Here is a 144,179-nt window from a genome sequence, read left to right as displayed (position 1 = left end):
ATAGCTGCCCATGTTAAAACTCACTGTCCCTCCTTTTCAGAATACCCTTTAGGTACTGGAAGGTGCTATGCTCTGAGGTCTCCTCAGAGCATTTTCTTCTCCAGGCTGAACAGCCTCAGCTCTGTCAGATACTCTGACAGATACTCTGTCAGAGTATCTCTACTCTGTCATAGTAGAGATACTCCAGCCTTCTGACAACCTTTGAGGCCTTCCTGTGAACCCTCTCTAACAGGTCCACATCTTTCTTGCACTGAGGAGTCCAAATTTGGACATGGTATTCCTGGCGAGGTTCTTGCAAGGGCAGAGCAGATATTCCAGCAAAGCTGCATGGAAAACATAGATGTAGAAATGGACCTTTCCCAACAGCTAGTAGGAGTTTGTTACCATTAACTTAGGCAGGTAAGTGTTACTGACCACTAGGGTGCATGTTACTGACCGGCAGTGGATGTCTCTGAGAAATGTGCCTTTATGTATTGTGTGCAAGGTGTGGCACAGGTGTGATTCCTTGCAGTTAGTGCCAGCTGACTGACGGCTCTGTGTGTGTTGGTGCCATCCATCTGGGTAATGAACTGGGTTTTAGAGAATTGCCCCGAGGCTTCTTAGTGTCAGTCCTTATTACTAACAAGTGACTGTGCTACAAGTGAATCAGCTGTTAGCCAAGCTTTGCCAGTTTGGACCACAATGGGTCCGACAGTGCTGCTGGGCTCACCGGCACCTCCCACAGCACTGCTGTCTGTCATGGAAAAGCCCACGCAGAAGCCATGGAAATGGTGGAAACCTGTTACAGAGCACAGCTGCCACATGTCCTCATTATCACAGAATCACAGAATAATGAGGTCGGAAGAGACATCTAAGATCATTGAGTCCAACCTATGCCCTAATGCCTCAACTGGACTATAGCACCCAGTGCCACGTCCAGTCCTTTTTTAAACATATCCAGAGATGGCGATTCTGCCACCTCCTTGAGAAGAGCATACTTTATTATTCTTTCGGTGAAAATTTTTTTTTCCTAATATCCAACCTATACCTTCCCTGGCGTAGCTTGAGACTGTGTCCTCTGGTTCTGTCAGCTGCTGCTCGGTGGAAGAGATTGACCCCCTCCTGTCTACAACCTCCCTTCAGGAAGCTGTAGAGAGCAATAAAGTCACCTCTAAGCCTCCTCTTCTCCAGCCTAAACAACCCCAGTTCCTTCAAATGTTCCTCATAGGGCTTGTGTTCCAAGGTGATGAGAGAGGGTTCCCTCCTGTCTCCTTCGGCAGTGGCCCTTTGCTTTTGGTTTAGGTTTTGTTGTTAGTTTTGGGGTGTTGTGGGGTTTTTTGTGATTTGTTTTTTGGGTTTTTTTGAGAGGGGGTGAGGGAGGGATGGTTTTTACACTTTAGGCATTGCTGGAGCCAAAAAAAAATAAAATTCACAGCTGTCCAGTATTGGAGAGCATCAAACATATTTCAGCATTGGCTTCTTGAGTAGGCTGAAGAATAATGTAAAAAGGGAAATAAGTGAAGAGAAAGTCAGGAGAAGGTTGTTCAAAGAATGACCACAAGGAAACCTCTTACCTTTTCTGAAGATACATTTCTAGAACCTGTTTCTCTGGTAGTTGAGTGTTTTTGTTTGTTTTCTCTCAGCAGGGCTAAAGGTCGATCAGTTGACGATCTCTGCAGAAGCTTTATCTGTTTTCATCTTCCTCTAAACCAAGACTATTGTAATAATATATCTGATAGTAGTTTCTTAGTATACAGGAATGGTTAGTCAGTTGTTATTACAGACCAAAGAAATGTAATTAAAGTCAAACTAAAATGAAAATCTGAAAGCTGACTGCTGCATTAACCTGCCATGCTAGCCCAGATCCTGAATGCAGTCTTAAAATTAAAAAGTATCATTTGTCTGCCTGTAATTATATTTGACTAATAGCAGAAATTTATTCTTGGTCTCATTCATTTTGGATTACCCCTATTTGTAAAATGAGCAATTGAAAGACCTTGATCAAGGAGTATTTTTAAATTGTTTGCTTTTTAAAGAGAGAAGAGAGATCAAACAGTAAGCTAGCTGTACCTCAGAGAAATTAATCTGTTAAGGGAGTGCAATGATTAGGGAGATTTTATCTGTGGAGAGGAGAAAAATCTGAAACTGCTCATTCAGATTCCAGTCTACTTCACCTGTGCCACTTAGTTAGGCAAAAGCTTGGCTTTAAATTTGTACACAGGAGAAAATCTGCATTAATATAAGCTGACTAGAAGTGAGGGAAATTTCTGTTTTCTTTATTGTTTATTATAAATTTTTGTTTGAGTTAGGTCTAATAAATTGTGTCTGTGCAAACAACAAACACATACATTCACATAACAAGAGCAGAATATTCTCAGTGTTCCATGGACATGTGCAGTTAGGTGGCACATTAGCACTTCCCATGGGGGAGCATCAAATGGTGAAATCTGCATTTTGACCTAACAGGGTTCTGAGTCACTCACCCAGAGACAGAGTTCCGTATTCCCCTCAAGTGCTCTTGCACATGTCTTTAATATCAGTCCTCTCCATGGCACAATCCTGTTGTATGTTATATTTTATGAGTAAGTCTTCCAGCCATGGGAATTTACAATTAAAATAATCTTCACGTCGAGGACATTTCTGGTACAAGCTCTGTCCCTCATTATCCTACTCCTCTTTAAGCCTCTTAGATGTGAAACTGAAATGGTTAGTTATACGTGGTAAAACAAGGAAAATCTATTTTTATTTTCAAATGATGAAACTTTCTGGTGCATTGGCTGGGACTAAACTTGAGGGTGGTAAATTTTCAGCGTGGTATGTAGGGAGTTAGCTACATGACTCATTAACATTAATTCCCATCTGTAAATAATTTTGAAATACTTTAACCAGCAGGGGAGCTATTTCATCTTTTATACTTAGCTGATTGTAAAAATGTATGCTGAAACCATCTGGCCTTAGTGCTTTGTTGGACTTCAAGCTTTTAATAGCCAGTCTGATTTCCTTCGCTGAATTGGGGATTTCTAATCCCTGGCTCAATTCTCCTTCCAAACTAGGCAATACTGTGTTGCTATTTGTTTGTCAATCAATCCCTATCTCACCAATTGAGATGAATAACAGAGTTGCTATAAAAACTTAGGAAGGCTTTGGGCCTAATTCTCATTCATGCTAAAGTTACTTTACACTACTCTGGTTGCTCATTTACTGGGTGTAAATGCAATTTACTGCCTGAGCAATATAAAGCGACTGTAACATAAATGAAAATCAGGTCCCCTATGTTCAGAGCAGCTAACAAATTCAAATTGCTGAGTACTATTTTCCCACAGGAGCTAGTGTACTAGAATTTCAATGCATATAAAGAATGCAACAAGCCAATTAAAAATGAAGATATTAAATGAGAAATTGAGTGGTTATTTCTAAGGTCTGTTTAGAGACGGCTGATGCAAACAATGAGACAGACTTAGGCTGGCTGTTTCAAATATGCCAACTTCATCTAAAGTTCAGCCCTGCGTGGTGCTTGGAGATTTGCCACAGTACATGGAACAGACTATTCTTATTACTTAGAGAAGGAGGACTACATTTCAGAGGTGCATGCAGGGCTCCCTGACTTACCTGATAGCATTTCCCTCCCAGGGACTGTCACTGAGATCACTGTTAACTACTGATGCACAACAGTGTGTTTTGGTAATGGTTGAATGAGGGGATAATGGCAGAAGTATCTTGAAACTGTACCTACAACAAATGCCAAAGCAGACACTGCTTTCCCCATTTCTGAAGTCATGTTTTTACTGCCTAAAATCTTTTAAAAATGGGCTTCCTTATAGTGCTCTGTAATGACAGTGAGCCAATGCTGATGGTCTATAGAGGAAGGAAGATATTTGATGGCATGTAGACTGTGGGGTGGGCTATTCCAGTTTAGGCAGAGGTCAGCCATCCCCATGTTATCCTTACACCTCTTACCCCTCTCTTACACCCGTGTATTCATATCAGCATGAACATCCACTTGGTTGTTAAGTTCACATTCCTGTCCCTCTCCTCCTTTTCCTTTGGTCTGCTGAAGACTCATCAATAACCCACATACTGGTAAGGAGTTCTTCTGTTGAGAAAATCACAGGCACAAGAAGACTGATTTGTGATTTGCTAATACATGAACCCGTATATGCCATAATTGTCCCCTTTGTTCTGTTCAGTACTTCAGACCTATCAATCTGTGCCTGTTCTTCTCCCACCAGCTGCTAAACAGCTGATTTCAACCCTACCTTCACCTTGATGCAGAGCACAGGGGATGTAGTGTATATATCATCTTATACAAAGGTTAATAGCCTTCTGTGGTTGCTCAATAACAGCCTGATTGTCTAACCTGGGGCTGTGTTAAGGTGTACACACCACAGTCCAGATCCTTCCTTTGCTTCAGCAGCATTCAGACACCGTGGTGTCTTTGCAGTACTCCTCAGGATGAGCAGCTCCTGAGGCTTGATTCTGTGAAGGAAAACCCATGTGGTTCCTGTCCTGAAGTAGCAGGTGTGTTCCTGTTGCACAAATAAACATCAACAAGCTTTGTCCATTTACGAGTGACTTTTGTACTTTTCTAAGGAAGACCGGTGCCTAAAATTATTTCACTGATTTTTAAATTAAATGTAAAATTCAGCCAGTTGCTCCTATAAGTAGACGACAGGCTTTGTGCTTATGGCTGCTAATAAACAGAAACCTCTTATTCTTTGACACTGAGCATTGTGATTTACACCACTGTAATTGATAGTGGAATATTTTCCCAGTTCTCAGTTCAGATAAATCAGTATAAGACGTAAAATATTCTTGAGATGTTGCTCCTTCTATCGTAACTTTCCATTTTGCTGTAAGAAAAAAAATCTATGCAAGTGTTTCAGAGCTAAGTTGATCATCATATATTACTTAGGCAGTTACGATTAGTTTTGCAAATGTTAAAATGCAATAACATTATTTAATGTTGTCGTGAATGTCGGAATTTGTAGTGCCATCTATTGTTGGAAGATGTAAACTTGTAAAAGTTGATTTGCATATTCTATGGTAAAGGAGCATTAAAAATTTAATGTTTTACTGAGTTTTATTGCAAAATGAAATAGTTTATGTAATTGTGTATTTGGAAGGTTTGTACTTTGCATTCTTTGAAATTTATCATTCTTCACAAGAACATCTCTGAGTTTTATTTTTGTTACAATCTTGCATTTGAAACCAGACTCTATTTCAGTTTTAGACACAGAGTAAAAGCTTGTAGTGATTTACTGTACAATAGGAAAGAAACCAAATTTTTGCTTGTTGAATACAGTTAATTTTAATTGGAAGATTCTTCAAAAGTGCACAGTAATTTGAGCCTGAGTGTTGTCATTCCTAAGCAGTGCTGGCATCTGTTCCACTGATTGAGAAACACAGGTCTGCTCTTAGCTCTTTCCTTCACATCTCTACGGTGTTTGAAAAGTAGTCCTGCCTTTACTTAGAGCAGAGTGATGTGAGCAGTGCAAGATGTCTGTGCTGGAGAGGGTGAGGGGCTCCAAATAGACCTCAGAACATCTAAATGCCATTTCTACATTTCACCATTGATGCAAAATGAAACCTCTGATGAGCAAAGCTGAAAGAGCAGATGTAGAGACAGAGATTTTCTCACTCTCAACATGCTTATGATCTGTTGCCTTGGGAGTTGCAGTGGTAATTTTTTTTCCTGAGGGAAAGGTGAGACCTATTCCCTACCACTGTCAGAAGCCCTGAAGAATTGCTACAGCATATCTAGAGCTCTGTGGTCTCTGGCTGCCACAACAGGGGATATTTGTCTTGGTGACATTTGAATGATGATTTCTCAGTGTTATTTTCCTGTATTGCAACTATTGCTGCATCAAAGCCCTCCATAGGAAAAATCATTGTCAAAATGGGGCCAGTTTTACTCCAGAAGTGATAATATGCCTTGGAAATGGCTCTAAGCCATGCACTTCATCACCTGGATTTTGGGGGCACTCTTGCTTTTTGGCTGCTGTTACTGCACAATAAATAGCAAAAATATTTTATCTGTGGGAAAAGGGGAGTGACTACATCAATAAGTACATTTGCAGTATGCTGACATGATCAGAAAGAATGCAGTCTAGCTAAACCCTTTTTAAATGAAATGAAAAGTCAGCTATGTTGTCCACAGCCATCCATTCCCACTTGGTCTTATCCCTTACTCACTCTAATGCAGTGGTGGTGCATTCCTGCCTGTCATTTCATCCTCCACTGCAATCCTCACATAGGCAGGCATTCCTTTGGCTGAACCCAAACCCCATCAATACACCCTGATTTTCAGACATGAGAACGTCATGGCCTATGCATCATTGTGCAGCTCAGCATAAAAGGACCATGTGGAAAAGCAGAGAAGCAAAGCCTAAATAAAGGTTTGTGGATAAAGGAATCACCCAAGAGGGAAGAGAGCACCGATTTTCAGACAAGGTTCCAGAACAGGAATGCTTACACTAAACTGTATTTGTTTAAAAATACCAGCAACTTTCAGAGCAAGGACCAAATGTTCCAGCAGAATGCCCAGAACACTTCCTGTTTTAGCAGAAGATTGGGCAGTTTGTGTTTTTTTTCTTTTTGAATATGTTGTCTTCATAAGAACAGACATGTAAACTTTGAAAAGTTGTTTCATTTCTTTACCACTGACAGGATTATTTTTAACAGTTAAAAATAATAATGCAAGAAGAAATAACTATATCACAGAATGATCAAAATAACTGTAACTGAAAAATATTGTACTTCTGTATGGCAAAATGGCTTTCTTATGAGAAATCAGCATTGCAATTTTGCTTGGGGAAGTCACTTCATAAGAAAAACATAACATTTAAATATAGAATGATTTACTTTTAAATTACAAACTGTATGTTTTAGCTTTAAATGAATGTGCAATAATCCTTCATTGCCTCGCAAATATATTTTTGTTTTTCCTTCAGTTTGTAACTCATAAAATATAACATTTTGGAAATAACACTCTTCTTTTCTCTTACAGCTCTATAATAAGAAGAATAGCAAGACACAATTCCACAGAGATATAGCTTGAGAAGTTAAGCAGTTTGAGACCTTTCAGATTGTTTTATTTTCCCCTGAAATTGATTTTGCAATCAGAAATGTCTTTGTTGTAATCTTGTTTATTTTTGAAAAATGTACATGGAATCCTATTTTCCTGAATATGGTGGAAAATAAGAAACAGGAGACACATCTTTCATCTGATAACATTTTACTCTGAATTCTCTTGTTTGGATTGCTCTCTGACTTAATTCTCTTGCTGTTTCCTGTGTTTTCCTTCTGGTGTACACACATGCACACATAGTAATTTCAACTCTGGTCACCTATTAACACTTAATCTGAACTTAGAACACAAGTCCTATGAGGAGCAACAGAGGGCTTTGGGTTTGTCTAGTTTGGAGTGAAGGAGGCTGAGAGGTGACCTCATTGCTCTCTGGAGCAGCTTCCTGCAGAGGGGAAGTGGAGAGGGATGTTCTGATCACATCTCCCTCTGACCCACTGACAGGACAGAAAGGAATAGTTTCAACCTGCACCACAGGAGGTTCAGACTGGATTAGGAAGCCTTTCCTCATAAGAGGGAGATCAAACACTGGAACAGGCTTCCTAGAGAAGTGGTCCATGCCCCAAGCAGTCAGTGTTTAAGAGGCATTTGGACAATGCCCTTAATAGCATGCTTTAAGTTTTGGTCAGTCCTGACCTGGTCAGTCAGCTGGACTGGATGATTATCCTATTCCAGGGTTCTATTGCCCTCTGCCATTAGTAAAAGAGTCAGAAATTGTACTGCATCCTTGTTGGGCTTAAATGAAATCATGGCCTTGCTAGCCACATAAGCTTTCTAAAATCTCTGGTCCTGTAGCACCTCAAGACCTAAGAATTATAAGCCATTCAGCTTCCTGCATAACAGCTGAATTGTGACAAAACATTAAATTTAAGCTTTTCAATTGAGATATTTGCCTTCCTTTATGTTTTTATGGTGCTTGGGGCAACCAACAAGATCAAGACTTGAGTGTGTACAATGCTGATTAATAACAAGTTATGTCGTGCCAAGTTTCAGAAAGAAAAGACTCTCACAGGCAAAAATGAGTTATTAAACATAAAATAAAAAGACATGAGAGTACTCTAACTAAAAATTCAGAACCTTTTTGAAAAACTTTAACTTCATTTTTAGCGTTATGTTGAAATTTTTTGCTTTGGTTTGTAGCAATAGATGAACCACTGTCATAAATATAGAGGAACTGATTTTTAAAAAGAAATCTTATAAATGGCCACAGGCAATTTCAGAAGTATAATTCCCATCTGTTTTGATGAAAAACATCTTAGCAGATTTTCAGTTGCCAAGTATTTTTAATGCTGTTCTGAAATTGGATAGAAGTTAGATTGAGTTGATTCTTCACTCAGAATAAAATTACAAATCTATAAGCACATTTTAGATCTGCTAGCTCAAATAATTAGGTGTCACAAGGCAAAACACAAGTCGGTGAGGAAGCTGAGTTTTATGGATCAGATGTGTTCATAACCTCTATGGGGGCAATCCACTTGACTGAACAATGCATGTGAATAAGATCCATTAGAAACACTTCCAGATACTGTAAATATATTTTGGAATTTTTAAAGGTACATAATATTGATGTAATATGTCTAACATGACATGAAATGTCTAATACCATTTGTAGAATTGCTTGCATTATACAGATACAGCTTATATTGGTTCCAAAGTTCAACCATACCACCTCTTACATACTGATTTCCAAATTTAAGAGCCCTGTTTATATTTGTCACTGACATCTTGAATTGTCAGAATGCCAGCTGAAGCCATGTATGTATTCATGCTTGATTGGAGGAGATAATGGCAGAGAGTCTGAACTCTAGAAAGAAAGAGGAAGGTACAGAAGACTGCCTTGGCTCTGCTTGGCAAGTATGATACCCCAGCAGGGACTCCTGGATAAGACATTAATGTCATTAGGGTTATGTATGCATATCTTGACAAATGTTACTTTGTGCATACATCTTACAGATTGAAAACATGTAGGAAGAACTGGAATTAGTTTTCAGATATTATTTGGGGTAATTTGAATTAATTTCCAACCCTCTCTGTAATTAAAAATGAGAAATGAAGAAAACTACTAAGCATAACTTTTGAGAAATTAAAAAATTATAAGCACATATATATGTCTTTTGCTGGAATGTCCAGTTTTACCCACAAAGTGGCAGGAGAAATCTTTCATGTGCTTAACTTGAGAACATGAAGTTACATGCCTGTATTTTTCTAGAATTGTGACTTTTTGAATACTCTCATTTGATACAGATCAAATTAGAGACACTACAAAGATGATACACTATGGTAGATAGTATGGTAGATTAGCCATAGCTAACAATCTCCTACCCTGCTGCTTTCTCCCTGCTCCTCCTCAGTGGGACAGGATTAGAAAATAAGAAGAAAACAACCCATGGGTTAAGATGAGGGCAAGGAGATTGCTCACCAATGACTGTTGTTGACAAAACAGACTTGACTGAGAGAAAATTAGTTAACAATTAAAATAGAGTAGGATGATAAGAAAATTAAACAAAAACTAAAGCACTTTTCCACCACCCTCATCCCCTCTTTTCTCAGGCTCCACATCATTCTTTCATTCCCAACTTGCTCCTGCCCCCAGACCGGTGCAGAAAGAATGGGGATTGCACCCAGGCCATAAGAGCTCCTCTTTCTCACACCTTCCTCCACTTAGATTTGTTCTGCTCTAGCATCTGCCCTTCCATGGACTGCAGTCCTTCAGGGTAAACATGATTTTCCATGGACTCTTTGGGGGCTTTAAAGGGAAGAGGATCTGAGGCTAGTAGTTCTGCAAGGGTTTGAAGATAAAAACTCTGATATAACTTTTTATGTGAGCAAAGCTACAGATGGTGGTGCCATTTTGTGGCCATCTCCGTGGGTCTAGTTTTCAAGAGGGATATAAATTAATGGGGGTGGGAGAATTTTAACACATTGACTCACTAGTATAGTTGGCATTTCTTATGGTGCTATGGTTTTATTTGCATACATGAAGTTTGTTCATTTGTTTTAAATAAATGAAGACAGAAATTATGGGCAATGAATGACTGTCTAAATCTAGTCTTGCGTAGACCTGTAACAAGGAAGTGTACTATGGAAACCCAGGAGGAAAGACATTTCCACCTCTGAGAAAAGAAAATATGTTGAAAATTGGAAAAGGACTTACATAAATGCCCACGAGTAAACAATTATTCACAGTGTCTAAAGATGGCCAATGGAAGCACATGTTCACTGGAAGAGGATGTTTCTGCAAGATCAACAATGGCCATTTGTTCAGTGTGGGATGGTTGTGATTATGCTGCTATGTTGTCTATTGACTTAGAAAAAGTCAGTTTGGAGAAGTATTTTTACCAGTAATATGGTGGGACATAAGTGCCTAAGGATCAGAATCAGACTGAGATTTCTTTAGCTACAAGGAGAGATTGTCTTTGTTGCTTGTCCATTCATTTCTTGTAATACGTGATAGTGCCTCATGAAATCCATGCAATGGCCCTTGTGTGATATCAGTGTTATCCTCCCTTTCTTCTTTCAGAGTATGCAGCCATAACGTTGCCCCCACTGGGCACTGTAGTTATATCCTACAAAAGAGAGGATGAGCTGATACTGTAAGCTGTCTGCCAGGTTGTGGAATTTAATTTGCAAGACCAAACTTCCACAATATTGTGTTTATGTTGCAGTGCCATTTTCTGTTTAATAGAAACATTCAGAATGCTCTAGTTCCATCTGTTATAAATAGTGAAAGCTGATAAACACTCTGCAAACACAAGATGCAGCTTTGTGGCAAATTATGTTTAGTACAGCCCCCAAACATAAAGCAAGATTTATAATTTTTGCATCTCGCTCTTTTTTTAATTTACTCTACAGTAATTACTCCAGAGCTTTAAGTAGATGCATAAATAACACTCAAAGTTTTACATTAAGTTATGGTGTGAGAAGATAGGGACAAGTATATGCACACACACATTTCACACCTTCAACTGTAATGCAGTTACAATCTTGTTATGGCTGCAGAGTCTTTGATAAAACTCCTCGCAAATACATTTTTTATCATATCAATAGATTTGAAAGGCAAGTCTACACACTATTATGCATTGTATGGGAAAAAATTTTCAGTTTTCAATTAAGAAAATGGAGATGAACCAGATGAGTAAGAATAGAATTGCAGAGGGTTCTGAGAGGAATAGCCAAAGATAAAACTACTGTTGTTCCCTGCTCCCAGAAGAAATTGTGTAGCAACAGAGTGAGTGAGTCACTGAATAAGACTGTTAGAATATGTGGGTGAGCTGTTGTAGCAAAAGAAAGTTCCTGGTAATGCTGGTTGGGTGTGATCACTTTATAATCTGCCAAGAATGAAAACCAAACCATTATATACAGTTAAAGAAAAACTAACTTATAATGTGAAACATGTCACACAGTCTACAAAGACACTTGAAAAGACAGAGTTTAAGTAAGTTCATGTCTTCCTTTGCTCAGGCTGGATTCCAGCAGGTGACTGATGCATCCACTCAAAAAGTGAAGAAAGATTTTTTTCTTTGTTTTATTTTTGAAGCCAAGATATTTCAAAGAAATTAACAAGAGAAACCTCACTGCAGCCACTACTAGTCATTAACACTAGTGAATATTTCATCTACTGCAGAAAACATTTGTTTTTCCAGTCAAATTGCCGAACTTTGACATAGCTGCCCTTTCCAGGACATATTCACACCACTTAAAATTTCTGGCTGTGTGACCAGATGATCCTATAGACTGGACCTTTTGACAGCTGAGGTAAAACAGCTGCTTTTGGAAAGAGCAGTAAAAAGTTCTGAGATTAGTTTTACACATCCATCTCCTCAATTATAATTGATCTTGGAGTAATTAAATGGAGACATATTCTTTAAGTCAAGAAGTGTATTTCAGAAAATATTTTTTTCCCAGGGTGTCATCTCTGTGCAAGACATTTCTTCCATATCCACAGCCTTAGCTGAGCAACATATACTGCACATATATTCACCAATAGTTTGATATTCTGTTTTCCCCATTGTTTGAAGTATTGACTTCTCCTAACAATACAGGGACATGGCTTTGATGTGACCCTCAAACTGGAGAGGAAAATAGCAAAGAAAATGTGTATATTCGTAACCTATTGGCCAATGTTGTTTAAACCATTAACAGGTTTATTTCTCTTTTTCCTGCAATAGAGTATGTTTGGTTTCTGCAATAAAAGTGCAGCATTTTAGGAGTCACGTGAAAAGAGGAGATTTCCTTAAACCTTAATATTGTCTGTCAGTGCCCTAAGAAAGCCAAGATCCTTGTGCCCAACCAGTCTGTCAGCATCCTGTTATGGGGACCCTTCACTGAGCAATCCTGCTGGATCTGAGGCTGGTTGACTGACTTATTCAGGGACACATACAGACACCATAATGGAGATTCCTCAGTGAGTCTTCTCCTCTATTCCAGTATTTCCCCTCTGCCGGTGATTGCCAGCACCCATGAAGGATTCACACCAACAGTTTACAGAATAATACACCTCATTAATATAAAACTCTGACAGGTTCAGGTTCAGGGATTGCCTGTGATGGTATTTGACTGCAGAAACATATTCAAAGCAATGCACAGACAAACTCTAATCCCCAATAAAAGTGTTCAGTACGCACAAAATGTGGTTCTTACCTGTCCCTGTGAGTAAGAGGACAGGTTCAGCCCATCAACTGATGCCAGCAGTTACTATGGAGTCTTCCCTAACTTTTCCCCACTCTCAATGTATTTTTATAGTACTTCTTTATGTTTAGGGGGAGCTTGAATAACTCTAGTCATACAGATGTTTGTTACTGATTGGTGCAAAATTCCCTTGCTTCACTCTTCAAGGTATAGTCAATAAAATTTAGACACTTCCTCAGTGAGAGGTGGTCGTACCTTGATGGCAGGTAACCTTGGGATGGAGGTGTGTGTTGTATTTAATTAGGCTGTAATGAACCAAGTTTATCTGAGGAGAATGAATTCTCCAGAGCTTCTGCCTTGGCAGCAAGACACCTTCTCCCCTCTCCTCTGACTGACAGCTGCTATGGGGTTTATCAGCTGCAAAGTGCCATCGAGTTCCCTTCCCTGCAAGGGTTTCCACTCTGCTCCAACCTCCATTCCAACCCCTCAGCAGGTGCTTATGGTTGCAAATTTGATGTGTGGGGAATCTTGGTGGAATAGGCTTTGAGCATACTGATCACATTCCATCCAAGGAGTAGCAGCTGCACTTTGCCATATAATTTCCATACCGTTACAACTTCTATTAGGATGTGAATATAACTTCTCTGTTGCCTCTAATTTTACCCCCAGTCATCTTTCCACGTAAGGCATATCAAATCATAACACATAATCAGAAAGTGTCCTTAATCTGGAATACAGTAAAGTGTCAAGGAAAAAGATTTCTTTTAAACAGATGAAACCTACAAAAAAGGCAGGCCACTTATCCCTCTGGCCATTATTTCTTTAAATTTTGGTTTTAAGTGTGCATTCTTCTTATTCTTTCTTTGTGACCTTTCTCATATGGACAGGCATTTTCTTATCTTCTTCTTCTTCCTGGAGTCAAGTTAATTTAATTTACTGATCATATCAAAGGCCTTATTCTTTTGTATGTGTATTTCACTGGATTAGTTTAACTGGGTGTAAAAGAATGTTAAGTAAAGATAATAGGATGATTCTTTTGATCACAACAGGTACAAATTGTTAACTATATTATATACCTTGCATTGCTTATCATGTCTGATAAGCAAGCTCAATAACATTTAGCTTTGGCACAGCATGTAGCTTCATCAAGAACATAGTCTTTGGACCAATTTTTAGTTGCAATGAAAAAACAAAAAAGAGGGCTGCTGATTCAAAATTGGTTTTGCACATGGTTCTGCTTCTTCTCAGTGATCGGCTCTACACCTGCCTTGGGGAAAGTCAGTGTTTTATGCAGGGGCTACTACTACATTGCTGGAAATTATGGCATGGTCTAGCATGAAGAACTAAAACTTGTCTGTTTTGCAGGACTGTAATTTATGCTAGTTTATCATATCACACTGTGGTGTTAAGTGTGCAGAAGAGACAGGGATGGCCAAGACAAGCACAATGGATGGTTGGATGAGGTGGAAATTCAGCTATTGTCTGCTGAATAGCATTTTGTTTGTGTGAACAAGCACCCTGATAAAAATCTGTTCCTGTCAAATACCATATAAGGTTTTGTGCAAAGAAAGGTCTGCACTTCCAGCCTAAATTACAGCATAGCTTCAGTTACACCACTGAGTTAGGCCAACAGACCTAATTAATTAGTCATAGAGTTAGAGTCATGTAAACTGGAAAGAACCTTTTTCTGGAACCAATCTGCTCTGATCCACCCTTCAGAGCAGGTCTGGCAGGTTGATCGGAACACTCAGTTGAGTTCTGAGTGTTTCTAAGGATGGTGGTTCCTTATGGTGGAGATACCTGTGGCTGCTTACCCTCAGTAGGAGTAATTGTTTTCTCCTCTTAATATTTTACCAGAAATTCCTTTGTAGCAGTTAGCTCTCACTCTTCCTCATGCTTTCACTCTGCACCTTCAAGGACAGTTCAGCTTCATCTTCCCTACAGCCCCCAATGGGCATTGTAGACAATGACTTCCCAAGCCTGTTCCAGGCTAAACAAACTCAGTTCTTCTAAGCTTGTCCTCATAAGTCATGTACTTAAGTTTTTAATCACTGCGAGTAGATAAATGGTTTATCTAAATTTGTGCGTTGAACATTGTATAGAGTTCAGTCCTTGGAATGCAAGTCCTAGATATATAGCAAATTTATCTTTGTGTTCAGGAGACAAAGGAGCCAAAACAAATTACAAGATTTATCTTAGATGCATGTAAATTGGCAGGATAACATAATATCTAAAGTGTCTGAATTAACTGCTGTGATCCTTACATAAATTAACAAAGGTGCATTTCTATGCTTATGTATGGCATTACTTCAGAGAGGAGTAAGGAATAACATTATTTTCTTCTGTCTAGTCTTTAAAAATACACACGAAATACTTTTAGTTTTTTCAGAATCTTTTTCAATTTGGTAAGGTTTGGAAATCCATACCTTAAAGCCAGAAGAAGTTAATGAGTTTTCATTTAATAAGTTTAGGCAACAGGAAAGTCGGGGGTTATTTGATTTGTTTGTACAGTGGGATGAGACAGATCAGAGAACTGTGGAAATCAGTAAGACAACATAAAAAAGTTCTGTAGCTGGAAAAAAATTCAAGCTAATATAATGTACATAATTTTAGCATGATTTACAATCAAAACAATTTACCTTGAGAATTAAGGAATTTAGTACAATGTGAAGCCTTTAAATTATGACTGAAGGTCTTTCTAAGAGACATTCTCCAGTCCAGCCAGAAATTATGGGTCAAGAATTACCAAGTGAAGTATTGTGACCTCTATTATGCAATAGCTCAGAGTAAATTGTCTGCATAGTTATTTCAAGTTTTAAGTCTGTGGACCTATAAAATGGAATCAATTATGTGCTCCAAGGTCAATCCCCAATGGCTTCCTAGACTGGAAGAAACCCTTTCCTTCTGTGTTAGGTACTGTCATCCTCTCCATTTTACAAATTTCTTATCACCTGCATTCATTATTGCAACATCTGTTCCAAAAGATGGATGTATTCTTTTGGTATATCAACTTGGGTTGTATCTCCTATTGCAATTAACTAGATTTATTTTAGGGCAGGTTCTGACCGCTAAGCATAATGAAAATGAAACCCATTAAATAATCTTGGTGGATTAGAATCCTTAATAACATTTCACTTTCAGATCCTTTGAACTTACATGTTATTTCTTGAATCTACTGCATATGAAAATCTACAAAACAAACAAAACTGATACATATAGTTTCAAAAAAGAACAGTGTTCCAAATCTAGGAAATAATTTGTCTCTCTATTACTGGAGACTTGTGGAAGCAGAGAAACATTTAAATCACCCACAGAAAGCTCAAAGGGCAATTATGAGCTAAAACTTCTGCACTTCATCTTTCAGTTCCTAGTCAGAAAAGCATTAGGTTTCAATTTCACATGGTATTCTCAAGAAAGCCCTCTCTCCTCCTGCTTTGCAGGACTGGGCTCTTTGTTCTTGGAGCTGTTCCTTCACTGCTGGAGTACCATACCATGTGCATTCTTCTACCTCCTTACACAACAGATAGCAGTAAATCTCCAATCTATTATCCTAACCCCCCCCACCTTTTTTTTTTAATAAAGCATAGAAATAAGTTTTCCTTCAGTAAGTGATCCTTCCTCAGCTTTCCAAAGGCAACAACTAAGTTGAGAAACATAAAATAAATTGCATGCATGTTCTGTAGAAACCCTCTAAACAAATAAAACTGAGAGACACTTTATAGCAGTAATAATTTCTTACTTGCAAGTGTTTCAGAAGACTCCCACAGCAGCAGGTGTTAAGGAAGTATCCATCTGTTCTTGTTTCTCTGCACAGAAGTACATTGAATAGATAAGAGTTTCTAAATGTTCAGGGTTGTCATTAAAATGGGTTAGCTGTGATCGTCACTTAAGGCATTCCTGATATTGAAATTAAAATGAAGACAATCTCTGGCTCTGTTGCAATTTGAAAATGCGATCAATGGTTCCCTGAAGAAACATCCTGTCAACTGAGTGCTTTTTAAATGATCTTCTGAAAACCACTTCAGTATTCCTGCGACTGAACTGGAAATGCTGTATCAGCAACATTACTGTTCTCTGAAAATATGGATCAAACCCCAGCTGTTGCAGATATGTTAATTGATGAATAAAGTTAAGAGATCTGAAGCCTTTATACTACACTTGAAGCTTATGTTTCTATTTAAATATTGAAGGCTTTTCAGCTTTCTCCTCCAAATGCAAAAAATTACTTGAGTCACTTCTAAGGAAGGCTTCAGAATCTCTAAACTTGAATGCTACAGTATAAAGACCAGAGGACTGAAGCTTCATCAACACAGCAGTGAAATCAGCATGAAAAAGGGGAGATGGCAAACAAGTTGTGAAAAACAACCCATCAGTTTTTCTGGAGTTCCTTTGGACAGAAAATATACTGGGCAATAGTATGAATGAATCTACTAAACAGCTATAAAACTTCTACACACTCCAAGGTGTTTTTATACCTTAAGTATTATATAAGCTACTACCCTGCCCTATATTCATATCAGAAAATGGATCTTGGCAAGCAGTGTGAAAGTGTTAAGAATGAAAACTCCCTCTCTGCTATTTCAGCATAGTACCCCACCCAACAGAAGGAAACAAAAGAAAGTTTTTGCATGTAATACATGTAACAATTACAATATCTTTATAATTAAAGCTAAAACAATACCAACTGAGGTACTAGGGTTTTGCATTAGTTTGAGATTTGCAGTCTAGTAGCTTCCACCTAAGAAAATGCTAGCAGATTGCTTGCCAAAGTTTGATCTGTTAATTACATTTTCACTTTCTATATTTCTCTGCTATATTTCTCTGATACTTTCTCCTCTCAAGAAGGCACATGCTTTAAGTCATTTTGCTATCTGTATGTGAATTACTTGATCTGGATACTTGGTCTGGATACTTGGTAGGCAAATATTCTCATCCCTCAGTGGAGCAGTTCTGGTAGTCTCAGCCACAACTATTTACAGCTGAATCTATCTCCAAAGCTTCTGAATCTGAGCTTTGCAATCATCAGTTTAAAAAAATCAGACCTTGACGTCTCCCAAAGAATCCCCTCAAACAAGTAACAGCTGGCCAGCCTTCAGCTGGCATGGGATCTTTCCAGATTTTTAGTCCAACCCTAAATGTAGTTATAAATATAAACTTCATATTGAATTTTTGTGATTTATGAATCTTTTTTTATTCCTTGGTTGTTATCTTTACTGCAATTGTTGGATCTACAAACCTGCGAGTAGAGGAAAAAGGGTGTTTATTTTAGAAAATAGCTTGTTTGCAATGTTATAGCTGAAAAATGGTAAAATTTTGAGAACAGCATTGTTATTCAGAAAAAAACCCAAAAACAAACAACAAATGGCAAACAAGAAACAACCCACCCTACCATGATATGGACACCAGTGCATGTGATATACTAATTTGTTTGATGGAAAAGTATAGATTGCGTGCTAGGATTGCTTTGGCACGCGGCATTTTGCTAAGCCACCTGCCAGGTTAAGCCACTCTAATCATGTAACCATGGCAATACTGCTCGCGTCAGCGTGAAGAACTGATTTGTGCAGCCAGTAAGGACTGGGCACCTTAATGCACTAACTGGAGCTGTTAGGAACTGTTTGGAAATAAATATGTAAAATAGGAATAAAAGGTTCTTTTAGATTGTTTAGTGTTTTGCTTCAGGCAATATTTGTTAACAGCAGGCCGTCGTGTTTATCAGGCTAAGAGAACATTGTTGTGAGCACTGAAATAGATAACAAACTGCTGGTAAATAACTGCTGGTTGATTCTTCTCTGCTGCTTTGCTTTTTGTGCTTTGATGGGAAACAACAGTTTCAGTTTTAGCAGGAAGTGCTAGGCTATCCTTGTTCTCTAAGGTAAACTGGCAATTTACAGCAGTAATCACAGAAAATCTGAAATTAAGAGTAACCCAAAAAATTCAAGAATTCAAGAAACATTCAAACCCCAAATTTGAATCCTTTAATTAGGTTCTATAAAGATGGTCAGAGAATTGGTTAAAGTGTTGCTACCGTGTATTATATGTCTTCTTCTTATCCCTCGGTTGTTTTCCAAATGCTTTTCCCACGCACGTTTCCTGTCCCTCTCACATTTGCCTTTCATATGCCCCTCAGTTATGTGTTTTCCTAACACCTTTAATTTGCAGCTACACTGCTCCACAAGTAATGGGTTTTGTTTTTTTTCCAGAGAGGTAATGATCTGATGATATACTGTCTTCAGCATCAATGCTGGCTTAATTAATTTCTACCCCCATGTCAACAAGGTGCAGGACTGCAATGTGAATCAGACCAGGAAAGGAATCCACTTCAAAGTAAAAACTTCAGCATCCCTTCTCTCCAATTTCCCTTTTATTCAGCCAGGTGCCTGGTTCACACAGCAGCCCCACAAGCATAAGCATATGTAAACATAATTAAAGGAATGCCTCAGTGAATTTTATAGAGGGTGGAACAGAGTACTGATTATTTCAGATTTTGTGTCCAGATGAGGGAAAAAGATAAACTCATAAAATCTGTATTCACTCTCCAAGCCAAAAGCCTCATTTGCAGGAGAAGAAAAAGGGAGTCCTTAGTGACCTCTCTACACATTTTTATGCTGTGTCTACTTTGGTTTGAGTACTAGTAGTATTACTTGATGTATTATTTTCATGATAAATTATTTTCATTCACAGCATCTTATTTTACTGGTCTGAATCCCAGTTGGCACAGGAAGCCCAAATTGTTGCTCTGTGCTGTGGCCCAGTTGTTGCCAATTTTTCTTCATTCTCTCAATTTTTTATGGCCCTCCTCCACAACTTTTTCTTCTAATCTCTCATTCCTCCATTTTTTTCCCTTTTGGTAATTTTTCATGGTGAGTGCCCGTTTTCAGTGGTTCACTAATCTGCCAAACAGCACTGTACTTTCTGGAGTATATTTGTGTCCCCCAGACTGGCAGCTGTTGGACTCTGTAAAGGACAGCTGCTTCATTAACACATATATTCACTTTTGTACTAAATCACGATTTTTTGTAGGCTGTGAAAAAAGTGAATTTATGATTTTGTACAAAAAGAAAGGAATGAAAACTTTTAAAACAACTGTGGCAAGCAGGAGCCCACTTGAGGATGTGGGGCTATGAATCTTTTTTAGTCCCTGAAGCTCTTCACTTCGCTCTTATGGCCCCATTTCTGTATGGACTCCATTTGAAATGTCTTAGCTAGTTAGGATAAATATGCAAGCCAGGGAAGTTCCAAGTGTATTCCTGCAAATAGTGAGAAATTGTTCAGGGCTCTAGCATTTGGTTTTTTTTCATCCTTCATCTTTGAGAACGGCAAAATTTAATCAAAAAGTTAGCTGAAACATAGTTGGAAAAAGAAAATGTTGCTTTTAATAACTTAAAATATGTAAGGCTGCTTTAAGGATAACTCTGTAATTTTGTAATTTTCTTAATAATAATAATACAGTTACTCAGAAAATAGGGCCCAGTTCTCTTTTGAAAGAAGATTAAAAACCTACCATGAAGATCAGATGATACACATTCTTTTGGTTTGTTGTGTTTTGCTAATAGGCAGGAAAGAAGGAGCACAAAGGACAGAACAACCGAAATCAACAGATACAGAAGAGATACATAAATAAATAAATACGAATTAGAAAAGAAAGGAACTGAATCACTCATAAGTGAAGATCAGCAAACAGCATGCCCAGATATTGCACTTTATTGTTAGAAGCATTGATTTTGCTGCTCCTTGGAAGTTCTTAAGAAATTTAGTTATCTTTCCAAACTGTACTGCTTTGGGCCTGCAGACTACAAGGGAAGAGCAGTGGTAGGCAGAAGCTGCCACATCTGAATAAGAAAGATGCCTAACACAGTGTATTTTCTCTGCCAGGAAATAACAAAGAAGCATTCTTGCCTGTTTAGTGGGTATTAAATCATGGATAGAAAGTCAACTGCTTATCTGGAGCCTGGCATAGATTTCCAATAACTCGATTTTCCTCAAGCACAAACATACGACAACTCTTGAGGAAAACCACAGAGTGAGTCTTTTACAATCCAAAAATAATTTTTTTAGATTTCCATGAGAAAACAGCACTTATTTATTCAGTCTTTTTCTCTCACCTTGCAATTAAGTCAAGTGCTGACACAGATTACTGGGCAATTTATGCCCCAAACAGTTCAACAGAGATGATGCCTTCTAGTGGATATACAAAATAAAACCTTTATGACTTTTAATAGCAAATCCAATATATAGAATTCCTACACAGCCACATACACATGGTGTATAGGCAATAAGTAGTGCATGTAATAGGTGGTCACTGTAGTTACTGTTTTGTTGCACAGCTGTGCTCTCCAATCTAATCTGTGTTTATAGTTAAGGACATATCCTGTTTGTGTACTGTGCCTGTGTGCCTCTGACAGCCTGATCTACAGCTTCCATTACCGTGGTGTTTGGGGTGTTGCTGTCCTACCCTAGAGAATTTGGCTTAGTTTTAACAGGGATGTCCACGTGGCTTGACAGGCAACCCTACAATGTCCCACTCTGCAGGCTCTTAACATCCTGCTGAAAGTTCCCTGACACTGTGTGAGGGGTCCTCTTGCATGGCACTTACTCTACAAGGCCTTTACCCTCCACAGTAAAAGTGCTGTCCCTAACTTGTCTGCTCACCTCTAGGCCACAAATTCTCAGCATGCAGCCAGCCCCTCATGAGCAGCTCTGCCCAGTAGTGCTTGTAAGCACTGACCTTAATTTTACCGAGACAAATTTTAAACTTGAAACCTTGGGGAAGCAGAAGCCTGTAGAGAGGACCACACATTCCTATCTGAGGGTGCTGTTCTGTCCTGTACATTGAGGGACTGTATGGCCAGCAGCTGACTTCAGCAGTGTCTCCACTGTCGCTGAGCTTTGCTCAGCTGCATCATGTGTACTGATTTCAGACACCGGGTGACAGCCAATGGGCCACTAATTTCTCCATCTAACACCATGTTCATGGCTCTGGGATAGGAGATCTCAGGAAGCAGCAAGCACGGGCTGTCCCACCAGAGAAGGAAGCCAGGAGCTGAGGGCAATAGCAAGGCAGGTAGGGCAATGATCCCACCCAGGAGGGCACAATCCCACAGCACCTGAGCAGGTGCCATACTGGGGAGCAGGGTGAGGCAGTATTCAAGGTTACCGGACAAGTCTGTAGTGGTGAAGCAGGTGCGAGGTCAAATCAGCAAATCAACCCAGTGGTTCAGGATCAGCAAGGCACATGGACAGGCACATGCGGACCTAAGACAAGTCTCAAGGATGGAAGCCTGAGCTTCAACGCAGCTCCCAAGCAAAGAGCAGGAGGTCCCCTTGAGGGTTTCCATACCTCCTCCTCACACAGCTCTGTCCCCAGCACCCTGATCCAAGGCTACAGCTTCACCATATCAGACCTGCAATGGAGGATGGGCAACCAAGCCTCAAGGAGAGGAGAAGAGGCTGCAGAGCCTCTTGGTGCACTCAAAACCCTGACAACACCATGCTTATTTCCAGATTTTCATCCAATCCAGAAGGTATCAGTCTCTTAAAAGTAATCTTGTTAGAGACAAGGCACAGCTGTTCAGGGCTGGGATGTTTACTGCAGCCCAGTAAAGTCTGCAAAGCCATATGCTGTTTGATCCTCTGCTCCCTGGCTATTTACCAAGTCAGTGTCCAGAGGGGCAAGAGGATGAGCTCTGCCAGAATGGCTGACAAACACCAGCCCTTCTGCTGGCCCATGAGGGGCCCTGAAAGCATCATAATTATATGGAATTACATTCTGCAGTACTTACTGAATCATCATACCCTAGTGATCATTGCAGTGGTTCATCTGCACTTTGAGGTCTGAACTGCTGAGATTTTGATAGGCAGCCATGCACAGAGCCAACAACAGCATCATTGTGTCACATACAAATGCCCCTATCCTGACAGCTACAGTGCCTCACCAAGTGTGATGCTGTCTTTTTGACTGACATAATGTGTGTGAACTATACGTTTAAGATGCCTGACATACACTTGGTGATTTGCATGAGAAAGTGGGGAGTGTGGTCAAACTGAAGGGTTCCAGAAGAGGATAGTCAGGTGGCAAAATCAATTAGAGCAGCCTGACAAAAATGTTAGCCTTGGCGTTTAGTGGAAATTATCTCTCCTTGCAACACCGTCTTAACTACAGTCTGTGGCTACAGGTGATGGTATTATGTCCAAGACTTCATAATCCTTTACCACTTCCATGAAGGATTTGTACTTGTCTTTCCTCCATCCTGCTCCTTTCCAAGCCTCTCTCCTTCCTCTCCCCCATGAAGAAAATCTTTACTTCTGTAATTTTCCCTTCTTCTCTTTAGTCTGTGAAATGTCCATCTCTTCTCTAGCTGCCATGTAAGAAAGTGTGAGTGCTGAGTACTATCCTTCAGATAAAACATACACAATATTTTAGCTGATATGCAACAATACATGTAGGAAAGCTAATCCTTCTGACTGCAGTCAAATCAGTTCAGGACCCAGTTCATCACAGGACATGGAGAGGTAACCACTTTTGTTGAAACTCCAGCACACTCCTAGAAATACAGTGATGAGAAGGAAAGGCCCTTTACATTCAGTTCCCAGTAATTTTCAGCTTCAGATCCAGGATAAGGATCATATGCTTTTGTGTTCAGTAAGCAGGCCTGTTGCCTTCAGAAAACATATGGAAGAAAGCATATTCTATGGAAGACAAAATAAAAATTAAAACCTTTCTGCTGCTGTGGGGACCTTCTGTTAGACCTAGTGTTCAGGGTCTTCATCCCAATGTTGTTGCTTTCAGCACATCAGGCTGGGTTGAATGATGCCATAACTCATAAGGAGTGTTACAGGTTTCTGCTCTTGCCTGTTTCTGTAAAGTGCAGTCAAAAGTTTCAGCTCCCCAGTTTTGTGAGCCTACTGCTAACCAAGAGGACTGAACCTGGAACTGGCAGGAGATAAAAGGAGTAAGGAAGAATCAATCCAGTGAATCAAGAAACCTGCAGGGCTGCTTCAAAAACTAGCTCTTGCTGTATTGTACCGTGTGCTAGTTCTGTCTGTTAGAGCTGTCTCACCAGAGATGCTCGAGTAGACCAATGCTTTCAGGTATTTAAAATTACAGAACATTGTGAAATAACCTCTTTGGCATAGATTAAGTTGTCCCAGGGCACGTGGGCAGCAGTCAAACAGAACTGCATTTTAGGAAGTTTGGACAGAAGTCCATGTGAATTTTGTGGACAGTGATGCACTGATTCACCTTGAGAAACAAGCGTTTTCCAGAGAAAGCTCTGAAGGTACAGAGCCCCTGACAGGAGTGCAGGGGTTTAGGTCAGTCCCTGTACAGTCCCAGCTACTCTGGTGCTCATTACCTCCAGCAATGTCATTTATTCTAAAGGTGATCGATACAGAGAATATGCTCTAAGAATGTTTTATCACAAACAGCTGGTACAGAGGGTCTTATCTGTGGGTTTCTGACTGCCTGGCAGGCACTGCATCACCTTCTGTTTTACAGTGGAACTAATTGCTCACCTCGGTGCAGCACAGCCAACAGCAGCTACAAACTACAAAGCTCAGGCAGTGCCCTCTGTGAGCAGACAAACACCCACTAATGGGGACTTCTCCTGTACAAAAGGAGGCACATGTGAATACATATACACACACACACACATCTCAGCTTGCATATAATGAATTTGTAGAGAAGAGGCCTGCAGACCTTTAAGAAGGACAGCACCTACATTTTCTTTATACTAGATGGCATTTAGTGCCATGAGGTGCAAGAGCTAGCCCTATGCCAGCACAAACTGCTGGTATAATTGCCTGACGATTTTAATGAAGATTTAAGTAAGCAAAACCTTCCATGTCTTAAACTAACATGAGGCAATGCATAAAGTCTGTAATTCTCATTATCTTCTCCTAGGTCATACTCCATCCCTTACTAATTGGTTCTATGGGCATCCCATTTTGAGTTACAATGTTTACAACCTTTTCTTGCTAATCTAATGTGCAGGCAGGTCAGACTCCAAATGCAAGGTGTTTTTATTCCCATTTCTTTTCCATAATAAATTCTGAACTGAAACCACATTTATCCACTAGTGCTTTTCCATGTCAGTGGCTGCTACTGCTGAACAGGTTTGACTTGGCCACTGATATTTCAGTGTGACTCTTCTGCTTTATGGTATTCCTCATCACTAATTCAAGAGTTTCTTGGGTACAGACATACAGTAGGTCTGATTCAAGGCTCTTGGGTTAGTTAGTTCTCCTTGACATTATTTCTTTTGCAGATCATGTTCACCTGGAGCTCTGACATGACACAGGACTGCACAGCCTCTGACAATCCACTTTCCCAATTAATAATGCTCCCTCTGCTAATTTTTTTGTTGATGTTTAATGACCACCACAGGGATTAACACTTTCCTATGGTTATATTTATTATTTTGAGATTTTGCTGGCAGGAATCATATGTTAGTCTTCCATTTTCAAGCTGCCTTTTTTGTTTTTTTTAGATTTTATTTTAGGTTTAAGTTAAGACTCATGACCAGGAACGCTTCAAGGATATGCATAGCATTACGCATTGTTCAGTTGAACTTGAATAATATAGGTTTGGTTTCTTTCATCTGTGTCAACCTTTAAATAATAATTAGCTTAAAGATATATGTGCCTTCTTAAAATCAGCAGCCACACAGGACACCATACCTTCTCATGACAAAATCTTTGTCCTAGAGTATATAATCTATAGACACAAAAGAAAATATCATGAATGAGCAGCAGTGTTGTGTGCAAAAATCCTGAGTGATTTGTACTCAGTATAGCAAAGAGAGGTTTTCAGATGGATCAAACAATGAAACCAAAAAAAAGCCAACAAAAAAACCTCTCAATGAAAGCAAAATTGTAAGCTTTGACTTGAAAATGCTGCATGAAAACTGAAACATCTTAAGGATGAAAGTAATCTATGAAGAAAAGTCCACCTTTAACAGACAAACAAAGCAGGTAGACAAGTTTCAAAACCTCAGTGGTGAAAAAAACCATTTGGCATTGACAGGTTACAGAAGTAGCTGGACGTGATGCACTAATACAAATTGTCAGTGTTTTCTGCAGAGCAGCTGACCTCACCTGCAGGCAGAAACCCTGAGCACCAAGGCCTTGATTAGCATTTTTAAAATTCCTGATCTGCTCATGTTCACCTTCTGGCCATTTCTCTGGATGATGGGAACACAGACTAAACAGGGGAACAGTGCTCTCACCATCCCCGTCACTGGCACCCGAGGGCACTGGGCACTTGTAATAGCAATAATGAAATAGTGCTATTCTGTTAAAGTATGATTCCCTTTAAAAAGACAGATAAAAAAAAGCCCCAAAATGTTCATATCGGTGCCCAGCATTTTAGGGTAAATAATAAAGAAAAAACCCCAAACAACAAACAACCAAATATAAAAGAAACACAGGTCTTTCAGAAAGAATCATTAATGTTGGGAAATACTTTTAACAATGAGCCCAACCATTAATGAGCGCTGCCAAGTCTACCACGAAACCACGCTCCTAAGGGCCACGCTACAGCTTTTCTGAACGCTGGCAGGGACAGTGATTCTACCACTTCCCTGGGCATCCTATTCCAATGCTTCACTCTCTGTGAAGAAGTTTTTCCTGATATCCCGTCTAAACCTCCTGTGGCACTTGAGGCCGTTTTGTGACCGTGTGCACTCGTCCTGCCATTTGTTACTCGATAGAGGAGGCCGACCCCCACCTGGCCGTGAGCTCCTTTCAGGAAGGTGTCAAGAGCAGCAAGGTCCCCCTGAGCCTCCTCTTCTCCAGGCTAAACATCCCCAGCCCCTCCTCATGTGACGTGCGTTCCAGACCCTTTTAAAAATCCCTCCTCACTCGCAACACGCATTTTGAGGGCACGGAGGAGAGCCTTTTCCAGAACAACGCTGCTGTCAATAATACTATTCATAGACGAAACGCGTTAAACAAACCCTTCCCCGACACTACACGGCGGCAGGGCCCGAGCCGCAGGAGTGGGGCCGGCGCTCCCCGGCTGCGCTGCCCGCACTCCTTCCCTTCCCCGCCATGGCGGCCGCAGCTTCCAGGCAGCCGCCGGTCGCGGGCTTTGTTCGTCTCTGCCTGCGCCGCCTCCGCCCCTTCCTTCCCTCCGCTCCCTCCCTTCCCCCTTCCCTCCCTCCCTCCCCCTGGCCGGCCCGAACGCCCGGAGAGGCCCGCGGGGTGAGGGAACGAGCGGGCCCCGCGTCCCTCCTTCCCCTCCGAGCGAGTGCCGGGGGTCTCCGCAGCGCCCGCCGGCCCCGAGTGCTGCGGGCGAGCGGCGGGGGAGGCGCCATGGCCGACCGGGCGCGGGCAGCGCTCTCCGAGTCGGGCTGGTAAGTGGGGCCGAGCTCGGCCGCACCGCCGCCTCCGCCTCCGGGGGTGACTCCGAGCGGCGGGGCGGGGTGGGCAGTGCCCCTTGTTGGAGGCGTGCGGGACGGGGGGTGTTCCCGCCCCAGCTCCGCTCGGAGCCCGTCCATGCCGGGCAGGGGGCTGTGCCGCCCCCGGTGCGCTCGGGGCCTGGCGCTGGCTCGCCCTGGAGAGGAGCTCCCGCCCGTCCCGCTGGCCCTGCGGGACGGGCCGGCGCCCCATCCCGGAGCCACCCCCGAGGTCCCTCGGGATCGGCGGCGGCCTCCCCGCCTGGCCCGGGACCGGCCTCGCCCGGAGGCCTGGCGCCCTCCCGTAGTGCTGGGGCTGTTAATTGCACTGTGCGCCCCTTCAGTAAGGGAGGCAAGATGAAAAAGTGGAGTTAAAGTAGGGTAAATGAACCAGACATGGGGCTTGAGCTCGGGTGCTTGTGTTTTCTACGGAGTCCCATTCGTTGGGCACGCAATATCCATTTTGGAACAACGTGTTTCAAGGAGTCGTGCTTTTCAAATACCTGCTGCAAATGCTTATTTGCTAGCCTAGAGGTGAGGCTGCATTGTAGGAGGTCTTTGTTTTGGTTTGGGGCTTTTCCGTTTGTTTGTTTGATTGTTTTGTTGAAGTGATTCACTTATTAGTCAATGCTGACTTTTTTCCATAACTACTTGGAAAGTCTTTCACCAAACTTAAAGTTTAGTGCTACTTGCTAAAGCACAAAGCTTTAGCAAGTAGCATTAAATAACACATGCGAAGTTATTTCCAGTGGCGTGTTGAGGATTTTTCTGTTTTACTGTTTACATTAGTGGCTGTCCTGGATTGTGGTTTCGTGTATGTCTAGGACAGAAAAGGTTAAATTTGGTATCGTATGATTTAAATAGAACAGGATAATTTACTTAGAAGGAACCTATGGCAATCATCTAGTCAAGTCACTGACGACTTTAGGTTTGACCAGATCTTGGTATGTTATTAAGGGTACTGGCCAAATGCCTCTTAAACATTTGACTGCCCTGGGACATTGATCTCAGTAAAGAAATGCTTTCTTATGTCCAGTTTGAACCCTCCCTGACCCAGCTGACACATCCCTGTTCATCCTATCACTGGGTCCAGGCACAAAAGATCAGGACCTCCCTCTCCACTTCTCCCACTCAGGAGGCTGTGTAGAAAGAGAGGGATGAGCTTGCCCCTCAGCCTCCTATTCTCCCATGAAGACAAGCCAAGGTCTTCAGCTGCTCCTCACATGCCATCAGTTTTGTTGCCCTCCGTGTTTAACGGCCTTCACATCTTCACATAGTTTTCCAATTGTGTTCACTGTAGGTAAGGCCACACCAGTGCTGAGTACAACGGGACAATCACCCCCTGGGTGGTGCTGTGTTTGTTGGGTCAGTTTTTGCTACTTTGTGGTAATAGTAACCAAACAGAGTAATTAGGTGTCCTTTGGTATGCTTCTTGGAGAAGTGTATCAAGATCCAGAAATACTGTTCAAAGTGGTTCTGGAGTGCACAATCCTGGGGCTCCTGGCTATTGCTGAAATGAAATAATCATAACTATTTCTGCTACTTTTTGTAACATTAGCTTATTTAATGGGAATTTTGGACTGTGACTTGAAACTTGCCCCTATCTTCTTCTGTACTTAGACCCCTACAAAAATAGGGGTCTTTTTCCATAAAAGTAGTTTTATTTTTTTAGTTTGTTATTCTTGCTTTCTATTGCCTATTCAAAAAATTTTCACAGTTTTCAGCTCTTGACTTGTTTTACTGCCTTTTCAGCTGAACAAGTGCCATTGGTAAATGGCTTTCAGGTTTTTGGCAATACAAATATGAGGTGCCTCTGAAACAATCTGTCCCTCTGCAGTGTTTGCTGCCCTCCTTGGGGGTATAGACTCTCGAATGTCTGTCAACACTTGTTATTCTTGCAGTTCTGTAGGGTGGGGGTTGAAACTTGCCCCTATCTTCTTCTGTACTTAGACCCCTACAAAAATAGGGGTCTTTTTCCATAAAAGTAGTTTTATTTTTTTAGTTTGTTATTCTTGCTTTCTATTGCCTATTCAAAAAATTTTCACAGTTTTCAGCTCTTGACTTGTTTTACTGCCTTTTCAGCTGAACAAGTGCCATTGGTAAATGGCTTTCAGGTTTTTGGCAGTGCAAATATGAGGTGCCTCTGAAATAATCTGTCCCTCTGCAGTGTTTGCTGCCTCCTTGGGGGTACAGACTCTCGAATGTCTGTCAACACTTGTTATTCTTGCAGTTCTGTAGGGTGGGGGCCAGGGGCTGAAAGTTGAAGGAGCAAGTAATGGGCTCATTATCAGGTGCACTGGAATTATGCTTTGACCTAGTTACATTGGAAAGGGTAGTATAAAGGAGAGAGGAATGAATACATATGCTTTTGAGGAATGTGGAATGGAAAAAAAAAATTCTTTGGAAATCTTACTTAGCTGTGTTCATGCACTTTAAAAAGGAGTAGTAACCTGAACATCCATGTTTCTAACTGCTTTGCTGTTGCTCTTACTTATGATTTTTTTCATATTATTAGATCTTAGAGTTATTTAACACATCTGTGAGTGAGCCTTCAGTGTTGTAGTGTTATGTGTCAGACTACAGTGGTGATAAAATACTTTTTTGTACCAAATTGGTGGTTACTGTTGCTGTCACCTGATGTCAGTATGATAAGTTTTCTAGTACAAACGCAAAACTGAATTTATGTGTTAAAATCTGTCCCCACTTAAACTGCAGAAGCACTGCATGGCACGTCAAGTAAAAAAAAATTGTTGTCCTTGGTTAGCTTAAAATCTGCTAGCTTGTAAAATACTGCCTGTACTGATTGTATTTTACAGTAAGTTTCTTAAACCTTGCAAGGTTAGAGAGTTACGGTGGACACTTATTTATGTCAGCTTCTGCCACTAGTGTTTACCTTTTATGACTGAATTAAAAATAAAGTTATTTTTTAAGTAAAATGGTAATAAAGTGTAGATAATACTGAACAGTAATTATATACCTATTCCCCTCCCCCAACCAGGTATTGTCAGAGTAATCTGTTATAAAATTGTCTCTGAATTTGTAATGTTTGCCTTCAGTATATCAATTACATTTTTGTCAGCTTCTGAAAGGTAAAGTAGCCCTGCCTAGTAAACATAACAGTGGTAGGTAATGCTGGGAGACTTTTTTTTTTCCTTTTTTTTTGTGATGGTGGTGTTTTATGAAAATGAGTAAAGGCCCCTGTAGTTTGAGTGCAGAATTGTAGTTTTCCTGAGGACAGATCCCTGCAGCTCTCATTGGAAGTCTGAATTTTTTGGTGCTAGTTCTTTTTGTTACGCACTGCACTGTTTCTTGGAATGAGATATTGGCTCCAGCTACGGGAGAGATAAGGTGTTTGTATTATGTGTCAGTGAAAAAGATATTCTGTCTTGGAACACAAGTTCTGTATTAACTTTTTATTTAATTATCAAACATGAGGAAGGCCAAGTGGCAGAATTACCTTTTTGTGTTGTTACAGTTACATTAATGAATTTCAGAACCAGTTTTTCAGTGTTCTTATAAAAATATGGGCCTTAATGGAGCATGAATTAGTGAATCCAGTTTTATTACTAGAAGTGAAGTCCAGAAGAATTGCTGAATACATCCCTTTATGTAAACAATGAGTTGTAAAGCACTTCTTACTGGCTTGCAACAGAATTTTTGTGGTGTATTTTTTGGTTTGTTTGTTTTTAAATTTCCTGGGTGACATTTCACAAGAGAATATGACAAGCCAAGACCTCTACAGTGTTCCTAGATCTTTGCAGAACTTGGGAATTTATTACATGGAAATGCCAACATATTGTCAAAAATGAAAAATATGCCATGGTCTACAGCAGATTTAGCCTGTGGTTCACAGATCTCAGGTCTGGTGATTGATCTCTGTAGGAAAGCAAGAGGTGCAAACTGGATAAGTAAAGATTTTTTTAGTACAGCTAAATGTACTTGTGAGTTCTTTGTCAACTAGTGGAGATTTTTTTTTTTATTGCACTGTGTGATGCCATAGAAATTAGTGACTCTATGGCAAAAAATACCGTCTTGTAAAACATAATATATTTTGAAGATTATGTAAACAAAGCTGTGACTATAAAAAGTTATTCCCAGAGATGAGGAGGAAATGGAATTGTACTGGTTGTTTGGAAACAAAAGAATACTGCTTAACAGTCCCTGAAAAAACCTTTATATTAATGTCATCGTGGTTGTATATTCTTTGTAAGTGAAAAATATCAAGTTGATGTAGAACAGACTTTTAAACTGAGTGTTTGGTATTTCAGCAAGTGAGTGATGTGCTACATACTGGCTAACTCTGGGTTTGAGATTGGTTTGTTCACATGTGGCCCCTTGTCGGACTAATCATCTGATATGATCCAAGCTCTAAAGCAAAAATAAGTGTATGCCTGGAAACACAAGGAAGTTCTTCAAGGGATTAATCTAACACCACTTTCTAAGAGCTCAGCAGGCGTTTGGCAAAGTAGTCAGTTCCAGAATTCTGCAAGAGAACTGCTTTTCCCTCATGTTTTTTGCTATTCCAATAAAATATTTTTGGAAATCACAGCTGAAATTGGTTCCTGCATATTGAGCAGGACACAAGGCAGGACCCAAAATTTTTCTTAGACACGAGCATAACACACATTTTGTGTTTCACCGGAGAGATGCATCTGTTTGGAGATTCTTGAGACTTCTTTTGTGATGTGCAAAATCTTGTGAAGTTTGGTTGGTACCATGAAATCTCAAAATGCCAGTACAAAACAAAATGCCACATTGTTGCATTTTTTATTTGTTCAGGTGTATCCCTTACTGGCTGATCTGATCAGTCTGCATTCCTCCTGGGTCACCAGTAATGGGTAGTTAGAACCTGAACTCTTCATGTCGTTTTCACTCTGGAGGAGTGGCAAAAGGTCCAGCATTTTGCATTCTGTTAAGGGAAGCAACCCCAAGAAGCTAATTCAGATACTATTTTTTTCCTTCTTTTTAAAGAAGATGCCAGGTGTGTTTGAAAAATGTCTGTTACTAGCTTTGTTAGTTACAACTACAAGAAACAAATTTAGGGTTATAATTGAAAGTTGAAAAAAAGGATGGGTGAAATAAGGAGATGGAAAGAGGTAGGGGACTAACGTTTGGAACACTGCAGTTTGCAGAAGAGGAAGCTGAAATGGGTGAACTTGGTAAGGTTTATATAATCTGCAGGCAGGACATAAAATGAAAGTAGATCTCTTACTCACCAAATCCTACACAGTTATTACTCACTGAATGCTGCAACGCTAGAATTGGAAAGCGCTTACTGAAATCAGTAGCAGATTGGTTTAAAAGTGGGTGAAATTTTTGACTAAGGACCTCAATCAAAGCTTATTTGCTGAAGACAAATGGTTATCCTGTGGGTTAGTATGGTTGGTTAAAAGATGAGAAATGAGGTAGATAAATTATTGCTTCATGTTGGAACAATGTTAGCAGTAGGTTTCTGCTCGGATTAAGGGGTTCATTATATTAAAAAATATTCTTAAGGAGCGACAGTACTGTGGCAATGTAGTAGTTTGTTGATCTTTGGGGATTGGTAAAGTCTGAGCTAATCGGGTACTTGCAGCAAACTCTTCCAAAGCCATTGTCCAGTTCTTTCACATGCAAGTGTAGTTCAGTTCTGGTGAATGCCAAATGATGCTCATACAGGGGAATGTAATGCAAACCTGTCTACACAGTGCTAAGCTCTAAATTTGCTCCTGTTACATATATACATACATGAAAAGGGCAGTGTCAGACAGCTGTTGGGAATTGTTCACAAAGAATTAAATAATTTTTAGGTCATTATGTTCATCATCAGTGGTGTGTCAAAATCATTAACAGTGTGCATTAATGTAATCATCCCAGCACAGCAAGGGTTTAATAGATACTGAAAAAGTGAATGAGAGGTGTGGAAGATACTCTGTGCTGGAAGATATTCTGTGCTGAGAAATGGAACAATAGGGGGAGAGATGATAGAGATCTTTAAAATCCATAGAATCATAAAGAAATTACGAGTAGAAAGCAAGAGTAGCTGTTTTTCGTAGGGCAAGAATTAGGCCACATGGTGAATTAACTTGCTACCTGATGAAAATTAGAGTAGCTTGTCAAGCAATGTGAAATTAAATTATGTAACTTACTTGCCACATGATATTGTGGAGCAGAAAAAGTGTGAGTGAGTGAGTTAAAGTTGTAATTAGGCAAAGCCACGTAGGGATGGTTGCACTGAATACTGAACTCTACAGCGAAGTTGGACTACCTGCTGTAAAATGGCTGATAGCCAGGAATTACTGTGGACACTTTATGTCTAGATATTTGCTGTGGTTTGCATTCTTGTCTTGGATCATCTGCCTCTGGCCACTCCTGACAAAAATGGAGACAGCCCTAGACTGCATAAGTTAAAACATAATTTATGTTCTTTTTTTTTGTTTTTAGGTAAGTGTCCTCACAACATAGTTCTAAAGAAAAGGATTTTCTCCTCTTGATTGGAGATGGGGGAAGAGGGAGTGAGGATTTGGAGAGGAATTAACTGAACTGTTGAAACAGAGTGAAAAGGCAGAACAAGTGTGGCAGTCCCCTATGTACTCCATCTCAGCTGTGATTTCCTTGCTGCAGCCCACCCTTCTGGTTTTCATCAGTTGCTGGGAGAGACTCTCCCTGCGTCTTTTTATGTGAGATCTCAAATCGATTTATGCACTGTCTTGGGGAACAGACTTCACCTACTGGTTTCTCTGCTAGGAAGCTAAAGTACTAATATAAGATGTCCTTGATTTATAGAATTGTTGCAACTTAGACTGAAGTTGTTTCTACTGTGAAAAAAAAAAGGAGGAAAGAAAAAAGCTTACTCTACTTCCAACACATCTAAAGTTAAAGACCTTTAAATTGCTGCACTTCTCTTTTTAACGCCCGCCTTTTCAGTGTCCTGACTCTTCTTGGTATAGTGTGTCTCACATTGATTCTTTCCAATCAATGTGTTCCCTGGAAACGTGTAGGTTTCCCATAGCTAGTCTCCTTTTCGGAGTTCTTGGGATTTTGAGTCTTGTTTCAGAATTTATTTACTTAGCATTGTAATTCGTAGGCTTGGCCTTCTTTATGGGATGCAAATTGTTAGGTTGACTCGGTGACATTCTAGTTTCCTTCTTTCTACCTCTGTTTGTGTTGGTGCTCTTTGAAGAACTCATATTAAACACTTCACATTATCTCCTGTCTGCTGAGTTTCATAAGACTTTCTATAAATTTTTCTAGTTTATATCATCACACAAGCAGGGTGATGGAGTGGAGCTTGTTACACAATTGAGATTTATTGTTCTGGCTTGATTTACCTCTTCCCTCAGAGAAATTTTGTTTCTCATTGTAGTGTTAATGGGATTTTGGTAGGATTCTATCCGACCACTCATCAGATTTGAGGGAAGGATAGAATTAGCAGCATGCTTGATTGTTATTTGCCTTTTCCAGCAAACCCAAATGAACTTCCCAATGGAAGGGTGAATTAATAAAAAGAGCAGTGTGTTTAAGAAGTCTAAAGTTTTCTGAAGGTCAGTGTCTTACCATTTGAGCAAAAGTAGGCTCTTTTAAACTTACATTTCCTGGTAATTTAAATTATTAGTCAGAAAGCCAGTGTCATCTAGAATGTGGAAATTTGAGGCATTTGGAGTAGATGTTGCATATAGATGAACCAGGTCTCAGGAAAAAGACCTTTGAAAAGTCTTTTCATTCTGAAATCATGTTATAAGACTCTTGAAACGGATTTTTTTTTTCTCTTCCATTTCTGTGTGCTCACACTTCCCAGACAGTGAGTAATTGAGCAGCAAGCTGGTGGGACAGTAGCTAGTGATCTTGGAGTAAGGTGCTCTTATCATTCATACTGATAAAAGAATGGTGTTCATTAGGATTTTCTATGTGTATATTTTTTTGTGTTACTGCTGGTTAAAATACAGCTTTATGTAAATAATACGTGTAGGAACACATAGGAATAAGAAGTTGCCCTGAAGTTTTAGTTAGAGGGAATTACACTTGGAAACACTGGGTATTAAATATCATATACATCAGTTTGTTTGTTTCTTTTTTTTTTCTGTGATTGTCATAGCAATAAGATTAAAATAAATTTAAGACTGATTGTCCAAGCTATGCATATTGTTCATACTTTCAAGAATAATACATTTTCTACTTCTTTAGAGCAAAAGGAGCATATTTAATTCCAGTAAGAGTCATTCTAATAGAGCTGACAGGAAGAAGGAAAGGCTCTCTAGGGGATGAATAGTATATGCATGTTTCTAATCACTTTTTATGTACTTAATGTAATGCATAGTCATGAGGTGTCAGATTTTAGGAGGACTGGACAGCTCTAGGACTGATGTACAACCTTTGAGCTTCTTTGCACATTTAAGGAAAAAGAAAGTGGTTTAAATAATCTTTGTACCACTGGTAAGTAATTGAAGCATGACGGGTGTTCTTGTAGTGGTGTCATTTGGAACCCTTCACTTTGGGAAATGTAGCCTAGGTTTTGGAAATGACAGTGATGGCATTAACTGACAGCAAGTGAAGACTTACTGGGGAGCAGACAGCTGTGCTTGCTTCTTTGTGAGGGAGTGTGGTCTGGGGGCAGTGGTCAAGACTGGCTTTTTCTTGTTTGTCTCCTAGTGCTCCAAGAACAGCTTGAGCTTCTAGTGCTGTGTCATATCTGAAAAAAAAGCTGTTGAGGAAAGCCAGAGGAGAAAAGCCATGTGTGTTAAGACAGCTTCAAGATACTTTCTGTGGCGTGGCAGCTGTGTCTTTGGCACAGCCCCAGCCTTAGTATATTTGTGTTCAACTTAGCGCTTTAGGGTGGCTGCCAGCATTTTCTTGGGGAAATGTGAGTGAGAAAGTGTTCACAGCTTGTATCTGAGAAGAAAAGAAAAAAAGAATTTTAAGAATTTTGTTACATGAGCAAAATAAACCCTTCACAGTGTTGTGACTTTTGTGTGCCAAATTACTGTGGCCTGTAATCATGGAGTAGCAAATCTTCTCAAGGAGGAGAAAGCTTGCAAGAGCTCTTGTCCAGCAGTTTCTGACTGCAGGGGCTATTTCTAGCATCTGCTGTTTTACAGCAGTGCTGCTTGCTGGAAGCTGATCTTATCAAAGTTTGGAGTTAGTGAGGTTATCTTGGGCATATCTCTGTGTGTTACCTGGAAAAGTTTGACATTTTTGCATCACAGCTATTACTGTTAGATAGCAGTATGCCTGTGCTATCACTAAATCTCTTCTATTAAGTAGTTGTTAGAGACTCATGTTCACTGGTTTTTTTCAGTCTGCTGAAGTTTCACTGTTATATTCTTCTAATGTTGTAAAATACAATGTGTGATCTTAGCGTTTAAATACTTACAGATGCAAATTGGAATACAGCATTAAATCACAGGCTAGAAGTGTGCATTATCCAGTACCCTTCTGAAAGGCATCAATAATATTTTATGTTTAATGAGGATATGAAATCACTTAGCTCTGATATTGATGGCAGCGTACTGAATAGGTAAAATACATCTTTCAACAGGTGGGGTCATCTTGTTTCATGGTATTGCTTCTTAGAACAATAGAAATGGAAATTACTATTTTGTGGTTGTGTTTGAGGGTGCCAGGATGAGGGAAGAGATGAGAATATTGACTCCATGTTTCAGAAGGCTGATTTATTATATTATGATAATATATTATATTAAAATGTTATACTAAAAGTATACTAAAAAGAATAGAAAGAAAGGATCCATCAGAAAGCTGGAAAGGAAAGGAATGATAATAAAATCTTGTGACTGCTCACAGCCTTGACACAGGTGGCTATCATTGGTCATCAACTAAAAACAATTTCACATGCTGGATAAACAATTCTCCAAATCACACTCCAAAGCAGCAAAACATGGAGAATCCTTTTGCCAGGAGAAAAGATCCTGGCAAAAGGATTTTTCATAAAATATATCTGTGACACCATTTATTATGGAAGCACATTTCCACTTCTTTTGGTCGATATACCTGTAATTTCTATTAGGTTCATTGCACAGTGGGAGTGCGGGAGACTTTAAAAGGCATCAGGGCAGTTAAGTTTACTCAGAGTTTCCAAGTACATAGTTTTGTTTTGTTTTGTTTTTTTCCTCACTTTTGTAAATAGTTTTTTTTTTTTTTTTTTTTTTTTTTTTCTCACTTTTGTAGCTGTGATACTGTGTCCAAGACAGTTTTAAATACAAAGCAGAGGTGAACTTTAAACTACTTTTTAGAATTGTAATGCTAATGAACATTACATTTTTCCTCTTAGCATACTTTCTGTTATACAGTTGAAAGTACTAGCAAGTGTGAAGTTTTTGATTTAACTGTTATTTGGAGAAGAGCGGAAGGGGGAAAAACATCAGTGAAGGAGCTGAAGAGAAGGTGGGTGATTTTCAAGGGTCTGGTTCTGACTGTGCAGAGTAGTGATTTCTGAATGAGGCACACTTTGTGTTGAAGTAATGAGCTGCTAAGGAATGCGGAGAGGATCCTTATGTAAAAATATGATCCATCAAGCTGCTTTCATTGAAAACAGAATGTATAATGAGCACAGTCATGATTCTTAGTTTTAAAACTTATTTAAAGTTGTGTTTTTAAATTCAGATGTAAGGTCATGTGTGTAATACACAGGTAGGTTTTGATAGAGAATTGCAGTTCAGCTACTGTAAGAAACAGCCTGGAATTCTGCCTTTTGGCAAATACTTGCCAAATATCTCTTCAACTTTTCACTTGAGTGCTATCTACAATTTTTGACAAGAAATAACATCAGATTTGTTTGTAACTATGAAAATCGGAGTAAGTGAAGGGAATGGATGCATCATTGCTTATACTTAATATTTTAAGATAAACAGGTTTGGATTTGTTTAATAGTTAAATCATTCTTCAATATGTAGCATAAAATTATTTCAATCAATTTCTGTGTCATTAAATAGTACTAACAGTTTGTGGTAATCTCTTTGTTAATGGCCAAAAAAATCTCTCACTCTGAGTTTGGTCTGAAAAATTTCAGGCATCCGTTTCAGAATTTAATTTTGAAGAATTTCTAAAATAGAGATAATTGCTATGGAATAAGCAAACAAAGAAACAAGAACTTGAAGGTTTTTATGCCTGAGGTTAAGTTTTGTAAATCCACTGAGTTTTCAGCCTTGATCAAATACCATTGCAGAAATTTGCAGTTGATGCTCATTTATGATTTTGGACACTTAGGGAAAAAGATTCTCTATTCATGGTTTTAAGATGGAAAAGATTTCATTCAAGAATGCTGCTGATGGTTTACCCGTGTGTAGTTTTCTCTGGGTTTGGGAATGGGGAAGAAAGGAATGCTACATTAGTCTCTGTTCTGTTTTCTTAATTTATGTTTTAGTTCCTAACTAAACCATGCCACCATATGATTATAACATGATGAAATGCAAAAAGCTTAATTTAGTCTAGAAGAATAATTGCCATTATGCTTTAGCTGTGGTCATATTTTCCTCATGCTGTTGTGCTAGAGATGAACTTAGTGCTTTCTAACTGCATAATTCTACTCCTAAATGTCTTGCAGTATTTTTTCTCTGTTCAGAATAATTACTGTGTGTCGATGTTGTTTGATTCTTATAATAATAACATAATTTTTATCTTTTAATAACAGTAATAACTGTCTGTCCCTCCCCTCCCCCCCAAACTTACTGACAGAACGGAAAGTAATTTTCTGTCAGATGAAACATTTCTGTGATTGACTTGGGACGGAAAGGAAGTGAGAGCTTGAATTAGAGGATCATTCAAAAAAAGCAGGAGAATAAAGAACACGTGTTGTTCTCTGGTTACACATCATCTGGCTGGGAGGTTAGATGAATCTCGAATGCTAAAGCCCTTAATTTAAATCCTTTCTCTTCTTGAGCCTGCAGTGCCAAAATACTAAATTGAAAGTATTAATTAAACAAAAGAATATGAAAATAAATCTTTGTAGTGAGCTACTTCAGCACCTGATTTTTATCTATTACTTCAAAGAACATTTAGGTAAACAGTATGAAAAGGAATATTATTTGGAGTCTTACCATGGCAGCTTTTTTTACACTTTATTTATAGCAGTAGTAGTGAAAGGCAATGCATACTTTCTCTTGTGCAAGGTGGTCTTTAAATTTTTACTAACTTTGAAAAAATGTTTTCTCCATTACAACTCTGTGGGCAGAACTGTAAACATTGTAATGAAATAATGCAGTTCATTTTAATGAAAGAATACAGTTAGGAGAAGTATGCGCCTGATAGTATGTTTAGACTGTAGTTGTGGATGCTTGACTTGGTTTTGCAGTAGTTTGGATGATCACCTTCACATTTTTTACAGATCTGTACTGGGATTCAGGATGAGAATACTATTGATAACATGCTGGTGTTTTAGTTGTTGCCAAGCAGTGTTTGTATTGTCAGGGACTTTTCAGCTTCTCACTCCACCCCACCCACTGGTGGTCACAAGGAGTTGGGATGGGACGCAGTCAGGACAGCTGACCTCAGTTGTCCCAAGGGATATTCCCTACCATATGGCACGATGGTCAATGTATGGTTGTAATTGTAGAGTTATAGAATGGCTTGGGTTGGAAGGGACCTTAGTGATTACCTGCTTCCTTCCAACCTCCTTACCATGGGCAGGGACACATTCCACTACACCCTAGATTGGATCGCTCAAAACCACATCCAGCTTGGCCTTGAACACTTGCAAGGATGAAGCATCCACAGCTTCCCTGCACAATCTCTTCCAGTGCCTCATCACAGTAAAATATTCTTTCTAATATTTCATCTTCATCTACCCTTGGTTTACAGTATTGATTTGTGTGTGTAGAGCTGTGCTGTGTATCAACAACACTTGCTTTAAATGTCTAAGTGTATATGTGTGTAAGCATCTATATGTTGTATAAGTAACGATACTGTGCTGTTGATCACCTCTGGGAGTTGGGTTGAGGTTTTCGTTGTGTGGCATTTTGTAGCGCTGGCTCTCGGTAACATTGTGGTTGTGAGACTGCTGTGGTGCTTGTGCTCGCACTGCCGCCATCTCCGAGCTTCGGGAGCCACCTACGGGAGCCAGGAATAATTGCACTGTGCCCCTTTCCTCCTCAGACAGTTTTGGCTGCAGGGGAGACACTCCTCCATCTTCCCCCTCTCCAGGCTAACTGCGGTAGCTCTGTGGAACTTTTAGTATCCTCGACATGTTCAAACCAGCATGTTCCTTTTGCCGTGTTTCCTGAATGTGTTTCAGGTCGTTCAGGTTGAAACAACTATTTAAGAATATGACACAGACATTTCCCCTGGGTTCAGGTAGCTGTGGGTGGTAGAAGGGTATAAGGGATGGTACAGTGGTCACCTCTAAATTTTGCAATTTCATCCCAAACATGGGCAGGGAGTGTTTGGTTTTTTGGTGAGTGTGATGTTTATCTACCTGCTGGATTAAAACACAACACTGATGAACTGCAACTTGGATATAACCTTTGGAATACCACATAGGTACAGTAGTATTTTTTTAGTTTCAGGAATACATTAATCTGTGTTGCTGTAGAGCTTTTCAAATTAATTGTAAACAAGTCTTTGTGTGTCTTCTTTTACATTGCAAGAGTGCATGCCTTCATGCTACTTACCTTTGAGTCACATTTAATAAATATACTATAAATCTAGTTTTAAAGGTCTGTAGAAATGGTTATTTTAACACAAAGTAGAATAAAAGTAAAGAGGACACCTTTGCAGGGCTCTGTATAAAATACTGCTCTGTATCCAGAATTTTCTGTGCTGAGTTAAAATTATGCAGTAATAGTAATAAGGATATATGTGTTTTAAGCATTGATGACCACAGCTGTAACAGAAACTACTTTCTGCCTGGCATTTCAGTTTTATTGTACTTCATTGTTTCAGTAGTGATCCTCATCTTTCATCCTTTTCTTCTAAGCAGATTGTAACTTCTTTTTTATTTGTGCCCGTTTTGATATGTAGGAGGGAGGGATGTACCTTGGGTGTCTTGAAAAGCTAAGGTTTTTTTAGTTAGAGCACTTGAATTGATTCTCTAAGAGCAGTACTCACTATAGTGGCTATTCTTGGCATCTTTGTGTTGGTCATAAAATTCTTTTAAAATGTTTCAAATAAAACTGAAGGTATTTTCTTAGCATCTCGCTTTTTGAGTCAGCGAACACTGGGCATGTTAAGCTTTTATTATTTCTGAAATTAATATGAAGTGTCTTGAAGCAGAAGTAGTGCAGGTCTTTGACACTGGTATGGAAGACATGCTTTAATAACAAAATAGCAATTAATAATGTTTCCAAGTTTCATTTTGTAGTTTTATGGTTCAGTGCTGCTTTTGTGTGGTAATAAAGTAAGATTTCACAGCTTGAATTGAGAAATATTAATAGCCTCCTTCATGAGTACAGTTGATAAGCTAAATAAGGTGATTAAAAATGATCAAATTTATACTTGGTCTACTAAAGATTGAGTCTTTTGTTATTTATATGTAAGAATATTCTGTTACATATTCCAGTCTCAATAAGCTAGCTTTTAAGTATTCTTGCTGGGAAAAAATGTAGAAAAGGTTCCTCTGAGAAAGTATTTTTGGAAATTAATTATTATAAAGATGCCAGGTTTTGCTTTTTTTGCTCAATATATAATTTAAAAAAAAAAAGTTTACTTGGCCAGATTCTGAAGAGGCAATCCTAGTCCCAGGCCTTGCTCAGAGCAGGGCTAACTTAAGCTAGGTCATGTTGCTCAAGGTGTTGTCTACTTTAGTTTTGAATATCTCCAAGGTGGTCTGCTCTAGTGCTTAGCCACTCTTTGGGAAAATTTTTCTCTCTATGTCCATTTGAGATTTCCCAGGTTTCAGCCTGTGTTTCTTGCACTTTCTTATTTCACTTAACAGCACTCAGAATTGGCATTGTCTCCTTAAACCATGTTCAGATGGTGCGCAGCAACTTCCTTCTTCGGTCTGCTCTTCTTTGGGATGAACAATGGTGCTCTCAGTGTCTCCTCCTATGAACATGGGCTGCAGCCTCCAAAACACCTCAGTGGCCTGTCTTCAGTTTGGCGATGTTCTCTCATAATGGGGAAACTGGACACAATACATTAGACTTGTCTTTGTGCTATGGGGAGAAATAATGACATTTTTTGATTTGCTGACTACAGTCATGCTGTTGCAGCCCAGCATGTCCTTAGGGTTTACTGCTGTATGGGGACACTGGTTTGTGTTCAAATTGTTCTACACCGTGAACCCACAGAGCTGCTTTCCGTTCAGCTACTTCATAGTCTCAGTGGTTGGAAGCAGGAGTATGGCTTGGCTCTTATTGTTAAGCTCTGTGATGTTCCTTTTGGACAAGGAATTGCTGTGGTGGTACATCTTGCATAGCTGAATTTTTACTACCATGTCATCCTCTACACTCTCCATGCCACCCCAAAAAAAAAAATCTGTTTCTTTTTTTAAATGAAAAATTGTGCATCTATTTTCAACTTTAATGTGGTCATATTAATAAAGTTTTGACATGCTTATGCCAGCACAAGCTATGTGATGTATAGGAAAAAAAAAATAATGTGCTTCTTTATTATAGAACATGTATTACATGGAAAGTCAGTACTCTATAACCATTACTAGAATGACTTTTTTTGGTCTGGCTGCTGCCTAAACTTCTGATTTCTCTAATTTCTGAACTGGAGTGTGTGGAGACCAGCACAAAAGAGCTCTTAATTTCAAGTGGAAGTAGTATTTTGAGTTGACTTTGCTACAGGTCCAAGAAGATTAAATCATTCTGTTATGCACATCTTTCCTTGTTTGGTCTCTTTGGGGGATGATCTTCAGCTGTCCTTACTGTGTTAACCAAAGTTTCTGTCCCAGAACTGTCTCTAATCAAGTGCAATAACTTATGTTTGTAGAGGAGTCTGAGAGTGTGACAAATGTGCATAAATGATGCCTCAGAATGTTTTCCCCACCTTTTAACTATTGGGGGTTTTTTTCAGTGATTTCCTTATGCTTTCTTTCTAGTAAACTTGTGATTAACTTCTTTTGCATGGATCTGTGCATTGCTTTCTTGAACCCATGTTAAATTTTAGCAGCCACAGAATAGTGAATAACACCTTCATATGCTATATGAAGCACCTTTTTCCCAAGTTTGCTCAATTTCTCACCTGCTAACTTAGGGATGGTGAGTAGGCAATACCTTTTTATCTCTTTAATGTCAGTTTCAACTGTATGGATATGTTAAATACCCTCTTTGGTCTTTTTCATGGTGAAGAAACCTGGTATTTCTAGTTAGTCTTCAAAAGAAAGGTGTTCTGTATTTTTGATCTGCTTTGTTACTGTTGAGTAGAGAAGGGCAGACAGGAGGGAGAGCTTAAGAAAAGCAGATGACGCAAAGGAGAAAGAAGATGAAGGGAGATACATATTTCATCTCTGTCATTATAGAGGAGAGTACCACATGACTGAGAAAATGTGATGTGTTGCAGTTACAGTATTATTCAACTTTCTAGCCCTCAAAGAAAGTTAATTACCAGCTTATTAAACTAAATACAGTGCATGATAAATTACATGAAAGTTCCAGAATTGCAAGTGTGTGGCCTTTGCATGGAACCTTTTAGTCTGTCATGTACTTGTGATTTTGAATAGAAGAGTTACAACAACTCTTGGGTAAGAGTGACAACAGTAATTTGCAGTTATGAGAGGTAGGACTTGGCTTGCACAGTTCTGTGAGAATTGGTGACTGGATGTGGGTATATTCCTATGCAGAATGAAAAAGTTTAGCATTACCATGCCATCTCTCTGTGAAGATGATGTACCTGTTTTACTGTTTGACAGATGGACGGTGTCACCAGTTCCTACTTCTCAGCTGAGAGGTGAATATTGCTTGAGATATCTTATCTCTGCTGGTTCTTGCTTGCCTGCCAGCTCCCATATTTCTACAGGATGAAGATGCATATTTCACTAGGTACTTTTTAGCTTAATAGTGCTTCCTGAATGTTGTGGCACAGACTTTATTTCATTATTTTTTAATCAGAATATTAGAACATAAACTTTGAAACTCTTGTATTAGAGGAAGTGAATAGTCCAGTTTGGAGTCATAGCATCATATGATTACTTGGCTCCATTGATGAAATGAAAAGCAAGTAGAAAATAATATTTTCAGAACTGTGGAAATCTGAAAGTGTGGCTGTCTTCAAGCTCCTAATACTAAACTAATTATTGCAAACTTTCCCCTTTGACTTCATCCATGATGGGGCTGCTGCACTGGTCTTGGTGCTCCCCAGCACCTGTGTATGGTCATGCCTTCATTTCCTTCATGTGGCCTGCCCTACCCCAGAACACATTTGGCTTCCTCTCACGTCCCTCTGCATTTGGCAAGCACCAGCCTGTGTTATGGCTGGTTTGGAACTAGGCGAGTGCTTCAATTGACCAGTTGATTGCTCCTGCTGGAGATGGATGACAGCCAAGTTCTGTTTCCTTTTTCCACAATGCAACTGCTAATTTGTATGTCTTGCTCCTACCAGGCAGCTGATTTCTGGGAAACTTAGGGGAAACTTAGGTGTCTTTGAGATCTCTGTTTCTTTGTCAATTTGGCTAAAATTGGCTTGCGTGATTAGAATTCATCTGCGTGACATGGCTGCTGGACAAACTGCATAATATATAATCATTGTTTTTCTAAGACTAATTGAACTGCATTTAAAAAACTTGTGGATTTGCTCACTAAAACAAAAATGAATAAACTAGATTTCATGTGAAACAGTTTATCTATTTAATCTTCAAAGTGTTTGCTTCTTCCAAATACTGAATACAAAAGGAGGGGAGAGAAATTTGGCAAAAGTGTCTGTCTCTGCCTTATGCTTGTTAGTTTAGCAGCTGGAGTGTTTCAGTCTAGGTAAAATGGATACCAGCTCAGGCCCTGGGGATTTGAGACATGTATTCTGCCTCCTGTGCTTTGTGAATCTGTAATACACACTGTTGTGAATAGTCATTCCGCTTTGATGCCATTCCCCAATTTATATATAATCGAACTTTCTTCAGAGTTGCCTCAGGATCTCAGGCAAATTACGCCTAAGGCTTAGTGAGTCAGTCTGTGGGTTTGTTTGATTGGGTTTTTTTTCCTTTGTGTATATTTTAGCATTTAGAGCAAGTTTGACAGAAGGAAGTGACAAATGGTCAGATACCTAGCCCTGAAATTGTGAGGAGATGCTATGTTTGTGCAGTGCTCTAAGATGAATTCTAATTTTTGTGCACGATGATATTTGGTGTTACAATTATCCACTGCAGTTATTCTTTGCGATGACAACTTGCAGCTGTGGTAAAATGTTTTTTAATCTCTTCATGCTTTCAGAAGCAGAAGCTAAGCTCTCCATTCAAGACAGGTTGAAAGTGACCATTTCTTGAAATATTGAGGTAGATTAAATTTCAGCAGGTGCAGGAAGGATTTTATCAGAATTTGTCCAAAATGGAAATGGCTGAGAGGGATGATGTTCTCTTATGATTTATTTTATAGAACATGTATGGTTATTGGCAGATAATTATCCTGCAGAACAGAAGAGAATAATTTTTGAAGGGGACTGTCTTCATAAATTCAGCTGAACTTACCTTGATTTATTTAAAATAAGGAAGATTATGGTCCTGAGCATTATTTTTAAAATTTTACTTCTTCCTAACTCTCATGATGAGGCACCATAACTTGTCCTAAGCCCAAGTAGCTGTATTCTATTCTCCCTGGAAATCAGAATGCAGCAGTTGTGAATTTAACTTCTCTATTTATTTTGATGCATTACTTTTGCCCTCTAGTACCTCCCTCAGCTGTCAGAGATCAAGAGCAGGTGTGTACTAAGGTTTTTAGCTCTTAATACTTCAGATGGAAGTAGACTGGAATTTAACTATCTGTAAAACTTGTAAGGAAAACAGAACCTGAAGTAGTTGAGCAGGGTTGGGTGTATATTAATGAAGTATGGCAGAATTGCTGGTAATTAGAAGTTTCAGTTAATCAGCAGTATGCTGAACAGATAACAAAAGCATGAGTCTCCTCTTAGAATGTTTTCACATTTGCTAAAATATTAGATCCAGTCAAATAACCCTAAAGCAAAAAGGAAAAGCATTTTAAAAAAGCAGCTAGTTATCTGACCAAATGGCTGTCATACTACTTACCTGTTCATGACAATAGAGACATGCCTCATGTTGCTCCATTTTTTCTGCTTATCCTTTCTGAACTCTGCTGAAAATACATCAGAGTGCAGAAAAATTGTCTTAGTTGAAGTAATGTTAAAAAAAAAGCAGAGACAAGTTTACTTATTGTGTTATTTTCTTCTACTTTTGTTCTCCATCCTTATTTCTCCTCTGTCATTATTTTTTATCAGTGTCTTTTGCATGCCTGTGTACCAAAGTTTGCAGTTTTCAGTTGTATGAGGAATTTAAAGATATGTTTTTGGTCATGGGAAAGTTTGAGTGTATAAATGCTGCTCATGGCTGGAGGTAAACATCTCAAGCCTTAGTGCCTGTAGAACACCACTCTGTATCCTAAGACTTGCTCATAAATTACTCCATTTCATCTTACTGATAAAATAGGTGGAAGTATGAATATACTTGTAGTTAGTTATATAAGTTTTGATGATATGTTGCCATTTGCCTATAGAAGATGGAGCTGGAGTTAATTCAGACCCATTAAAATTTTCAGAATTAGAAGCAGAATGTATGAATTCAATTTGTGTCAAGAATACTTGGATGTGTGCTATTGTGCAATTTTGTGAGGTGGGACTCTTCACAGTAAATTTTGTGATTGCAGTTGTTAGCACAGAGATCAGGAATTACCCAGTCTACCCATTAACAAAACTTCAGAGGAGGTACAGGTGTATGTGCAGATAGGCAAAATGTATAGCAAAGTGAACAACCAGGTGGTGCCTGGTTGAGGAGGAAGTCTGTGACTAAGGAGGGAGGTCTCTGATCAAATTTGTATGGGCAAAGCAACTTTGAGATCAGCACTGTGACTCATGGCTATTTGACCAGTCTGCATGAAAGCCAAATTTGTTGTTGTCAAACCATTAACTTCTCTTAACTTCTCACTGGTAAGCAGAGTAATGGTATTGCCAAAGTGTAGGCAGTGACTTGATCTTTCAAAGAGTTATGAGTAATATCAAAGAAAAGGGAGCAAATTATGTTTGTGCAGAGGGATGTGGTCTCATGAGAAGTATTTTTTTAAATTTTATTTTTGTGCAGATAATGTCTAGATCCTTAAGTCAGTACAGACAAAATAAATAGTTGACCATAAAGGGTAAGTATAAGCTGAGTGTACAGCAAGACAGAAGCCCTTACTGAGTTGTTTAGTAATGTATTCATGGTTTGTCAGTGGACTATAGAGAGGGAGGAGTGGGGTGCCTTCTGTTGAATCTCTTTATGAATTATATTAAAACTGTTCTCCTGTGTTCAGTGGGAATTAAAGAGCTCTGATGTATGACAAACATTTCTGAGGCTTTAAGGTCATGAACAAATTTTGTAGCATGCATAGTCGACTTCATGCCATTAAGAAAATAATTGAATAGTATGGGTCAGAATGGTCATTTAAAAGACATCTAGTCCATCCCCTCTGCCATGGGCAGGGACATCTTCAACTAGATCAGGTTGCTCAGAGCCTCATTCATGACCTTGAGTGTTTCAGGGATGGGGGATCTACCAGCCTCTCTGAGCAACCTGTTCTAGTGTTTCCTCACTCTCACTGTAAAAAAATAGCTTCCTTATATCTAGTTGTAATCCCAAGTTCTTTTAGTTTAAAACCATTATCTCTTGTCCTATAGGGCCTGCTTAAAAGCTTGTCCCTATCCTTTTTATAAGTGCTTTCACGTATTGAAAGGCTGCAATAGGGTTACCCCTCTCTTCTCCATTCTGAACAACCCCAGCTCTCTCAGCCTTTCCTCAGGTGAGATTCCATCCCTCTGATAATTTTTGTGTCCTTCCTTGGAATTGCTCCAGCAGGTCCACATCCTTCCAGTGCTTGGGACCCCATAGCTGGATGCTGCACTTCAGGTGGGGTCTCAGCAGAGCAGAGGGACACAATCACCTCCTTCAGCCTGCTGGTCCTGCTTCATTTGATGCAGCCTGGGATACCATTGGCTTTCTGGGCTGTGAATATATGTTCCCATCTCATGTCCGGCTTTTCATCCAGCAGCGCCCCCAGGTCCTTTTCAGCAGGGCTCCTCTTAGTCTCTTCATTCCCACCTGTACTGATCCTGGGGGTTGCTCCAACCCAGGTGCAGGACTATATACTAGGCTTTGTTGAACCTCATGAGGTTCCCACAGGCTATTTTCTTGAGCTTGTCCCTCTGGATGGTGAGTTGACTACAGTGCTCAGTTTGGTGTTGCCAGAAGAGAAAAATGATAAACCAGATGCCAAGGTGCTTTGCCTGAGTACAGACAGTGAAGTGCTCTTTGTCTGCCTCCCTGTACGTGTTACTGAGTATCTCTGTAGCAGTTCACTGACGCTGTCCTCGTTTTCAGAGAGTGTCTGAGAAAAGACTGTTTTCCATCAGATAGGGAAGGTTAAGAAGTGAAAGGGTGGGAATTCTGACTAGGAATTAAAGCAGAGCAATGGAGAAAGCTGGAGTGAGGATTTTCAGAAGTATGGTTTGCACATTCAGCACACGTCTCTAAATTCTTATCAGAATGATAACTACTCAGGCCAAAAAAACTGTAGGTGTTTCAAGCAGGGCATTCAAAGTTAAAGCTTGTCTTTTTGATACTTTTAACTAAAATCTAACTGTGCTTAATTCCATTTGTGAAAGGTGATGTCATCTCATCTTATGGAAGCCCTTGATGACATGTTAAATTATTTCAGATTGTTCACTTGGATCCTGTGATCACAATATCCTTACAAAAAAAAAAAGTAGCAAAAAAAGAGCAAAAGACAAAAAAGTTCTAAGGGTGGCACAATATTTTATTTAGTGTGGACTACAAATAGTAGCTATTGAAGATAAGAGTTACAGCATATTATGGTACTGCCTGTGCCCAAAGTGATGTGAATAAATACACATAAAAATACTGTTTATGAAACCTGTCTGACATTTAATGTTTGTATTTTCTCTCTCTATTGTCTATGTCTTTAATGTAATTTTTGTGTAGTAATACATAGGCTTTGAAAACAACATGTAGTTTTTCAGTCTAACCTCTTTGATAAAATTACTGAGACCTTTATTTTCCTATTCCTGAATTTTCTATCTACATGTGAAACTATAGTTATAAAATCAGCTTCAGAAACTGCTAGAGGTAGTGCAAAATGGAAGAATTTTTGTGGTGCACATAGGATGAAACAGTAGGAATTGTAAGATTTTGCATTATTGCTGCTTGTTTGCTGTCTGCATACCATTTGTTGCAAGTTTGAGTCACAAAATGGCAGTTTATGGGGGTGTCTGTTAAATGAAGAAATTTAAAGCAAGTTTTTAAAAAGCAGACACCTAAATTTGCAGACTTTCAGAGTCTTACAGTTACATGCATTATTTGCTTGTCAGGGGTTTCTTTTAATGTTGAGGCGGTCATTTACTTTTTGGTGTAAAAGTATTCTACACCTGACTGTGCAAGCAGTTTATGGCTATAGCTGTGCTGTTGGCTGTTGTGGTGCTGCATGTGCTCGGAGATGATGACTCCCAGAGGGACATCATTCAGTCATCCTGATGTACACTTTCTCTCTTCTGCATATTTCTGGAATTTGTGGCAACAATTGGTGCTCTAGTTGTAAAAGTAATTCAGTGTTGGAAGCAGCCGTTTCCCTGAAATCATCCAGATCAATTTGTGTCATATTCCTGAGTCAAGAAGGTCAGACATTGGTGAAGGATGGTATAATGATGGTTAACTTCTTGGGCAATTCCTCTACAAGACTGACTGTAGTAGCTGTTTCTGTCTTCCTTTTAGAGGAAAGAGGAGGAAGCACATGTTTAGTTCCTCTTAAGAACTTTTCCTTTGACATTCAGGAAACCAGGAAATTCTTTAGGATTTGAGAAGAGTTTGAATGTTTCTATACGTATTTTTAATTGCTGTTTATAAGGACAAATTTTGTTTTCCCTAATGTTATGATTCCACCTATTTTGCAGGAGCTTTATCTTTTCTGACAATACTGAAAGCTCTTCTTGCAGTTGCATTCAAACACTAGGTAAATATTAGTCTGTGCATTTCAAAATGTAGCACTTGTGCTCTTGTCTTGATGCCTGTTGTCAGGAATGTGTAGTCTTGGAGTTATGGTCCAAGTAGACACAAGTTTAATTCTCTGTCCAAATTTAATTGCCTAAAATTTAGATGCCTGTGTTGAGCTGGTTACTCTTATATCTCCATTAAATTTACAGAAATAATTGCCTCCAGAAGGCCATTCATCTCTTTCTAAGCTAGGTGTCCAAGATAAGAAAGATAAATTGCTGTGGTGATTGCAAATGGGGCAGTGACTCATTCCGATTCAAATACCCAGCCTACCCTCTGCAGTGAGGGTCACTGAATCTCATCAGAACTGTTCAGATGGCACTGGTTAGTTGCAGATTGCTTTTGCCTGTTTTTAACGGTGTAGGTTTTATTTTTCTCTAGATGTATTTTTTTTATATTTATGTATGCATGCTGGAGGTGTCCAAAGAGAAGGAATGAGTCTGGTGAAGGATCTTGGGTAAGTCTTAAGAGTGGCTGAGAAAGCTGGGGTTGTTCAGCCTGGAGAGGAGGCTCAGGGGAGACCTCATCGCTCTCTACAACTTTCTGAAAGGTGGGGTCAATCTCTTCTCCCAAGTAATGAGCTGTAGGACCAAAGGAAAAACCTCAGTTTCTTCCCTGGGGAGGTTTAGGATATTAGGAAAAAAAATTTCTTCACAGAAAGGGTGATTAAGACTTGGAGTAGGCTGCCCAGGAAAGAGGTTGAGTGTCCATCCCTGAAGGTTTTTAAAAGATACGTAGATGTGGTACTCAGGGACATGTTTTAGTAGTGGACTTAGCAGTGTTTCATTAATAGTCATACTCGATGATCTTAAAAGTCTTTTCCAACTGAAATGATTCTGTAAATTTTTATTTCTTTTTGGAATGTAAGGCCTCTCTTTGTGCATTTGAAGCTCTGGATTTTTGGATGAGTTCCTGTTATTTGCCTCACCTTTGGTTTTGGAGGCTCAGTTCAGAGGGGCAGTGGTAGTTTATAAAATGTTCCTTTTCATCTGAGCCATTTTTATGGTAGTATTTGTTTTCTAGGTTGGTTAGCCATAGTTAAGATGGATACAGTCCAATGATTTAATTTTTTTTTTTACTGTAGTGGACAACGACAATATTAATTGGTTTTACATTTTAATTATGTTTTTAATTATAACATCAAATGCAAGATATCACTGTACATAAAATAAATGTGCTTTTCTGTGTGGCATTTTCTTGGAGGATGTGAAGGAAGGTAACAGACTAAGGACTGTGGTTTTGTGCATGTGATCTTTGCAGTATTTTTGAATGCAAGGTGTAATAACTATGTTGCTTCAAATGTTTAGTTGTTGATTAAAAAGACTCCAAATTTGCTCATAAAAATATCCATCTTTTGTCTCTGAATGCTTCCCACCTCAAATTCAATTTTTCCTGCAGTACTTTTGTGAGGCAGAGATGTTGTTATCGTTCTTTTATGGGTGGCAGCTGTGGCAGAGGCTTTGCTTTTCCATTGTCAGTAGAGTGGGCAGCGTGCCCATGTGAGCCAAGTGCCAGGTCCTGCCGGTGCGAGCGCTCTGCTGTGCTGCCTGACAGGCAGGTGCCTAATGCTGGGTGAGGCTGAGGGCTGCCAGGTGTCACACAGCACCCTGGCCTGCTGGAAGCTGGTGCTGTCTCACGTGCTACTACTAGGTACCTCCACAGACAGCTCTTTAACTTGAACATGTGAAGATTTCAAGGTCCTTGTTCCTGGAGTACCTTAATTTTTGGCATGTTTCTGTAATTTCTGAATACTCCAGTTCCCTGAGGAAGCTAAATCTTCAGTCTGAACTGCAATTATTTGTATGACTTGTTGATTACGATGAGCTGGTAAATAAATTTCTTTTTGAAGTAGAAAACTTTTAAAACTGCAGCTATGTATACAGAGAAAATATTTTTTACAAACATAGCCTCTTTTCATTTGTAAAAAGCATATTAGCGTTCTTTTGTGTTTAGACTTGAAGCATGACAGCTTGCTTATTGGGTTTGTCTGGCAAGGTTTTAGTAGCAGGGGGCTACCGGGGTGGCTTCTGTAAGAAGCTGCCAGAAGCTTCCCCCATGTGCATAGAGCCAATGTCAGCCGGCTCCAGGACGCACCCACTGCTGGCCGAGGCCGAGCCCATCGGTGACAGTGGCAGCACCAGCATTCATCAGAGTTAAAGTAGGGGGGAAAATTACTGTGCCAGAGCAAATGCTCTCTGACTGAGCATTCTCACTCCAGAGAGAGGAGTGAGAATGTGTGACAGAAACAGCTCTCTAAGGTAGATACACATCAACACGCATGCAGTTATTCTCGATCAGCAGCTAAACTTTTAAATTTAAGATCTATTGGGTGGAGGAGTGAGAGGGTGTCAAGAAAGGGAATTTTTAGCATCCAGTAGGCAATGGGAGGAAGAGGTGGAAACAGGGACACTATTTCCTTGAACATTGTGACTGAGATTTTTAAGGTGTATTATTTGATTTATGAAAAAGGTTTTTCTTGGTGTCTGGGAATTTTGCTTATTTATTGTTTGAATTCCTTTCTGATGTACTAGCTTAGTTTTGTCTAGGAAGTTTTTCTCAATACGCTGAGCCTCTCAGATGTGACTGCTTCTATGCTTAGCGTGTCTTGGCTTTATGGATTGATAAATCTTCATGAATGCTGTGTCTGTGGGTAAAATTGGGATACTCTGTTTTGCCATAGCATGATGTTATTTTCTACTTAGCAGAAGGAGATGAATATTAGTATATAGCTGCATATCCCTAGCAATGCAAAGCTGTTGGAAGTATGGTGAAAATGAATTTGCATTTAGTTTATACCCTTGCTGTTTTAGTGGGATGAGAATCGAAACAGACCTGTACTCTAGCACAGCTTGGACTAATAAGTGAGCATTTTTCTTCATGGGCTGCAACAGGGTAAGTTAGAACCAGCGTATTTCATAAATCTTGATTAAAAAGCTTGACAAATGTATTTAAGAAGGTTGTGAAGTCTCTGTACTTCCAGTTAAAAGCAGGCACCTCCTAGAAGTTTACAGGGTCTAGGACTGGGGAAGTGGTGCTGAATTGCCTAACAAGCTTAGTGTTTGTACAAGCTAAAGTATTTTTATTGCAGAAATATATTGCTTCGTTCAATGCAGGAAAGGAATAGATTTACCTTTTGTAGCTACAGGTGGTTGTAGCTGCTTCAACTACCTGCAAGCTGCTCTTTTGATGGCAAAAGCATACCATGTCTCTATAGAAAGGGTTGTGACTGCCACTGAGAGGCTCCAGATAATCTTTGCCCTGAATTTCACAACTACAGATAGACAGTTTCCTTTTTTTTTTCCCTGGGAAAGATATATTCATTCTTCTCTATTGTACTGGTACAATCACCTGAATTAGTCATAGCAAAAATTCTGCTGTAAGATGCTGCCAGCAGCTACTTGGCTGCCATCCCACAACAAGAACAGACTGCATCCAAGTTTTGATGCCAAATCATGTGTAGGTTAACCTTTGTAACCCATCTCAAATCAACACGTGCTGTCTCTGGGGAATAAATCTGGTCTATTTATAGGAATACTCTGTCTGTATTCGATAGCTTGCATGCAAACTATGCAATTAAATCCTCTAGCAGTTGTTGCTGAGAGGCTTCCCCACTGTGAGGCAATGTCTGTGAGAAACTACCCTTGTAGAAAGTAAATCCTTTTTTCACCTTAAGATTCCGCATGACTGAGTCACTGAATATGGAAGTATCCGTAAGGTGTCTGTCGCTGAAATAGTGTCATGTGCAGGAACAAGTTATGGTTCCTGTCTGTGCACTTTGATCTGGCACGTGACATGAGTGGCAACACCTAAGTGAAAATGTCGGGACCTGTGATCTGGGACGTCATGGAGAGGACTCTGAACACTGTAAGCTGACATCAGTGAAACTTGAGATGCCATACTTGAAGGTCAGCACTTAACACAGAGTAAAGCTCTGGCTATTAGCACAGAGGGGAAGTTTAAAGACCGGTGTTCTCCAAAATCTTGAACAGTAGGACAAATCTTTTGAGGCAAAGCTTGGTGAATATTTTGTGTTGTGACTTTGGTTTTTTCCTTTCTGTAAACTTATATTAATTTGGGGCGAGAAATATGCTTTTCTTTCCAAAAGATAATTCTTTATGTCCCCTTATATTAAAGAAGCATCAGAGGGAACAGGTTATGACAGGGGGCTTAGTCTATGAAGTACTCTTCCTTTCTCATTTTCTGTCTTTGATCTATTCATCTGCATTATCTCCATCCAGGATAAAGTTAGAATTATGTGCCTGTAGTTGGGTAACAAGATTACCTCCAAAATGCCCGCTTTTTACTTTATGTAAAATTGAATGATTCACACTTCACACTTCTGTAAATGTGGCAGCAGAAGAACATTGTGAGAAAAGATTAGCAGGCTTCAGCTATTGTTACTGCTCCTTTAGAAATTTCCCTGTAAAAATGAGAATCTTGAAACACTCAGACTAACATGGTGTTCTGTAAACAGTTTAATAATTTTCAGTGTTTTTATAGATGAGCATAATAGGATAACAAGCAACTGCAAACAGAAATTTAAGAAATAAGGCAAGACAAGTCTTGACAAGGAAAAAAACAATGCTGTCTTGTTCATTTAATGAAGCTTTGGGTTTTTTTTTTTAGGTACTTAAGAGAAAATGTGGTTTATATATAGCAGACACAGTTGCTTATGAGATGGGGGATTACTTACAGTATGAGACAACGTCTAACCTGAAGGGTTGCAAACACTTTAGCAGCAAGTCTTTAGAATTTAAAATTAACTTTGAAAAGGGTCTAGAATAGAAGAGAAACAAATGTATTTTGGTAAGCTTAATGCAGATTTTTTTGTGGGTGTAGGTAGGAGTAGTCACCTGCATATCATAAGGGTTCATGAGAAGCAGTTCTGCAGGAAAATATTTTGAGGGTTCTTTTTTTATGTTTTGTTATATATGTAGAGAGTATGATGCAGTATCATGCTGTTGAATGGGGTATAAAAAGCAGCTGTCCTGCTTGTTAGTTATGGTGTTTGTAAGATCTATTAAAAGGCTCTTTCAGCATGGTCAGTGCTGTAAGGCATTAACTGGAGTTGGTGTCCAGTTTGGGTACAGCACTGCATGAAAGATGCGTGGGTGGGGAGAAGGGGAGAAAAGTCTAAGTAGAGAACGAGAAAAAAACATAACCTTCTAGGGAAAGGCTAAAGGATATGGGTAGTTTAGTTGAAAAAGAGAACCCTAAGAAATTCAAGAGTTCAAATATTTGAAAACTATAATCTCTTCTCACAGATGTCTGTAATACTTGAAGGGTAGAAATGCTTGAGGTGTGGCCCAGGAACGTACACCTGATTTCCACACCTAATTCTGCATCATCTACAAAGTACCTTTGGATACATTTATTTTGCTTGTATGATTAATGTGTGTCCATTTCTGAAAATAAAAATAGCATTGAGTAGATCAACTGCTATACGACTTAAAGGCTAGAACATAAATTCTGTATCTAAGAGTGTAATAATACTGCAGTGAGTTTGAGAATGGTGTACTTTCAGGGACATGTATATCAGTTGTGGATCTTCTTCTCAGAATATTTTGAACTACCCACTTGAAAGCTGTCAGGTCATATCTTGGTTATAAAGCCCTGGTATCTTACATGCCTTCTTGCATATTATTATATAAGATCAGCTTCTTAATTTTTTTTCTGCAATATTACAGTTTAAGAACTGTGTAAACCCATGGGGAAGAGAAGATAGAAAAGGGAAATAAAAAACAGCAATTAACTAATGGATGTGTTTATGTTGGAACTGCTTTTCTTTTGTCTGAATTTTGATTTCGTTAATGTAATTTACTTTTTCCTGCCATTCTTTCATTTTTCAAAATTTTAAATGTTTCATTTTGTTTTGGCAGAGAATGAGTTGTTGTCTTATGGTAGACTTGGCTTTCCTATGCAGTGGAATGCCAGAAGCATCACAGCCTCACTTTGTACCTTGTAATAATAATTTAGGATAAACACTGTAATTGCTGTATTTACCTTCATTTTATAAGCTGGAAAGCCACAGTTATAAATTACATGAATTTAGAAGGCAGTACCATTAGCTTGAGTGCAGGAGGAAAAGAGAAACAGTACTAAATTCATTTAAAAATGAAATAACCAAGGTGGTTCTGGAACTATGTATTGACAAATCTGTGCCTGTGAAGATGCAAGCCACAATCTGACAGTAAGGTAATTACTTAATTGTATGATTTTATGCCAAATCAAGAGGATTTTTGGTAATTTTTATGTCATCAGGCTACTGCTGGTAATACTTAATTACTTGATAGCCTTACTTTCGTCTTTCTCTGCATCCTAATTCTAATTTTGCCTTATCTTGTGCCTTGAGTAAGAGAATGGTTTCTGTGGATGACAGACTTGTATTGGGTCAAGTTTTTCAGTGCCGACAGCTAATTAGAGACATCAGAGATGGTGATGTTAGGGGTGCTGTGTGTCATCCAACAGCAGACTTCTATCATTTGATTATTTAAGTGGTAGTGGGAACTTAGCTTGGTATGACTGATGGTGTTGGTAGACTGCAATGAACTGCTGTTTTCCTGCCAGGGACTGAGCAAAGTCACCTTAAAAGATCCAGCCAATTGAAATCTCCAAAGATCAATTGCAAAATTGCATTCAGATTCTTAAAAGTTGTTTTTATAAGACTTAGAACTTGAAATTGGGACTCTTGGGAAAGAAGAGAACAAATCAATATTGGTAACAGAAAGACTCCCCTGCATTTATCTATGTAATAGTTTCTTACACATCTGGTTTAGTGTTGGAGGGATTACTGATTGTCCGTGGCTTCCCAATTCATTCATTAGTTGATCAAAATACATGCTAAGTTTGCTGTACAGTAAATCACCACTTCATTGTTTCTGTTGTGTATGCTGAGAGCTGGTCTTAGTTAATTCTTGTCTGGCTTTCTAGAAGAAGCTGAGGACTCTAATCTGGTGTATAATCAGCTTGGTTACACAAAGGCCACATGGGTATCGGCTGTTTGCTGTATGTCTTAAAAAGGTTAGTGAGCTGGCACATTACACTAGAAAAGAATTGTAATATTTGAAACCATATGCATTGAACCTATGCTGAAGCAGCAGTGCAAACAACAACACTAAATACTCTCAGAAGGATGGAAAGCCTGCCACACACAGTGTTAGATGTATTCTGAACTGGGATTTGATATATTTGTCTCTCTTTACCAGTATTAGCAACAGACTTTATATTTCTCTTGTAATTAAATGTAGAATGTATATGTTAATTAGGCTATTTGTTAAAGGATCACCAATTCTGTTTTTTATAGATGCTAAACAGCTTTTGATCTAAGGTATGAAAAAACATACCAAAAAAAACCCCTGACCTGAAGGGCCAACAACATAACCTTTGAAATTGTGGCAGAATTCCAGTAGATTTTAAACCAGTGGAAATAAAAATAAATGTAAGTATGTAAAGCCGGCATGGAAGTAAGAATAAAGTGTGTTAACCAAGGGCAGCATAATTTAAGGATTTTTAAAACTAAGCCTATGTTTCTGCATCTTAAAAATGTAATATGTTAAATGTAATATGTTCAAGGGTTGTAAATTGCATTGAGTTCTTGAAATATTCTAAGATACTTCTGAAAGTTCTCCTAATTAAATCTTCTGCTCCAAGAAGGACTCTAGATCAGCTGTAGCTTTACTTAGCTATGTCTTGGAAGATGTCTGTGGATGGAGGTTCTGCAACTAGTCACGAGAATCTGTGCTGCACATTGTGACCTGTGGTGGAAGTCTGTTAAAAATTAAGCAACTTGAAATTTTATAATAGAAAGTTACATGCAGCAACACTGTTACTTAGTAATTATTTGATTTGCTTTGTTTTATAATGTTGTGTCTTGTATTATTTTCAAAACAGATCCTACTATTCTTTGTGATTTGGACTGAGCCATGATTTACTGTCCAGAATGACCACAAATTTTTCATTAATGATAACTAAATTAGAGCTCAGAACTGTACACATTGTGTGAGGGTTTTTTTTTTCCTTCTCATTATGCAGTGCTTTGTGTTTATTGATGTTGAAATTCACCTGACAGCTTATCCTGTGGTCACAGAGAGCAGTAAGCTATAGATTTTTGCATCATCTAGAACTGTATAATCATCACCAATTACCACCTTGCTATCCAGTCCTTTGCTTTAAAATTTGTGGTATTCTGTGTGAACCCGAGGAATATATCCAGTGTTAACTAATCCTCTAGAAGAGAGACCCTTCCTTTCCCATGTTTTAGTATGTGAGAAAGGAGTCTTCTCCCTTCTTCTGCCTTAATTCATTCTTTAAGAACTTTTGATGAAGGGTCTTGCCAAAGCTATTTCAGCAAGTCTTTCTATCCTCTCCTCCTTGCATCCTTCTGCTCTCCACTCATTCTCTTCATCTTTTAGAGAAGTCTAATAGCTGTGGGTGGGACATGTATCTGCCAGAAAGATTGTCTTCCCCCTGAAGCCCAAAAGGTTCTCATGAGGCTGCAAATTCTAGTCTTTGTTATAGCTTATATGAGTTTGCTCATGTGTGTCTTTATAAATTATAGGATTTAATGTGATCAACATGTCTGCTGTTCTATTGTTTTCCATTCTTCTGGTAGAGGTGTTCATTTAAAACATGTCAGCAGTTCTGGATTTTGGCTGCCGTAAAACATTGGGTAAACACTTGCTGATCCCAGTGGGGATTGCTGTCACTGATGTGTATATTCTAAGGCCTTTTTACTGAAATATTTTACTTGATACTGTAATATCAATTTGAGAAACTTGCTTAGATATGTATTTGAATGAGAACTTTAGTTTGGAGAACTTCCAAATCTTTGTAGAGGTTTAGTTTAGAAAGAATAATTAAAAAAAAACCAACAACCTGAAACAACCAAGAACCCAAAGAAAACCAACTTACATAGTATAACTGCTTTTTATCAATCCTTTTGGCACTCATTCATTTGTCATCCTTGTCACTTGTCAGGATTTTTCTGTCTGCTTTGAAAAGTCTTTATTATTAACTTTTATCAAATGAATCCTCCAGAATGTTTTGTTCAGTCTTTCTTTTGACTTCTTTTTGTTTGGTTGATATAATTAACCTCCCTTTTGCCTTTGAAAAACATCCTTTAATATTTTGGTTTTAAATATAAAATCCAGTACCTCTTTACTGTTTGGTCTATCAGTAATAATGGCCTTTAAAAAAAGTTCTTTGGAAAGTCACAAAACCCTGATACCATGTTTATTTCATCATGAAAAAATAATTCCTTACTGTTTAAATATAATTTTTTATTAATATCAAAGTTTCTGATTTGTCCTGGGCTTTTGATGGTTTTTTGAACTTGCATAACCAACTCATTCACCCAAAGATTCTGTATATAACTATATGGTGAAGTGAGAGCTATATACCTTTTTGATCTTCACCAGAAGAGAGTGCAGCAGAATAGGGATCTCCGTTTGACTCAGGCGCTCCTCGTCTTACATACGTGGTGGTGAAATAAGTAACTCCTGTGCCTGCATTGCGACGTGATTGATGATTATGGCTGCATTATGGAACTTGGTTGGTTACTTCCAGCAGAGAAAGTTATGCTCTGTGTCTGCTGTGTTAATGCAGGGCTCAAGAAGTGGAAATAAAGTAATGAGTGAGATGGGCAAAAGTTCCTTCTAGACTGATGCTAAGCTGGTGATTTCATCTTTTATCTGGGGGAAGTTCTATTTGCTTTCTTCCTTTCAATCTCCTTCATTCCCACTTCCTAACTAGTGCTTTGGATTTTGCCGTCTTTAATATGAAAAATTTATAGTTTTTCAGATACGTTTTGAATGTAAATTACCTGTCAAAGTATTTATTAGTGGCTTTTGCAGTTGTTTTAAGGTGGAAAATTTAGTGACTCTTTACTTATGTAGTAGTTACCTTTGCATATACTCACAGTGCTGCTAGTGCAATTTAAAACTGTATCTCAGATAAGACCTAAAATTGCAGCAGTAGAGTTTTTAAAAACCTATCACATGTAGATTTGAGATCTCAATTTGTAGCTTTTTTCCTGACCTCCGGTGATTTCTCACAGTGTTTAGAGATGCCAATGAAGAGATAAACATTACATCACTCAGTGGAGTCCATCTAATTTGAGCTTTTTGAAAGCATAAGGGAGTAAACTTATTGTCTGTGCAGCACTTCCAGAGAGTGCCCTGCTTAGTAGTTCCTTGTCAGTCCAAGACAGGCTTTTCCACATGCATTTCTCGCTTGCCCAGTTGTCTGCTTGTAGAAGAACTGTAGATGTCCTGAAACCGGCTTCTTGTAGACCTGTGAGACAGTCTCCAGTTTTAGGATTTCTGACTCTGGGTCAGGGCTTTGCAAGCGATTATTTTGAATTCTTCTCTTGTGAACCGGAATTATAAAGGAAGATTGATTCTTGTTTTCAGTGTTGTGTACATAGCTTAGGTAAAGCACTTGGTGAATGAAGTATATTGCATTTGCGAAAGAGCAAGTGGAGAGTGTGAGGTTTTAGATGGTGATGTTATTAGAGGTGTGTAATGCGGTTGTAAAGGTAAACAAGCTTTGTTTTGTTCAAGAACCAAACTTTCCCTTTTTTTTTTTAATTGTGAAATACTTGTTAAAGATGTGCTGCCAGTCTCATACTCTAAGTATTCCCAGCAGTAGGAATTTTATAGAAGAAAATAGACTTAAAAAGAGCACACATCACACTATGGGAGGTGTGACTGTAAAGATTTCACTAATGCAGCTGTTAAAGTGTCTTAAAATTCATGTTCTGTGTGCAAGAACTTGATGCAGAGTATGCTTAAAACTTGCTTTTTGATAATTCATGTTTGGAACAGAGTAATTTCAGAGAGGCTGTGGGGGGAACTCCAAAATAATACAAGTTCTAGTAATTAAAAAGAGAAGGATGGTGTGTGGGGTGGATTTAGAGAGGTGTGAGAGTGACTGACTGTCAGGCTAACCCAATAATAGAATTACAGTTCTCCTTGCATGTCAAGCATATTAAAGATTAATGCTAAAAATATCACTGTTTATTCCAGCTTTTGTATGACAATAGTCCTTGTCCTTTGGAAATGGATAAGAGTCTAGTTTGATAAAGGTGATTAAAAAAATAATAGAAATATGACTTGGAAGCCCTTGAGGGGTTGTTGGGGTGCTCTCTGCCTCTGACACCAAACAGAAACGTCCTTACCACCAAATCCTGTCGCAGGACTTGTTGACCCAGGGATAAGACAGCTCTTCTCTCCAGTGTTACTGTAGGAGAGACAGAAAAAGCTCCTTGTTAGGGAGAGCAGTTCCATAGTTCCCTCTGGGCTCTTTGCCTCTCTAGTGTTGGTAGGAGGCAAGGAAGTGGCTCCACGTCTGAAGATGGGGTAGGCTGGCTGAGGAGCAGGAGGTTCTTGAAGGAGAAGCACAGGGGGTGCTTGCATTGGGCCTCACTGTCAGTGTTGGACTACTGTTGCTTATGCAGTGAAATAATATTTGTAGTGCTTGATATTGCATATGTTTAGAACTGTAGTGCTTCTAAGTTATTGGTCTTTATCCCATTCATACTGAAAGTGTCAGGTAAAAGTAAGCCAGGAATAAGCTAATGCATTGGTGGTGTTTAAGTACTGCACTTTGGGTTTTGTTTTCATTTTGGTTTTTCACCTTTTCCTTGGCACTGAGCATTTGCTGTGCTTTCTTTAGGTCAGGATTTTACTGTCAAAATAGATTTTAGTGCTAATTAACTTGGATTTGCTTTCTCACATTAAAAAAAAGGTGGGGGCATTAATGACAGTCATTCTGCTTTTATTATATAAAGTAAAAAAACACCAACCTTTTTTATTTGTTCTAAAAATACATTGACTTTCTTAGTTCATGTTTTTTATTGAAAGTCAAATGTCATAGACATCTGAGAGAGGTTTAGGCCTTAAGTTTTGTCAGCTAAACATCTGAGAACATGAGCTTGTGAATGTATATTTTATGAGTTCCTTTCTGGGGTTTCAGCTTGGCTTGGGTTGGAGACTGCACTTAAGGAAGTGGTGTATTCCCAGGAGTGAAAAATTAGGTAGCTGAGATGCAAGTTTAACTGCCTGGGGAACCAAGATGATGTAGTGCTGTGCACCAGTTTTAGAAATGTCAGTAATATTTTAAAGATAGGCTTAAATACTTTGGTGCCTCTTCATCTACATCCTTACCGAGTTGGAACCAAAATTATGTATTTCTCAGTGTGCTTTTTGGATGATTCAAATTTGCTTTTGTTAGCAAAAGTGCACTTAAAACTTAGTGGATTTTTAGTAGTGATACAATACAGTCCATTCTGTTATTTTAAAATTTTGCGTTTGCATCTTTAAGGAGTGAAATAGAGAAACAGTTTAGATTAAGTTCCTGTAAGGCAATTATCAAAGTAGTTTGACTGTACTGGGAAGAATGGCTATGGATGGTTCACTGTCAAAACCTGAGGCTACATGAAAACATCTTCTGGCTCATGCTTGATTTGATACTATCATGCAAAATCTGGGCGAAGTACCCAGCTCAAACTTGATAAAGCTTCTTAAAACTGCAAAGCTGTGAGTGCCCAGGTCAGAGTTCAGAGTGTTGTTAACAAATTGAAAAAGTGATAGGAAAACAAAAATACAGTTTATAGCAATAATCATTGGTGTATGTGCAAAACACAGAGGAAGATATACCAAATATATGAGACAAGAACAAGATGTAGAACATAAATCTTTAAATGCAATTGCAAAACGAAATGGCATTTCTTGGTGTGAGAATATTGTTCCCAAAGAATGCCACTTGTATCTAGGTTTGTCATTCCTTGCGGATGTTTGCCTTGTGGATAAAGGAATAATTTACTCTAATTTTCCCCATTTAAAAGCTCAAAAGTTGAAGGGAAGAACAGTGTCAGTTGCTTCCCAGTAATAGTTACATAGGTTAAAGGATAAACTTCATTGGAGATCTGATTTTTGTATTTGGATAATAATGTCTTAAAATGTGGTTTGTTTTTCTTTTTTAAACAGCTGTAGTGGATAGCCTCTTAGTGAAATTTCTAACATTTTATGTAATTTCTTTACACAACTGAGATTCAGCAAAATATTTTGAAGCTCTATTAAGAGAACGCCCAAGTTTTTGAAATAGCTGGTGCACAGTTTTTGTGTTATGGAGCAACACTGACATCCAGTGGTGGTGTTGTATTACTGCGGTCTTTTAAGATGCTCTGCTTAATTGCTTTGAGTGTTCTCTTTTCTTGTGAGGTGTTATCAAGTAAGAAAAATTTGAAAGCTTTTGCAATTTTTTTTCCCTTTGAAAATTATACCGTTTTATGGCACGATTGTATAACTTTGCTTCTGTAGTAAAAATGTGTAAGGAACATTCTGATTTTTGCATAAACACAATGAAAAAAGCTATATAAAATTTGCTGTAAAACTCAAACATTGATTTGTGTGGCTGGCACTGAATTAGAAGTGGTAGTGCGGTTCGTGTTTGATAGTATCACTGTGATTCTGGAAGAGCTGGGAATCTGAAAAGGATAAATTTTATAGAATATATTTATTTATATTAATTTTCCTTATTTGCTTCTTACCTTAAAGAAAGCTTCTACTTAATAAGATGTTAATTCTAGATATGGTAGAAGATAATTACAGAGGATTTATAGAAAAATGATGTGATAGAAAAAGGATGGAAGATTAAAGATTTGTATTTGTGCATGAACTGTTAATTACAAAGAGAGAAAACATGCTTTTCAGGAAAGCTGCTCATGACAAATAAATATTATTAGGAGAGTTGTTTACCTGGTGGATTTAATTAGAGAATAAAGCTCTCATTTAAAATCTTTCTGTGTGTGTATGAGTGTGTATACACGTGCGTGTTTGTCTGCAGATGAAGTGTTTGATCCAGCAGTATAGAGCAGACAACAAATACATCTTGCTTTGATATTGCCAATTTCTTCAGTGTTTCAGACATAGGTAATAGAGTAGCAGTACAGAAATCTGTCTATTCAGGCCACATCAGGTGTAATTTGTTCTTTATGAAGTAAAGCAGAACAGAAAGTGAGATAAGTTGAGGCATAGCCAAGGTTGGTACTATGGTTATATCCCATAGCAGTGGGAGATACTGAAAAGGAGAATGCACACCCATAATGTACAAAAGTGGGTTATTAAATTGATGTTATACTTGATATGAAGGAGCAGTGGGAAAACAGCTCTGCCTGTCACTGATGTGTATTTTTGTGTATTACAAAGGAAGAATTACTGAAATCTGTTTTCATAGAAGGTTGTTGAGAACATTTTGACAGAAAAATTGCAGATTTGGATTTATATGTGAATGGTTCATGTAGAAAATGCTGATTCATTACTAATGGTTTTGTTTTAATGTCTCATTTGAAGGTGGGAATGCAGGTACTTTCTAGGAGATGGTTTTTCTGACAAAAGCTGTTGCTAAGAGGATTGTACTGCTTCATGTCTCAGATGAATGGAGCTGGAGTGGGGGGAGGAATAGGTGAGATATCCCTCAGGTTTCAGCAAGCATAATGCATTAGAAACATTTATTTTCCTTTCTCTTCTGATCTCCTTTCTCTTGAGAATGCTTCACAAATAACCATCTCAGCCATTTGTGGAAGCTTTATGCCCATTTTGGTTGTAAACTGTGATTTTTTTTTTCCTCTAATTTGTATTAATGTTCCAAGGCCACAGAATCCCTGTGTGACTCCTGCAGTATTACTTGCTAAAATTCCCTTGAAATCAATGTAGTTGTTTTCATAACTTCAATGTGTAATTTTTAAGATTGTTTTGAAGCGTGTAAGAAAGAAGTGTAGCGAGTCTTTTATTTCTTGGAAACTAAAGGTACTTTTAATGTGTCTTAGTCTGGTTACCAGTCCTCATAGTGAGAGGTTTTGTTGTGGGGGATTTTTTTTGTCATTGTAAGATGTTAGTGGTCAGCCAATAGCTTACTTTGGACTTCTTGGAGAGCTTAGTGGAGCTTGGCTGCTGCTCCCTATGCTTCTTACCCATTTATTTTACCTTTTATTTATTTACTGCTTCACATTAAGCAGAAGTGCTTAATTCTGAAATGTTTGTTTACAGAAGGAAAAAAGGGAAGTTTGTTGATTGTGGCAGCAGCATTTCTGTCCCAGGTTATTCTCAGTGTATCCTTGATTTTTAAAGGAATGTTGGGGAGACGGCTTGGAATAGAGGTGTGGAGAGTAAGAATTGACAGACACTGCTTGTACAGCACCAGCACAGCCAGGTTGATCTTGGGAATTGGGGGACTTATGGGCACTTCCAGCAGTGTGATCTGATTCATGCCTGGTTTGGGATTGCTTCTAACCACTTGGCAATAGGAAATGTGTTGGATTAATGTAATAGGATCACACTGTAGGTCACCTTTTGTTATCTAAGGTCATGGTATTTTGCAAAACGGGCAGAACAGGTAATGCAGATGATGTGAGGCACTTGAGTGAATATAATAGAGACACAGAGCTACAGGGCTGTTCTGTTTGACTCCAGAGCAGGTTTTTACTGGTTTTGATTTTGTTCAGGGTCAGGTTTTTTTTTTTTCTTGATCTAATACAGAGAACAAAGAATTGAGTGGCCCTACACTGTAAAGGTCCTACCTTCAGCATATCACATGCCTTCATTAAGAACAGATAGAAAAAGGGAATCTGATTCCTGCAGAGTCTGGAAAAAGCTCAGACTTAATAATCTTTATGTTATTGGGGGAAGGATTATGCCATCTGAAGAGGTAGCTTTATCTATTTTAACTCCCTTTTCATACTTGAGCGAGGTAGATGTATTTTTTTCTGTACAAATAAATTTATTTTAAAAGAAATTTAATGAAAATACTTATTTTTATTTTCTTAAATAATTTGTGGGCCTATGGCAGGAAATACTCAAAGCTAAAACTTGGATAGTTCTTATAGGAGACTGTATAAACAGGAGAAAAGAAAATAGCTTATTTAAAATATGTTTCTTTAAATTTGTTAAGAAAATATAAACATGTTTGGAGTAACATAAACTTATTGATATATGAAATAGTCTGTATAAGAATGTTATTATGGCAAAATGGAAAAGACTGATTTGGTATACACTGATTTCAAGCTTCTGTTACAGCAGGAGAGATCTGTGCTTTGGCTGAATGTGGTGTACGATGTCTCCTGGTTGCAATTTGCTTCCTGGCCAATTTCTGACTATTTTTTACTAAATCTGTAGTTTTGCATCCTGTTGCACAGAAGCAGCACCTCACACGTTACTGGAAAGCTCTTTTTTTCTCTCTTGAAGTTCTCTAGCAAAATTGTGCTGACAGAATTGTTGATTAGATCTTTTTTTCCTTGAAAGTAATTTTGATCCTGATCTTTTGCATTTACCTAATTTATACTTTCATATAATAAGCATCTATAATAAGCAAACCAACCAAACCCAAACTATAAAGTATCCCCCTGTACACTGATATTCACAGATTTTGTTTTTTTGAAAACTCTTAAAATAACCAAGTCAGTCAGGTTTTTGCTAAAAAGCTTTGTTTGCTTAAATCAGCCTAACAGATGTCCTCAGTGGTATTTTATAGTTGGTGTCTCTGTGAGGTTGGCAGTGATTTTGGTCAGATAGGCAATGGTTTTGCTAAGTGCTGTTGCTTAAATTAGCGCAAGTCAAAAATTAGTGGTCTTCTCCCATGAGGTTCTCTTTATCCTTCTGTTCAAAAGCTTTCCTAAATAATGAGACAAACTAAACTGAAAATTCATATGTAAATTTATACATAAAAAGTTATAAACTGAAAATTTTTACTAAACCAGAGTGCTATTTTGACAGCTGTGATTCAGTCTTCTTCACTTTGAGGTGCAAAAGTAAAACATGACTCAGCAGTGAATTTTTGTAATAGCAGAATTAATCTTGTCCTATATAGAAAAAGTTTAATTGTAGGTCAGATTCTTGTTTATTCCTTCTTTAAATATGTTGTTTTCTTGCTGGAAAATGGTAGCACTTATGTTGAAGTACTCTGCTTAAATAACTCTGTAAGAGAATTGCAGTCCCTCTAGCTTTAGTGGAATGAAGAATGACTTCATTTGCATTTGGAGCAGTAAAAGAGAAATCCTTCCATGACTTCAACAACAGTCTAAAACTCAGCTTATGGATTTTGTACTCCCTCAACCCCTGCTGTTCAACTTATGTTCAGTTTTATGCTGAAGATGGCAGAAGGCAAAATTGTAGAGTTTGATACTGCTCTTTCTAGGAAGTCTGTTGGTGTAATTAAGCCACAGTTGAAGCCTCGAGAGCAGGATAGTCTCTTGGATGTATCTGTTCCCCTGGCACGGTTCTGCTTTACCTTCTGACTCCAGCTAATGAGAGCTGCTAATGCACAGGAGTTGCATAAATCTTCCCATATCATAGTACTGAAGCTTGGAATTACTCAGCTGGGAAATCCTGTATTCCCATGCAAGGCAACACATCTTGCTACCTTATTCTTCCAAGCACTTGTCTTTTATTAAAAAAACAGGATTGTTTCTTCTTATGCTTCTAACACATGCTTTTTCTTTGCCATCTGAATTGTTTCACTATTGGCTTTTCTTCTTTTTTTGGTGATGGTGGGCTAGAGACTCAGGATTTGCTAGATTCCAGTGTCTGACATGAACAGATAAATCCCATCAAGTGTCTGGGTTAGAGCACAGCCGGGACCAGTAATTAGTCTTGGAACACTGGCAGGACTGGAAAGGGCAATGTTAAAGTCACCAGGGCTGGAATCAAAAAGGTCTGTCAAGTGTACTTCCTTTCAGATATTTTGCCTTGTTTGTATGTTACACTGTACATGTTATTTTCTTCAAAATGAAGTATTTTTTGAAGTACCCAGGAATATTTATTTTTAGTATTTTTTAGTGTATATTACTCTTTCTTTCTTAAATCATTATTTTATTATTTGGGAAAAGGTGTTTTCTTGGTGAGTAGTTATTTCAGTATTGAGGAGAAACTGTGTTTCAGACTAGGTGTCTATCAATTATGTAATGATTGCTGTGATGTATTTGAATAAAATGAAGAGCTGTGCAGGAGAAGGCAGGTTGCCAGCTACATAAAATTGAAAACTGGAACTGCAAATGGGTTAGAGTAGGCAAATGTCACAATTTCTGATCACTCAAGTTAAAATTACCCTTTTTAAAAGTGATTCTGAAGGTTAGAATAGGCCCGCCCTTTAAAATGGATTCAGGTAATCAATTCAAAAGTTAGTGTTCAAAGCTTATCGTATATTTACAGGATTTTTGCAGAAAGGTTCTGATCCTGCATTACCACCATCAGTGTAAGGGAACTACTTACCTTAAGTAATTTTTCATGTATTTTTGCATCTATGCTTCACCAGTACAAAAGATAGGAGCTAAAGACAATCTCATAGACAGAGGAAATGTTTGTCTCATTGATACATCATGTGATATTCTATTTTTTTTCTTTAACAGGTGTCTTTCAGATGAAGGAATTGAAGCTTGCTTAAGTTCATCTGAAAAAGTTAATACAAATGATATTATCCTAGTTGCCCTTAATGTAAGTTATGGTAGTGAAAATGTTTTTTCTGAGACATCATGCTAAAAATGATAGATGTAATGGCTTAAGTATAGGTTTGTGTGTCTAATTAAGTGTGCTATTGTCAGTGTGATTTATGTAAAGGAGAGACTTACCTCTCTCCCTGCCTGTATGAATTGTGAGTTTTATTTGGAAAGAACATTTATTCCAAACTGCAAAGTGTGTAGGAGAAAAAATGAAGAGATTTAGCAGTAGGAAAATATTTCTTTTGTTTATGAAATGTAAAACTCGAGTCAAACTACAAGCCGTAATACAACCAGAAGTGCTATGTAATAATGCAAGTATGAAATTTTATTGTAAGTTTGCTGGGATGAGTAAAACACCCTTGCTTTGACTTCTGGACATGATACTCATTAAAGCACATTCAGACTACATATCCATTGTTGTCTAAATATTTATATAACTAAAACCTGGGGTTTTTTCTTTGCTATAGATATCTGGATTAGTACTCATAGTTTTGGCAAAAAAATTATACAAGATAGACCATCATCTTCAAAGCACTATATCATAATATTTTTGAGGATATGAGAAAAGTGTGCATGTGAATCCTTGTTTTTCAGAATTCTAGTATATAATTGTTGGTAAACATTAATAAGTCTGCTGCCTTTCTTAGTTCATGTATTTGCTATTTTGTTTTAACATGTTTTATTAAATCCATACTTAGATGGTTTAAATGATTTAATATAAACTGTAGTTTATTTGGTTTAATATAAACTTTGTAGTAACTATATGTATTTTCAAGAGGGAAAACAATGTAGTAGAGTACTTAAGAGAAAAGTATTCTTCTTTGATGAAATTAGAAATAATAAAATAATGAATTATGTGAAAGTTTTTGGGGATTATTTTGTCCACCCTCAAGATTTAACCACTAGATGGTTTAGATGATACTCTGAAAAAGAGGATCCCCTCTGCTCCTTTCACTTATTCTTCAAAGCATGTGTTCAGTCACTCATGTATGCAGGCACCAGTTCATGTAAGGAATATGAAAAGAATTACAGCAAAATTATAATGCAAAGATGCAAAGAATGTAATACAAAACATACAGAAGGCAAGCATTTGATTCCTGGACCAGAGCAGCATGCCCATATATTTGAGAATGCATTGCTGCTTTATACAAAACCTGAACAGAGTATTTGAGTTGCTGGGTATTACCCTGCATGTAGTTATGTGCTGGAATGAGTACTGACATGATCATTTGTGACTGTGTTGGTATTTCAGGTTTATTTGATAGATAATAAAAATAAATCAGAAATGTTGCACAAGTACTCCAAAGCCAGTATTAATGGCTTATCACTTTTAATCATTAAGTCATTTTTTTGTGCCAAGAAGATTAACTTGTCTGTTGAGTAAGTAGAGGGTAGCAGTGTGTCTTTAATGGCAGTGAATTTATGTTCCACTTCTTAGAAATTCTTCCTTGACTGCTAGAGGCACCTTTCAGGCAGAAGAAATCCAGAAGTCAGCTGACCGTTTTTTACCTTTTTTGAATGTGTGCATGTGAATTGCCTAAATAAGCATGAAGTAGGCATAAATGTATCTTCAGTCCTTCAAATGTTTTTATTTTGTCTAAGAACTTAAAAAGTATTTGTAAAAGTTGTCTACCCTTCCTGCTACTCTGATGTGAAGCTGGAGATTTCAGCAAGGGCAAGTTCTACCTGAGCAACCCAGTAGCTTTCTGTGATGGCCTGACTGGATCAGCTGACAAGGGAAGGGCTACAGATGTCATTTATCTGGTCTTCTGTAAAGCCTTTGACACAGTTCCCTGAGAATATTCTTCTTTCCAAGCTGGAGAAAGATAGATTTAATGAATGGACTGTTAGAGGCATAAGAAAGTAGTTGGACAGTCCCATCCAGAGGGTGGTGGTCAATGGCTCAGAGTCCCAATGGACATCAGCGACAAGTGGTGTCCCTCAGGGATCTGTACTGGGACCAGTGTCACTAAATATCTTCATTAATGACAAATGAAGGGTCCAAGTACACCCTCAGCAAATTTTCAGATGACAACAAGCTGAGTGGTGCAGTTGACACACCTGAAGGATAGGATGCCATCCAGAGGGACCAGGACAAGACTGAGAAGTGGATGCATGGGAATGTCATGAGATTTAACAGGACCAAGTGCAAGGTACTGCACCTTGGTTAGGGCAAGCACCAGTATGAACACAGCCTGGGGATAAACAGATGGAGACCAGCTCTGCTGAGGACTTGGAGGTCCTGGTGGATGAGAGGTTGGACATGACGCAGCCATGTGCACTCACAGCCCAGAACAGAAAGCCAAATGTGTCCTGGGATGCATCTGAAGCAGTGTGGGCACAGGGAGAGGGAGGGGATTCTGTCCCTTTGCTCTGGTGAGACTCCACCTGCAATGCTGTACCAAGCTCTGGGGTCCCCAGTTCAGGAAGGACATGGACCTTTTATAGCAAGTCCAATCTTGGTGTCCGAGGAGGGACACCAAGATGATCAGAGAGATGGACCAGTTCTCCAGCAAGTAAAGGCTTGGTATGGTTCAGCCTGGAAAAGAAAATGTTTAGAGGTGACGTGATTGTGGCTTTCCGGTGCCTGAAGGAAGCTTATAAGAGAGATGGAGAGAGAGACTTTTTACAGGGACATGTAGTGAAAGAACAGGGGGGAATGGCTTCAATCTGAGAGTAGGTTTAGGATGGATATTAGGAGGAAGTTCGTTACTGTGTGGGTGGTGAAGCATTAGAATAGATTGCTCAGAGAAGTCATGGATGCCCCATCCCTGGAAGTGTTTAAGGGTGTGTTGGATGGGCTCTGAGCAATATTGTCTTAGTGGAAGGTGTACCCTGCCCATAGGAGGGGAGTTGGAATTAGATGTTCTTTAAGGTCCCTTTCAACCCAAACCATCCTAGGATGATTCTATGGTATGGATATGGAACACACAGGAACCATTTATAGAAGCCTGTGTGCTATTCAGAGAGACACGACTGACAGATGAGTTTCCCCAGGTGTGAAAAACTCAGATTTCCTCAGACTGAAAAACTGAATGTGCTTCCTTGTCATTACCTGGCTATCTTGTGCAACAGAGAGAGGACTGGGCATTTGTTCCCTCTACATACTCAATAAATATGCTAAAAATGCATTCTTATGATTGTTTTCTAATTTGTAATTTACCAGTGTTTCTCACTGAAAACCAGAATAAATCAATTGTTTACAATATTTCAGATACTAAAATACAGTCCCGCTCAGTTTTAGATCAGGGTGCCAGAACAGTAGGCCATTGACACATATTAATGGCAAAATATTGTTCAAGTTCTTGTAGTAATTACATTTAGCACATTTTCTTTTAAGGAGTTGTTTATGATCATAATAAGTAAGGATTTGTGCATGTAAAAAGACAGGAACTAAAAATACTTTTCTCTAAGTGCCAGATGGAGAGCAAAGATGGATGTTTTACCTCTATGAAACCTCAGAGTTATGTTTAACCATTAAACATTGCTTAGCCATTTGGTTTTGTTTAAGAGCATTTTAATCAACATTGAAAATGTAATTAAAACAAGAATATGATTTAAAAAGCAAAAGGATGTCTTTTGTAAACTCTTGAGTTGTTGAATTTTTTGTCACACAAAGGAGTGGATTTCTGTTGAATAAATAGTTGTCATTATGGAAAAAATGCTATTCTTATTCCTATGTTATGGTTTGTTTTTTTTTAAGTACATACTTTTAGTTAATATTGTCTTGTCTTCTGTAATCATTTCAGACAGATTTAAGAACGATTGGCAAGAAATTCCTCCCCAGTGACATCAATGGTGGAAAGGTGGAAAAGGTAGATAATATTTTTACTTCACTTTTCTCTATTCTGTGATTTCTGTGTTATGACAGCCTTCTGTGACACATTAGCCTGGTTTTGTCATTACTTCACATACAAAACCCACCAATGTTTGAATCTATTATAGTGTAAAAATCTATTATATGAACATAAGTTCCATAAAAGAGGACTTTCTGGGTTTTATTTCACAACTTTGAAATTATAAAATAAAAATCTGAACAATCCTGGCAACTTGATTTGTTGCTGGAAATCATTTAACTTGTTTGGTCTTGACATTGTATCAGAATTTCATTTTTCCCCCTCATTATCCTGAGAGGGCAACAAAGCAGGTCAGAAATAAATCGAAGTAGCAGTTTGAGTGTGATGCACAGTGATACATGTTAATGCTGGGTTACTTGCCTACTGACATCCATGGCTATAGCTATATTTCCTATGGCTGTGTATCCCACAAGTCGTGGATAAAACATGTTAGATGGGCTAACACTTTGTGCTAGAGAGGTGTATTATACTTGAAACTTTGGTGTGCTAGATTTTAATGCATGTTGTGTGTTTAGGTAAAAAATGAAATTTGTCTCCTTCTGTATACCCTTCCTGTTTTGTTCCTTACATGGGATTCAGAGAGTGGGTAAATTAAGGAATTTTATTTTAAACCCAGTAGTGATTCTCACTTCAATTCTTTACCCCTTACTTCAAATATTGACAGTCTATTACTGATGTGAAAGTTCTGGGAAAACATATTCCTTTACTGTTAAAATTCAGGTAGTGGTAGGTTAAGGTGGGTTTGTTTTAAGAAAGCCAGATGAGGGAGGCTGCTAAGAGCTGTTTGGATTTGTTTATTTTATTGTCTAAACGGAGTAGTCACTGCTGCAAGCACAGACTTCTATAAGAAAAAAGCACAAACATTATTGCCATTTTTGCAAACCACACTTGAGAAAAAGTCCATTGCAGGATCATGGATATTGGCTAGGCAGCAGTCAGTGCATGCAGCATATTACTTAGTAAACTAACTTTATGAGAAGAGTTTTATTAACTTTAACTGTATTGATAGATCTTTAGAAAATTATTCTAAAAAAATCCCAAACCAGACACTTGCAAACCATATCCTGGAGGGTGATAATCCTTCAGGTTTTGGGAAGAATTACACAGAAAAAACTCTGCTTGAGTAGGACTCCTATTTATAATTTTTACCTCAAGCTATTAGATAGTATGCTGAATCCTTGCTTTCTTAACTGTAATTTACTTATTTTAGAGTAAAATAAGGCAAATCTGACTCCTTAATCAGTGCTGCTGTTTAGCTTTCAATGTCTGAAAATACATTATGTTACAGAGCTATGTGTTTACAAAAAAAATATTTTCTTTAGGTTGAGGAACAACTTTTTAGTATAATCTCTCCATAGAATGTGGTAATTTGTTGTTCAGAAATGTTTCAGTGAAAAATAGAAATCATGTACTACTATTCTTCAAGACTAATATCAGTATTATTTATTTATAATTTGAGAACCTATGATGTATTTCTCTCTTGCATAGAAAATAACTTTATTCATTTAAAAAATAACTTTTTTGCCTATTGTATAATAGGCAAATAGTTGCATAAAAGCTGGGAGTATCCTAGTGTGAAACATGGGTACTTGACCATTATAGATGGTTATCTTCAACTTCAGTCATTAATACCCAGAACTATTTCACTCATTCATTGAATATCTGTGTTTTCTATGGGTTAGAAAAAAATCAATATTACCAGCATTAACCACAAGATGGCCACATTTGCATAGGATTTGGGAAAACTGAATCCTTCCATGACTATATACTACAGAAATACATTAAGTATTTTTGAAGGAATTGAAGTGCAAAGAAGACAATAAAGTTACAATATATAATTTAATAGCTGTTACATTTAAGGTGTTATTGGTTTTCTTTTGAGAACTTGTGTCATTACAATGGAAACATTAACTGCAGAAGAAGCATTCAGAAAGGATTAAAGTCTGATCTCAGAGTTCCTTTCTGAGTACTGGCAAATTGATGGTAAGCAGTTGAAAACACAAGGTGCCAGTAATTTAATTCCTGTTAAAGGTTACTCATATGCTTCCCCATTTCTGTTTCATTGTTTTTTTGATTGTGGATTTTTGTTTCCTACAGCCTTTTAAATTTTAGTTTTCTCCAAATGATGATTGGATTTGTGGTTCCATTTAAAACTGATATGCATTTAAAAAAGCTTTTTTCAGTGAGAGTGATTGCTTCATCAGATCTTCTACTGCCACCATAGTAAAGCTACTGATCTCTTATTTATTAGTTTCTCTTTTTTTAGATATATATACTTACCTACTGGTTATCTGCTCTTATTTTGTGTTTTTGTGGCTACCTATTCTGTTTCTTCAAGGTTAGAAGCTGATGAACTGTGCACTTTTTCATCTTTTTGCTGTCATTTAGGAGCTAGAGATCAGTTGAGCAGCCACAGACAATTTTTTTTTCAGATAAATGAAAATGACTTAGCTATAGCTGAAATGTGATAAATGGTTGAGATTATTTGTTTTGGCTTGGGTTTTTCAGGTGGATTTATTTTGCTTTATTTTGGTGGGGTTTTTTGTGATGGGGGTTTTGGGGTTTTTTGGTGGGGTTTTTGTTGTTTTTTGTTTGTTTTTTGGTATTTTTGTTTGGTTTTTTTCAGTTATAATTTTTATTTTTTCTAACACAGAATTGTGGTGTGTTTAGTAGGGTATCCACTTTTACATAATCAATAGACAAGTGATGTCCCTTCAGTTTGTTATGTTTTGATTGGACCATTGTTCAAATAAGCTATGTTTCTAGTTGGTGTTTACAGAGTAGTGGTACTTGAAATTTCCTCTTGAATCCAAAGAGAGAGTCTTCTAAGCTGTTTTTTTTGTTCTTTAGAAGACTTTGTCAGTGACACCCTGCAGCGAAATCTTATCTGGACTCCATACTTTGTTCGAAGTGACAGTGTCTGTGTTTTTGCTTGTTTGCCTCCTCAGCTGTTTCCATTCACTTTTATTTTATAATGGGTATCTCAGAGATGTGTGAAGCATCACAACTGTTTCTCTGCAAAAGCCATTTTTTTCATGTTTTAGAACACAGAGTACATGAGTGATAGAAATTCAACATGACTGCCTGATCAAATTACACTTTTCTCTGCCTGGGGGCATCTGTTGGTATGTCTAGATATTGCAGTGTGCTTGCTTAACAGTGCTAACAATTTTGTCTTTTCTGTTTGACTTATCTAGCTGGAAGGGCCATGTGTCCTGCAAATACAGAAAATTCGCAATGTTGCTGCACCAAAGGATAATGAAGAATCTCAGGCTGCTCCCAGAATGTTACGTTTACAGATGACTGATGGACACACAAGCTGCACAGCTATAGAATACAGTAGCATGTCAAAAATAAGGTGAACAGCTTTCTTTTCCATGTTCTCCTTTGATATGTAAATGTCTTGAAATAATGGAAGTGTCCTTAATAATTTATGAAAAAAATTGCTCGACAAAAGAGGCTTCCTTTTGGATTTGTATGTAAAGGAGAAATTTAAATTCAGCATGCAAAGGTACATATTAATGTATTTTATAGTTCTTTTTATGCTGAACTATGTAATGGAAGAAAGTGGATTTTTGCATCTACTGAGCTGTAGTTTCACAACACACAGCAAACTGGGGGTGTGTGCATACTTGGGTCAAATTCCCAATTTTTAGTAGTAGCAGATCTTTTGCCTTATCTTTGTAGCAGGAGTGCCACAGGCTTGACACTTCTAAGCCAGTGCAACTAATGCTGCTTAACCATGGGTAGGTCTTTAACTTGGATATTTCTTCAGTTAAAAGTGAAGGGTAAGAGAGCTGATTAATACTGAATATGGGGATGCTTTATGTGTTTGGTTATGGGGGTGCTAAAAACAATCTCTGGTGTTTAGTCTGCAGAGTAATGGTGTGCTCTGCACTCTTCTACTTCAGGTAAATCTGATTTAAAAAAAACCCTCCTTCTGTCTTTCTCTGCTAGCTGCAACAGTTAGGTGTAGATATATGCTTAATTGTTGAATGTCATCTTCTACTGTTAAACGGTTCCTTTGGAGCTGGAGCCAGCTTGCAGTTTAGAGTGATGCTGTCAGAACATTTAATGATATTTTAATTTTAGCTTGAGCCAGCAGAACTTGGAATATCATATTCCAATGCAAATATAAAGAGAGCAGTACAAGAAGGCAAACAGAGCCTTGTGTAAGTAGATTGTAGAGCACAAAATGTTTGAAGATGAATACCCAGTACAAGACATAATTTGAAAGCTTTTTGATAAAATCTCAAAAGTGTTCGAGAACTCATCATGTGAATGCTTATTTTTAGGTAGCATTTAAAGATTTAATTTGTCTTGCATATAATTTTTTCAGGTCTGATATTAGACTATTAAACTGCAATGATGTCACGTTTCAGTACATAGTGTTACTTAAATAAAAATCACAATTTTCTTTTATATTATAGGTTTTTCATTACTATGGTTTCCATTTACCCCTTTCCCCTTGCCTAATTTTAATTTTTTTTCCTGTATTTCTTATATGTCTATTTTTGGATCTAATTTTTTTTGCCTTTATCAGAACAATCCAGAAATCCATTAACATTGCTAAGGTTGAATGGCACTGGTACTGTAATTGGCTGACTCCATTATGAATTGTCCTCACCATGTGGTATGGGCCTATGATTGCAACAGTAGCTCTATTTTAACGAGCATATTTTAAACAGTAGCATATTTTGAAGAGATTATTGTCTCTCAGTTGAAAGGTTTTAACTATGTCCTGTTTCTCACAAGAAGAAGCAGTTTCAAGATTGCACTGTTTGTTATACCTTTCAATTGCATGTTGGAAGTACATGATTCTTTTATGCTTCTGCTGTTGCTTTTCCATGGGTAGATTCACGTGAGAAGAAGATAAGGTGTCTCCGTGTGGGAGCTGATGACAGAAAGTATTCATATGTTTTTAAATTGTAGAGTAGTGAGAGAAGAAGCACTACGAGATGCATGGTTTTTATGTTTATTCTAGCATACTCCTAACTCCTAGCAATGTGTAGAAAGGTTCCTTTCTGACCACTCTGTGTCTACTAAGTTAAATGTCTAAAAAATTTATTACGTGATTAACTATTTGGAAATCCACTCTTAACTGTAAATATGAGGAACCTGCCTCAAATCAGTTGTCTAAGAATATCATCTGCTAATCAAAACAAATCATAACCTTAGTTTGGTATTACAAAATTGAATATGAACCAAACAGACAATTTGCCAGTGTTCTGTTAGAATTCTCTGTTAGAATCTAATTTGCAGTATGGCATTTTTGTATAATGGGTGGGAAGTATTTCAATAAAGCTTTTGAAAAGTACTCTGCTTTTTGATGCTAATTTTTTTTATTATGGCATGTATAAATGTTGAAATTACAATAAGAGTAGTTTTTTAATATGTTTCTTTGTGACAGAATATTAATAAATCTATTTGAATTTTTTTACTTTGTTTCTACCTCTAGCCTGAACACTCCACCTGGAACAAAAATTAAGCTTTCAGGAATTGTTGAAGTCAGAAATGGATTCTTGCTGTTGAATGACAGTAACACAGCAGTTCTTGGAGGTGAAGTGGAGCATCTTATAGAGAAGTGGGAATTACAAAGGGTGAGGTAACACCACTGGAAATTCTTGTCTTACAAGTTGCATATTACATTTAAACACGGCAAGCTTATTCTGTTGACTGTGAACTTTTGTGCAGTAAGCTTTTAGAACTGTACTGTCCAAATAGTTTTAGGGCTGTAGCCAAATGTATGCAAGTAGGTCTTATAGTATAATGTTGCAAATTAAAAAATTACACATGATCTTTGCATGGGAACTGATTCCTTTCTGCAGGGATTGAAAACATTAATCAAATATATTAAATTTATGTTGGTAAATAGTCATGGGTGGTTGCTTTCTTGAACAGTGTGTTTGGTACCAAAATACTGTGGAGTTCTGCCTTTTACAGTTACTGTCTGCAGACTGTATCTTTTTTGAGGCAAAAATAATAGAATAAATGTGCAGAAAGCATTGAAGTTGGTAACCTTTGGAATGAGACCTGTACTCCAAATTTCATCAGTACTTTAGGTAAATTGGGGTTACAAAGTCAAATTGGAAGTGTAAAATTCTTCCAACAAGGCATAAATATGTATAAGCTCTTTTACTTTGGTTTCTGTCCCAGTAAAACAAAAGTGGCTGCAGGAATATTTTTTCATACATTTTCTCACAAACAGATGGAAGTTCCTAGGGCAGGAGTTGTGACCCTACTACTATTAGTCCTAAATACTTGCCAGATTAACTATTGCTGCTACAACCATGCATATCTCTGTATTTTTGCATCTGCATCTCTGAAACAGAGTAGCTGCTTGTGAACATGATGGTTAGTTCTGCATGAAGTACTCATTTTATTATTGTTCCTGCTAAGTTGGGCTCAGTAATTTTTAGCCTTCTTTGGTGTTTGGTTGAACTTAATAGATTTTGGCAAACTGAGCCAAAATTAATTTGAATTTTAGAGATACTCATTCTACTATGTTCTGTTTGTCATCCTTGAGCCTTTATAGCTGAAAATAAGGGTTCTTTTAAAACACAAAAGCATTCCTGGTTTTAAATGAAGCTTTCAAAATAAAGATGGTTCTGGCAGAACCATCCCATTTTATGATTTTTATTCTTAGTATTAAGTCTTGTGAGTTCTCTCTTCAGTTAAAGAAGGTAGATGGGGAAGAAGAGAGAACGTAGAGCTAACACTTTCTTAAGAATTCACAAGACAAGAATAGAACTGGTTTGCGCTCTTGGTGATATTTTGGACAGTCTGTTTTCATATTTCTTCTACCTGGACTTCAACAGATAAATTTTGCTTTATACTTAATAATTGGTTTTTGAAATCAGTATCATGAAATAACTTGGAACAGACTCTGTTTGCATAAATGAAAAAAGCAAAGCATTTAATAACCAAAGGCATGCTGCTGACTACAACTTTTAGCACTTCTTAGCCAGCTCTCTTGGCTGTATGCAATACATGTAACAGAGTGGTAGCTGTCACAGATTTGCTCTGGTAAGATACAGAAAGTTAGCTATTGCCTGCTGCTATCACCTCAGTGCTCTGATTCTCAAACTTTTGGAGTTTGCCTAGAGTATTTTCTTTTTCTTGTTGACCAGCTCACAGCACATGAATGTGGCTGTGTCAGAAAAGCTGTGGGTGACAAGGAATCAGTATGGACAGGTGAACCATGACCACTGGAAATTGTAGTTCCAGTTCTATATCCAGACTGACAGGTAGACAGATAGGGCTCAAACAAATCTGTAGAGGCCAGATGCTACATGGTAGCAGTTTCCCTATGAACTCAGTGCTTCTATCCTGTTTAGAAGGGTTTGTAGAAGAGTACAGCTGACAAATAAGCATAACTGCTAAAATATCTGAGAGGTGATAAGGGCATTGCCACTCCTTATCTAATCTTGACATGGAAGCTTAAATAAAATTCTGAATTGTGTTTGTATAAAAAGATATAAAACTTTTATTTGTGTAACTATTTCAAATTACTTGTTTTGAAGCTAATTTTTTAGTTTTCATGGCAGTTTTATATTTCCTCTCCACTAGGAATTCTAAGATGTGTTAATTTGCCTTCCTCTGTAGATGATGAAATAAGAAGGTTTTATACTTAGCATAAAATTAGTGTTATTAAACCAAATAGCATGAAACTTTAGAATAAAAGTCATGTATTCTGTCTTAAGGTATTGCCCATGCACCTACTTGTCAGCTTCTACTTGTTCAATTGTATTACTGTTTTGCTTCATTCAGAGCAGTGTTTGAAATTGTTTTCATCAGAAATCAAGTTTTAGTAATAAAAGACTCATAATACAAGGTAGCATATGTGGAGTGAATGCAGTATTATCACACTGCATGAGGAACAAATGTGCTCTTCCTCGTACATTCAATTTTATCATAAGGTAAATTCTTGCCTGGAAATGTCATGTCATTTTAAGTGTCCCTATTTAAGTGACAGTAAATAAATAAGGAAGGAGTGTCAATGAGACTGTTACTGTGAGATTTGCTTTTCTAGACTATTTGGAAGAATCATAGACATATTTAAGAAAAAATACAATTCCAAATAATTATTGCTTTATGGTGTTCTTCATGTTCTGATGCTGACTTATGTTCCAAACATGAAGGATCAGTGTGTGTATGATATTGCTGGTACCCTTCTTATGAGGGAAGAGTATTTTGTATTGCTATTAAACAAAACACCAGACAATATGTAAGTGAAGTCTGAAGCAAATCTGCTGAGATGATTGGTGAGACTGTTTGGTGGGCTCTTAAATTTTTAACACTTAGAATTACAGATCATCTAAAAGTAAATCTGTTTAGTATACGTCAAGATATTTCTGTTGCGGTGAAGGTGAGGCTAAATATTGAGATTACCTTCTGGGAAAAGGAAATAGTTTTAGGTATATTTCAAAATACATGTATAAAGAAAGGCAAGGGTACAATAGTATGTAATATCTAGCAATCTCATATTGTAAACTCTAGTTTCTTAAGAGATTATCTAGGAAATATGTTTTTAGTGCCATGTACAATAGTATGTAATATCTAGCAATCTCATATTGTAAACTCTAGTTTCTTAAGAGATTATCTAGTTCTATGTTTTTAGTGCCATAATGCAAATAGAGCAAAAAGGGTAAAAGAAGTACACTATATGTATTTATAACAAAGTTTATTGTAAATGATAGTTACTGCTGGGTTATGAGGAAATTTAATTATATGTTAAAAAAAATTGAGTGTTGCCAGTTTATTTTTTATTCAGTGCTATGTGAAACTTGGTTTCTAAAGCAGCTGCTCTCACTTCTCAGCAGAGAGTGCTCCTTGAGAAGAAGGTTTCAGAGCACTAGAATTCTTTCATTATGGATAACAGTTTTATGCAATAAATTGTTGTGATTCAAAATTCATGTAGGTAAATAGGCAGTCAGTTTATAAGGGCTTTTTTGCCATTTGCCCAATTGCACATTTGAGCAGTAGATTGGAACAGCCTTTTTTCTTCTATGTGATTTTTTGATTCTGATTTGGGAAAAAAGGAAAAAAAGTGTAAATTCAGCTTGCTCTTCCTGATTATAGGACATGAAGAATTAATCTGAGTTTGAGTTCTTGTCTAGCCTATAATTATTTCTTTTAAATATAATTTGATTAAGTATGGGAGTTCATTCCAAATTTGCCTGCATTTCCCTAACTGCAAACAAATAGAAACACCAGAATAAATGCAGGGTTTATTGCACCTGGAGTGCCTGCTCTGGGGAAGTGAAGTGGCTTGGCTGTGAAATCTTTGTTGTACTGTGCCGCTTCAGTTAATAGGTACAGGGAGTGTGAGCTTGCTGCAGTGATCAGCCCTTGGTTAGCTCATATTTCTAAGGCAGCATTTTAAGTGAACTGGTTGAAACTAAAGGACAAAAATGTTATGATTTCTGCACTTCTAAGTGCTTTTTTTGAATAATGTATTGAATACTTTATCAGTGTTTTTTGCTCTAAGATATGAGAAAAAGGATTATTATTTTTCTTCAACCTTGAAAGGCATTAATAACTATAAATGATTTAGAAAACAGTCTTTGGCTCCTGAATAAAAACAGTTAACTTGAAAGGAGTGGATCAAAAGTTTTAATTTGGGTATGTATTAGCTAAATTAATCTATTACTTAGTTTAAGAAATTCTCTGATAACATAGTGGCCTAAAGCTTATTCGTGTTTATACTCCATTTCTCACATGATGGATTTAAATCAATTCTACATCAGGGTAATAAATATATAGGTAAATGTCATATATAGCCTTAAGTAATTAAGGCTGTCTCTGACAACAGAGAATGTATGTAGTCATGCATGAATGTCCATTGGGCGAAAAGGACAGTGAGAAATGAAGCTGATAACAGAGATACATTATAGGAAATGCAATTTTGGTGCATTTTATCAGCATTAAGGACCTGTTCTTTTTTTTCTTAGTAGGACAGCATTTTGTTTCCAGCAGTGGCAAAAAGGAGATTGTTTCTAGTGAGAGATCACAGTCTGAGCACTTACACAGCCATGACATACAGAATTGCTGTATTATATCAGGGGATACCATTCTGATTAATCCTTTCTGTGTTTGCTTGCTTATGCATGGGATCATGAATTTCACATAATGGTTGAAGATCATCTGGCTGAATCAATGCCACCTGCAGCCAATTGTCCAGGACAGTGTCCTGTCAGCTTCGGAGTATTTCTAAGGATGGGGACTCCCCAGCCTCCCTGTCTCAGTCACCCTCACAGTGAAAAAGATATTTTGTGATGGAGGGAATCTCCTGTATTTCAGTTTCTGCCCACTGTCTCTGTCATCTTACTGAGCACCACTGAAAAGAGCCTGTCTCTGTCATGCAGATTGATACGGTGCCCCTGCACCTTCCCTTCTCTAGGCTGAATTGGTCCAATCCCTTTTTAAAGGTGCTGTGTGCCTTCACAATCTTTACTGGCTGCAATTTCATTGGATGTTGTATGAAAAAAAACATCTGCTGCCTGTTTTCGTTCTGCTTTGTTCTATTAGTGTAGATTTTGATATATAACTGAATTTTCTACAGGTGCTCTGTGTGCCTTAGTAATTATGAAAATTCCATAATTTTCTTTGTTCCTCTGCCTCTCCTCCAACACTCTTCTTAACTTAGGTGACCGAAGACTTAAAAATACTAATTTCATTTCTGCTGAAAATACCCATCTTGCAAGTTTCATGTTCTTTCGGAAATAGAGACATTTGTCATATAATCTGTTTTCTGTTTGCAATTTATTAATTATCAATTTTCTTTTACAGAGTTTGGCAAAACACAATAGGAGTAACATTGGAACAGAAGGTGGCCCTCCTCCTTTTGTACCTTTTGGGCAGGTATAGTGTACTTTTCTTTGTCACTTCATAAAAGTACCTGTATTATATCTATGTACCTTGTTCCAGTTAGGTAAAGGCTGTCAAAACACCTTAAATCTTGATAACTTGGATCTAAAAAATGTGCCTGTTAAAAAAAAACCCCCAAAACCGTGTTAATCCCGTCTCTTTGTTGTGCCAGTTTCCAGTAACATTTTTCCTCTCAATTTCAAACTTAACTTTATTTAGTGTATGGAGCCTTTGATTTTGCTGGTGAGATCGTGTAGGCACGTATGCAGCCCCTTCTTAAATGCCGAAGAATTTGGCAAGGATTAGCAAATTTCCAAGAATCATTGTGATTGCATCATGGTGTCTTGCTACATGATCATACTCTTTATCTGAGGGTCTGCTGCGCTAATGGAATAAAACTTGGGTGGGTCTTTTTGCAAATGAGAGCAGGCAGAAGAGTAATTAAACATTTCTTTTGCATTTTCAGAAATGTGCGTCTCATGTGCAAGTGGATAGCAGAGATCTTGATCGCAGAAAGACTCTGCAAATGACAAATACTGTAAAACCTGTTGCAGACAATGATGAATTTGAAAAGCAGAGAACAGCTGCTATTGCAGAAGTAGCAAAGAGCAAAGAGGTTAGAATGCATGTGTTGCAGCATTTTACTTACTGTGATTGATCTTTTCTGGTCAAGTATTTATCTCTTAAGTGACAAATGCTTTCTGATATTTGCCTGCGTATAATTCTACTCCCATATCTTTAAAAAGATGAATTAGGCTTAGAGTCCTTTTAAATTGATGGCTATGTTCTTATTTTAATAGAGCTAATAAATGTATCATAATGTTTTATTGTAGATATGATTTTGCTACCACTACTAAAAAATGAGGGGTGTACAATTTTGCTAATAAGATTTAAGTAGTACAGGTTATCAATTTTCATCTGTTCTTTTTAATTCTCAAAACCTCCATGATTCACTGAACTCAGTCTGAAAAAATAGCTAGGAAATTTAGTTCTAATGTGTCAGGTTTTTATGTTCTCTTTTGGTCTTCTTTTTAGTTTATTTCTCAAAGTGCTTAGTAAGTTGTAACAGCTACAATTATATACCCTTTTTACAACCTCATTTGGGCACAGGGAAAAAAAAATTCCTGACTAATAAATTAATCTTTTTCTGTGTGTGTGTAAATTAGTGCTTTATTTGTTGACCCAGAGCATAATCAAGAAAAAAAAAAAACCCACCGCAACAAAAGTTTTTACTTTTTATACTAGTTAAATATTTTCATTATTTCTGGTTGCTTATCTAAAATAATTTCATTATTTTGTGCTTATCTAAAGACCAAGACATTTGGAGGAGGTGGTGGTAGTAGCAGAAGCAATCTCAGTGTGAGCGCTGGAGGGAATCGAAACAGGGAACTGTTCCAGAAAGAGAAGATAGCAAAACCAGAGGGGAAGAATGAAGGTGTCTACCGAGAACTGGTAAGATGGAAGACTTTAATGGAGTCTTGAATGTGTAAGATTAAAAACAAAACCCCAAATATGACAAGAAAAAGATCAAAATACCTTGAGGAATGATGACTTTCCTTTCAATTAATTTTGAGGTCTGCTTAGAATACTTATGGTGCTTTTGTACCTTACTGAGATAGCTATGAATTTCACTGTGATTCTCAGCTAAACATTTATTCAATAAATTTAAGTATCTCAGAGGTTAAATTCCATTAGGCTTGGGATTTTAGGAGTTTTTTGGAGGGTCTTGATATGGCTATTTTTGAGCCTGTTACATTCATGAATGTTACATTTGTGGGGTTCCAGTTAAGAATGTTTTTGATGGCAGCTGTTGAAGTAAATGGGCAACTGGTATGATTTTGGTACAGTGCAATGTTATTTTCTGTACTTAATGCTTTGTGATTCCCGTCTTGACTTTTTGAAATCATGTTCTATACAGTTTGGAATAACAGAGCCTGCATTTCTGCCCAAGTAAATTGTTTGCATTTCTTTGCTTTCTTCTGTAAAACCTCTAACCAATTATGTTTTATCTATATTTCAAGAAGTAACTGCGTTTTGTGTTGTCTGCAAAAGTTGTGAAGGGTTTTAAAATGGAACAGATAGCTAGTTTTGATACCCATATTATTTTGAGATATGTCTTTTAGTTTTCATATAGACTAGGAGAATTTGTGAAGGACTGTAGTAGTAGAACTGGAAACTAATGAATTAAAAATCATACTTCTAAAAAAAAAATCCCTTTTTTACCTGATCCTTTTGAACTTACATGCAAAGATTTTATATAAAACTAAAATATTAAAATAAACAAGAAATATTGTTTCAATTAAAAATAAAAGAAAAATTAATGTAAAAGCTGGTGTGTTTATAGAGTGTTGTATTTATTACTTTTGTGTGTGCCTTTTATTTCAGGTTGATGAAAAGGCTCTAAAACACATAACAGAGATGGGTTTTAGCAAAGAAGCAGCACGACAGGCACTTATGGATAACAGTAACAACCTAGAGGCAGCATTAAATTTTCTTCTGAACAACAGTAAACAGAAACCCATTCAGGGACCACCACCTAGAGGTAAAGCTTGCTAAGAGATGCTTTAAAACTGTTTACAAGCCAAAGAATTTGTGTGTGGTGGATTACTAATGTAGTTATAGAAGGGCATATTTGCATGTTTCTTTCTTCCAAGTTAGAATGCATTGCAAACCTGAAAGCAAATCCCTAAGAAAAGTTTCTGTGTTATTATATTCTTGTAAAAATTTTTAAATTGGAAGATAGATGTTTAATTAGCCTTAAATGGGAAATGTGTATTCTAGAACCATAGAAGAACATGGGTTGGAAGGGGCATTGAAGATCATCTTGTTCCACCTCCCCCACACCCACCTCCCACACAGAGAGGCCACCCACTAGACCAAGTTGCTCAGGGCCTCATCTATCCTGGCCTTGAACACTTCCAAGGACAGAGCATCCACTGCTTCTCTGGGCAACCTGTTCCAGTGCCTCATCACCCTCATAGTAAAGAAGTTTTTCATCACATCCAGTCTCCCCAGTTTGTAGTTTAAAATCTCCCCAGTTTGTAGTTTAAAATCTCCCCAGTCTGTAGTTTAAAATTGTTCGCCCTTGTCCTATCACCGCCTTTCTGTTACAGAATTTTTTAAAGATAGAAAATACAAACATTTTGTAAATCAAATGAAAGCATGTGTGCGCTTTTAATTTTTTATTGCCCATTCACAAAAAGCGTTTAATGCTTACAGGTAAAGGGAAGGGCCGAGGCCGAATAAGACCTGAAGATGAAGAAGAGCTAGGAAATGCCAGACCATCTGCACCAAGCACACTGTTTGATTTCTTGGAGTCCAAAATGGGTACTCTAACAGTAGAGGGTGAGTACTGAAATTAATGTATCTGGAACAAATGTTGGATACTGTAGGTAGAATTATTTTTCTTAACTATGTCATCGAAAAGTTAATTCCTAGAACTTCTTCCACTTTAGTCAGTCGCTAAAAGAAAAGAGTGCTTGGAGAAATTATTCCTCTCAGGAAAAGTCAAATAAGTTGCTCAGTGTTGGTTAGATGTCTAAAAGTCAGTAATTTGAAATAAAATTACATAAACCACAATTTGTTAATTCACTGTATTTATCAAAAATTAAAATATTCAAAGAAAACAACTTTTAAATACACCAGCATTCTGCATTAGCTGATAAAATTTTGTAAACTAGTCAGGTAATGAATATAACTGCATTTTCAGAAAGCAGATAGAGGGAACGATATTTGAGATACTTCTTGACAACTCATTTTACTTACCAAAGATGCACTGGGTTTTTTATGATGAGCAGAAATTAAAACAGTGGTAGTGTTTTTGGCTTATACTGCAAACATTGATTTTTCTTTGGATACATTTTGTGCTTTATTGAGATATTACAGAAGACTTTTATGTTTGTCTGAAAGACATTTAAAGGAAAAGAAATAATCCCTATGGGTTATATAAATTTCTTATTGTCAGTGTTTTTGTAGTAAGTAGGTAATAGTAATTTATGAAGACTCATGAAATGAGTGAATTGCTTTTTTAAAATGATACTACTGATTGCTTAGGGGTACTTATATGATCCTTTGGATTTAGTGCATGTATGTAGACAATAAAGCATAGTGTTATGTGAGTAAAAACCAGATATATTTATTACATTTACTTCAGTTTACATTCTTCAGTATTGTGTTTTAAAGATAAATACACATTGCTTTTATGAGTTGTTTTCCTCTTAAATGAAAACAAAAAGATTCCATAAATGTCATAAGAAGAAAAAACATAATTCTATTAAAACTTTTTAAAGGTTTTATACCCCTTGAGTTACTGAAGGTTCTGGCATATTCCCTAACACGACACAAAGGGGTTTTTTGCTTTTATGTTTTTTATCACTATGTTGTTTTTTCTCATTTTATCTGAGTAATCAATATATAATCCAATGTACTATTCCTGAACCATACTTTCCTGAAAAAAAAACCCAAACCCAACTTGTTAGCATTTTTGAGGAGTTCTGATTATTTTGTGAAATTCTTTTCAATCTTTCTGCCTTTTTTTTTCTGCAAAAAATAGATGTTGTACTTTGTAAGGCTTTGAAGTGGTTGCTTAGTTTCATGTTCTTAGCTTTTATTTTCCTTACCGAGTGTGTATAGCCCATAGGATTGCATCTCTGTTTCTATGCCAGGTTTTAGTTTTGCTTGAAGAGTCTTTTAAATGAATATTTCAAGAAATATGTAGGCACATGTATTTTTTACTTTCAAAAGTGATTTTTTCCTTGCCAAATTTGAAAAAAACTCTGCAGTCTGATAAATTCAAACACATCCTTAAAATAATACATTGAAAGTTATTTTTCTGTCATTTTATTGCCTCTGCCTTTGAAAATAATTTCAGTTAAATTCTTAATTATTGGTTGTCTTAAGTTCCTTTCAAACTGAGATGACAGGAGTTTTAGAAGTATTTGCTGAGTGATCTATCTGCAGTGACCATACTTAGCACTGTGCACTCTTCAGTCATGAAGTCTGCATCCAAATGTCTGCAGGAAACTGGATATACATATAACTAGTACCTCCTAAATTTAATTTGATCCTGTTGTCTGTAAGCAGTAGAGAAGCATAGTTTCACTTAGAATTAGAAAAGTATTGGTCAGAATTGAAAAGCACATGGGACAAACTGATCAAAACAACTCAAATATGTAATGTTACAAAGCCAAGAATGTCTCTTCATTGATTTTCCTGCACAGTAGTACACTAAGGAGCACACAGGCTGGCAGGTTTTTCTCCATTTATATTCACCAAACACTGTGCTATACTGCATGTAAAAGAAGATAGATTGTTCTGCAGTATTTCTGGCACCTTACTGTCCTGTATGGTCTCTAGAATCTAGTATTGTTTTTTAGGTATTGAGAAAGAAAGGGGTTTGTATAGGTACTGTGGTTTTGAATAAATGAGTAAGTCCTGACTGTAACATGTTTGCGTATGAACAGGAGCAGATAATTACCTGGAATGGCCACATTTATCATTATTGCAAGCATTAAAGTCCTATACACTTCAGACAGAGTATAATTCCTTCTAAATGACTGGAAGTTGATGTAAAATGCAGAAAACAAAAGGCGGTTTTGCTGAACTGAGCTAAATATTTTTTAATCCTGTACTACACCAAATTTTCTTCAAAATCTTATGTGATCTGGGGAGAGAAAGTGTCTGAAAAAAGGAATTATTTCTCTTTTCAAGTACACAAAAGATTGATTTGGTTTGTGCATCCCTCCTTGTTTTTCTTATCTACTTTTATTTAATTATCTAATTAAAACCTGAAACCCTAGCAGTGTGGTGAATTTCTGAATTCACTTATGGCTGGGTGGTGCTATTGCTGAACAGGAGCTGCAGAACTGTTGTTGAATTTTTTGGTAATTTTTTGTACTTGCATTTAGACCAAGTAGAAAAACATTTATGAGTTGAAATTCCTTTGTATATTTAGGAGGTACTTATATTCCTTTTAAAAGTTAAGACAGCACATTAAGTTTCTTGTTGTTTGATTTTTTTTTTTAAAGTACTTATTAGTTACAAGAAAACATGGTAGTGTTTTGCCCCATGAGTGATATCTTGTGATTTTTTGGCTTTGTCTCCTCTTTTCCATTAAAGAAATATTGGTTTAAGTAATTACAGCTATCAAAAGTAGTAAATACCTGACTCCATGATCGGCTAGCTCTTTAATTGTAAAACACAGCATACTTTAAACATGGTTTATTTAAATGAAATGCAAAGAATTAAAACAAATATATCCTTGACTTTAAACTGCATGTTGGTTTATTTATTTATTTATTACTGTGAATAGTTGGTGGTACCTACAAAAGTGCTTCTGTGTTGAAATTAAGTAGTTTGAATTTTGGCAAGAGAAACCTCCTGACTGCAAGAGATAACACAAATAGCAGACAAAATTGCTTTCAGTTAGCTGCATATGCTTGCACTTGGTTAATTTCTGCTACTGAACACAAAAGATTTTTTCCATTAATCTCCTTATTGCTTTCTTTTGTTATGAGGAACAACTCATCTGTCTTTGTCAGCTTAAATAAGTAAACACAGGGATTATCAGAGAGAATAAGATGATACCAAGTGCTCTGGCTATAGTATTAATAAATAATGAACATTATTCTTTATCTAGTCCCAAATAAATTAAAGGTTTAAAATAAATTGGTAATGCAATACAATGTAATTAAAATATTTGTTTCATTTTGTGGTCACACAATTTATTTGAATATCTGGGAGTGGGAGTACTTGGAGGGGAAAAAAAGATTCTGACTTTTTGGAGTTAAAAGATATTTGTAACATTTGAAATCTGCCATGCAGTAACCATGTTTTCAACAAGTATGGAATGCTATTGACACGAGTTCCAAATTGAATAATAGTTACATTTCTTATTCAGCCTTTCTTCTAAAAATTGAACTTCAGTCAGAGCTAATTGTGACTAACAAGAAAATCACTTCTATGTGTTGTATTCATATGTTAGCATTGGTGAGATATGTTACAAGGCTTGTACTTTTATTTTGCCTTTAAATGTAAAAGGGACAAATATAGTACATTTCATACATTTTAAAGAATAATAAATTACCAGTTTTTGTTTGAGTCCTTTAATCCAGTTAAAGTTTGTAGTGAATACAATGCAGAATGTTTTGAATTTTTTTGTTCACTTCTTTATTATAACTCTTCTCAGCTTGTAATTGGTTTGTTTCAACAGAAACATGCACTCAGGTCCCTGTTCAACACTGTTGCAGCATTTTAGAAAAAAATAATATTGATATTTATTTAACTTGACAAAGCTCTTGGATAATGGGAATTTTGCTTCACGACATGAAGTATGTGCAAATGTATCACTAATTATCTTCTAATTGTTAAGTCTTTTGGCCAGTACAAGGTAGAACATGCCCTGGAGGTAGCTGTCTCAAAGATATACTTCATACAGTTACATAAAAGTATTAGTCAGTCTGAGAGGAGAAACCCAAAACATTGCCACCAGTGTGGGAAGGGCCATGGTTGTTGAATTTAGCCACATTATTAAACATGGTAAAATCCACAGGAGAGGACCACAGGAAGTTGTACTCTTTAAATGCCACTGTGTATTGAGCAGTACTTTGTAAATTGTGTTGGCTGGGATTTCCAAGTGCAGCAGGTCCTGCTGGTTCCTTGTAATCAGGGAAATGTGATTGGTCCTGTAGGGTCCTCTTGCGTCATAACATACAGAAGCCAAAATGAGTGAGTGAGTGAGTGAGTGTTCCAGACTGACAAACGCTACTTGTCATCTCAAAACTTCTGAGCAGATGACAAGAACCTTATCATTAATTTTTAAATGTATTTTTTCCAGACCATGTTCCCAAACCTTTGGTTGCAACAATGACAACTGGGTAAACCTATCCCACTGTTTGAGAGTAGCTTACTACATCTTGTTAAATGCCAAATTAATATTTTTTATAGTCCTGTAGGAGGCATTACTTTTCTGGGAACAGTTGCTAATGATTTGTTGGAGTTGGGGCAGGAAGTAGAAGCAGTTGTGGTAGACAACTTGTGAATGGGATCCCTTGATGCTTTTATTGATCCCTGTTTCTCATAAAGAAACTCTAGAATCCCTTTTTTTGGTGATCAGACCAGACAGCACAAATACACGAAGAGCCAGTATTATTCTCATCTCCTGGCTTGTTTTTGTTGACTACTGTTGACAAAGTACCATTTACTGTTACTTGGCAATTTCCATTTGCGAGTGACTTGTGCTTGAATGTCAATCAATCAGTTAATGTGTCCTGCTTATTTAAAGCTGTTGTGTATGATGCAGTCCCCAGGGAAGCTTTTAGCACAAGAATTGCACCTCTGTAGAAAACATAAGTTTATGGGATTTTGCATACCTTAGGCTTAGACTAAAAAAACTCAGATGTTTCATGTCAGCCTTTATATGTCACAGTAAAGAGATCTAGAAAAAATAACTGTTTATGCTGTTTTGAAATTCTCTAGTCACTTTACCAGCTGTCTAATATGTAGTATTATTTTAACTTTCCACTGCTATCTAAAAAAACCAAAAAACTGTAATGAAAAGATGCAACACATTTTCAAATCAGCTTGTTGCTTTTATGTTATGATCACATTATTGTGTAGACAATAGCTAAAATTACTCCTTATATGTTATGAAATTGAATAGAAATTTCAGTAAACTTTTTTGAATTATAGAAGAATGTGACTATGTTTAGGTTTTTCCTTAAGGCTTTAACTAAACTGTAACTGCTTTGAATGTATTTGTATTGTATAGATACTGTGTATGTACTAAGTACTGTCACTACCCATCTCAGCTCAGGAGATGTTTATTCATTTAGAAAAAGGGCAAAGGACAGCCCTTAAGAGGAAACATTTTGAGTTTAAGGCAAACCTAAGAAAGTATTACCATTCACAATCTAGTCCTGAACCCATTCTTGTTATTTTTGTGTTGGAAAACTATTAATTAATTAATTAATCTAATGCTGCAGAATATTAAATAAGATAATCTATGGTGAATTAAGTTAGAATTTTATACACATTTTTCATTTTGTACATGGTGTGTACAAGGGAGTAAACATTCCAGGGTCATCAAACTGTTCAGAGCTCAGGAGATGTTTATTCATTTAGAAAAAGGGCAAAGGACAGCCCTTAGGAGGAAACATTTTGAGTTTAAGTCAAACCTAGGAAAGTATTACCATTCACAACCTAGTCATGAACCCATTCCTGTTATTTCTGTGTTGGAAAATTATTAATTAGTTAATTAATTAATTTAATGTCGCAGAATATTAAATAAGATAATGTATAGTGAGTTAAGTTAGAATTTTATACACATTTTTCTGTAATGGTGTGTACAAGGGATTAAACATTCAGGGGTCATCAAACTGTTCAACCATTTCATGTGTAATTGACATTAGGAATGACCTAAGAGCTTAGGTTGGGCATATGAAGAGTGGAAGCCTGAGCATTTTACTACAAGAAGAGACGAGATATAAATTAAGAATGTTGTGAACAAAGACTGTTAATTAATTAATTTGGAAGTTAAATCTTTCTAGATGATAGGAAGTCTGTATGATTGGTATTATACAGCAGTGGAAAAGTGTAATGAAGCTATTTAGTGAAAAGTTACAGATATAAAGTGAAGAAAAACAGTATTCTCATATCTCATTTGTAAAGAACAAATAAAGAGGTACTTCTAACTTTAAAAGCGTTATTCCAACAAAACAAAATTAATTATACAAGATTTAAAGTAACCTTTACATTTTAAAAAAGAAAATGCATATTTATACTCTTTCTGAGTAGTGTATATTTACATATTAATGCATTAAAATGTGATGGGTTTCAAACTAATATATTATAGAGTAAGATGCATTTTTACGAAGATCATGTTCAGTCTAAGTCTTATGTATGCTTATGCCATGTAAAAAAAACAGAAGTACCAGGTCATTTTAGTAAAGCGAGTGTGACTTCTATAAGTTATATGTAAAAATTGAGCTAGATTCTTATTGGGAAATTTAGTAAATTAAATTGATAGAAATTCTCTGAACTACTACTACTCATGTGATGCTTGAAAGGGTTTTTATAAAAAAAAATAAACCAGGTAATATTTGCATTTTAATTTTAACTTGCTGTCTTGCATGTAGTTATGCAAGTTGATACATTTTCTGTCAGGTTTCTCTGAACTACTACTACTAATCATGTGATGCTTGAAAGGGTTTTTATAAAAAAAATAAACCAGGTAAAATTTACATTTTAGTTTTAACTTGCCATCTTGCATGTAGTTATGCGAGTTGATACATCTTCTGTCAAGCATCAGCATTCATTGTTTCTAGTGGTAACATTCCTTTCCATGGGAATGTGTGAGAGCCTGACTGCACAGTCCCACCACACCCATGCACACACCAGATTCATGGACACAAGCAAGAAAATGACACCTTTGCAGCCACCCACATGGCACAAAATTTCTCATGTAAACATGAATCCCTTTAATGGGTTTATATTTTCCTTTTCCATCAGGTTAAAGTCTGCTAGCAGATCCGATACCCAGCCACCAACACACACACCCATGTGAGTTTGTCCTGGCCAGGAGACCCCTGACCTGTGGTACCCACTTCACCTCTGCTCCAGCTTGTTGGCTGGTACAGCCTGGAGCTGGTAGGAGGGTTACATGAATGTACTTTATATAGCTTTGGCCTCTGTGTGAGCCCAGACCTGGGGTATCCCTGGTAGATAGCCTTTAAGACCCATGGTCTCTCCAGTGTTCATGGTCTCTCTCACTGTTCCTTGTCCCAGTTACCAGCTTATCCTACCTCAAATTTGCCAGTTTAAAAACACGTAGGACTGTGTTGACCAGGAACCTACTAATTTTGCTCTTCACCTAAACAACACATTAAAAATTTCATGTTTGCCTAAAAAGCTCCAAATTCCATACGAAGTTCCACAGATATTCACAGCTCCCTTCCTCTCCAGCAGGCCATAGCATGTTTGCTCTCTATTTATATTAATGATAATCTTGTCTTTATTCTCATCAGTTAAGAGTTCTGGTTAAAGCTCTTAAAGGTGGCGCTTGAGAAGGTCCTGTTACGGCTTACTGATCAGTGTCCAGAGTCCTGGGCTTTGCTACTATTTTTGTTATCTACATTTTGTCACAGCTCCCTTCCTCTCCAGCAGGCCATAGCATGTTTACTCTCTACTTATATTCATGATAATCTTGTATTTATTCTCATCAGTTAAGAGTTCTGGTTAGAGCTCTTAAAGGTGGCACTTGAGAAAGTCCTGTTACGGCTTATTGATCAGAGTGTCCAGAGTCTTGGGCTTTGCTACTGTTTTTGTTATCTACATTTTACCAGCTCTGCTCATTTTATCACTTCTGATTCTTGCCCTTTCTCTTTTATCCCGAATAACTGTTAACAAGGTATTTTTACAGAAAGTTTCAATTCAGATTAGAAGTATTCCCTTTTCCTCCTCATTTTCCTCTCTCCTCCTTTCTCCACCTTGGAATTCTGTTTTTCTGTCTTAAAGGGCTCGTACTCAAGTGGTTTGTTGATGTCCAATGGGAGGAACAAGTAATCTCCTGGAAATTTATGCCGGGCTTTTCTCTTGCTCATAGGGGCTTGGTTCTTAGTACAGCCCAGAGTAGTGTATATTTTCAGATAACTAGGAATTGCAGTTCAGATGTGTCTGGTAAATTCTCTGTGTGTACCATTCCGTTTCCATGTCACAAAGGTGCATACATTCTGAAGAATACTGTTCCTTCATCAAAGTCTGAAACAGTATTTATAAAATGTATTTGTGTGAAATATGTTAATTGAAATAATTTTTTTCTTTGTAGAACCAAAATTGCAATTTCAGCCAACACATCAAGTACAGCACAAAGTTATGAATGCAGAACAGAATGGCATCAAAGAGAATCATTCAAGACACGTTTCTCGCAATGACATGAGACAACCAAGGAATGAGAAACCCCCTCGTTTTCAAAAGGATTTTCAGAATTCAAGGCAGGCTTTGGAAAGTGGTGGGTTACCAAGAAACAGAGGTCCTGAGAGGCACAGCTCCTTAGAACACTGGACAGATGAAAAAAATAAAAGTGACAGACATTATCCTAGAAATGATAGGTCAAAGGATTTGGGTTATCCCATAACCACTCACCAGAGTGATATTACTTTCAAAAAAAGGGATAACAACATGCAAAACAGAGTAGGAAAAGGAGTGTCTTTCTCAGAATTCAAGGAAAATTCTGCTGCTCAAGATGTGACAGACAACAATAACCAGAAACGTGGTAAAAGGGAAAACCAAACACACAATTCCGAAAATTTTTGTGATAGGAAGGCACGAACAATAAATAGTGAATCCTTTATGGTAAAACGTGAGCAACATTTTGGTGTCAATAATGATTACCAAAATCCCAGTAGGACTGATAATTTTAGTGCTGTTCCAAATGGAGATACTGAGCATCATCAGAAAGGAAGACGAGTAGGACCTATCAAATCGTCAGGATCCACTGCGATCCCATCTTTTGATGATAAAATGTTGTATTACAACACCGGTCCCAAAAGGAGAACTGGGCCCATCAAACCAGAGAAAATACTGGAACCATCAAGTCACATGGAGTATGGAAAAAGTTGGAGACCAGGGGATCAATGTTTTGCTCTTTATTGGGAAGACAACAAGGTATGCCTTTGCCAAATGAGAACTATCTCAAATTGTACCTCTGGTGTACGCATGTGTGGGAGATGTTTATCACACTACCACAGAAACATGGTCTTTGTTCATAGGTGTGCAGTGTGCTTCTTGCCTAGCTCCGTGCTTTGGTTTTTATTTTATGACCTATGTCACTAACGTTCACTGCACAAAACTTCTAAAGTCCCTAAATCAAGTCCTTGTTTCTCTTATGTACATGGAGGTTAGGATGTCTTAAGCTCCTTACTGAAGCATTTTACTTAAGTGCCAAAAATGTGAAGGGATGAATGTAGATCTAGGTGCCCATATTCTTTGCTGAGAAACAGAACCTGTGTGCTGTCTAGAATATCTATAATGGTAGAGGTGTCATATCTTCTGCTGGAACAAGTCAGCACACAACCTTTAGCAGCACAAAGAAAGAATAAAGTCTGCAAGAATGGGGCTGTAAAAAACCTGCCAGTTTTCTTTCAATCATTATAGAACAGAAACAGCAAAAGTCTTAATTTTGATTAGCACTTATATGCTATTAGCTAAAGAATTTGTGGACAAATTAATATGCTTCATGATAGTTTTGTATTACTGCTTTTTTATAAGTTTAAGTATTTTTAGCTCTTTCCCCCATTAATAAGATTTCTCCTGCAGCAGGACATTTTGCTTTCTTCTCCTTTGCTAAGAAAGTTTTAGACTGTTCTCTTTGATTTGTTATCACCTGTTATCATTTGTTATTTGTTCAAGAGTTCTCTACCACTCTTCATGGATAGTTTCCTTGGGTTTTGGCCCTTTCTGATAATCTGAGAACTACCCTAAGTTTTATTTTTCTTTAAGTATGTTTTATTCACACCTTTTCTGCTTTTAAATAATTTTTGTTATGTTTATTATATTTATTAAAAGCATTTTCCTTTTTTGTTTTTTGGTCTGTATTAGCTCGACAGCATAACTTGATTTTTTTCTGTTTTTTGCTGGTATAACTAAAACCATGGTTTATCATGCAGGATTTTTGGCAGTGGCAACATATAGTTAGTTGACTCCCTTAAATAGGGATATGTAGCTTGAGTGGATGGATTGGTGTGAAGTATAATGGCATATTACTGAATGGTTTCCTATTTTCAGAGCACTTGCCTTACTCTGAAATGAGATCTTGACATTTTTGAAATTACAAACCTTGCAAGACAAATACATATGACATAATCCCAGACTGTTACGTATTCAGCAGATTAGAAGGTGTGTTTTGGGCAGTAATTGGTTTCTTCATAGTTTAAGTAAATGCTGGCACTCACTTGTAAGACAATTCTGCAATGTGATGATAAAATATAGTACTGAGCTTAACCATGTTAGGAGGCAATGATTTTTTTTGTGTTCAGTCAGATAAAAGTGATTGAATACCTTAGAAAGCTATATTTGCATAAATGTAAAAACCCCTAGTTTTGTGTTTAGAAAACAGGCTATGAAGAGGCAGTTTTATCATATTTTCATAATATTTTATCATGTTCTATTGTGTGATAAGATAGGTATACAAGTACATACATACAAGCCATATCATTATATGGCTGATAAGCACTTACAGATGTATATTTTAAGTAAACATCTTACTGTAGCATTTCTCTGTATACAGCAGCATTTGTGCTAGTGATGAGTTTGTTTTGCTCTCCGGGAGATGAAAACATCTTTTAAATGCTCAGTCTACTTAAATAGGCTGCCTATCTTCTCTATGAGTATTCTAAATACATTCTGCCATGTCCTTGGAGTCTGCCATGTGGAATTTTAAGATACCTGGTTTCATATCTGGTACAAATTTAAAACAAAATGTAATATTGACTAAGACTAAGTTTATATACACATACACACACACATACACACAAACATATGTGAAAAGGAAGCTGTTAAGTATTTGTGGTATTTCTGGTTGTATTTTGTGACCTTTGAAAATTTCTCTTTTTAAGTTCTACCGGGCAGAAATTGAAGCTCTCCATTCTTCTGGGACAACTGCAGTTGTTAAATTCAGTGATTATGGAAATTATGAAGAGGTGCTTCTCAGCAACATCAGGCCTGTTCATGCAGACACATGGGTATGTGATAACAAATTGTATTAAAAAATATAAACTACATAGTCTGTACAAAATATGTAACTCTTAACTAATTAATGCCTACTCATACAAAGAATGTGTAGAAAAATAGTTGCAAAGTACACGCACAAAATCTCTGATTTGACTTGTCTATATGAAACCTGATAGACATGTATTATGATGTGGTATTCTTTCTGTATAATAAATTTCAATTGTATTATTTGAAAATGAATAATTGATCTGTCAACCAAACAGTTTTATGCATGTTTTCTCTCTTAAAGTTTGTTACTTACTCTATTCAACACAATTTTTTGTTTTATTTCATGTACATTGTATGTTGTTCTGTAAGGGTTAGGAAACAGTCATTTAAAACATATGTTCTGAAGCTTTTCACTACATGTGTATGTATGACTAAAAATACACATCTGTATCCCTTTATTTTGTATCATGATTTTATTCTTGTTTCAATGATTTCTTCTTTGCCAAATATTGTAGTGGTCATGTATGCATCAAAATCTGTTTTATGAAGTTTAGAATGTATTAGCCTTATGGAAGTTGGAAATTTTAAAGGCTTTATTAGTGAATATCATGGAAGCAGAGATACATTTCAATTAAAAAAAATATCAAGAATGCACAATTCTTTGCTGTTTACTCTTACTATAAAAGGCTGCACAAAAAATATACATCTGCATATTGATTCCTTAATGATGAGTTGACTGGGCTTATTTTAAGCTCTTACTTTTGGGTCATAGAACCATGTTACTACTGCTGCAGAGGCTGGACAGTCAACTCCTGTTTCCCAGTGGTCTTTTAACATGTATTATTGACTGTAGTTCTCAGATGCCTCTGAGATGGCCTTTTTGTACTTAAAAACATACCTGAAAATCCTCCCAGCTGATGCATTGCTGTTTGTATGTATTTACCCTTTATCCTGCCTTCTTTTTGTCCTTCTAGCTGACCTGTAAGATGCTAGTTATTTACTGTATGATTGTGTTATTTTAACCCTTTTTCTGGGTTAATAATCAGACTTTTCTTCATTTGATTGCAGTTTTGAGGAGTGGCTTTTATTTCACTTTAAGTCACTGAATGTTAGCTCTCACAGTCTAAGAACTTGGCCTAGTGTTAAGACTAAGTTGAACCTGGTAGTGAGGTGCCATTTCCTACCTGATCCTAGTAGTGAAGTGGTCATTTTCCCTCTTCTGCCTATGTCTGATCATGTGCTCTTCCTCATCCCTCTCCTCCCATGTTGGACTGTCAGTCATGTAGCCACAAGATGAAATGGAATGAAATGGACCACATTTTTGTTCCCCCAGATTGTCTTACTTTATTTCAGAGTTAGGTTGTTAAAGCTGACACAAGGGTGATTCTGACAGTAAGTACCACAGTCCTGGCATCATGCTGTGTCCTGATTGAGTCACTGAGTCTTTCTCTGTTATTACTGGAGACAAAAGAAGAATTTCCAAGGACTTTCAGTCTATTCAAAAGTGAAAAATACCTTTCTCAAGGTTCTTTTTTCTCTCAAGGTAACCTAGTTGAATTACATAAATTGAAACAATGAAATTTCAGATCATTACAGTTACAAAAGATAAATGCCAATCAACATCTTCACAGTAAACATCATTTTAATGAGTTGTTTTCTGAGAAATTACTCTTTTGTTGCTGAAAGTTCCTTGCAGCTATAGGATATTTGCAGAAGATAGTTGATTAGGACCTACCTCTTGTTTATTTTTGGGCGCTAAGCATAATCCTCATTATGCATTTGCTGTTCTTAATCACCCATTGACACTCAGATTTGTCTATTAAGCTGAACACTGTTGGCCATTTTTCTTTGTCTCAGTGTTCTTGTTGTAAAGAAGTCTAGATAGCATGCATGAATGCAAAATAAAGTTATAATGCTGCTTAGTTCTTTGACTTAAGATTCAAGTAACTTGGGTGCATTTCCTATTTACAAGAGAACAAAATAGATTTTAAACTGACTTCAATGATTACTTTTCTTTCACTGATCAATGCTATTGGCCCAAGGAGCATGTATTACTGGAAATATTATGCTGATTTTTTATTTCAGTTGTTCCAGATAATTTCCAGATAGCTAAGTAAAGTCCCTTTTGCAGGTGCTTTTGTCCATCAGTGCTGGTCACTTTTTAAACATCCTAAGTGCAGTGGAGCAGGCAATTCCCAGAAGTCAGAAGTCAAGCAGGCGAGGCAGAAGGCTGGCTTGGCTGAACAGCAATCTTCACTTGGAAATATAGCAAAAAAAGGAAGGTGTATGGCCAGTGGAAGCAGGGTCAGGTGGCATGGGAGGAATACAGAGATGCTGCTTGCCACTGTAGGGAGAAAATTTATGCAGCTGAAAATCAATTGAAGCTGCCAGAAATGTGGGGGGGCGATAAAAAAGAAGGTTTTTTCAAATATATTAATGGCAATAGGCAGTGTAAAAATAGCATCATTTAATTACAGGATGAGGATGGTCACCTTACAAACAGGGACAGGGACAAGGCCAGACGTGTTTAAGGCATTCTTGGCCTCCAACCTGTGTGATGGACCAAGGGTGTCTCAGTGCCCTGAGCTGGAGAACCATGACTGCTAGAATCATCAACTCACAGTTGAGTCTGGAATTGTGTGGGATCTGCTTGTCCAGCTAGATCCCTACAAATCTATGGAGCCTGATAGGTTTAATCCAAGAATCCTCAAAGAACTGGCTGATGTAATCACAAAACCTCTCTCAATGATTTTTGAGTGGTCTTGGGAATCTGGAGAGGTCCCAGCTGACTGGAAGTGGCTGGGGCTATCCCAGTTTTGAAGAAAGTCAAGGAGGACCCTGAAAACTACAGACCTTTCAGTCTCACTTCAGTCCCTAGTAAAATAATGGAAACGGTTATTCTGGGAGGTATTGGAAAACACCTGGAGGACAATGCAGTCATCAGTCACAGGCAGCACAGCTTTGTGTAGGGGAAGTCCTGCTTGTCAAACCTGATTTCCTTCTATAACAGGCTAGCCCACCTAGCTGGCCTGGGAAAGCCAGTTGATAAAATATTTTTGGATTTCAGTAAAGCTTTTGATGCTGTCTTTCACAGTACCCTCCTGGAGAAAATGTCCAGTCCACATTATGTGGAATGTGAGCAGCTGGCTTTTAGGTCAGGTGCAAAGAGTTGTAGTGAACAGGGTGACATCAGAGTTTTGGTGACTGGTCACTAGTGGGGTTCTGCAGGCTTCATACTCAGCCCTGTGCTCTTCAACATCTTCATTTTTACTTAGACATACAACTTAGACATAGGTCTCAAAGAAATAAGTTTGCCAATAACACCAAATTGGGAGGAGCTGTCGACTCCTTCGTGGGTAGAGATGCTCTTTAGATAGACCCAGACAAATCAGAGAGCTGGGCACTCACCAAATGTATGACGTTTAAGAAGGGCAAGTGCTGGATTTGCCACCCAGGATGGGGCAACACTGATTGTGTGTTTACACTAGGTAAGGAGAGGGTGGAAGCAGTGCTGCAGAAAGGGACCTGGAGGTCCTGTCACTGGCAAGTTGAGTCATCACTGTGCCCTGGCAGCCAGGAGGGCCAACTGTGTCCTGGGGGGCATCAGATACATCATCATCAAACACTCAAAGGAGGGGATTGTCCTGCTCTGCTCTGCACTGGTGTGGCCTCATCTTGAGTGCTGGGGGAAGTTTTGGACACCACAATATAGGAAAGACATTAAACTATTTGAGAGCATCCGGAGGAGGACAGCAAGCATGGTGAAGGGCATTGAGGGGAAGCCATGTGGGGAACAGCTGAGGTAATTTGGTTTGTCCAGCCAGGAGGAGACTGAGGGCAGACCTCGTTGGGGTCTTCAACATCTTTATGAGGGGAAGGTACCTATCTCTTCACTCTTGTGACCAGTGACAGGACCCAAGGAAGTGGCTTGGAATGGCATGATTCGGGGGAGGATATCCGGAAAAGATTTTACACCCAGAGAACACTAGAACAGGCTCCCCAGGGAAGTGGTCACAGCACCAAGACTGACAGAGTTCAAGAAGTATTTGCACAATGCACTCATGCACATGGTGTGATTCCTGGGATATCCTCTGCAGGTCCAGGAGTTGGACTCGATGATTATTGTTGGTCCTTTCCATTTAGTATATTCTGTGATTACACTATTCTTCATCTTTTCTAACTGTCTGTACTGAAATTCAGACTCCTTTTTGAAAGAGTTGCTGATACTGAGAGAAGACTTAGTGAACTCTATCAAGGCATAAATTTAGCCTATGTCTTAGAATTGGTTATTCTTTATTGTTTGTTTCAGTACTGTTTCTTTAGTACTCATGTTGAATTTAATTTTTTGTCAAACAAATACAAACGGATGAAAGTATACCACTGGGAGGAAGAAAAAAAAAGCAAAGCAAAACATTGCTTGGCTAGTCACTTGAAAGAACAGCCAAAGTACCACGGAGACCTTATTTTGATGACATTGCATATTATTTAAGCACCTCAGCTTCTGGTCTGCTTTTGGCAACCTTTATACCTTTGTTTTGTTTTCTCGTCTTAACTGTCAATCAACTTTGCCTCATATTCTCAGAATACATTGTGCTTACCACCTTAATGAAAAAAGTATAATTATTGATTGTGTACTGTCCATTACCCAGTTTGTTCAGAGTTCTTGTAAGTTTTCAGTCTGACACCTTATATGCAGCTATTTATTTTTCTGATGGCTAGAAGTAGAAGATAAAGCTGAGTTTTACATGAGGTAAACCAAAAAGGTAGTGGGGATTTTGTTTTCAATAATCACATACAATAGCAATATAAATACATTTAAGAACACTAGAACTGCTTGTTTTTCTTAGTGCCTGAAAAATATGTCCTAGGTATGCAATTTATAGATATTTTTAATAATAAAACTGCTTTTGGGTTCCACTATTCTAGAGTTCTTATAAGTGTCCTGTATGTAACACTACAATACTGTATTCCACTAGTTCCCTCAATGTAGCTGGGGTCACTTAAAGTATTTTAATCAAATAAAAAAAAAGTCACTGAAATGCTATTGTAGAAGTAAGAACTGCTTGTTTTTTCTTGTAAACAATGTAAAATTATACTAACAACTGAAAAACTTTGAAAGGACCTTCCTGAATCACTTAATAATTTGTTCTGTGGAAAAAAATAAAGTCAAGATAATACTTTAAACTCTAAGTCTTAATTTTATTCTCTATTTTGTAGGATGTTTTTCCCTTAATAAATTATGAAAATGTACAGTCTAAGTGTTTATCTTGTGACATTTTCCCCCAAAGCCAAGTAAGTCTTTGCTTTGTTTTTGATTCTCTATTTCTTTAGTAATGTCATAGGCTTTTTTCCACCCTATTTACACTACAATTGCCTTTTTTTGTTTTCTACTGCTGTATGAAGGAAATAAAGTTCATAGTGTTCCCTGTGTATGTAGTTTCGCTTACATATGTTATGGCCATAACTGCTTGTTCTCTAAACAATCTGGAATTCTTACAGATTCTTTTCTTCCAATTATTCTAATTCTTTAAGAATTCCAATTATGAAGTGAAGCCTGTAGTTTAGCTTAGTTTCCTCTTCTTGCAGTATCGTGCTCTGTATTTCTGCATAAAGATAAAACAAGGCAAAATCATTAGTAAGACATAAATATTATATATATTCCTGGTTTTTCTAGATTTTATTTTATTCTGTGGAGACTAAAAATCCACTTTGCAGGTTTTCTCAACTCAATTCCTCCAGTAAGGAATGAGCTGAGTAAGGAAAATAACAGGATCTTGGATTGCAGTTAATTCTTTCTGGCTGACAGTTCAGAGTTCAAGTTTGATAACATTATGTCTTGTCACAGGGCTTTAAGAGCTTCTGTGTCTGTTGAATTACCTTAAACTGTAATTCAGGGCTTGGTCATAGCTTTCCATTTCAGGTAAGTGAAGAGATAAATTCCTCTTAGTTTTCTGAAGGTGTTTGAACTGCCTCCAGCAGTGTAAAGAGCAGTGCTGAAAAACACAAAATGGTAAAGGTTTACAGCTGCTTCTTTAAGCTGGATAAGACTTTTGCTTACCTGTTTTATGGAGGTGTTAAACCCTTCAAATGTCTTTATGACAGGCTAATAACGACTTGAAGGATTGGGTGCTGTTTCTTTATGGCTCTTAGGCCTGGATGCCCTTGGCAGAAGACTGTGGTCATCTTGTGTTGTGTGTAAAGCAGGAAATCTTTCCCACTGAATAATTAAGTAGGTGCAGTAGATAAATGTGTTGGATTTCTTACATAGTTTCTGTCCTCATTCACTACACAAAAACCAAGGCTGCTAAAAGAGAAGGGTACAGTCTACTTAATTAGTTCTAAGATTCCTGTAGAAAAAATTGTCCCCGAGTATTGCATCAGCGAAGACTTTGATGTCTTTAATTCTTTGGCTTCTGTACTGTTAGGAAAATCTCTAGAATAATTTTACAGTTCAAAATAATTCAGTGACTCAATTCATTAAATGAAGGATGAGTGTTTTGGGCTACTCACCTTCCTGAGTGATGGTGGACATTTGTTGAAATTAATCTAAAACATTACTAGTGTGACTTTGGTTTCCACAAAGGCTATCTTTTGGCTTTAAGAAAGCACTTGAGATGTAGGCAGTAAGTTTTTTTTGGGATGTGCCTGAATTTCCATCTTGTCAAGATATGGTGACTTTCCTGTCCTCCTAGGCTGAAAAATTGCTTTCCATAGTCTTTTTTCTTACCTGAGACTTTTTGTACTCACTGGAAATAATGCCTTAAATTCCATTGCAGCTTTCACAGTACACCATCATACATGCCCTACACACTGTTAACCTTCAGGTTCTCTCAGGATAATTCTTTATGTAATTATTTATTTCCTCAGCCTTCTTTTAAGGGGTATTTTTTTGAGACAAAGTTTTTGGAAACCGCTTACCCTGATCAGCTGCTAGTAAATGTTTTTCTATAGCACCTTGTCTTCTGAGAAGCTACATAGTTTTTCAGACTTTTGACTTGTTGTATCCATGTTGCAATATAAACAGAAAGTCACAATTTAGCTTATTCCTCTGAAAGTTACTAGCGCTTAGGTGAAACATGGTAACTGACATGAAAGATGGTTAAAGAATAGCATTTTACTTTTTAATAAACTGAAAGGAGGCAAATTTCAATTGAGGAGGTAATTTTTACCAAGTGGCCATAAGCCAGGGGCTTTCAATTTTTTTTTCCTTAGGCATTGTAAAATAAATTTGAGTCTTCACCTTGAGCATTTAACATTCATCAGACTGTGAAATATTGCTAATACTTATTACCAGCTCTACAATTCAGATTAAGGCCATATTCTTCTTGGAGCTTACAATTATTGAAAATAGTCATGACAGTTAAAGCAGGACTCTTGCAACATTACACTGTTCTTTTCCTTCTCCTCTTGTTATTAATTGTAATTGCAATTACAATTCATTATTTGTAGACTGCATATGGGCTCCTTCCTTGGGTTATTTTGAGATTATTCCTCACTAAATATCTTCCTTTAAACTGAGTTGCAATTTTGTTTTGAGATAGCATAGCTTTACCTGTTTATTGTTTTTGATCCTGCTCTAGTGTGATTAAAGTTCTTCAGAATCTCATTTTGAGAATTCTGAAAGATTTTTTGCTTGGATTTCTCTGTATTCTTGAGATTGAATGTGTTGAGTAAAAGAAGTTATGTAAAAATATCTGGACTGTTCTCGCCATCACTGTTTCTCTCCTGATTTCCCTGTCTTCTTCACTTTCCCATGTTCTGAGTTTGTCCACATTTCATAGATTAATTCAAAGGATTTTAATTAAAGAGAAAATGAGAGGAATTGGTGTAGTATTCCTGACTGGTTGCTTACCTTGTAAGGAAGGGACTCGTGATACTGTTGGTTTGGTATTGCAGAATGGAAGTGATGATGATTATCATCTGTGGGGTATGTGGGGTATGTGTGTGCAATTCCAGATCTTACTCATTCGTATGTATACAGCACATGTTCAATAGATGTGTTACTTAATGTATTGAAGCTTCCTTGTACAGGGATGGTTAATATCTGGAATTCTTCAGCATTTTTCTTCCTTGTTTGACGGCCTGCAGGTGCTATCAGTGATAATATCTAGGAAAATAAGTCTTTTACAATCTAAGAACTAAAAATAGAAGTTTACCATGACGGCAGTTTTTTCCAGCAAGGTGATTTGTTTTTCTTCATAAATGCTGGAACGTAGAAAATTACTCTTGTAGCCTGTTATTTGGGGGGATAAGGGGAGAAGGAGGGAGGTTGGGGGAGTTGAGTTGTTGCGGTTTTTTTGTGGGTTCTGTTTTTTAGTGTTGAGATCTTTGGCAAAGGGGAACACAGATTTCTCTAATGAGAGTGAGTTGGTTAAGAAAAATGCAATAAATATATGATGGCTGTACAGAAGGACTTTTTATCCATGTTTTGTGTATTTAATGATATGTCACACAAATTGAACATCAAACATGATAGGATCTTCTAACTTTACAACTTGGAACATTTGGTTATGCAGGCAGATATCAGGGACTAGCTCATTGCTCAGTTCTGATTCTCCTATTTTTATGAAGCCTATTTATAATTGGTCATTTCTTTTTGTGGGGCTTTTTTGGTTTTGGTGTTTTGTTTTGTTTTTTCTTCCTTTGGTACCTAATTGGAAGTGTTGCTTCTGACTTCTTAGTGAAAATCTTGAAAGCTTTTTTCTTGCAGGCGCAAGTTGATAAAATCTTTTGTAGAAAAGGTTTGCATAGTTATGTAATAGTTTCCTGTTTGAATTTATTCCTTCACCTCTTTTCTGATATGGTCATTTTTGTTCTTCCTCTGTAACTATATGTTCTTATATAGGACATGCACTGTGGGTCACGAGGAATATAGGAGCAAATGAAAGCAGTGGTGGTTAGTTATTGCCATACTCTTTGTTCTGTTCTTGACAGAGCTCCCCCAGTGTCCTGTTTCAATGTAAGATGCTGCTGAAGAATGTTCTTGACTGTTCTACAACTGACAGTAAAATTTTACAAGATATTGGATACAGGCTTGTGGGGTTTCTCTTCTTGCTTGCATTCCTTCCTGGCCTGTTCCAGTCTTGCTTCTTTTCCCTGTACAGATAATCAGTCTCTTTTTGATGAGGCTGACACACCTTAGGTTACATCAGCAATCCTCACAGCTGGGAAATTTGAGGCCCAGCTGATGGAAGTCACATCATAAGTCACAGACTTTGATCAGTGTCCGGGGAGAGGAGTGAAGCTGTGTCCCCACTGAGAGAGCTGAATCTTCCACAAGTTCAGGCCAGTTGAAGGAGAGAGCTCCTCAATAAAAGTTCATTGCTCAGCCTGGAAATGGACTTCCATATCAAAGTGGGAAGGGAAATACTTGTGAATGTGAGTAAATTGGTGCTATAAGGTTATTATACAGTAGTATTACTTTTATTCATGGAAAATTTTGTAGGTTTTTTTTCCAAACTTTTTTCCTAATTTGTTGTGTAGATGTAAAAATTATTGAAGAATGGATATTAGAGTTTTAGGGTAATAGAATTGCTTGGAAAAGGCCTTGAAGATCATAAAGTAAAATCATTAGTCTGGCACTGTCAAGTCCATCACTAAACCTCATCCCTAAATTCCACATCTGCAGGACTTTTAAATACTTACAGAGATGGTGGCTCAGCCACTGCCTTGGACAGCCTGCTCCAAGGCCTGACCAAGGCTTCTGCAAAGATATTTTTGCTTATATCCAATCTAAACCTCCCTTGGCACAACTTGAGGTGATTTCCTCTTGTCTTGTTACTCATTTCTTGGGAGAGGAGCCTGACGCCCACCTTGCTACAATCTCCTTCAAAGTAACTGTGGAGAGTGACAAGGTCTCCCCGCAGCCTCATTTTTTGCAGGCTAAGCGCCACCCCAGCTTCTTAGGCTGTTCCTCACAGGAATTGTGCTCCAGACCTTTCACCTGTTGCCTTTCTCTGTACATGCTCCAGCACCTCAATGTCTTTCTTGGAATGCAGGGCCCAGAACTTGACAAAGCACTCAGGGTGTGGCCTCTCCAGTGCCCAGTACAGGGGGACAATCACTGCTGTGGTCCTGCTGGCCACACTATTGCTCATACAGGCCAGGATGCCATTGGCCTTCTTGGCCACCTGGCATGCATTGGATCATGTTCAGACACTATCAGCCAGCACCCCCAGGGCCTTTTCCACTGAGCAGCTTTCCAGCCACTCTGCCTTCAGGCTGTGGAGCTGTCTGGTGCTGTTGTGGTCCAAGTGCAGGACATGGCACCTGGCCTTGTTGAACCTCTTAAAATTTGCCTCAACCCATTGATCCAGCCCATCCAGATCCTTTGTAGAGTCCTCCTACCCTCCAGCAGATCAACTCCCACCAAACTGGGGTCATCTGCAGACTGACTGAGGGTGAACTCAATCTCCTTGTCCAGATCACTGATAAATACATAAAACAGAACTGGACCCAGTACTGAGCCCTGGGGAACACCATTTGTGACCAGCCACCAACTGTTCTATCCTGTAGCAGTATAAAACTTTCCTAATGTTTTTAAGCATATTTTGCCCATCATCATCTTTTGAACCTGTTGTAGAACTTGCAGGATGATATGGTCTATTTTTTAAAATCATGGTTATTAACTAAAATATAGGTGCAATTTGGAGAATTTTATTTTAAAATACAAAGCATACAAAGTATAAGAAATGTAGAGGTCCTGACTTTCAAGTTAAGATATTCTCTTTTTTATGGGGCTATTCTGTGTTGTCTCATGGGCAGATTCTGTTTCAAGACTCTTTTCAATTGCTGCGTCCATGCGCTACCTGTATGCAGTTTTGGTTTAGTTTTAATTAGGTGTTGTTTTATATATATTTCTTTTGAATTTTTCTGTATATTTATGGAAATAAATTTTGCCATGTTTAACTTGCTAATTTTTTTGTGTACGGTCAGTTATTCAAAAATCAGTTCATGTAGGTGTTTGTTTCCTAAATATACACCTCTGTGTGGACTTGGGGGATTCGTATGTCAAATTCTGTCGTGGGTGAGGTTGTCTACACGGCCTTCTTTTTCATGTCAAATGTGACCAAAACTCTGATATTCCCTGTTAAGAATTTGATAGTGATTTTGTGTCCTAACAGGAAAACATTAGATAATTTCTCATAGCATCACTGAGTGCTTTGCTTTCTTTCTGAAATTTATGTTGGCAGGACTTTCTGTTTACATGCTAAAACAGGTTCAGCTGTACAGCAGATATTTCCTCCACCCTTCTATGGACTTGTATTGTTTTGCTCGCAAGTGCGCTTTGTGCAGAGAAAATGAGTGTTGATTTTTTCCCCCAGTCTATGCAAGTATTCTTTTTTGCTATAGTTTAGGACGGTCTGTATTCTCAGCCTGACAAAAACATTTCCAGTTTGTGGCTTTTTTCTGGATGAATGGAGAAAACCTGATGTGTCCATTGGTTGTGTGTTAATTTATATAGAATGTCTCACTTTAATGTATCCACTTTTCTTTTAGAAATTGAAAGTAAACCTTTAAATATTTAGTTTGATATTGATATTGCTCAGTGAAGAAGCTTTTCACTGGTGAAAGGGATATGGTCTGAATGGATTAAATATGTACTTGTAAGGAATTTTTAAAATCCATTACTTTTTCCTGTATTGAGAACACAGTGACAAATTTGCAGGAAAGTACATCCATTTCCACACAAACTACACAGTATGAGTTGCGTGTTTATTTCCATGAGTGCCAGAGGGAGTGACTGCAAGTATGAATAAACTGTGCAATACCCTTAAGGGGAACCAATAAGCCAGCAATATGTCTATGGAATAATCGTGCTCCAGGTTTACATTGTTGTAGTTTTATGGAAATGTATTTGAAAAATTGTCTATTTAGAAAACGAGTAAGTGCTTTGTTTCCACAATTGAAACAATGGAGTACAAAGAAATGTCTGATTCCAAGTTAACTTTTGTTGTTGCTTCTAGTTGTCTCAGATTAAATATGTCATTCTTTTCCTTGCCCATCTATTTATTTTCCACTTCTTGATTTTTTTTTCTGAAAAATCTACTAATTTTCTGCTGCTTTCTTTCTAATGTTTATTGCTTCACCTGAAACTCAGGATTGAATGGTTTTAGCAGAATCATTTAAAAATTAGCTGGTTTTGAAGCTCAGGTTCTTTATATTTTCAGCAGACGAAACATGAGAAAATTTTAATTAAAATTAATAGTGTATATTAAATTTTTCAGGATTAACAAATCATTTTATTATAAATCTAGTATCTTTAATTGATGTGTAATAAGGCATATGTTGAAAAATTGCTGGTCCTGAGATCACTTTACAGAATTTTACAAAAAATGGCCAAGAAAATACAAAATTTTCTGAGATTTGTTTAATGAAATTAAGGAAAATATTTATTATCATTAATTTATTTCAGATGCTAAAGAGAAGACTACTCAGGCAAGGGTCATCTTGCAGTTATTATTTGGAACATAGGAAAGCAACAGTTATTATGGGACAGTTCCCTGCCACATAGTTTTACATACCATAGTTAGGAGCATATTTGCTTGTGGCCCATCTGTGTTCAGTGGAAAAAAAGACGTAACCTCATAAGGATAATTTCCTTTTTCTAAGTGTAAATAAGGGTAACAATGGGTATATGTTTTATTGTTCTTCTGTTTATTTTTTTAATGCCATTACAGCAAGTTTGTTGTATGGTGGTCAGTAGCTGTTGAAATTGACTGCTCTTGCATTAGGGAAATATTAACTGGTTTTCTCTCTTGGATAAAAGGTTTTGTACAGAGCTTATTTGTATGGCACATCAAAGTCTGTCTCATAGAATATGAGAAGCAGTGAAGGAGAAAGATGTCACTAGTATAGTAGATTAAAACATTTTGTAAAGGGGTAGGGATTATTCTGGCTGCATATAGAATGGCAACAAACAGTAATTGTGTAGTTAGAGTTCAAAATCACAGGGTGTTTTTAGTAAATCATACAGTACCACACAGCAACTCAATTTTATCCATTTGAGAGCAATTAAATTTCCTAATATTTGCCATGATACATTTGACATTTCTATTTCTTCCACTACTGTTTTACCTAATACATAATTTTACTGGAATGAAGCTAGGGCTAGAAACTTCAACAAAGTTATTGATGCCTGAGACACAAAAGTCAAACCAGAGTTACCTATGGAGGACTGTACATGCAGCATATATGGGTTTATACTCACGTATCTGTACTGGTTACCTAAGGCTTGCAAAGTCCTATATGCAGTAAGGTGCTTATTGGGTCATGAGGCTCAAGTAGGAGAACTTGTATACTACCCTTTAGATCCTTTGCAATTGCTTATCCTGCACATTATTTACAGACAGAAGATAAGGCAATAATAGGGCTGAGAGTTTATATTAATGATCTGATGTCAGTGAGGAGTCAGGTATATGCAGATCTAGCAGTACAACCTCAAACCCCACTTGCCCTTCTCTTCATAATTTAACTCAGGAATTTGAATGCCTATAGGCCCAGCCTAATATAGATGTTTGTACACTATGGGGAAAAAAGTGAGCATCTGCAGGTTTACAAAGGTTACGTTGGGAGAAGATTACTCTGTGAAAGGAACTGATATTTTAGGTAAGAAACCTATCTTGCAAAGAGAATTGATGAAGAACAAATATGTTGAATTGTTCTGTAATAGACACTTCAAAAAGAAGTCAGAACTTGGTTAAGGCCCTTGAAAAATCTCCATTAGTCATACTTCCTCTTCTACTTAATTTTTTTACACCTCATTTGATAGTAATTTTTGAAATTATCGCCTAAAGCCACTCTAAAGTCGTATAACAAACCCTTTCCCTCCTGCCCCCCCCCCCCAAAATCCTGCTTTATGCTTAGTTATTACAGAATTCAAATAATCCATTTAAGTATTCAGATAAAGTAGAAGCTCCGGAGAATACTGTAAAACACTTCAGCAAATTATTTTTTCCTTGCAAATATAGGATATATATAATATATTGCATATAAAATAATTAAAAATGAATTACATGTAGCTATTTCTAGAATACTTGTGAATTTCTCAATGTGGCTATAGTATGAATATCCTCTGCTTTCTTATTTTGATTCATCTGGATAATCTTGCAGTCTGTTTTTGATTGATCCAAGCATGGGTAAGTAGAAAATGGAAAAACCAAAACAAGTATTCAAGGAGCTCAACACTGGATGATTAGGCAAAAGAAGCAAAATCTGAGAAAGGAATTTAACCAAGAAAATAGAGATCACTTGGTGTTTTAACAGCAGGAGACAGCTGCTGCCTGAAGAGTGGGCAGTGCAAAGAGGCATTAAATCTGGATCAGGAAATGGAATTTGAATCGTACATGAAAGAAAAAGTCATTTTGCAAGGAAGCCAACACTCTCTGTACTGAACCAGCAAGTTCTCCATGCATTCAGTGTGTGGGTGAAGTTAAAACTACAGCTTAACTGAAACAGAGGTTTGACACTAGCTAAATAGAAAATATCTTCTGCTTTCTTTGCCTTCTGTCTCCTCTTTGTCCCACAGTCCCTGGCCCCACACTGCTTCTACATGCTGCTTCTTCATGCCTCCCTGCACAGGCTTGGGTGTTCATCCCTTAATAGCCCACAGAGAGCTATAATTGAAAAGCTTCAGCAGAAGTCCCCAGTGAATGGAGCAGAATTTTCTATCTGTAAGCAGTAATAGACAGAGGTAACTACTTTGTAAATGGCAAAAGTGCAGGAGCTGATCAACTGTGACGTGCAACTGCTTCCTAAATATATGTGAGCACAGCATTCAGCACAGCTTTTGTGTCAATGCATAAGTTCTGTCTGGTTCTTTACTGTAATCCTTCTATTCATTCTCAGAAGTTATGAGAAGTTATGTATGAAGTATTCACTTCAATTGACTGTGTTTTAAAAATAAGTCTCTAACCAGTTCTTTTGAATGCAAAAAATGAAAGAAATCTTGCAGTTGAAATTCAGAGAGAAAGCTTTTAATGAAGTATAAATTTACTCTGCTCTAATATTGTACATTTGAAGAATAAGTTGATTGGTGAAGTATTTTAAATGTATGCTGGATTTATAACTGTATTCTGCAGCTATGAAATCCATTGACCTTTTTGTGTAAAAGCAGGCTGGTAGTCACTTGTCTGGATGGAAGTTACTTGCTCAGCTACTTCACTAAGCTCAGCTGGTCAAATATGGTGGTGGTACAAACTCTTCAGAGTATATGGGTACAGAATATAAGCACTGGCTGTGCATGTGTTCCCATTTTACCCTTCTTTAGTTGTTGCTGTTCTTATGAGATGGAAAAAAAGCCATCAAAAGTTCTCTCTTTTCTTATGAGATGGAAAAAAACCATCAGAAGTAACAACAGATTTTTACAACAAAACTGAATGAAAGATGAATTTTCAAATTACTTATCCTTCCCTGTTTGTCCTCCTTTTTTAAATACTTAAAGAATGCTGGCATGTTCCATCCTGTCTTCATTCTAATCTGTTAGTGCAGAAATAATTCTTTGTGCATTTCATTGTTTGCATTGTGAACCTTTCCTTGCTTTTTCCTATGGGTCTGCCAGTTTCTCCTGTCTTTAGCAGTTGTGCTTAGTGCTATCATTTCATCTCAGTGTTCAAAATCTGAGGTGGGCATTGTGTAAGTACTAACAGAGTCCTTGATCCTAGAATTTTAGATAAATAATGAAAAATAAGCTGAAGTGTAGAGATAATAAAATACATAAGTTTTTAGAGCAGTGTACTAATATAAAGCTTATACTGATAATAGAAGGAGAATGAAGATGCTCTAAGAGAGTTTTGTGGTCATCTTTGCTTTATAAAATGTAATCTAGATCTTATATGGATAAGAATAATTTAGTATGAGTCGCAAGCAACTGATAAATTGAAAGCAAGCAGTGAGAAAGACTGCAAAAGTAGAGTTGATAGCAAGATGTGTGACCTAACTGCAGTAATTATGAAAGAAGTATAGACAGATAAAATTTTTTGTTGAAAAACATTAAAAACAAGGAAGTGAACATAAGATACACATAGTTTTGCCTACAAAGAGTGCATGCTGTTCCAGAAAAAGGCAGTTTTTAGTAGGGTAGGAGAAATTTTAAAATAAAATGAGATAAAAGTCCATAAAATGGAATTACTTGTTTCTTTAAGGTAGTAACAATTTCCTTAAAATAGAAATAAGGATAAATAGGCTGTGCCTGTTTTACTTGAAAAAGACTGAGAGTGAAATCTTAACCATGTATGGAGAGTGTCCAGAGGAGGGAGCCAGGCTCTTCTCGGTGGTCCAGCCAATAGAACAAGAGGCAATGGGCAGAAACTGAAGCACAGGGAGTTCCACTTGAGTATGAGGAAGAACTTCATCGTTGTGCAGGTGCCCGCACACAGGAACAGTGTCCAGAGAGGTTGTGGACCCTCCCTCACTGGAGAAGTCAAGAACTGTCTGCACACAATCCTGTGCCATGTGCTCTGGGATGACCCTGCCTGAGCAGGAGGCTGGACCAGATGACCCCCAGTGGGCCTTTCCAACCTTTATCTGTTCTGTAATTCTGTGGAAATAAAATGGCGATAAATGGTAAAAGATCAACAGTAGTGAATGATTAAGAAATTATGACAGAAAATAAATTCAGCTACTTGTAAGAAAATTTTAATAAAGATATGACTTGGCAAGTTGTTATTTTGGAGAACATTAGATCCATTTGGGATCAGATGTGAATAGGTAAGATCCAAGAAATGACAATGTATCATCTGATGAGGAGATGGCAGAGTTTAACAGGACAGTCAGTAACTGTGTGGAGCCACTGTGCATAGAAAGAAATCAGGGAACACTTGACAAGTGTTCTGTAACTCGTTTTTTATTACCATTTGCTGCATTGCTCACATCCACATTATTCAGAGCCTCAAGAAAATGAATGTGATTTCACATTTCACTCTTGTCTATTGCAGTAATTTTTTTTAATTTGGAATGCATGCATGTGAAGCTTTTCATTGAGTGTGTAAAGACAATTACATCAAAATAGAAGTGTATAAGACAAATACTGGTTTTAATTTGGCTTTACTGAGTTCAAAGGATCAACAACATTAACTTTGAGATTTGATGATTTGCTGCTGTAGAAATTTACTCTGATGTGCTTACCCTCAGAAAGAGGTTGGCTGTTACAGTTGAGATGGTATACACAGAACTATTTAATTTCTGTGCTATTTTCAGCTATTCATGTTTCTCAGAGTGTACTGAAAGGTATACTCTGAAAAGGTAAACTGAAAGGTATTTAGACCACTTTTTCCTAAAAGGCATTTAGCTCACTTTTTTACATTTGCTGCTAGTGCAACTTGCGTTGTCAGTGATGGGAGATGATCTCATATACTAAATTGAGTGTTTGAACTAGGGGTAGCAATTTTGCGTACTGTGTGAACTTTTGTGGTAGACATCTAATGCGCTATTGATTTTTTTCTGGATAATCGGTGCCTCTGAACCACTTTATATGAGGGAATTTATACTACTACAGGTGGTAAAAAAGTTCACTGAGAAAGGTTTTATGGCAGAACTCTGTTTCTCAGCCTTCAGCTACAGTGAAACAAAGAGATATAAATCATTTATGCTGTATTTAGTGCTGAAAATCTGTTTTCTTCCACAGTCATTTTAGTCTCTCTGTAGTAATGGTTAATCTGGAAATATAGCTGTGACCACAGATATGCCCTCTAAATTGGAGACCTTACCATGATGAATGTGTTTGTTTGTAACTGTTACTTTAAAAATGCATGTTTATTCATATTCATGCTAATTCAGAAAGAGAGGTTTCTTGAGTAAGATCTCACTTTTCACAACAGAAAGAAGCTTCACGTGTAGGTTTTCCTTTCTGTTGCTTAAAGTGAAATCTTTTACTGCTTTGAGTTGCTAAATCTGTTATGTGCATGCCGCACTCTGACAGTTCCTGGGTGTTGGAATTGTTGATAAACTTCTAATGAATCATTCAATGCTCTTGCTTTGTGTTGCTTTATGTTCCTGTGTTGTGAATAAAAGGGACTGAGAGCTACATATCCAGTACTTTTTCCCAAAAGCTAATTTCTTCCAGCAAGTTCCCATTAGACCTGGTGTCAGATACAGTATAAAGATATTAAAAATATTAAATCACACCTGTTTTTCTGAGACAGCATTTGACAATCATACTCATTCTCAGGAGCTTTTTTATTTTTTCAGCCTATAATTTTTTCTTTGATGTAAACTCTTACAGTCTTAAATTTTTTCTCTCTCTTTAATGTGTACCTCCTTCAGATATTCTATTAGATGAATGTTTTTCCATTCAGTATTTCTTAACCAAAATAAATACATAGTTATTTTAATCTTTGTAAATCATTCTCCAGTATCTTGATTATTTTAAAATTTATTATTTTTTCACCTCTGAATTCTATGTACTTTTTGAATATCTTTCTGGTACGAAGATGCCTAAGAGTAACTGAATATTGCCAAGACATTTACCTCCCCTCTCATTATTCAGAGTGTATATTTATTGTTGCTACACATAGAAAATACATCTCTAAATTGTTCACTCTATTTGTAGGCTTTTATCATTATTACTGCATCATAGATTTTTATCTAGTATTTCAGATGTGTGTATTAAGCATGCATATTTCCAGATGCTATTCCTTGTAATTCTATTTCCTAATTCTTTTATTTCGTTCCACACACATTTGTGAACTCCTGAACGTTGATATTTGTCTTGCTCTGGCAGGTTATTGAGGTTATTTAGCTTCTTGAGTTTGTTGCCTGTATGATTCTTGGAAAATAATTTTTATTTAATATATGTGTTTTTTTCTTCCCTTCAAATATTTAATAACTTCTGTTGCCCTGGGGATTGAGTTTTGAGATTTTCCAGCTTGATTTTGTTAGCTTTCCTAGGTCTGGAAAGCCTACTTCCATCCCTCACTTACTTTAGTAAGTGGTTATCAGCATAGAAGCAGCAGTTGCTATGTGTGCATGGATTCACCCTCCCATGTATATGTCTGTATGTGGTGTGTGTATGTAAGTGTGCATATACCAACTCATGTATAATGCATTTTCCACCTCTTTCATTTAAAACAATGCTATTTACCCACAGGAGGAGGAAGAAGAAACGTATGAGCAAACTCTAGAATTCCGCAGAGGAGGTGATGGTCAGCCACGGCGGTCCACACGACCCACTCAACAATTTTATCAACCCCCCCGAGCTAGAAACTGATTAATAAGAAAAGAAAGGTAAATATAAGGTACCAGTGCTTTATATATTGGTTTAGATTTCAAGATAAACAAATCTGGATTGTTCTATATTTTCCTTAGGGATATTGGTATATTTATGATAGGAGTTGGATATCTCTGTTTCTCTGATTTTTGTGTCTTAGGAGGACTTAATATATCTGTGGGAAGAGGGAAAGCAATAAAAACACTTCAACAAATAGCTTTTGGCTTTTTATTTATGTCAAGACTCATATCATCTCAGCAAGCTTTTTCCTGATGCTTTTTCACCTGAGAGCAGCAGCAAGATCCTCTGATTCACATACATTTGAAACAAGCTGCTGCAGTCCCTGCTCAGCTCAGGACTGTCTAGCTCTGTTCAAGGTCCCATATTCTACTTTTTATAAGCCATTTATGTGAATAAATACCCTTTCTGTTGTTTTGCTTGCATGAGAAGGAGAAATATAAAATCTGTGATTTCACCATTAAATAGAGAGGTGTACAGACAAAGAATATTTATGATACTCTGAATCTTGAGGATGTACTTGCACCTATATTTTATTAATTACCAGAAATTAAGGGATTATATATCATCCTTAGAAAAGACACCTGCTACATACATTAATACATTTAAAAAGGTCAGCCAGATTAAACAGTTACAGTAATTTAACTGAACAAATCTCATAAGCTGTGCTACTTTCATTTCACTGGTTGATCTTCTAAACCCTTAATTTACAAAAGATGGTCAAAAGTCTGCCCTGTATAAAGACTGCTTTGATAAATCACATAACGTTTGACACACACACACCCACAGTGTGTTATTATCTTGAGTCTGATTTTCTTTTTACTAGCCAGTTTGTTTTTACCAATCTCTTTTTTGTTCTTTTCATTACTCCAGTCCTCCACATTTTGTTGGCTTAACACATGCAGCTGATCTCTGCACCTTTTGATATTTCTAACATACAATAACATATAATTCTACTTTTTAGAGTATATCTTAAAGTGTATTTTTCATTTATGGCAGTACTGGCAATTTAAGAGAGGTGATAATTGTTCTATTTTTGCCAATATAACTTGAATTTATATTTTAAGTACTTGTATCAACCACTCTTAGTAAACATGTCCTGAGACAGTTCATGCAGAAATTGTTCTGGAATATGCACTGAGCAGAGTTTTTACCAGCACAGTTGGCTCTGAGCAGTGTCAGGGTGATCAGTTGAATGAGAGATGTGAAGTGTACACAGCAGTCAAAGCCAAGGAATTTTTTTGTTTCTTAGGTAATATTTTTGCTATTTCTCTAATTTTACAGTGTAAATCTGGAAAACTACTTAGCTTTGGTCAGCCATGAGGTACCAGGGAGAGTGCTAGTAACTCCTGTATCTCAAGAACACAAGTTACATGTTGGCAGATAAGGAACAATCTTTCTAAGGCACAGATGATTTTTTCTTGCAGGTGTTCCTATACTTTATTTTAAAGATTATAATGGGGTCCTGATTTAAATAGACAGCAGATTTGGTATAAAAACTTACTTGGCACAGAAAATAAGCTTTCACAGGTTTTCCTTTCTATTGGGTTTTCCCAAAAATAAGTTGGTGTAATCAATTTGTCACTGGTAGAACTGATGTAATCAATTCATCACTGGCAGAACATCAAACACAATTCTTTTCTAAATTGTTTTCAGCTTACATGGACTTGTACAACAATGTAGCTTTACTGTCTTTACATGTAAAAGTTCAGGAATATTAAATGTCACTTCCTAGAAGTGGATTTCTGTATGGATTCTTTCTCCTTTTCATTTCTTAGATCTTTTGAGAGCATGGCATACTGTTCTTATTTCAAGTTTTTAATAACCTGTTAAATGAAAACAAGATTTACTGGGGAAGTTTTGAGGGATCCTGTAAGGCACAACATTTTTTTGCAGAATGCTTTACCTCTTCAACAGATCATTTATTAGTGATACCTGTACTTGCTGAAAGGGAGTATCTCACTGTTATGTTAAGTAACTTAATGTCTTTTTCCTAAAGAGATGGGAAACCATTGATGATTATTATTTTATGTTATAAATTGGTAAATTCCACAGAATTTTAATGTTGTAGTTTATGACATTTAAAATACCAAGTTATCTTGTTCTCAAAGGCAACTTAAACAATGCTAAACCTGGAGTTTGCTGGCCATATTTGTATTTGGTAAGATAGGGTTGTATTAAAGATGAAGCATGAGGTCCATACAGTCAAAGTATCAATTCATACCTAAAACCTTCTAGATCTACCTGTATTATATCACTTGACAAGGAGGACTTAGTAAGGCAGTGGTGCAGGAATGCAGAAATGAGGTTGTACTGCTTCCTGGATTAGTGTTCAGCACACTCATTCAGGTGTTGAATTTGGGCATGCACATCTGGAATTAGTGTTACCAAATAATCAGTTCAAAATCTTTGTCTGTACTTCAAGGGGTCTTAAGTGGAAGAAGGTTCAAGATTTTAAAATTCTGAGTTGTTTTTTAAAAGTGAAATTTGGATCAATGGAGCTGTTCAGTCTGGGGAAGAGAAGTGTCTAAAGGGATCTTATTGCAGTATTTCAGTATTTGAAAAGGGGGCTTCTAAAAAAGATGGAGAGGGACAAACACTGCAGATTTGCAGGAAGTCTTGACCTGATGATTTTTATGAAGACAGATAGATAAAGTATAAGTATGGGATAGTCAGTACCTCACTGTGATTGCAGTTGACCTAGACATTTATTAATATCCAGCAATTTGAGGTGGAGAACACTAAGTCAGCGTTTTAAGTCAGTCAGAGGGAATTTTATGTGGGTATGAGTCAAATACTAGGTTTAATGGGTCTGTAAAATAAGAAAATCCTCCTAGAAAGTCAAGATACAAGAATTAGACTCTAACAATAATAAAAATACATCCTGAGGTTACATTTTCTATGTAGAATGCCTTAATAGTCTGAAATCGAAGCAGAGCAAATAATCAGAAATGAGTGTTTTGAAGGGTCAGACCTTTTGGAGATTGAAAGAATCTGTGAGTGTATACCTGTAAGTGCTTGGTCCGTATATGCTTTTTGGGTCTTCCTTTACTTCATGACAGAACTAATCAACACCTTGTCACATTTGCTATAAAATCTGTATTGAAGTCCTTAACAATTGAGAAATTGTGGTTTTGTGAGAGAGAAGCCTTAACCAGAAAGTGTTCTTTGTATTAGACCGATCATACTTACTGCATTGAAGTGCAGCCTTCTGATTTTTATTCTTTTAAAGAATTGTGTCTCTTAAGTACTGAAAAGCAAATATTCAGTCTTTTGGAGGAAGAAAATGAAGCGGCAGTGAAGCCTGTGTTGCACAGAGCCCAGGGATGGGGGTACTTGTGGTTTCTTGAGTGTCAATACTTTTTGTCCTTATCTGTTGTATTTTAGTTTTTTTCATTTAGAAACCTTCTTGGAGTCGAGGGGAATTCACTGGCAGCTCCCAACTTGCTGAACACTTCTTCTAGAAGAAATTCTGGGGTTTTCCAAGCAGCAGGATGGAACAAAGAAAGCTCGTGTGAGCAGAAGAAATTTGGACCTGACACCACAAAAGACTTTTTTAAAGTTCTTAGTTAAATGAAGCTGAATACTTTTTACATATGAAAGAGGCAAATTGTCATCAATAAAACCACAGTGCACTATTCTATTCTTTGCCTTGTATTCTTTTTACTGAGCCTCCATTGTTAGTTAAGATACTAATGTATCATGATTTTTTCTTAATTTTGAACTGATTTTACTTCTAATACCGCTTCTAGTAAAGTAAAATTAAAACATGTTTTCTCAAAAGCTGACAGGGTTGGGCATTTAATTTAGATTTTTAGTTAGCATCAGTGAAACATGTTAAAAAAATGCAGCTAATTGTACAGTAAAATGCTGAATAGGCTTTTGACTATGTTTTTTGTGTTTATTTTCCAAAGTTGCTAAAAGACAAATTACAGATTTGCTTATTATATTTTTTGTGATCTGTGACCAGAGGGTCAAAGGGGAGAAAGAAATAAAATAATCAGTTTCAATACTAATTTTCTAAATAATTTGAGGTAAATATTTTCTTTATAGAAATATTTATATTAAAGAAATAGAAACATTTCTAAAAGGTACGGAAAAATCATTTAAACAAAAAATACTGAGAGGTGCACATTGGTATTTTAAGCATAAGTATGTGTATAAATGCACACACATGAGCTGTTGGATAGTAGGTACTAACTTTCTTGTAATTTTAAATTGTGCTTTCTCTGCTTCATATTACTAGAATTTTTCAATTGTCATTGATGTTTGAACAAATCTTATGTCAAACTATTTTTCATTCTAAGCTGTATCTTTGAATCTTATGTGATTATGACAAATAGTTGAAATTTCATTATTTCTTTAGCTGAGAAGCACTCAAAATCTAGGTAACCTGCAAATCCCTTCTAAGCTTTATGCTGATCATTTAAGACTGAAATAGCACATATGTTTTGAGATAGTTTTGTAAAGATAGAATTATACTTGAGAGAGGTATTGATGGTATAAATTGTACAGTTAATTCTGCTGAATTTCTCTCTGAGTGCTCATACAAAACTGTTTGAATAGAACCTTGTTTATTTGGATGATAAGAAGTTTTATATTGAGGATGTAATTGAATGTATCTGCAGTACAGAATGTGGATTATTGTCTGAATGCAGTCAAATCTTACCAATCACATAAATTTTTGCAGAATAGTAAGCAACCAAATGTTTTGCTGTCTTAATGGATCTTAAGCAGCTTCTTCATAATTATGATGAACGTTACTAGTAATTCTGAAGAACTCTGGAAGTTATAAACAGGAGCTGTACAATGGTAAAGTTCCTCACTGTCAACTAATACACAACTAGTTTTATGAAGTTTGTTAGATTTACATTAGAAAACACTTTCCAAATAGTATGAAACATCCTGGTCAGTTCTGCTAAATTGTACCAGCAACTAAATAAACTGTAGATCTAATACATTGCATGTTGGATACTTTACTTCCAGAATTATTGCTAAGACCACTGACAGCAGCTATTTAGCTTCATTAAGAAATGCAGCCATTGCATTGTTTTCAAAAGCAGTTTTGACTTTCCTTTGCAAATAGGATGTGCATTAAACAAGCCCTACAATCAGTATACCAAAGCAACTTCTAAAATTAAAATAACTTTTATTTTCTTTTGAGCTTTCATTCTTGCTGTGAACTAAAACATAAAATAAAGAAAGCTACAGTCTGATTTAGTGAACTTTAAAAAATAATGTTTAGTTATAAAATTTTAAGATTACAAGTACAAAGCAGCATTCCTCTCTAGTGGCTGTGGCATTCTGAGATTATGACATGTATGTGCAGCTGTAGGCAAATGAAATATCCTTGAGAATGTTGTTTTGCTTTGTGAAACAGTAAAGACGATTTTCTGGTCTTTTTACTGGGGCTGTGGATCTAGAAAGCCAGAGTAAGCAAACAGCTCCAGAATCTTCTTGAAAAGTCATGTAGTCCTTGTATATTTTATGATTATTTTCTGCTTTGGCTTCCATTGAAATAATATATGATAAAAGTTCTGCCTTTCAGGATCTAAAGAACTGTTTTTTGAGTAATTAAAAACTTATTGCATCAACCTGTTTTGCAAAGCAAGAATTTTTATATTCATGCTTTTTGATTCCTGTATCTAGAAGCAACATGACAAAAAACTAGGTAGGTATATGAATTACATTCTTGATTTGCATAGCCCAACAAAACAAAAAATACAATAATTTGCCAGTCATTCTGCAGTAAATTTTGCATGCACAAGAACATTAATTTATTTAGCTTTCGTGTTCAGAAGAAATTACTGTGTCTAGATAGTGAAGTGACAGTTAACTTCCAGTTCATCAAAAGCAACAGCAAAAGCAAGCTCCTGAACTTGGTGTGGCCACATATGTGTGGTTAAAGGGAAAAAGGTGGTAAGGGGCACTGGATCCTGGTCATGCACACTATTTATTTATTAGCTTGATTTGTGGTTCTGTGTTGCAGTGTTCATGGCTAGCTGTTGCTAAGACAAACCTGTTACAGAGGAAGTTTACCCATTGTAAGGTGGACTTGAGCCAACCAGTGCTTCTTGACCTGTGAATCAGTAGGTCCCTGGTTCATGGCTTTCCTTTGCTAGGATTATAGATAGGACTTTAGAGAATTTCTGTGTTAAAATTAGGAGTGCAATTCAAATGAGGTATTTTGACTTGGACTTGTGTATAACATCTTTACCAAATGATAAAAAAATTCAGAATTTCTTGTTTAAATTATTCTGAAAGTTATATGCCAAGTTGGTAACACTATCATTGACTAGGATTTTTTTCTCCTTTATATTCTTGAGAGATAAAATAAGTTTGAAACAAAAAGTGGAAGTGATTTGGTTTTATCTTACAGGTTTTCAGAATTTTGTATTAAAATCTGATTGAAATTGTCATGTTTGCATTTAAAATTCTTCCTTGGTCTAACATCTTCTGATAGATACATGTATATTTTAATATAGCTTTTCATCACTAGCGGGTACTTGTCTTTGGCAACAACTGTGCAAAGCATTTTGAGGATTGCTTGTCAAGGTCACTTTTCCAAGAAACACTGCTGGAATTTTCTCTGCAGAATCACTTGGCTTGAGTCTTATGCAGATGAAACATGTTGAAATATGGCTTTCCAAGGCAGTATTAACAATACATATTTTCATTGGGATTCAAAATGTTGATATCACAGGAAAGACAAATCTTATCCGTAAGATGTACTTGGCATTAGATACATGAAGATTTAGTGTGAGGTAAATTTGAGGGAATATTTGCAAGAGAACTCCCAAACAGCCAAAGTAGCTAATGAATGTTGGTAGTTGAAATAATCTGGTAGTATGGGGTGTACCGTCCCTTTTTAGCATTATGGTTGGAAGGAGCTTCATAGAGAAAAGTCTCCAGTGCTTTTATGCACACACAGGAATATATCATTTGGAGTGATTCTCTGTATATGCGTTCTTGAAGAACAATTCTATTTCAGATGTCTTTTCATCACGTGACTTGATCCAACTCTAGTAAAATGCTGCAACTTTCTTGAGAGTAGTGTAAGCCTGAATAATGAATGAGCAATTGCACAACTAAGTTCAGTTTAGCTTTCTGCTTGCTATACAACTATTGGTGCATTCTCTTGGCGGTTTTTTTCTTTATGGAACATTTTTTGAGCAACTTACTGTAGGAGAGCAGCTCCTACAGTATTTGGAAGGTACTCCAAACTTTTAGGCACTGACCTTCTCATAGCATGGTATGCATGTGAAAAGCTTTCCTTAAAAAACAATGGTAAAGACTCATAATTACTCATTTTCAGTATATACTTCATATTACCTGCTTTATGTTGGCCTGTTCTGGCTTTAAATGTCAATTTTGGTCTGGGAATGATTCAAAATAATGTAAAGGAGTAGAAATTATATCACTACTTAATTTTTCCACAAGATTGAGAGGCCATATAAAGTCAGTTTCCATGCAAGCACCGGGGCTGTTGATGGACAAAATTATGTCCTGGAAATTATGATGTTATGAGTGAAACCAAAATCTAGTATATATTGAAAAAAAATCTTACATATATTCAAGTAAACAGGAACTGTGGGGAGAAAAATTACTAGGTGTATAAGACCAACAGAGAACTATAGATTGTGTAAAAAAAAATTGGCAGCTTCTTCTATGGAAAATGTTTATAGTCATTTCATAGTGCCTTGCAATTTTTCATGCAACTTGACTATTTCTATCATAAAATGAATGCATAGGTAAATTTTGTGCAGAAGATATTAATGTAATTTTCAGACAGTTTAGTTTGTCATGGGATTTTGAATGCTTTACATTTGTACCATGTGTTTCTAAACTGCAATGGTTAAAGGAAATAAATAATATTTTATATTTGTTTTATAGTCAAAATAATCCCAGGCATATTTTGTTAGTCATTTGATGAATGGCTGTGCCTCTGCTAAAACATCTATAATCTAAATTGACTATGCACAGATTTATGTCTCAATCTAACTGTATTTGTGCTGAATATTTTTCTGTAGCTATTTTGAAAAGGAACTTGTTTACACAAATAATGAAAGTGAAAAGCAGAATAAAGAAGGAATTCTTATCATTTTGATAGGTCATGAAGGAATCCGTGGGGTTTTGTTCACTGAGGGACTAGAATAGTATATACAAAGCCCATGTTCCATGTACTATTTGAATGCAAAATAGGTTTCTTCAAAATTGATATTTTAAATTTTTTTTCCTCAGTCTGCTAATTAAAAAATATTTTAGCCCAGTGTAATTCATGGGATAAAACTGGTGATCTACTCTGACATTTCACTGCTCTTGCTGTATCAGTCTTGTGATCAAATGCTCCTAATAATAGATATTCTTGATGGCCAGGTACTAAGTGTGGTTTTTATTTCAATTTATTGCGTTAAAATTTTTTATCAAAACTTGAATTAACTTTGTACATGGCAAAGATGAGACGTGCTATATTGACTTCCATCACAAGTAGGAGCTACAACTCAGTTTCAGTGTACTTCAGCTGCAGAAATGACAATAGAATTCGGTTGTGCTGCTCCATTTTGCTTAGTTGCATTAACTTTTATCTCTCATTTTCAAAAAGAAAATAAATTCTTACAGCTGTGCATAAACTACTGAAATGGACTGAGTTTAAAACAAGAAGCTGATGCCTATTACATCTTTAGAAAGAAACAGAAAATTGGAAGAGTTGTGAAATGTGAAAACTTGCCACACATATTGACAAGAACCTTTATGCTCTGTGTATGTAGAATTGGGCAATTTTTTTCCAAAATAATGAAGATCTGAACAATTCCTGTATAGAATAATTGTATTTGAAAACAGTTTATTCCTGTATTTCAGTCTCTGTATCCTGTGAGGAACCTGGCTTTCATTGCCTCTGGCACTTAATCTTTCTCACAGCACTTTGCAAGAAGCCAGGCAATGATTGGGAGTATCAGATGAATATTGACGGAGAAGTTAAGATACTGATACTGGTGTGTGAGTTCCTCCAAACTAATGTGAGAAGCTGCTCCCTGGAAGAAGTGAAAGAAGCTGTGACACTGTGGTTAAATAGCTGTAAAAGGTGAATGTTGTATCATTAATGCATCATTAATGTGTTGCAAAGTGCAGTTGTGCATACTGGAACAAGGACAAGACAGGTGGAAATATAACTTTAAATGATGGTACAGTAACAATTTTTTTCCAAATAGAGTTTGCCATGGGCTGAAAAGTACTTAGCATCTTGAAATGCAGATACTAATGGGCAGAACGTACAGTATAGAAAGAATCTCAGATTTAAGATGGTTTCAGTTTTTCATCCATATCACCACCACTTTTTTAACTTCCCTCTTTTGCATTAATGTGATTTTTTTTGAGGCAGGTGTTAAGAAGGTCTTTAACACTGTTTGCCTGACATGCTGGTGAGGTGCTCTTTCTTTCTAGTAGGCAAATAAAACCAGTCTGCCACTAGATTTTTTATTTTCTCTTTTCATCGTGTTAAGAGATAGCAGTAGCTATATATTATTGTTCCCTTGGTACAGTTGGAGACACTCTTTCAGTAAGGGCAGACCATGTAGTCTCGTTTGGATGAAGTGTGGGTCTTACGCTGAAGGCCAGGCAATCTGTGTAACTGAATTTTTGTGCTCGTCTGACCAAAGCCTTGACGTCTCCTCCTGTAATTTTTCTACCACCTGCAGTAGAGAAAACATCAATGAATGATGAGTCACATTCTTTCTTTGTTATGTGCAATTATGGTCTGTTTAGGCAACAAGTTCCCACGGAGTCCATGTGTCTGTCAATAAAATGTGTGTCTGAAGTGTTTGGGCCACAGTGTTCATTTTGGCCATTTCTGCTCTGCAATCTGTGAGCTGTTAACCACTGCATTTAGTAATTTTTTTTTAAACTTTTCCCTAAGTAACATAACACCTACAACTTTAGCCTAATGTAGTACAGAATACTAATGATACTTGGTTTAGATTTTGTATCTTGGTTTTTTTTGTGACAAAAAATCTGCTGTTTCACATGGAAAATATTCTGCTTTGGGATGGACTGGGCAGGAGTAATACTACTGTGTACTTTTGTCTCAGATCTGTTCATCAAAGGCTGCTTATCACTGCTACTTAGCATTTTAATATATTTTTAAGGCAATTTTCACTTTGATCACATAGGATGTAGACTTTTATCCAGATATATTTTCAGCATAGCAAATAACACTCTCCTGAGTCCTTTGCATATGAGGTCTTTGTTAAGTTTTTTTTTATGGGCATTGATTAACTTATGCCTTTGATAAGGTTCCTTAGCTCTTGAAAGCACTTAACTCTAATTCCCTATTACTTCTATTACCAGATTGTTCCAGAATTTAATTCCCCAGAAGGCTAAAAATCTTCTAATTACAGCCTAAAAATATTCAATTATACACACTTGTTCTTGTGTCACTGTTGACCTTCACATGATGAGAGCTCTCATCTGACCCTTGAGGTGTTTTTCTGGACTGTGCTGAGTGATGGTGTGGAAGAAAAATATTCTGTGAATCATGCTCAATAGCCATTTGCAGTGTGGTAGCACACTGTCACAGCAGGTTCTGTGATTCACATGATCCTACATGATTATAATGCATGCAGCAATTTCTATTCACTTGTATATGTCTTCACTGAATTTATTAATTCTTTAAAATTATAGTCTTGTGTGTTCTTCTTCTAGTGAGCAGGAAAAAAGACTCTGTGGTGTTGCAGCAGATTAGATGGGACCTCAGGAAATGCATGTCTAGGTCAACCTCCTGCTCACAACCATGTCAGCGTAGGATCAAATAGGGCTCATTGCTCAGGGCTTCAACCAGTCAGGCCTCGGAACCGTTCAGGCACGTGGAGGCACAGCTTTCTGTGCAACCTGCTCCAATGTTTGGTTCACTGTCCTCAGGGGAAAGAGTCTGTCCTTTACATACATGAGTCTGTCTTACTTCAGTGTGTGGTGGTTGTCTTTTGTCCCCCTGCTGTGCACCACTGTGGTAAGCCTGGCTCCATCCTGATAAATCTCTCTATGAGAAATAGGTTTCCCAACAGCTCTCTTCTCTAGGCTGAACATGCCCCTCCACTGACCACTGCAGTAGCCCTCCACTAAACTCTTTCTGAGTTATTGATGTCTTCCCTGTATTTTCAAACCCAAAATTCTATGTGGTATTCTAGTGGGGTCTAATGAGACCCGAGTAAAGGGGGATGATATCCTTTATCTACTGTCTGTGCTCCTCTTGGTACAGCTCAGAATACTGTTGGCCTTCCTTGCTGCCAGAGGTCACTGATGAAGATGTTGAATGGGACAGATTCCCAGGCAGTCCCCTGTGGTACTGCTGTTGTTAGTGAGATCCAGGCCAGTAGGTTTGTTGTCCTGCAGACACATATCAGCGCTCAGTGACTGGAGATAGCAAAGGAACAGTGGTAGGACTTTGGCTTGCTTGATGTTCTAACAAGAGATAATCAAGTAGTTAGGGCTCAGTCTGTAATAATGTGTGCTACCAAAGGCAAGTGAAACCTTTGCTCAGTATGGCAGATCTGCAGTAAGACTGTGGCAGAGACTACCTGTTACCATACCATGTGCTATTTTCTATTCTAATTACAGTTACTCTGTGAATCTTTTTTTCTTATCTTAAAATGTCTTGTCTTCTTGTATAATATTAGCAGTATCCAAACCCAGGCTATTTGTAAAATTATTCGAAGTAAGGAAAGATAAGGGTGTAATTGTGATGGAAAGAATTACTTGGATTGTTCAGTCTTTAAACCTGGCTGATCTGGCTGCTACTGTGAATTTGCTCTGATGTGTTTCTAAAATACTTTGACTCATACTGCATATATGCCAGGTGACTGTCACTCAACAGAACCAAAAATGGTGCTGTGCTGGCAAATATTGGAGTTCTGTGTCAATCTGCTGATGTTTTGTTGACCTTTTTTTGCTGATGAGGTGTTGACCTGAGTGGTGGTTAAACTCCACCTTGAAAGAGTGAGCACACCTGATACGCAAACTTGGATGGTAGCAACTGAGCCTAGGGTAGAAGAGGTTACTTATTCTGTTATTGATGTTGTCAGTATGAAGCAACTTTTTAAATCCTAAATATACTCGTTGGAATGGTTTGAAGTAGGGCAGAGAAGACATGCACTGACGGGGATATGTGATGTGATGTGGTACAACCCAGAAGCAAAGTACTCTACTGCTGTCAGGATAAAATCTCTCGGCTAGCTACTTTTTTTCCCAATGTGGAATAGAAATGTGTGTCCTGGACAATGTCAAGACCAGGGGTGGCCTTGGGCACAAGTTTAACAAAGTCTGATGAGCATTGACTTGGCAGCAGAGAAGCTGGGCTAATTTGTCTATTCCCAGCAGTGGGACCCGAGGAACAGGGAGCTCCAAACTGCCTCCAATAAAAGTTGAAACTGTACAAATCATGAGGATAGGCGTATCCTGAAGTGCCCATTTAATGAAAAATAAATGCTTGTTTCCTCCAGGATTTGCTCTCGATGGGTATGTTTTATTGCCAGCAGTTACTAGCAGGCACTGTAACATATATATCTGTTTATCGTAAAACTTGGAATAGACTGTGCTGGTCACAGGGTGATCTCAAAGATTGGGATATATAATTTTTTTATTAGTTTACCACATCACTTTAAGTACATCTCTTACTCTGTATTTGCCTGTGGCCTGCAGAATTGAAGCATTACCTGAAGATTTATGCAAGAATAAATTTTTAAGAGCCTACATTTATTGAACCTTTTCTAATCCAGTTCCTCTAGCTGCTTATTTGAGTGTTCCAAATATGAAAGTGGTTAGCATATTTAAAACTTTACTTTGCTTGGAGGTTTATACTGTGTGTTCATTTATTGTGAGCTATGATATGCTGTGAAGAGAAATAACCCAAAATACTGTCTGAAAGTCAACATCTATATGTGTTTAATTGAAGGAATTATGAAGGAGAGACCTCAGCTGTGCTTGGCAAGTTCAAAAATTACTTCCATTTTATCTAATGCCACGTAATATGAAATGAACAAGATCAAATTATAATGCTATGGTTCATTGGGTGCATTTGATTAAAATCATTGTTCATTCACCTAAGAGCTGTCATTTAATACTTATATTGTTGGAGAAATGCACAACTTGGAGCCTAGTGCTGCTTATTTTCAAAAGAAGAGCTATTTCTAGAACATAGTTCCCTATGAATATCTTACCACAGGTAAACATGAGCCTGGACTACACTGAAATATATTCTCTGCTTAACAACCTTTTCCTTCCTGAGTAGTTATATTGGTAGAAATCCTCCTACTGCAAAGTCTTGTCATAATTTCAAGAGCCATTTCCTTTCCCTTATAGAGACAGATTATGGTAGTATAAACACTATGCCAGTGTTTATACTGGTATAACTACACTGTAGTATACACTACACTGTACCAGTGTAGCCAAATCAGAGTTGTGTGCTTGTAACGTGTCTGTGTCCTGTCATATCAGCACATGGGTCTGCTCTTGTGTTGGGTGATGTTGGAAACAGGCTGGCTCACCAGCTTCAGGGAGCATTAGGAGATACCCATTCCTAGGTGGGTGCCTCTGCCCTGTGGGAAGACAAGGCTTTGTGCTACTCTGCAACACAGACAATTCCTTTGAATTCCTGTAAGTCCTAAAGACTTTTTTTTCATAGTGCAGGAAAACGGCAGTATTAGGCTATATCATAGTGTGATAGAAAAAAACATACCAAAAGAATGTGACGATTGCAAATAAACACCTGTCTCAAAAACAGCGTATGAACTCTGCAAATACATTGTTGAAGTCATCACTTCTTACATGACAATAAAACTTTTGCTTTCAGAAATAACATTTCCTTGGGATCATGGGTTCTAGCATCAGTTTTAACATTGATTATGCTTTGGTTTCATATTTTGGTTTTGAATTGTGGCTTCTCTGATATTCTTTTTGGGTAATTCTGATGTTCACTATGATTTATAGGATAATTTCTTATTCCTAGGGCATAAGATTTCTCTTCCTGCTGCTATCCCTAAATTTCAGGCTTAGATCTGTTAAAGATAGTTGAAATTTGGGTTTGTCCAGCATATACAGAAATATGGATTAGAAATTTTCATATCTATATAGTAAAAAATTCTGAGAGGAGATCTGAATGGCTTTTGTACTCCTCTGCTTAAGAGAGGTCAACTTGAATGACAGGATGCTCATGGAATTTATATGTTCATCTTGATTAGTGCAAAGCTCGCATTTCTATGGTGCAAGATAGATAAGCAGATAAAAGATAGATAACTTTTTTCCTAAAACAAGCAGAGAAACAAATCAACCCCCAAAACCCCAAAATGAAACTACGCCAATTTCCTGAAATGTCCTTTTGTGGCTTCTCCTTGCTTTTTTGACTTTTAAAATATATGTGCTAATAAAACATTTGAAATTACCTTTCTGTTTATGCTATGCTCAAAACACAGTAAAAAGGTGTCACTGATTATGAATGTTGACAGATTCACTATATAAGCTTATAAAACCAGAAATGTTTTACCTCTGATCTTTTACTTACAAAGCAACTGCTCATATGAGAAGCACTGTATGAGAACTTATTTTTAAATATTTAATTAGGAAGTGCTTAATCTAAACCTACAACACTCCTTTCTTTTTCCCCCAAGATACATGGAAAATTGACAAAATGTTCCTCATTCTAGTATATATTTGGAGGGGTAGAAGAAAGGGGTAGTCATGTTCATTTGGACAGAAAGCACTTAGAGCCAGGCAAATACACAGGTTTTGCCCAGACTTCTCAACACAGTGTGCTTCACGTTTCCATCTTTGAGGGAAAGGGGAATTAATGGACTATCTAAAGTCAGTACAAAATTTATCCCAATTCTTCAGTAGTATTTGTGTTGAGAATATCTAAGCTGCTGTGTGTTCTTCAAAGTGCTTATGTTGATTACTTGGATTTTCAGCACCTCTTCACAGTTTTGTTATTCTCTGGTAATTACTTTGAGAAACATCCAGGCAATCCTTCAAACTGAATCCCTTCAGTTCTAAATGAAAAATGTCTAAATCAAAGTTTCTCAGATTGTGCAGAAATTTAGGAATACAGCTTGTTCATTAGGGATAATTTCAAGCAGATGCTACTTACAGCGATGCAGAGGAATATGTCTGGCAGCTGCAATTTCCTTTTTGCCTCAGATGATTTGTTTCTGTAATGTCTTTTAAAGGCATATCACTTCTAGAAAAAACTTCTCTCAAATGGAAGGTACAGAAACATGAAAAAAAAAATTCATTTTATTTCCAATTTCAGTTATATTTGCCTTTATTAATAAATCCAATATGTTATGCCTCTGTCCATACTGGCTAAAATTGCAGTGCGCTATGTTTCAACCAGGGGTGCCCATGATTCAGTCTGTAGTCTTGGTGTGTTTGTGTCTATTGCTGTATTAGAAAGCTCCTCCCAAATCCTTGTGTATTCTGTGGTTTATGGCTCATCTAAAAGTAGTCATTGTCGTCATTGCATGAGTTAAAATACAGTAGTTGCCTTTTTAAATTTGCTTCTATTTCAAGGACATTTTGTGTCCTTTGTCATCATTAATAAGCAGATTGGTGTTGATTAACAGACCTGGATTTAGGTAGCAAATGTAACAGTTTCCTTGGAAATGTGAGATGGAAGTGCTGATCTACAGAGCATAACTACAAGGCTACTTTGAAGGCCATCCCTTCTTCCTCCCTGCCTTCTATCCCAGGGATACAAAATTAATAGTGCAAGCAGCATTTTGGATATTCTGACAACAAAGAAACAATCCTCAAAACATCCACATGGAGCTTATTTGTTGTAGGGTGTGCAGTTTTGGGGAGAAGACCTTGATTTTTCACAGGGAAGTTCTAGCATAGGTTGTTACTGACTGAGTGAAACCCTTGAACTTCCAAACAGAGTTCTGTGAATTGCCAGGTGAAAGCAACTCTGGCATTGGCTGCCCAGCCAGGGGCCATGTAAGTGCATGGTGGTTTGTGGCTGCGGGTGTTAGTACAGCCCTTACTCAACAGTGGGTTGTGTTTGAAGGCTGTACATTCCCTGGCTGTTCCTCTTGCAGGGCAGAAGGTCCTGGTGGATGGCCACAAGGCAGCTCTTACAAGAGAATTTTGGGAATTTCCTGCTTTGCATTCACCATGTTTGTGTCACTGGATTTGTTAGTCTGAAAGCTCAGAGGAAGCAGTGGAGGCTGACTGGCTTTGCAGAGTGGTTTACCCTCCTAAAGTGATGTACCTTACTGTGAAAGGAAAGACTGGAGCAGGGAGCAGTAATGGACAAAATGGCAGCACATGAATAAATACACGTGATAGAATGCCTTTATGTCCAGCTGAGGTGTATACTGCTGTGTTGGGGTGTCAGTTTCAGTGGTCAGTATTTTCATAGGACATTTTATTTTCCTTGCTGTTTTTTTTTTTTTTTAACACTGATTCTATTCATGAAGTGATTTAAAGAACATTTAATCAAATGTAATTGCTAGCTGCTTTTTCAATCTTGTATTTAAGATTGTTCTCTTTTCTAGTAATAGAGCAGTAAGTCTATTGTGGGTGTGTTTACTTTGCTTTGGTATTATTAGTTCCAGGAACCAGATATAGTTTGGATAATTTGCAGATTTTCTGTTACACAGAATTTTGCCTTTCTCTATATTACTTCTCTTTCTGTTCTTAGAAGGTATTTCTTGCAGAACATTGCAGAAATTGGTGGTTAAATGGATTGCAAGGTTGATATATATTTGTCCTATTTCCATTTTTATTGCACAAGGAATCTATTAATCTGTGTTTTTATTCTTTTATAAAATAGAGTGAAATTCAGCTACAAAGGACTACTTTTCACATTGTCTCTCTTATTTTCATATAAAAATTGTTTCTCTGTTCCAATTTTCTTTTATATTGCAGGGAAAACCTTGCCTTTTGTTTAATATTACTTTTCTTGTCTGCATTTGAAGGAAGATAATTTAATAAATTTTGGAGTAAGAATCAAGTCACGCAAATGGAATTGAGTCATCCTGAGAGAAGATTTGCTAAGTCAATTGTATTAATATGACTATCCAAGTTGCTATGAGTTTCCAGACATTTAATTAGTACCTCTGGCAGCATACTCTTTTCAGCTTTAGGTTTCGTTTTCTGCTCTTCAAAATATCTGTAGCAACTTCAGTGCTTAAGAGGTGAAGCTTAGCTCCAGCTCCTCTCTTTCTCACCAGGGTTCTGCCTTTGCAGATAATTTGATTTCTTTTTGGAAACACAACCCTTTGGGGAGCAGGGCAACCAGCAGTTATATAAATCTGCACATGGCAATTCTTGTTAGTCTGGGGAGCACAGCATACAGAGTTCTGTGGTTAGAACAGAAACTTGAGATGTAGAGTTTCATTTGGATCAGCCTGCTGCCAAATGTACTATTGTGTTTTCTACACAGAGCAACACTATTTGAAAACTACTTGGGTTCATCCTGTGCTGGTGGCTTCAGTAGCAAGTTGTTGTAGGGCTTTTGTGTGTAAGGGTCACGTGTACAGAGACAGTGAGAAACAAGACACTTATTATGGAACTTAGTTTGAATGGTACATAAACATTGATATCTATGGGGTTTAGGGTGGCAGATATACAGGTCAAGATCCAGTTTCTAATGTGCCACACACACAGAGATCACATTATTAATAAATTTGGAGTTTAATTTGATAGAAAATAAAATACATGAATGTACGAAGAATGTACAAAGAATTTCATCAGATAGGAGTAATAGTCCCAGGAATTCCTGTGAACAAAAGTCCCTCAGAACTGGGAGATGATGCCATTACAATTTAAAGAGCCTTATAACAATGATGACTACTAAAGGCAGAAGTTTCTAAGAGCATTAGGAAAAAAGAAATAGGGTGAAGTCTGTGTGTGAGAGGGAAATTCACTTTCTCATATGAATAAAGTGAGGATTACACGTCTGTTTATGAGTGTAGTCAAGGTTCCTGGTGCTGGGCTTGGACTGCTTGCTTTCAATCCTGTCTTCTTTTCTTCTGCTTCTCCCTCTCCAGACCCTTTTGCTATGTGAAAACTTCATATTTATGTGAAAACCCCCTGATTATTCTGGAGCCTTGTCAGATTTACCTGTGCTAAAAAACACTCTTAACCTACAAGCTATGTTTGGGGCAGTACCAGCAGCGTATAAAGGATAGTCCTGTGTTGAATCAGGAGAGTGGCATAATGGCTTCTTCTCTCTGGGGGGCAAAAAAATGGGAGGTTTTCCCGTTATCTGGGAAATATTTTCCAGGGCTGGATCATCAAGAGCTACCAGCTCTTGCCATCTCTTTCTATGTCCTGGCAGTTGTCCACAGACTGAGGCTATAGCATCATGCCTGAAAGGAGAATTGTGTGATCGTGCCTTCCCATTCCAGGTCCATCGCTGGTATTGCCATTCCTGAGCTAACACAGACAGCATCCAATTGATACAGAAGCCGATGAGACTGGCCTCTGATCAAGTCCATCTACTCTTCTTTATTGCTAACAGCTGCTGGCTGAGCATGCCCTCAGACATGGCTGGAGAGAACCTCAGTGTGTAACCCGCAGATCTGATCTGCTATGAGTCAGTGAACTGGGTGCAAGCCAGGAGCTCTGTGTTGTTGCTGGTTGGTTGGGGATTTTTGGTGGGTTTGTTTGTTTGTTTTCTTCCTTTGGATGTACAGCAGGACTTAGCTCTCTTCCAGGTATAATCTTCCAGTTTGTCAAGTTTTCCAATTCTAATGGAGAAATGAGGACACATTGAATGTAATTATGGCAAATAGTAATGAGTGGAACAGCCTGTTGATGAGGAAAATGCATTCCTGTTGAATTACTCGGAAATTTATTAAGAATTTATTAAGAGTGGGGTGATGATGAGGAGGAAATTGTTATAGGTCTGTTCCTCACAGGGATGACAGAAAGGAATTAGTATTATGGAAAAGAGTATATGACTCCATTGTGGCAGACTCGGAAAGGGGTATGGCTCTGTTGACTGACAAACAGGTTCAGCTGATAACAGTCAGCCCAGAAAACAAAGTTTCAGTTTAGAAGTTTCAGATTTCTCCACATTAGTTGAGGAAAGCTTTGGATAAAACAATCCTTGACTTCAGAGGGGCTATAGTCAAGAAAGGGGATTTGCAGGGCCTTGTTTGATCATTTGAAGCAGAGCAGTGTGCCCTTGTTGTGCAGGTTGCTGGTGGTATCCTGGGCTGCCAGCAGGTCAAGGGAGGTGATCCTGCCCCTGTGCTGAGTACAAATGAGGCCACACCTGAGTGCTTCATTCTCCTATGGCTCCCACGTACAATACCAATGTGGATGTACTGGGGAGATGGCAGGCAAGGGCAAGAAGCTGATGAAGGGACTGGGATAACTCCTTACATATGAGGAAAAGCTGAGAGAGCTGTGACTGTTGAGCCTGGAATTAAAGAGGCTTGGAAGGATCTGGCCACTGTGTACCTGCAAGGAGGATGCAAACAGGATGTGGCCAGGCTCTTTTCAGTGGTGCCCAGTGACAGAACCAGAGGCAATGGGCACAAACTGAAGCACAGGAGGCTCCCTCTGAACATTAGGAAATAGGAGGGTGACTGATCACTAGCACAGATTGTCCAGGGAAGTTGTGGAGTCTCCATCCTTGGAGATATTTAAAAGCTTCCTGGACCATGACCTTGACAACCAGCTCTAGGTGGCTCTGACTGAGTAGGGATGTTGGACGAGATGACTTCCAGAGGTCCCTTTCAACCTCAACTACTCTTTAATTCTGTGATTTTGTGAGAAGAGAGTTATTTTCTTTGAAGATGTACTTGGTAGAAATGCCTTTTTTTCTCTTCTTCTTCTCCCCTCCCCCCACCCCCCCAGCCTTTGTTAGAGTGGGGAAAAACCCCCAAACTTGAAACTTTTCTTACTCTGGTGGTTAATAGGAAATAGAAACAGTTTATACAGACTAAAATGCAATCAAAGCGGCCAGAGTAATTAATAATGAGTGTGTGATGACAGGAATAGCAGCAGCTCTTGTCCTACGTAACAATTATAGCAGCAGTTCTTGTTCTGCCTAACAGCTCCTGGGAAAGGGAGACCTTAAGTGGGTGCAAGGACACAGGAATCTGCAATATATGGGAGAGTGTTCACAGCAGTGGATAAATTAAAATCTTCCTGCTGTGATATCTATAACTAGCCCTGAAATGGATTATCCATTTAGGGATACATCATTAACTAATGAGAAGCATGAGAGTTCTAAGACTATATAACTATTCTAGTTTGGTTTGAATTAAGATAAGAAGCCTTTTTGAAAGCAGGAGGTGTTTAAGTACAAGGTAACTATGGATTTTAGCCCTGCAGGAGTGACTAAGGAGTTACTAAGGAGAGCTCCTGAACCTCTGAAGATAGAGGTAAATTTTGTCTGAAAAAGATACAACAAGTGACCTTAGAACAACTGACCTTAAAAAATCCCTCTGGGTGTTCCCAAAGGGAATCTGGAATGAGATTGTTACAGTTGGATGCTGAGCCTAAAGATGGCAGCAGTAGTGGTAGAAATTCAGCTGAAACTACCTACACAGCAGATCACCAGAGGTCTCCAGACTCTAAGGCAATTTACTTGTAGGAAGGGAAATTTTTACACATTTGAGACAGAATCACAGAAATCCTTTAAAAATCAAGGAAAATGTCTGGAATTGCTGAATAACTGGAATAAGCCTATAAAAATAGGCTTAAATGACAATAGATTGAGAATATAGATGTCTGAAACTTATTTGATAAATTTCAATCATCCATTTAGGGAAGGAAAAAAGAGTTTTTAACAACGAATCAGTCTCACGTACAGGTTCAAATTCAGCCTGTTATATTTGGGCAAAAACTACATTTATCTTCCAGTTGTTCTGGTCTTTATTATGTATTCCATTTCTCAGAGAGGGCTTCATTCTCTATTGAACTATCCCTGAAGCTGTTCTTGCTTGTGGGTACTCACCCCTACTTTTTTTATTTCTTGTGTTGGAATTTAGAAGAACTGCTTTTTGTGGGTTTGTTTTGTTTTGTCTGTTTATTTTTAAGAAAGATCTACTCAGCTGAATGATGCCTAAAGACTTGTCTTCTGAGCTAGGAGAAATACACAGTTGCTGAATCTGAGATCTCTTTCCTCTTTACTCTTAGTCTGAAAGTGAAGAGCAATTCATTACTCTTTGCCTGTCTCTACACAGTCAGGTCTTTTCATCTTCTGTCTTTGTTACCTATGGAATGAAGACAGCCAGAGAAGGCAAAGCAGAAGCTGTGCTGCTGGCTGTGAGCTGCTGCCTGCAGCCCTTGGAGTGACCAGTGAGCTGTTCTCTTGTGCAGGGCTCTCTGGCCAAACTGCAAAATAACCTTCCCAGGCTGCAAGTAAGGCCCACGCAGACCCTCCATCCGATCTGGAGTTCAAGAGGGTTTTTGTGAGAAGCTGATTTTAATTGCCTAATAATTTGAACATGGACATAGTGATTCCTGTGTCATTGGATCATTAACCGAATGCAACAACAAGTTAATATAAATTGTTTATGAATACATGGAGGCGGAAAATTAGAAAATTATCTTTGAAACAGCCCAGCAAAATACTCTTCTGAAGTTCTTTCTGAACCCTGCAAAATTTGCCAAGGACTACCACGGACACCTAAATGTCTTGAAGGTTATGGATACACTTAATCTTGATTCTACAACTTAACACTACATTCTAGTGTGCTGTTCTTGTCTCAGGAGTCTTCTAGCTACTCTCCCTTCCTGGCAGTGGCTTTCAGCTTCAAGATCTGCACAATTCAGTATAACCATGATAGCTATTCTGTCTCCATCCCTGGTCTTGATTCAGCTGAATCCCTGGATGTCAGATGAGGACATAGTAACCATAGTCTTGTTTCTGCCAGCACCTTCTTTCATCTTAGCCATGTTAGTCTTGGAGGACCTAATGTTTTTGTACTCCCCAGGTGTCCAATTCCTAACCCCAATTTTATTTAATTCTAGGTAGACTACTGGCTAGATAATCTCTCCTATTACAAATACCCCTGACTGCTCCCTGACCCAGATAACAATGTGTCAGAAGTTTAGCTTTCCCCTTATTGTTCCAAACAGAAATCCTTCTCACAACTCTGACCGTAACCTGAATATCCTGATTTTGTAAGTCAGTTCCTTGAGTGCAATTACTGTGACTGGAGAGACTGATCTGTCCCAGAGTTACTTGTCCCTGTTGGTTCTGTAAATCATTTTAGCTCTGTGTACTGTGGGTGATTGACTAGGAAATGGATCTCTTCTGTTCCAGCCTTATAAAAACCTAAGCTCTCAGACAAAAAATCTCATGTTTTCTTGGTGAGGATCAGGTTAAAAACTATTATTATAAAAAATCAGGTATTCTTTATTCTCTCTGATGTGTATATCTTACCAATCCATAACAGATTCTCCTGATCCCAAGCTATTAGAGTTTCTGTGTAAGGCTAGAGTTAGAATTCTGAGGTAGTTATAACCATGAAGGTGTAGAATCATACGATGGTTTGGGTGGAAAGGACCTTAAAGGTCCTCTAGATCCAAACCCCCTGCCATATGTGGGGACCTTTCACTAGACCAGGTTGCTCAAAGCTCAATCCAGCCTGACCTTGAACACTTCCAGGAATGGGGCAGAGAGAAGGAAAATGTGCGTGGGCTCCTCTGGCTGCACTGAAGATGTGAGACTTTGGACTTAAGATCATACCCCAGATCTTCTTTCTTCACAGCAATGTAGGCTTCACCTTTGTGTATATGTTCAGATAGATGTGCATACAACTTCCAGCTTCAGAGTATAGATGTATGTGTATGCTTCCTCTTTTTTTTTTTTTTTTTTTTTTTTTTGTGAACAGGGAAAGGGGTGAATCTTCACTGTAGGGGTAAGGAAGGAGGAAACACAAGGAAACACACCTATTGCATGGAGAGGAGGAAAGGACTTATCCAAATGAGGAACTCACTCTTACTTGGGATCATGGTGGGCTGGAAGATTGATCTACTCAAAATGCCAGAACAGGGGGTATACAACCTGTCTTATACCTGGGATGGACAACAACCAGTGTAATTGTCTGACAGTCAGGGTTGGGATTAAGTTTAGGAACACCAGGTTCTGAAGTGATTGATTTATTAGTGGACTTTGCAAGTTTTGCAGGGGTAAGGTGGAATTGTGTTCTGGTAAGGCAGAGTTAACTCTGGGATGTTGTTATAAGATGAGGGTTATGTTTGGGTTGGGAACAACATGGCATAAAACCTCGTGTCTGCTGAAATATTGAGATATGCTGAGGGAGAAGGGGACATTAAAGAGAGGTGAACTGAAATCAGATAGGAAAATGAAATCAAATACTTTTGGATTTGCATGTGTCACTTCAGCTCAATTTGCATATTTCCTTAAAACTAAATTACCACCATAAATTAAGGGTATTGTACAATTAACAGTCCTTGTGAACTTAACCAACCATCTGTAAATGGATGCAGAGGTCATATGTAAGCCACACAAAACACACTGAATCCCTCCACTCTTGGTGTGGCAGAAGCTTTAGAATAATGCCTGTTTTGAAAAAAACATAATTGAGTTTTTCCTGCATCCTTTATGCAAGAGAAAAACAAAGGCAAGTTTGAAAGAATGAAATAGATAAATAATAAAATTCATGTGGAGACTGAGAAAAAGCTCAGATAGCTCGCTTCAGGGATGGATTTTGCCTGTTCTACAATGAATGGTGACTTTTCTACCTCTGCTTTGCTTCCTCTGAAAGAACTGCAATTTTTTTTTTCTTCCCATGGTAGTGTATAGTGTATATAGTATGATTACATTTCATCATACAATGAGATGCCACATTGTTATAATTTCAATCTGATGTAGTTTGTTTTTTAATCATATCCCTTTACCTTTTCTAAATCAATATCCAATCACTGTTGCTTCAAGGGAAAAAATAGCAATTCATTAAGGCCCGCCTGAAAGAAGAGTATGAGTTTTATCTCAGTAATGTGCATGACAAAGTTTAATGAATAATTTAATTATTTTTCATTATTTTCCACCTCTTATACCATGGAAATATAATTTTGAAGTTGACAGAGAGCAAGGTAGCAGAACTAAACCAGAGAACCCATTTATAAAACACTTCTTACAGGGCTTCCTGTCGAAACAGGTAATTTTCCCATTTTTGAGGAGGTCAACCTTACTGATGTTAATTTAGCAATCACCAACACATGTTTTTTTCATGGTTTGATCCAGTCTTTTTGAGTTCTTGTGTAAGAGAATCTCTCAGTATTCTGAACTATCACAACTGTTGAAATAATGTTGTTTGGCTTTATCCCCATCTGTTTTCTGTGCATAAATGGATGTTTTCAGCTATCCAATGGGAGAAGAATTTTTTCCTTCTATAGTCAAGGTGGATGGATCCAGTGTCCTTGAAGTAGTACACAGGTAAGGGATGGGGGGCAATGGACACAAGCTGCATCAAGCAAAATCTTAATTGACATTGGGGAAAAAAAATCGTAGGCAATCAGGTATTGGAAGATGTTGCCTCAAGAAAGTGTGGAAGATGTTTGAAAACACTCTGAACTCAATTGGATAAGGCCCTGAGCTACTTTATCTAATGGCAAAGATTCCCCTGTTGCTTGGTCAGACCAGATGACCTTCTTAGGTCCCTTTTAAGTTAAATTAACGTATGATAGTCACCAAGAAGTAATCAAGATGCCTGTGCTGACTAAGAACTGACCTTATCAGACAGTAGTGCCCCTATTTCAGTCAGCAAATTACTCTACCTGATAAAAAGTACAGCATTTTCTAAGTCTAGAGCTGTTACCTGTAGCATAGTGAGGCTGTCAAAGTTGATGTAAGTGTATCTGTATCTCCTTAGTAATTGCCAGTAATGTGCAAATTAGTGTCTTTATCCTACCACATCTGGCTTTTGCAACTTGCTGGGGAGGGAACTGATTAGGATTGTAATTTTTTTTTTCAGCTGGATGAATCTAGGCTGTACTGTCACATATTTGTAGGAATAAATAGGGGAGATTCAGCCTGAGACTAGTGAAAATCTCAGTCCTTCAGCTTATGAAAATACCAAACAGTTCAGTAAAACCTCCTTGCCATAGTTTCCCTCTGCTTTTGAAATTGACTTTTTCACATGGCAGTTTTTATCTAGCAGTGGAACCCAGGTTAGCAACAGGGATGATTCATGTCTTGTGGGCATTTTCCACAAAGTTTAGTTCAATCTTCTAAAAGACAAGAAAAATAAGAAGACTGGAGACTTTGACTGTAGCAGCCAAGGCCATTTCACATACATGTTTGCAGAAATAAAATTATAAGGCTTCAGGGATCAGTATGACAAAATATAAAATTATGTGCATTGGTGCACATTTCCATTTAAAACTAGGAATAGTTTTTAAAAATGAAACTAGGCGGAAATAAAATAGTAATGAGTTGATCACTCTATGCTGTAAGTTCTTGAAGCATAGCCTAATGTGTAAGCAACCATAACCTTCGGGGAAAAGAAATAAGGCACCCAAGGCTTTCTTGCCCTTGTCTGGGTTTTGTGGTTTGGCAGTGGGGAGAAGCTGTAGAGAGACAATCTTGTAAGCTGAGTCCACGCATTTATTTTTAGTTTTATATGAGGCATTTACTAATGGCAAAATGTCCTTGAGGTTAGGAAGAGGGTTTTTTTTCCTTGGCACAGACAAGTTTCTGCATTCCAATTTTGTTGTGATATGCTCTTTCCAATTAATAATAAAGCATTTTGAGAGGAAACAAGGGAAAGCAAGGAGACTGGGGAGGCCAAGTTATTAACCCAGTGTTATTTCGCCCTTATGAGCAACAATTATAGTCTAGAGCACACAGGTACCATTAAGTTTATTCCTTAGACCACAGCCAATTCCTTTCTACCACAGATTTACTCTCATATAAACTCTGTGAGTTCCAATTATTTCAAAATCCAAAAACTTGCAGGAAGTGGTGCTAGGATGACCAGTGAATGGAGACTCACTCTTTCAGAACAAGTTAAAAGAAGCAGGTTTGTTCAGGCAGCAAGAAAAGGTCTGACTGCATAGTAGAACTATATCCAGGGTAAAAGCTAGGCACCAAGAGTTAGAAAAGAATGGTAAAAGGTGGGTCAGATGTATTCATTTTTCCACAGGTAAAGCTAGATTAGACTCTAGAAGAAGGTTCCTGGCCTTCAGAAGGGCACAGGCTGGGGATGAATTTGCTGAAGGTGAAATTTCTTGGTTAATGCCATGAAAAGACGCTGACCTTGATTCAGGAGGTCCTGCTAATCCATATCCAGGGGAATTACAGAAGGGTATGGAGCTGTATGTGACTTTTCTTACCTCTCTCCAGAATCTTTTGCAGTTTAAAGAAGTTTCAGTCACTATGAGAGATTTTTCTTGCCTTTGATACACAGATGATTATTTGCTCTGCAGGGAATGTGATTTAAGCAGTAAAATGCTATTCACAGGTGATACAAAATGCAAAATTGTATTTTGCTTTGACAGAAAGCTTTTCAGGAGGTTCATTTGACTAAATCAGTCATTGTCTCTAGACCTAAGATAATTTCCTAATTTTTCTTGAAAATTCCAAATTACTTTTAAAGTATTTTAACAATATAGAGAGAATTCTATTGGTCAGTCTCACTGAGTCTGAGCTTGTAATTTTTGTTATCCTCTTTTCCTTCTTGCCTTCTGGCCTTTTAATAGGAAAATATGTTTCCATGGATGTACCATTAGAATTAATTTTTTTACTTTTAAGCTGATTCTGAATTGATGAATGTGGTCATATCACTGTTTATCTTGCAGTAGCTTTCCCTGGCATGTAGCTTGCTACCTTTTGAT

At 37.5% G+C, this 144,179-nt stretch overlaps 1 protein-coding gene across 5 annotated transcripts; it reads left to right on the top strand.

Moving 5' to 3' along the window:
- The first annotated feature begins 26,826 nt into the window (after positions 1–26,826).
- On the top strand, positions 26,827–121,011 carry TDRD3 (tudor domain containing 3). Of its 5 annotated transcripts, XM_039716590.1 has the most exons (15): positions 26,827–27,045; positions 68,619–68,703; positions 72,458–72,523; positions 75,763–75,923; positions 78,024–78,165; positions 83,357–83,428; positions 83,901–84,050; positions 84,746–84,886; positions 85,820–85,976; positions 86,654–86,779; positions 95,256–96,094; positions 98,044–98,169; positions 117,231–117,367; positions 119,836–119,837; positions 120,756–121,011. In XM_039716590.1, exons 1-13 carry the CDS (start codon positions 27,005–27,007, stop codon positions 117,348–117,350), a joined length of 2,226 nt encoding a protein of 741 aa, XP_039572524.1. In that variant the 5' UTR covers positions 26,827–27,004; the 3' UTR covers positions 117,351–117,367; positions 119,836–119,837; positions 120,756–121,011. The 5 variants fall into 5 exon arrangements, with proteins under 5 accessions (XP_039572524.1, XP_039572523.1, XP_039572525.1 ...); XM_039716589.1 differs by lacking the exon at positions 119,836–119,837; XM_039716591.1 differs by lacking the exon at positions 119,836–119,837 and having other exon boundaries at positions 117,231–117,378.
- The last annotated feature ends 23,168 nt before the right edge of the window (positions 121,012–144,179 follow it).

This window comes from Passer montanus, unplaced genomic scaffold (assembly GCF_014805655.1).
Source record: "Passer montanus isolate IOZ18808 unplaced genomic scaffold, ASM1480565v1 scaffold36, whole genome shotgun sequence".
NCBI classification, from domain to species: domain Eukaryota; kingdom Metazoa; phylum Chordata; class Aves; order Passeriformes; family Passeridae; genus Passer; species Passer montanus.
The sequence above is the reverse complement of the archived record's forward strand: the minus strand, read 5'-3'. Positions and strand labels throughout refer to the sequence as shown.

Excerpts from the sequence above, each read along its gene's own strand:
- TDRD3 (XM_039716588.1), top strand. The coding sequence starts at position 27,005 with ATGGCCGACCGGGCGCGGGCAGCGCTCTCCGAGTCGGGCTG. Across the intron at positions 75,924-78,023 it reads AGTAGCATGTCAAAAATAAG|CCTGAACACTCCACCTGGAA; the intron begins GTGAACAGCTTT and ends TTCTACCTCTAG. Across the intron at positions 84,051-84,745 it reads AAGTAGCAAAGAGCAAAGAG|ACCAAGACATTTGGAGGAGG; the intron begins GTTAGAATGCAT and ends GCTTATCTAAAG.